At 44.9% G+C, this 141,861-nt stretch overlaps 4 protein-coding genes and 1 long non-coding RNA gene across 11 annotated transcripts in view; 2 read left to right on the forward strand and 3 right to left on the reverse strand.

Annotated features, from left to right (window-relative positions):
- Window positions 1-7,528: 7,528 nt before the first annotated feature.
- Window positions 7,529-14,902, reverse strand: LOC111092158. Its single transcript, XR_005377369.1, has 5 exons — window positions 14,735-14,902; window positions 11,322-11,425; window positions 10,558-10,704; window positions 8,831-8,925; window positions 7,529-8,146 (listed from the first exon to the last, which is right to left on the reverse strand). It is a non-coding gene; the product is annotated as an uncharacterized LOC111092158 (long non-coding RNA).
- Window positions 14,903-21,981: 7,079 nt separating this feature from the next.
- CSNK2A1 (casein kinase 2 alpha 1) lies at window positions 21,982-81,416 on the forward strand. Of its 3 annotated transcripts, XM_038571889.1 has the most exons (14): window positions 21,997-22,133; window positions 24,388-24,642; window positions 52,857-53,066; window positions 55,111-55,222; window positions 61,053-61,154; window positions 61,667-61,717; window positions 63,065-63,124; window positions 64,792-64,875; window positions 71,141-71,251; window positions 72,154-72,255; window positions 73,466-73,566; window positions 74,353-74,501; window positions 75,889-75,975; window positions 78,466-81,416. In XM_038571889.1, exons 3-14 carry the CDS (start codon window positions 52,966-52,968, stop codon window positions 78,579-78,581), a joined length of 1,176 nt encoding a protein of 391 aa, XP_038427817.1. In that variant the 5' UTR covers window positions 21,997-22,133; window positions 24,388-24,642; window positions 52,857-52,965; the 3' UTR covers window positions 78,582-81,416. The 3 variants fall into 3 exon arrangements, with proteins under 3 accessions (XP_038427816.1, XP_038427817.1, XP_038427818.1); XM_038571888.1 differs by lacking the exon at window positions 24,388-24,642 and having other exon boundaries at window positions 21,982-22,133; XM_038571890.1 differs by lacking the exons at window positions 21,997-22,133; window positions 24,388-24,642; window positions 52,857-53,066; window positions 55,111-55,222; window positions 61,053-61,154 and adding an exon at window positions 61,433-61,453.
- Window positions 81,417-91,717: 10,301 nt separating this feature from the next.
- TBC1D20 (TBC1 domain family member 20) lies at window positions 91,718-110,944 on the forward strand. Of its 3 annotated transcripts, none has more exons than XM_038571892.1 (9): window positions 91,722-91,924; window positions 93,318-93,466; window positions 100,821-101,006; window positions 103,533-103,613; window positions 105,640-105,826; window positions 106,025-106,126; window positions 107,263-107,404; window positions 108,207-108,394; window positions 108,665-110,944. In XM_038571892.1, exons 3-9 carry the CDS (start codon window positions 100,907-100,909, stop codon window positions 108,918-108,920), a joined length of 1,056 nt encoding a protein of 351 aa, XP_038427820.1. In that variant the 5' UTR covers window positions 91,722-91,924; window positions 93,318-93,466; window positions 100,821-100,906; the 3' UTR covers window positions 108,921-110,944. The 3 variants fall into 3 exon arrangements, with proteins under 3 accessions (XP_038427819.1, XP_038427820.1, XP_038427821.1); XM_038571893.1 differs by having other exon boundaries at window positions 91,768-91,924; window positions 93,321-93,466; XM_038571891.1 differs by lacking the exon at window positions 93,318-93,466 and having other exon boundaries at window positions 91,718-91,924.
- A 3,728-nt stretch (window positions 110,945-114,672) lies between these two features.
- Window positions 114,673-132,135, reverse strand: RBCK1 (RANBP2-type and C3HC4-type zinc finger containing 1). 2 transcript variants are annotated; one of them, XM_038571894.1, is made up of 13 exons: window positions 132,077-132,135; window positions 131,404-131,493; window positions 130,182-130,326; window positions 125,007-125,100; window positions 124,711-124,909; window positions 123,459-123,580; window positions 123,151-123,324; window positions 121,807-121,967; window positions 120,633-120,744; window positions 117,623-117,802; window positions 116,787-116,885; window positions 116,308-116,451; window positions 114,673-115,365 (listed from the first exon to the last, which is right to left on the reverse strand). In XM_038571894.1, exons 2-13 carry the CDS (start codon window positions 131,423-131,425, stop codon window positions 115,285-115,287), a joined length of 1,533 nt encoding a protein of 510 aa, XP_038427822.1. In that variant the 5' UTR covers window positions 131,426-131,493; window positions 132,077-132,135; the 3' UTR covers window positions 114,673-115,284. The 2 variants fall into 2 exon arrangements, with proteins under 2 accessions (XP_038427822.1, XP_038427823.1); XM_038571895.1 differs by lacking the exons at window positions 121,807-121,967; window positions 130,182-130,326; window positions 131,404-131,493; window positions 132,077-132,135.
- A 9,136-nt stretch (window positions 132,136-141,271) lies between these two features.
- Window positions 141,272-141,861, reverse strand: part of TRIB3 (tribbles pseudokinase 3) — an 11,066-nt gene continuing 10,476 nt past the window's right edge. For both annotated transcript variants that reach the window (XM_038571897.1, XM_038571896.1), the window contains exon 4: window positions 141,272-141,861. This exon is cut by the window's right edge and continues 626 nt beyond it. The gene's annotated coding sequence lies outside the window, so the exon portion shown is untranslated.

A 141,861-nucleotide genomic window follows, 5' to 3' on the forward strand; every position in this document is an offset into this window, starting at 1 on the left:
TTCACAAAGATAGTGTTCCACCTCCTCAGGTCTTTGCCCAAATGTCACCTCCTCAGAGAGGCCCTCCCTGACCATCCTCATAAAATTGCTCTGCTCCAACCACTCATCATGCCCTCACTGACTGGACAGCCTAATGTGATAGTAAACACTGACTTCAGATACATTAGAATCCAATCCAGGACTTTAGATAATCCAAAACATGAATATTCCCATTCAGATAAATGAGAGTTGACAATATATTAGTGAGAATTTTGTATTTTTAAGGAGAAAAATTTAAAGCAAATTCCTTTAACTCTTTTTTCCTTTTATTATAATGACCAGCTTTTGGGATTTCATTGTCACTGAGACCTATTTTTAGAATAAAATTTTGTTCTTCATCTAAGAAAAAATAAAAATAAATAAATAAATAAATAAACACTGACTTCTGTACTGTATTTTGTCCATCTCCCCATGAGATAGGAACCTTCCTCTCTCTTCAGAGGGACTTTGTTTCCTGTTGGGAGCCCAGCCTGGCACACAGTAAGACCTCCATAAATCTTTGTTGAATGAATGAATGAATGAATGAATGAATGAATGAACACCCTGGGCAGTGTTCATCTGGTCATTCATCTGGGCCCTACATGTGTGAATCGTGAGGGGCATGGACCCTGGGCTCACCCCAGTGGCCCCAGTACCACCTGGCACAAGAATGATGAGGGCACCTGTTGAGGGAAGACCTCTCCCTGGTTCAGGATCCTGCTACCTGAGGAGTCTGGAGTGGCAGGAGGCTCTGAAACAAGAACCCTCGGCCAAGGGCCTGGCCTGCTCCCACCCTATCTCTAGTCCTCTCCCCTGGGACTCTGGACTCTGCTTCCTCCCCTGCAGCTGTTCCAGCCTCTTCCTCTCCTCTTCCTCTGGCCTGAGCCTTCTCTGGCCTTCATCTGTCCCCTCAGCTGCTCTGGGGGGTAGGAGGAACACCCTCCATCCTCTTCTTCCCGGCCCTCCTGGCCTGGGCCTGAAAGCCTCCCCTTCAGGCTCGGCTCCCACTCCAGCCCCTCCCCTCCCCTCCGGCCATCTCCAGGGGGCAGATTCAGGGACCAGGGACCAGGCAGGAGTCCTGGGTCCCTCGACAGGCCTGTCAGCCCTTGACTTGCTGTGTGATCCATCTCTCCACTCAGAGACCAGCTGGGGACTAGAAGTCTGTGCTTTTATCTCAAATGTGCCACTGGCTAGCTATATAGCCTTAGGCAAGTCACTTAACCCCTCTGTGTGTCAGAATTGGTCTTTTTTTTTTTTTAAGATTTTATTCATTTATTCATGAGAAACAGAGAGACAGAGGCAGAGACATAGGCAGAGAGAGAAGCAGGCTCCCTATGGGGAGCCCGACGTAGCATCTGATCCCAGGACCCCAGGATCACACCCTGAGCTAAAGGCAGATGCTCAACCACTGAGCCACCCAGGTGCCTCTCAGAATTAATCTTAACACAAGGATGCAATGCAATGATATGGAGCAGCTTTGTAAATTGCAAAGCCCTAAAGTACCCTTGGCTGTGTATTTGTGCCATGTTTCTGACCCAAGGAACCCAGAACTCCGAGGGAGAACCTCCCAGTGACCCTTAATCTATCTCAGCTGTTATCTACCATCATTATATTTATCATCATGTCACTGATAACATCATCAGGTTTGAGGAAGGCCATAGTCAAAGTCCATATCCATTGAGACAGGGGTAAGGTCCCAGAGAACATTCTAGAATAGCACCCCTCCAGCTAATCCCACTATCCCCCAGGAGAATCTCACAGTAATTCAAAACAGGGAAGAGACACTATTATTCCAGTTTACGGATTCAAACCTAGAACCCAGAGAGCTTCAGGCTGCCTGACCGCAAAGCTCAGGCTCCACGGCGGTGATCCCTGGCTGACAGTCTGGAGTCCCCCGCTCTGGCTCTCCATACCTGTGCCCACCTGAGCTCCCTGGGGGACAGCTGCTGAGCAACTCTTCTCCCTAGTTCTCCCCAGGCATTTGCCTACCCTTCCAGGGTCCTTCTGATTCAATCCAGGCTGGGAGTGGCTAAAGCCAGACCAACCTCCGTTTCCCTCCTGATTCCAGAACAAGAGAGGCATTGAGAGCCTTGGGAGCCTCAGGCCTGGGGGACTTCATAAATATTATCAACTGCCACCACGGGGATGGGCTCTTATTCCCACCTTAAAGTGAGACTCAGAGCAATTAGGTGAGTGACTCACTCAAGGTCACATAGCTGGGGGAGCATAAGACAGAAACAAAACTCAGATCTTTATTTATTTATTTATTTATGAGAGAGAGAGGGAGAGGGAGAAGCAGGCTCCATGCAGGGAGCCTGACGTGGGACTCGATCCCAGGACTCCAGGATCAGCCCTGGGCTGAAGACAGCACTAAACTGCTGAGCCACCTGGGCTGTCCATGAAACTCAGATCTGTCTGACTTCAAAATGCCTTCAAAGTGGGCACCTGGATGGCCCAGTGGTTGAGCATCTGCCTTTGGCTCAGGTCGTGATCCCGAGGTCCTAGGATTGAGTCCCTCATCAGGCTCTCCACAGGGAGCCTGCTTCTCCCTCTGCCTATATCTCTGCCTCTCTCTGTGTGTCTCTCATGAATAAATAATAAATAAATAAATAAATAAATAAATAAATAAATAAATAAATAAATAAAATATTTTTTAAATGCCTTCAAACAGCTCTGACATTGGGTAACTTCATTCCCAGCCCTACTCCTCAGGCTCCTCATCTCTAAAATGGAAAGAGTAACACTTCATGAGATTTGTTGAGCTGTGAGAATTCTATTGCACCAGTTTATAAAATGCCAGGAACAGCACTGGGCACACAGGTGAGGCATCACTGGGGGACTAGGGGCTCTGAGACCAGGCCAACCTAGGACCAAGTGCCAGCTTTGCCCCTTTTGCTCATGGAGACAATTTATGTCTCTGAGCCTCACTAAACTCATCTGGAAAATAGGGACCATCAGCCCCTCTCACAAAGATGGTGCTGGTCACAAAAGCTTAATTTTTTAAAAGTTAAAAACATAGTTTGCATCCAAATAAAAAAGTAAACACATGCTCAAATCATACGTAATTCATTAGCATTAACTCATCAGCAGAACCATGAGACTGATTCAAAGCATTTAAGAGGCTGAAATGTCAATAGCCAATGGAAGGTAAAATGCTGAGATAAGATCATGAAACTGGTTGTGGCACCTGGGTGGCTCAGTCGGTTGTGTCTGACTCTTAGTTCTGGCTCAGGTCATGATCTCAGGGCCATGAGATTGAGCCTTGTGTCAGCCTCCAACACTCAGCTGGGAGTCTGCTTGAGATTCTCTCTCTCACTCTCTCTGCCCCTTCTCTCTCTCAAAAAATCTTAAAGGAAAAAAAAAAGATTGTCAAACTGGTTAATGTCCTACAGGACAAAACAACTGTAACCTTTGGAGTGATCTTTTCTACTGGGGGAAAAATGATTTGCAACTTACATCTACAAGCCAATATACAACTTCCCCAAGCATAGGCCCTTAAAATTAGTGCACAACAGGTGAAACAAAGTCTCTTCCCGCAGGGATTCAGATACCCCTTGAGCGAGCCTGTTGGACAATGCTCCCAGCATATTGCTGAAAGGACATGCAGTCCTCCTCTGGCATTATTTCCAAGTTTAAACCTGAGAATGCAATGAAATAATAGAGGTAGGAGGAGTTCGTAGATTTTAAAATGTTGAATATCTCTTGGCTTATTTGTGTAGTATCTCCACCCACCACACCAAAAACTATGAGGGAGTCCCTCCCAGCAGCCCCTACACTAACCAGATGAGGTGGACAGTGAGCTAGGAACACTTGCAAGACTGTAAACTATTTGTAGACATGGTCTTATTTATCTTTACGCCCTTCCAGAACACTCTGATTGATAAGGCTGGTTCCTAGGGTGAGGTGTTGCTGAACATCACACAATCCAGAAGTATCCTTCACATGGAGCCTCCACTCACCTGCTGACTCTGGGACAGTCTGGACAAGTCTCTATAGAAATATAAAGACTACCTACCTTCCTCTTCATTTACTCAACAATTATTTCCTGGGGACTTACTTGCTGTCACCCACTGTCCTGGGGACTTGGGATGAAGCAGAAAACAAGAGAGACAAGTCCCTGCCTTTGAGGGGCTAGAATCTAGACAGAAGACAGAAAATTAACCAAAGTAGAGGATAACTAATTACAAACCACCTCAAGCACCTAAAAGGAAAAGAACATGAGCAGAGCCACCAGCTTCCTCAACAGCAGAGGAAAGCCTCCCTAGAGAGGGGACATTTAAGCTCAAGCACGAGGAATGAGAGCATGCCAGCCAATGGAAGAGATGTGGGCAAGGCATCCCAGGTGGGAGGTACAGCAGGTACAAAGGCCCTGGTGCAGGAACAGCCTTCGAGGAACAGAGAGAAACACTGTGGCCATCGTTAAGAGAGTGGCAGGAGATGCTGTGCAGGGAAGTCAGCAGGACCTGAATCATGGTGAGGGTGGTGGAGGTAGAGGGGGATCCGGCTAGAGACCTAGATCTAATCTAAATATAATGGGAAGGGATCCCTGGGTGGCGCAGCGGTTTAGCGTCTGCCTTTGGCCCACGGCGTGATCCTGGAGACCTGGGATCAAGTCCCACATCCAGCACCTGGTACATGGAGCCTGCTTCTCCCTCTGCCTATGTCTCTGCCTCTCTCTCTGTGTGACTATCATAAATAAATAAAATTTTTAAAAAAATTTTAAAAAAATAAATAAATATAATAGGAAGATATGGAGTGTTAGACAGACACCTCCATTACCCCCACCTGTGAAATGAAGGTCCTGCTTTCTGCCTCAGGGTCCAACCAGGGGTTTTCACAGGGTGGTCCCCGAACCAGCAGCATCAGCATCACCTGGAACGCGTTAGAATTGCAAATTCTTGGGTCCCACCCGAGACCCACAGATCCGACACTCGGAGGGTGGGGCTCAGCACTCCGAGTTTTATCAAGCCCTCCAGGTGACGCTGACGATGCCTACCGTTTGGGAACCACTGCCCTGGAATCAATAACCCGCGTTAGAAACGCGACCCAGAGTCGCCACCTAGTGGTACTTCTTGGGAACTACAGCCTGGGCACCGCTTCCACCACCGGCCCTTGACGTTGCCAGCAGGACACACTTTCCACTGAAAGGACCCAGACCACAGTCATGGACAGGAGGGTGGCTCTAGAGTGTGCCTGTCCGCTTTTCTCACATGCAAGGACGCACGACATAGGAGGGTTTCCCCAGGGATTAACTTCAGTTTTCTTCCTGCTACCCTTGGTAAAACCAGGTTTCTTACAGTCTGCTCTCTCCCTATCTTTCTCTCTCATTCACACAATCCCTGCCAGCCACACTGGCCTCTCACCCCAGGGCTTTGGCATTTGCTGTTCCCTCTGCTTGTAATGCTCTTCCCACCCAGCCAGCCCCCAGATCTGCATAGCTAGCTTCTTCACTTCCTTCACATCTCTGTTCAAATGCCACCTCCTCTGGGAAGCCTTCCATGACTACACCCACCTAGAAGCTCCAGCCCTACTTCCTAACCATGACCCTGTCTTCTTTTTCTTTATCCCTGACATTATTTCATATATGTATTTGATTTTTGTCTATCTTTCTTATGAGACTGTGAGTTCCAGTGAGGCAAGGGTGATAAGTTTGTTCTGTTCACTGCTACATCCCCAGCACAATCTGGGTGCTTAATAGATATATACTGAATGGATATACTCTGTGAGGCAGATACTATCACCCTCTTTCCCACTAATGGGGAAACTGAGGCTCGGCAAAGCAATGTGACTCCCTCAAGTTCATACAATGAGTAAGTGGCTGGGATCTAGAGTTGAAGTAGGAGCTTTGGAAGTTGAGGTGTAAATTGTGTCCATGGAGGCAGCTTGGGGTTCCTGAAGCTGGGAAGTCTTCAATCAGGCTGCCATCTCCCATCACCCAAGATCAGCAAGCAGGGGGTTGTGAGGTCTGAAGGATGTTCTTCAAGGTAAAGAAACAAAGGGCAGGAATCCAGTGCTGAGATCCTAAGTGGGATAGCACTGCAGGAGCATTGGGCAGTCCCCAGTGAATAGGGGGTACCCAGATATACAGCAGGAGGGGAGCATCCTGCAATGGATCCTAAGTCCTATGAGGTATTCAGATCTCTCTCTGATAATTAGAGAAGGTGAAAATCCTGTTTTTAATTATCTGAGCCTGTGACCAAATTCTATTTTACATGCAAGCATGATGCGTAGGGGGTTGGTTTTGTTTTTAGTTTGTTTTTAATAAACTTAATTTTTTAAAGATTTTATTTATTTATTCATGAGAGACACAGAGAGAGAGAGAGGCAGAGACATAGGCAGAGGGAGAAGCAGGCTCCCTGCAAGGAGCCTGATGTGGGGACTCGATCCCAGAACACTGGGATCATGACCTGAGCCAAAGGCAGATGCTCAACCACTGAGCCACCCAGATGCCCCTAGACTTAATCTTTTTAGGGCAGTTTTAGGTTTGCAGAAAAACTGTACAGAAATTACACAGTACCCTTATACTAATTCTCCCCAACATGCACAGCTTCTCCTGTGATTAACACTTTACATTAGTGTGATACATTCATTATAACTGATGAACCAATATTAATGCATTATTTTTTAAAAGATTTTATTTATTTATTTTTTAGAGAGAGAAAGAGAGTGATTGTGAGCAGGGTGGACGGGGGGAGGACTGGGAAGAGGGAGAGAGAGAATCCCCAGCAGACTCCTTGCTGAGCACAGAGCCCAACTCAGAGCTCGATCTCATGACCCTGAGATCATGACCCGAGCCAAAACCAAGAGTCAGATGCTCAGCGAACTGAGCCACCCAGGCGTCTCTCAATGCATTATTATTAGCTGAACTCCACAGTTTATTTTTATTTTTTTAAAAGATTTTATTTATTTGTTCACAAGAGACACACAGAGAGAGGCAGAGACACAGGCAGAGGGAGAAGCAGGCTCCATGCAGGGAGCCCGATGTGGGACTCGATCCCGGGATCCAGGATCATGCCCCGGGCTAAAGGCAGACGACGTTCAACTGCTGGACTACCCAGGGGTCCCAAGTCCACAGTTTATATTAGAGTTCACTCTTTATGTCATACTCTTCTGTAGGCTGTGACAATGCATAACATCCTGTATGCATCACTACGGTATCATACGGAAGTGTTCCACTGTCCTAAACATGCCTGTTGCTCCATCTACTCATCCCTCATCTCCTCCCCCCAAATCCTTGGCAACCACTGGTCTTTTTATTGTCTTTAGAATTTTGCCTTTTTGGAGGACGTGTGGGTGGCTCACCAGTTGAGCATCGTCTGCCTTCAGCCCAGGGTGGGATCCTGGAGTCCGGGGATCAAGTCCCACATCGAGCTCCCTGCATGGAGCCTGCTTCTCCCTCTGCCTGTCTCTGCCTCTCTCTCTGTGTCTCTCATGAATAAATAAATAAAATCTTAAAAAGAAGAATTTTGCCTTTTTTTTTTTGAATTTTGCCTTTTTAAGCACAGCGAGTATTTGCTTGGCTTTAATACACAGTGAATCTGCCAGGAAAGCGACCTCCACATACATTGGGAATAGGCCAGGTTGTTTTGGTTCCGAACTTTACCTAGAACTATGAAACATTTTGGACTGTCATGCAGTCTTGGTATTTGAGTTGCCAGAGCTCCTGATTCAGCCCCCAGAATCAAGGAGATTCCATCCTCAGCCATGTGATTTTTTTTAATGTATTGTGCCTGAATATTTACCTATTAATTTATTCTAAAATATTTTCTTTTTATTTTCTTTTATATTACAATCAGGGTATGATTTATTTAAAATTTTGTGTGTCCGTAGGTTATGTCATTTATGAATGCCATTTGAGAAAAGGAAAGCATTGCAACTGCTAAGAGGAAAACTAGCTCCCACAGGGGTCAGCCCAGGGTTCCTCTGCAGGACAGTCACGGGGTCAGGAGTGATGGCCCCTCAAAAGGCATCCTGCTGGGACACCTGGGTGGCTCAGCGATTGAGCACCTGCCTTTGGCTCAGGATGTGATCCCGAAGTCCCAGGATCGAGTCCACATCAGGCTTCTTGTGGGGAGCCTGCTTATGTCTCTGCTTCTCTCTCTCTGTGTCTCTCATGAATAAATAAAATCTTTAAAAAAAAAGAGAGAGAAAAAAGGCATCATGCTGCCTAAGCAACTTATCCAAGAATCAGTACATCTGCACGGTTCTCCTGCCAGGTGCTACACAATGTGTATGGCTACCCCACTTCACAGAGGGGAAGACTGAGGTTCAGACAGAATAAGTCCCCTGGATGGAGCTGGAAATTGAATCCAAACCAGTGCTCCCAACCACCCAGCATCCAGCCCTGGATTTCCTAGGCCTCCTGGAAAGACCATGTTGGGTGAACTGAGCATCTCCAGGCCTGAAGGCCCCAGGAAAGGGTGGAGAGCCATAGAGGGGAGTAGAGGGGTCAAGAGCACAGGTTCTGGCCTGGGTTCCAAAGTTGGTTGTGTCACGTGTGATCCTGAGGCAGACACTCCCCCCTCTCTGACACTCAGTGGTCTCATCTGTAAAATGGGTCACCAAAGTGCAGGAGGTACTGTCCCTTTCCATGTTACCAGTGTGGAAACTGGCTCATAGAGGGGAGGTGGCATACCCAATGCTAAACAGGGGGATGGGTGATGGGACAGTCCTTTAAGGAAAGGACACACTCCATTGCCCCGTAAGGTCCCCTAGGCTCCTTCAAAGCCCATTTTGAGATTCACAGGTCACTAGGCAAAGGGCAGGGATCACTTGCCATTCCTCAATCCATCTACCCTCATGTGACACTCACAGGGCAGAAGTGTCTGAAAGTCATCCGTAGGCCAGGACGGCTGGGGGGTGCTGTGCTCAGAAATGCTGCCTCAGTTTCCCTGCGCTGGACTCCAGCTGCAAAACAGATCCCAGGTTGATCCATTCTTCTCCATCTCTCCTACTGCTGTCACCCAAGTCTATGCCATAATCACCTCCTGTCTCCCTCCTCCTCGCTCCCGGTCCAGCAGCTAAGGAGATCTTTTATAAATGTAAAATCATGCTCCATTGTTTAAACCTTCAATGGCTCCCTATTGTTCTTGAGCTAAAAGCTTCTACATAGTGCCCAGGACCCACCTCTCTCATCTCACTGCACTTTCCCACCTGCCTTGTGTTCAGGCCACATTGGCCTCCTCCACGTGCCTTTAATGCATCTGCCATGTTCCTATCCTAGGACCTGTGCCCATGCTCTTCCTCCTCCTTGGTCAACCCATACACAGCCCCATCCTTGCCTTCACTGAGCAAACTTTTTCTCCCTTCCTCCCTTCCTCCACCAAGACAGGTTTTCCTTTCCATGCCACACTACCTGGCCCTCTCATCTTCCCTGGCAATAATCCCAGTTTGCAATGATAGATTGGTCTAATTATCTTCTCCCCACTTGATTGAGCTCCACCCCACCAGGGTCACTGACTTGTTTCCTGCTGTGTCCTGAGAACCTGGAGGTGTCTGCCCCAGAAGAGGTGATTGGGAAAGCCTGCTGAATGGCAGACTGCAGGCAGGAATGGCCACTCACAGGAGAGGGAATGGCTCATCTCCTCCACCAAGCAGACTAAGATATCCAAGACAACCTGAGGGGAACCCAGGGCGAGGGGGGAATGGAAGGCAGAGGGAATCCCAGGCACAGTTCATGTTGAGTATGAGCCTACACGTGCCAGACACTGTGCTCTGCACTGCAGACAGCGTCTACGGCTAGTGACAGAACAAGCTCTGAGCCACACTGCCTAGCTGTGCAAGCATAGGCAAGTCACTAAATCTCTCTGAACCTTGCTACCAAATGGGAGAGGTGGAGAAGTTACTGCTTTCCAGAAAACCCAAGCCTTAGGGCATGAGGACTTCATGGGCTGTTAAACCCCAGGGGAACTGGCAACTCTGGCTGCTATTGCTGCCACACGAATCACTCCAATATTTAGTGGCTTCACACAACTATTTTTTCCCTTGCTGTTGTGAGTCAGGAATTTGGGAGCAGAAGAGCTGAGCAGCTCTGGCTTTGTTGCAGTCAGATGTTGGCCAGGCCTGTGGTAATTTGAAGGCTCAATGGCTGCCTGTTGGCTGGGGACACTGACATGTCGCCTTTCTGCCATGGTGGTCCAGGGCAGTCAGCCTGTTACATTTGTTCATTACCTGCACCCATTCCAATATCTCAATTTCGAGCAGCCAGCTGGATGACAATTGCCTCCTAACTTTCCAGCTCACACTCTCTGGTACCCCAACTCCTGCAGTCCTTCAGTCCCACTGGGACCTCTGATCTATGGAGCCTACCATCTTTTCCCTCATGTCCTCTCTTCCCTCCTTGCCAGTTAAATGCATGGGCACCATCACTCCCACACACTGCACCCCCTTCCCTCCCCGAGGTGCCCTTGCCCCACTCTGGCTGAATGCCCACTGGTTAATGCCAACTCTCTATCCCTCTGTGTTTATTCCCCTGCAGTGGAATGTGGCTGGAGAATGTAGCGTGGAAGCTGCCGCAGGCACTGGTCTCACTGTACTTACATGATGGCTAGCCTCCGTGGAGTCTTCCAATGCTGCCTGACAATCAGTGGTTCCCTTGGTCACTCTGTCTCCCCAGACAATCCCTTCTCATCTCAAACGTCCTTCACCTTCTCCCCTATTCTCACGCTCAGCTGAGGCCCTTTCTTCCTAACGCATAGGGAAAATTATAGCATCAGAAAATACTTCCACGAGCATCCACTACCCTCACTGGTCCCCCAGTACTTTGCCTTCTTTTCTGTGACCATGGACAAACCATCTGTGCTCCAAGCCATGACCCAACCCTCTCCTGTGTCTGGATCCCAGTCTTTTCTCTCTTGTGCCATCATTATTTGTGATCTACTCAATCATTCTCATTCACTTACAAACATGCTAACACTTCTGCTGCTTTTTTTTTTTTTTTAATTTATGATAGTCAGAGAGAGAGAGAGAGAGAGAGAGGCAGAGACATAGGCAGAGGGAGAAGCAGGCTCCATGCACCAGGAGCCCGACGTGGGATTCGATCCCGGGTCTCCAGGATCGCGACCTGGGCCAAAGGCAGGCGCTAAACTGCTGCGCCACCCGGGTTCCCCACTTCTGCTTTTCAAGAACTTCTCTCAAACTCACTTTGTTCTCCACCTACCACCCCATCCTCAGTCCTACAGCAAAACACCTCACAAAGTTGTCTGTACCCACCACCTCAGTGTCTCTACTTGCCCTCCTTCCATTACAGAAAAGGTATAAAAATACTACAAAGAATGCTAAAATACCAATCACCCAGATTTTACCATTTTTGCTTTATCATTCTCTCTCCTTTCTCCTTTCCTCCTGAATTCTTTTACAGTAAGTTGCAGAAATGATTCCTGTTATTCCTAAAAATCGGTGTATATTCCTAAAAGAAAGGACATTCTCTTACAATAACCAAAGTCAAGGAATTTTTACATTGGTGTAATACTAACATCTCATCTGTAATGTTATTCCAATTTCCCCGATTGTCCTACTGATAGCTTTTATAGTAAGTGAAAACATTTTTTCCTGGTCCCAAATCTCACATTGCATTTAGTTCGTGTGTCTCTCTGGACTCCTTAGTCCAGAGCTGCTTCTCAGTGTGTCTTTCATGACCTCAACATTTTTTCTCAAAGATTTCATTTATTTATTTTGAGAGAGAAAGTGAGCAGGGAGAGGACCAGAGGGGGTAGGAGGGGAGGGAAAGAATCTCAAGCAGACTTCCCACTGAGTGCAGAGCCTAGCAATGCAGGGCTCCATCTCACGACCCTGAGATCATGACCTGAGCCAAAACCAAGAGTCGGATGCTTAACTGACTGAGCCACCCAAGCACCCCATGACCTCAACATTTTTGAAGAGTACAAGCCAATCATTCAGTAAAAAAGTCCCTCAGCTTGGCTCGTCTAATGTTTCCTCATGATCCCGTTAAGCATTTTTGGCAGAAATACCACTGAAGAGACGCTGTGTCCCCCTCGGTGCATCGTATCCGGAGGCACTTGATGTTGACTTATGCCATTACTAGTGACATTTACTGTGAGCACTTGATTGATGTGGTGTCTACTGGGTTTCTCCACTATAAAGTTACTATTTTACCCTTTGTAATTAATAAGTATCTTGTGAGCAGAGACTAGGACTGTGGAAATATCTTGCTCCTTGTCAAACTTGAACCCATGATTGTGACATTCCTTAATGACTGTCTCCTGAAATAATTATTCTAGGGGAGTTGCCAGATGGTGATTTTCTAATTCCTGTTCTCCTACATTTACTAGTTGACTTTCTACTCTTAAAAAGAGGTTTCTGGGGCACCTGGCTGACTCAGTTGGTAAAGCATGCAACTCTTGATCTTGGGGTTGTGAATTTGAATTTGAGTCCCACGTTGGGTGTAGAGATTACTTAAACATAAAATCTTAAAAAAAAAAAAAAAAAGATTCCCCTCCCTTCCTTCCTTTCTTTCTGTCTTTCTGTCTCCTCTGCTCTCTCTTAATCCCACTCCATTGGGCTCCCACCATTCTACCTAAACTCTTTCCTGTCTAAGTAACAATGACCTCCACTCTGCTAAATCAGCTCTCAGTTGTTGTCTTCCTTGTTTCCTCAGCAGCATTTAAGACAGGCCATCAATTCTCCCCGCCTTGGAATGTTTTCCTGACTTGGCTCTCAGATTGTATATCCCTGGCTGCTCGCTCTGAAGCTCCTTTGTTGGTTCCTTTCCCCTTAATGTTAGATGCCCTGAGGCTCAGTCCTCCATCCTCTTCTCTGTGTTCACTTCTTTGGAGATCTTTTTTTTTTTTTTTTTTAAGATTTTATGTATTTGTTCATGACAGACACAGACAGAGAGAGAGAGGCAGAGACACAGGCAGAGGGAGAAGCAGGCTCCAATGCGGGGAGCCTGATGTGGGACTTGATCCCCGGTCTCCAGGATCACACCCAGGGCTGAAGGCGGCGCTAAACCGCTGAGCCACCCGGGCTGCCCTTCTTTGGAGATCTTACCCAGTTTTATGGCTTTAAAAACCATTTCTAGGGACGCCTGGGTGGCTCAGTGACTGAGCGTCTGCCTTTGACTCAGGGCGTGATCTTGGGGTCCTGGGATCATGTCCCACATCGGGCTCCTACAGAGAGCCTACTTCTCCCTCTGCCTATGTCTCTGCCTCTGTGTGTGTGTGTGTGTGTCTCTCATGGATAAATAAATAAAATCTTTAAAAAATAATAAAAATCATTTCTACAATGAGGACTTCTGTGTTAGTCTACTTGGGCCACCAGAACAAGATACCACAGACTGAGTGGCTTAACAACAGAAGTTTATTTTTGATTTCTCCCAGTTCTGGAAGATCAAGGTGCCAGTAGGTTTGGTTTCTGGTGAGAACTCTCTTGCTGGCTGGCTGCCTTCTCCTTGTGTCTTCCTATGGCCTTTCCTCTGCACACTCAGAGACAGAGAGAGACAGAGACAGAGACAGAGACAGAGACAGAGAGAATGTGCTCTGAGGTTTCTCCCTCTCCTTACAAGGATACCAGTCCTACTGGATTAGGCTCCACCCTGATGGCCTCATTTAACCTTAATTACCTCCCTAAAGGCTTTGTCTCCAAATACAGTACATTGGGGGTTAGGGCTTCAACAAATAAATTTTGGGGAGGCACAATTCAGTCCGTAACAACTGTCAAAATTACATCTCCAGCCTGGACTCCTCTCCTGGGCTCAGATTCAGGCATGCAACTTCTAACTAGGCATTTCCACTTGGAGGTCTGATGGGTGCCTCAAATTGAACAAGCCTCAAATGGAGCTGCTAATTCTTCCCTCCTTTCCCTACCTGAAAAAGTTCTCCTAGAGCCTTCTTCATCTCAGTTGGTGGCAAATTCCTTCTTCTAATTCCTCTGACCCAAAGCCCTGGAATCACCATCAATTCCTTTCTATCTCAAAACTCCATCCCAACCTGTCCTTTTGGCTTTACTTACTTTCTTTCTCACTTTTTAAAAAATGTTTATAGCAGCTTTATTCATTATTGCCAAAACTTGGAAGCAACCAAAATATCCTTCGGTAAGTGAATAAGTAAATAAACTGTAGTACTTCCAGACAATTGGGTATTATTCAGTGCTGAAAGAAATAAGTTGTCAAACCATGAAAAGACATGGAAAAACCTTAAGCACATATGATTGAGTGAAAGAAGCCAATCTAAAAAAGGCCACATGCTTTATGATTCCAACTATGTAACTTTCTGGAAAGAGCAAGACAATATAAACAGTAAAAGGACCAGTGGTTGCCAGGGACTGGAGAGGAGAGAGGGATGAATAGGTAGAGGATTCTAAGGCAATGTAACAATTCTGGACAATGCTACAATCATGGATACATGTCATTATACTTATGTCACAAGCCATAGAATGTACAATACTAAGAATGAACCTTAATATAAACCTTGGACTTTGGGTGATGATGATGTGTCCCTGTAAGTTCACAGATTGTAACAAATGTACCACCTTATGTTGCTAAGGAAGAAGCTGTGCATGTGTGAGCCAGGGATGTGTGGGAACTCTCTACTTTCCTCTCAATGCTACTCTACCCCTAAAACACTTCTAAAAGGTAAATCTACTAAAAATGTGGACATGCATGCCTTTTCCCTCGGCTTCACTTTCAAAGAAGCCCAGAGCCTACCTTTGATTCAAACTATCACCATCTTCTGTCTGGATTGTGGCTGTGGCCTCTTACCTGGTCTCCCTGCTTCAGCCCTCTCTCCTGTTCCATTGATTCTACATCTCACTGCCAGGGAGATCCTATAGAAGTATGAAGCTGGGCCTGTCCTCCCTCTGGTCAAAACCCTTCAACACCTCACTAGGAGCAGAAGCCAGAGTCCCTACTGTGATGCACAAGGCTCTGTGTGATTCAGTCCCAGGGGGACTCTCCGAGGTCATCTTCCCTTTGCTTGCTCAGCTCAGCCACGCTATCTACTGGCCATCCATTCAACCCACCAGACACAAGTCCCCTCCACAGCCTTTGCCTATCCTGTTCCCTCTGCTTGGAACAATCTTCTCCCCATATGCCCTTGTGCCTCCCGGCCTCACTTCCAGCTGTTTGCTCAAAAACAACGTTCTTGGTGAGGCTTCCATTGATCACTTGTTTGAAACAGTACTGCAGCACTTCTCTCTCCCTTCCCTGCCTTATTTTCTCCACAGAGCACATCACCATCTGATGTGCCATATATCTCGCCACAGAACATGAGATCATGAAAGCGGGGACTCTGTTTTGTTCACAGTTACACCCCAGTAATAACCACTTGTGTCGATTACACCCTTGCTGTGTTGTGTGCCAGCATATTTTTAAGGGCTTTCCTGTGTTCAGTCATTTAATCCTGACAAGAGCCCTATGAAGTAGGTATATCAGTTAGCTATTTCTGAATAATAATGTTGTGTAACAAACCACCCCCAAAGTCTGTGGCTTACAGCAGCAAATATTGATTTTTTCCCTCTCTCATCTGCAGTCTTTTGGGTCTGGGCGGTCTCGGCTGGGTTCTTCGGGGCTTGGCTCCACATCAGGTCTGCTATATGTTTTTTCCACTCTTCTACACCAGCCTGTTTGATCTTGGGGATTTGGATAGAAGCTTTAGGTTCCCTAAACAGGCAGGCAACATACTCCTTCTAGCCTTTTAGCTTTCTGTCATTCAAAAGGGAGAGAGGTAATGAAAAGACACAATTTAAAGTTTAATACAAACTAAACACTGGGCACCCTGGGTGGTTCAGCAGTTTAGCACCGCCTTCGGCCCAGGGATCCAGTCCCACGTCGGGCTCCCTGCATGGAACCTGCTTCTCCCTTTGCCTGTGTCTCTACCTCTCTCTCTCTCTGGGTGTCTCATAAATAAGTGAATAAAACCTTTAAAAACAAACAAAAAACAATAAAAAAAAAACAAACTAAATAAAATAAAATAAAATAAAAAATAAAAAATAAACCAAACTAGTGGTTTGTTAAATACCATTATACCAAGACAAAAATACCAAGACACAAAACTTTCTTCACCCAGCCTTTCCTTCAGAAACTTAGACTGGGATGGTGTTTCAAAAGACGCAATGCACCAATGACATCCCCATCCTTATGGTAGAGGAGGAAACTCCCAGGAGGAATGTTGAAAACATGAGACCTCCTAAGGCCTAGGCTGGAGCTTACACATTGTCACTTTCATCCATATTTCACCAGCCAAAGCAAATCACCGGGCCAAGCTTAATACCAACGGAGTCAGGAGTATAACCAGTCCTGGCTGGAGGAGAACAGGACACAGTCACTCAATAGTAAATTTCATGCTACATCCTCTCTTCTTTTCTTTTTTCTTTCTTTTTTTTTTTTCTTTCTTTCTTTCTTTCTTTCTTTCTTTCTTTCTTCCTTTCTTTCTTTCTTTCTGAATGATTTTTTAAAAAGATTTTATTTATTTATTCATGAGAGACATGGAGAGGGAGGCAGAGACATAAGCAGAGGGAGAAGCAGATTCCCTGCAAGGATCCTGATGCAGGACTTGATCCCGGACCCCAGGATCATGCCCTGAGCTGAAGGCTGAGTCTCAACCCCTGAGCCACCAATGGATCCCTTTTCTAAGAGATTTTACTTATTTTTGAGAGAGAGAGAGAACTAATGGGAGGGAAAGGCAGAGAGAGAGGGACAAACAGACTCCCCACTGAGCGGGGAGCCTGATGCAGAACTCAATCCCAGGACCCTGGGATCATGACCTGAACTGAAGGCAGATGCTTAACTACTGAGCCACCCAGGTACCCCTCTTTCTTTTTAAACAGATGAGGAAACTAGGGCTCAGAGATATCAAATAAATTGTCTCAGATTATACTACTCGTAAATGACAGAGCTGGAATCCAACCAAGTTAGAGTCAAATTTACAAATATCGTGGACACCAGGCCAAGGGGTTTGGACTTTCCCTGAGGGCAATGAAATACCACTGAAAACTCTTGAGCAAGAAAGGAACATATTGGTTCATAAACTTTCCTCCAGTGGCAGTGTGTGTGCACCATGTATGAAAGCAGGAGAGAGAAGGGGCTCCCCTAGGTAGTTACAAAACTTCAAGCCAGAACTGATAAGGGCCTGGGCTGGAGCAGTGTCAAAAAGGGGCAAAAAACCCCACCACTAAACATGAAAGCCAAGTAGACGAAGACAGAGGTGAGAGATAACCTGAAGGACATTTTTAAAATGCTTTTTCTTTATGGAAGATTGAAAGAAAAAGTCGTGTTACCCAAAAATATTCATGCAAAAAAAATTTGCACAACGCAGACAGAAGTGTCTAAAGTAAAGATCCCTCCTCTTCCTCTCTTCTGAGATAAGCTCCATTAATAGTTTGTGGTAAATCCTTCCTGAACTGTGTCTAAAACCATATAACCCATATACATCTACCCATTTTTTTAAAAGATTTTTATGTATTTATTCATGAGAGATACAGAGAGAGAGGCAGAGACACAGGCAGAGAGAGAGGCAAAGGGAGAGAAGCAGGTTCCATGCAGGGACCCCAACGCGGGACCCGATCCCAGGTCTCCAGGATCACACCCTGGGCCGAAGGCAGGTGCCAAACCACTGAACCACCCAGGTGTCCCAGTCCATCTATTGTTAAATGTGTCTTTAAAATGTGTTTTTTTTTTTCATTTTATTTATTTATTCATGAGAAACACACAGAGAGAGGCAGAAACATAGGCAGAGGGATAAGCAGGCTCCCTACAGGGAGCTTGATGTGGGACTTGAGCGGAAAGCAGATGCTCAACCACTGAGCCACTCAGGCGTCCCTTAAAACATGTTCTGATCAAACTTTTGTTTTATCTGTTGCTTTTTGTCATATAACAGTATGACAGAGTCAGCTTTCCATGTCAGGACATTATATTGTCATCTTTTTTTTTTTTTTAAGATTGTATTTATTTATTCATGAGAGACACACAGAGAGAGGCAGAGACATAGGCAGAGGGAGAAGCAGTTCCTTGCAGGAAGCCTGATGTGGGACTTAATCCCAGATCTGGGGATCATGACCTAAGCCAAAGGCAGATACTCAACTGCTGAGCCACCCGGGTGTCTCTATTGTTATTTTTAACAGCTTTGCCACTGACTAGCTGTGTGACCCTGTACAGGTTACTTAACCTTTCTGAATCTTGAGTGTGCCTTATCTCTGAATCGGGATAAAAATGTAGTTGCCACACAGGGCTGTTATGAGGATTAAAAAAGCCCAAACAGGGATCCCTGGGTGGCGCAGCGGTTTGGCGCCTGCCTTTGGCCCAGGGTGCGATCCTGGAGACCCGGGATCGAATCCCACATCAGGCTCCCAGTGCATGGAGCCTGCTTCTCCCTCTGCCTGTGTCTCTGCCCCTCTCTCTCTCTTTGTGACTATCATAATAAATAAAAATTAAAAAAAAAAAAAAGCCCAAACATATAAGGCCCCCTGCATAGTGTCAGACCAATACTAAATACTCAAAAAATATTAGGTCTTGTTGTTAATAGCTCCATGTTTAGCTGCATGATAATTTATCTAACCCGTTCCAGGCACATGATGTGGTATGTTTGCAAAAACAGCCACAACAGTTCCGGCCATCCTGGCGCACACAACTCTGTGTGTGGTATGACTCCGATGTTTTTTTCTCATCAAGAGATGGAGTTGGTTTCTACTCTCCTTGAATCTGAGCTGGCCACATGACAGCCTTTGCTCAATAAAATGCAGTGAGAATGATGCTCTAGCACTTCTGAGCCTAGCCCTCAAGAGGCCTTGATGCTTTTGTTCTCTTCCTTTTGGAGGCCATCATGTGAGGAAGCCTGAGCTAGCTGCTGAAGAAGCAGCATGAAGAACCAAGGCACTTAAGCCCCAGGGAACTGGCAGACATGTAAACGAGGCCATCTAGGGCCAGCCAGCTTGCCAACATAGTCATTGACCACAAATGTGGGAGTGAGACCATGCACAGCAGAAGAGAACCAAGGCACTTAAGCCCCAGGGAACTGGCAGACATGTAAATGAGGCCGTCCAGGGCCAGCCAGCTTGCCAACATAGTCATTGACCACAAATGTGGGAGTGAGACCATGCACAGCAGAAGAGAACTGCCTTAGCTGAGACGTGTCCAAACTGCCAATCCACGCCAATATAAGCAAATAAGTAATTGTTGGTTTAAGCTACTCTGTTTTGGGGTGCTTTGTTAAGCAGCAATAGAAATCTGATACATTAGATTTGGCGCAGAGAGGATGACCTAAGCTGAAATGCAAGGTCTGTGTCACTGCATGTGACCTTGGTCGTGTCTCGTAATCTCTCTCTCTCTCTTTTTTTTTTAAGATTTTATTTATTTATGAGAGAGAGAGAGAGAGAGAGAGGCAGAGACACAGGCAGAGGGAGAAGCAGGCTCCATGCAGGGAGCCTGATGTGGGATTCGATCCCGGGACTCCAGGGTCACACCCTGGGCCGAAGGCGGCGCTAAACCACTGAGCCAAAAAACAAAACAAAACAAAACAAAAAAACACTGAGCCACCTGTGCTGCCCTCGTAATCTCTCTTAACCTCCGTTTCCTCATTTGTGCAATGGGACACTTTTAGTTCCTACTTCATTAGGCTGATGGATTAAATGAGATGACGAACATTCACTGTGAGGCACGGCCCTGCCCTCCTCTCCAACCAGATTTCCTATCTTCTCTCCTTGACTCACAGTGCTTCAGCCACCCTGGCCTCCTTCCTCAAACTTACCCAAGTCTTTCCTGCCACAGGACCTTTGTACTCAATGCTCCCTTCTCAGAGGGAATTTCTGAACTGCTCAAGCTAAAGTGCTCCCTCCTTTAGTCTTTTCTTTAGCTCCTTATCTTTTTTCTTTCAAGCATTTATTGCTACCTGAAATTATGCTGTTTATTCATTTGTTTACCCATGTATTATTTGTTTCTCACTTTAGAAAGGGAGCTCCAGGAAGAATTGGTGTCTGTCTTGCTTATACCCCAACCCCAGCACTTAGCACTGTGTCTGGCTCATAGCAAGTGATTAATAGCTGTGAACTGAATAAATGTGAACAAAGGAGCCAGGATAGCTGGCTCAACAAACAAACAAATAAACGTTTAAACAGGATCCAAGGGATCCCTGGGTGGTGCAGTGGTTTGGCGCCTGCCTTTGGCCCAGGGCGCGATCCTGGAGACCCGGGATCGAATCCCACTTCGGGCTCCCGGTGCATGGAGCCTGCTTCTCTCTCTGCCTGTGTCTCTGCCTCTCTCTCTCTCTCTGTGTGACTATCATAAATAAATAAATAAATAAATAAATAAATAAATAAATAAATAAATAAATAAACAGGATCCAAGAGTTAAGTGGAAGGTCAGTCATTTCCTTCATGAAAACCTTGGGATCATCTTGTCTAACTTCCTCAGTCCACAGGTGGGGAAACAGACCCAGAGAAGAGGATTGACTCACCTTGAAGCACCCAGAAAGTCATTACTATAGATTCCCAGCCCACTGGGGTCAAATGCTGCAGACCTGTCTGGCAGATGAAGCCCAAAAAAGGTCACAGCCACCTCCTTGAGGCCATTGCTGTATGGCTGCAGCTGTGGGCACCTCCATCCTACAGGGGGGGAGATTGTCTCTTTGGGAGCAGAGGTGCCAGTAAGCTGACAAACTGTGAAAGGAGGACTGAAGCGGGTGGGAAGGCCCATTCCTGGGCCAGGCAGCTATTCTGAGGCACCTCAGGGATCATAGCTGGTACCGAAATAACCCAGCCTCCTCACCCTTGTTGCAGTCCTCACACCTCTGCCCCACTGGAGGTGAGGCTAACACTTGAATTCCTCTCAGCAACACACCAGTTTTCAGCAGGGCCTGCGGAGAGGACAGTGATCGTCAGACTCAGCCCTGTCCACTGGGGGCTCACAGTCTGATGGAGGAGGCAGGCTAGGGACCAGACAGGCTGCTGAATTGATGGTACCTACGTCTGGGGAGGCTCAAGGGAGGGAAGAGCCCCAGAAGAAAAGACCTCTGAATTAATTCAGCAGACATACGGAAGTTAGCCAGTTCAGGGGGTGAGAGTATCAGGAGTAACCACCAGCGCAAGGGGAGGAGGCAACATAGATAAGCTCCAGGAATAGCTGGCAGTTTTACTGGGTAGAAGCATCAGAAATATGAAAGGGGAGGGGCAAAATAGGAGGCTAGGAACAGGGATGGGGGGTGGAGGGTGGCAAGTGAGCTGTCCAATTTATGTAAGATTTGGATGTCAAGAGAAGAACTTAGGCTATCTTTGGTGCACAAAGGAGAGCCCTGGAAGATTTTCATCCATGAGGACGCCATGACCGGGTCTGCAAGATAGAGAGTGCCCTGTGGTTGCTTTGGGGAGGTTGTCTGGGCCAGGCGAGGGGGGTGGGAGTGGGGGCAGACAGAAGGAAAAAAACACTCTATTCTAGATGGTTAGTTCTAAATAGGACTCCCGGAGGAGGCAGGAATTGGGTCTCGGTCTCTACAGGGCTTGGATCACTTCCTCGACTCCGGCGTCACACCACCCCGAGGGTTCAACTTTCGTTCGCTTCTCGCGAACTCAAAGTTTGCGCCGAGCAAATGTGCTGCTGGAACCCTAACCCTAGACGAGGGGTCCGAGCAAGAGACTACAACTCCCAAAATGCTTCGCTTTACAACCCCGGCGGGTTGCGCATGCTTTAAGGCGGCCGGCCGGGCTCGTCGACGGGTGGGACTCGTCAGCGGGTAAGTGCGGGAAACATAGAGACCGCCATCTTAGCTTGGGGCAAACCAATTGTACGCCTATGGGAGGTTCGTCCTCTCTGCCTCGTCAGTTCTTAATAGGCACCGAAAGAAAATGCGTTTAACCATTGCAAATCTCCTTGTGTTGCTTTCCACTGAGAATTTCTTCCATTCTGACCCCCGTCCGGGACCGCACCTGCATGCATACAGTAGCACATCCCAGCATGGCCGCGCTCAGCCGGATTCTGCTGGGGGCGGAGTCGGAAGCGGTCCCGCCCCGCCTCCTGGAAGGAAGGGGGTTTCCGCTTCCGGCAGCGGCGGCTGCAGCCTCGCTCTGGTCCCTGCGGCTGGCGGCCGAGCCGTGTGTCTCCTCCTCCGCCGCCGCCATATTGTCTGTGTGAGGAGAGGGGAGCGCGGCCGCCGCCGCTGCCGCTTCCACCACAGGTACGGTGGGAGCCGCTAGGCGAGGTCGTTGGGGTGTGGATATGGGCCCAGGATGGGACAACGGGGCGCGGTCTCCCCTCGCGCTCCCAGCAGACTCCCGAGCGGCCCGTCGCCTTCCCCTGCCCCCCCCCCCCCAACACACACCAGCCGAGGCCCCTGCAGCCCATCGGGAAGGCCTGGGGCCACCCTTCAGGACGGGGAGCGAGGCTCGGGGGGCAGAGGCTGATGTGAGGGTGGGAACTGGCTTTCGGGAGTCCCGCTTACTGCGGGGGGAGAGGACTGGACTGGGGCGGGGACTAGGGGGCAACTTGGAGGAGGGGGTCGCGGGAGGGGGAAGGGAGCCTGAGGGGTGGGGCCATAAGGGGATGCTGGGGGAGGGTGCCTAGGGGAGTGGTGCCTGCTGGGTAGGGTGGAGTGAACCCTCCGCGGAGCCGAGCGCTGGAGGGGGGCCTTCTAGGGGTCCCTTTGGGCCAGGCTGGGCTTCCCACCTGCAGACTGGGGCGCAAGGGGGGGGGAACCCCGGGCGAGGTCGCTGAGGAGAAAGGGGGAGGGGACCACGAAGTGGGGCAGAATGGGTGGAGTTGGAGTTACGGGTTAGTTGGGAGCCTGGGTGGAAGAGAAGTATGCAGAATGAAAGCTTGGCCCAGCGGTATACGTGTTAAGTTTGTGACCTTTTTGGAAGAGTACTTTTATTTTGTTTTGGGTGTTTTTTTTGTTTTTGTTGTTGTTTGTTATTTTGCAGCGTTGGAACGTTCCTAGTCTAGGCAGGTGATGGGTGGAGCTTCAGTAGTTTGTTTTTGGAAAGCAAAGTCAGGGTCGGAAGAAGTCGCTTCTTGACTATTGCTATCCTAGGAAAGGAAGAGTTCGGAAAAGAAGGTGGTAAATTAATTTGGAAACACTTGATTACCTTTCCACTGCTGAGTTCAATGAGAATGGGGGCATGGGGAGAGGACATGAAAACTGGAAAGGGAAGATTTTTCTGGGAGTTGGAAGACTGCGTTACATTTAGGGAGTGACGATACAGGCTAGAGGTAAAACAAAAAAAACAAAAAAACAAACAAGAGTGCCTGGGTTCTCAAATATCAGTGCCATTACTACTTAGCTGTGTGCCCTAATCTCTGTAAGCCTTGGTTTTCCTATCTGTAAAGTGGGGGCAAAATTTCCTAAATCGTACATTTATGGTGAGCAGGAAATAAGATAATTTGTGTCACACAGTTAATAATTTGCTTACCACAGTTCCTGACAGGTAGTGTTTGATAGATGAAGGGGACTAGCTGGTATACTTGGGCGTCCTCTGTTCTAGGTAAAATTTTTTGGTCAAGAATCTAACAAGCAAGACTTCAGAACACTTTCTTTGTAGTACTTGTTGCAGTTTTTTGTTTTGTTGTAAGTCAGTTGAATTAATTGGCTTGGTGAACCTTTGACTGAAAGACCAGGACCAATAACTCGATCTTCTTCCTTGTCCTTAAAAAAAAAAAAAACAAAAAAACAACTACCTGCTGTTTTATCTGAGCAGGTTTATCCTTCTGTGACTTTGAAATACCCAGCTTTCATGTGCCACTGGGGGAGGGCGCATGACTTTAAGAAAGAATGAAAAGATCTGAAGTTTGCTTAGCTTGATTTATCAACTGATTACAAAGTTAGGTTACCCTGGGGCAACTTTCTTTCCTTTTTTTTTTTTTTTTTTAAACAAACACGCACAGTTATGTTATCTTAATATGGAATAAAATAGAGAAGAGAAGCACACATTTAAGGGGAACATTGAGTTATTTCTGCGAAATGGGTTTATTGCCTTGTTGTTTGGGGATGAAACAAGTGGCATTTTTTCTATAGTGTATTTTTAGTCTCTTGTTGCCTAGCCACTGTTACAGGATGAGTCTTTGATTTTACCCTGAACAGACACCTTTACTTCACATACTCTTGGAGGAAAGAGAAATTTTTTTCAGGAACTGAGTTTAAAGCCCTTCATAGTGTTAGGGTTTGGGTTTGTATAGAATGCCACCCCTCCCAAAAAAGATGTCCATACTCTAATTCCCGGAATCTGTAAATATGTGACATGGTAAAAGGAACTTTGCAGATCTAAGTAGGGTTAAGAATCTTAAAATAGGAGGATTATTCTGCATTTCATGGGCAGGCCCAGTCTAATCATGTGAGGCCTTAACAGGAGAAAACTTTCTCCACCTGGGAGTCAAGAGAGCAGAAGGGTGAAATCTGAGATTCCAATCATGAGAGGGACTCCATTTACTGTTGCTAGCGGGGGCCACATGGAAAGCATGAGAAGGAATACGGGCAGCCTCTAGTAACAAAGACCAGCCCCAGCTGACAACCAGCAAGGAAATGGAGACCTCAGTCCTACAACCACAAGAAACTGAATTTGACCAACAACCTGAATGAACTTGGAAGTGGATTCTTCCCCAGTTTCCAGCAAGAATATACTTTGATTTTGGCCTTGTGAGACCCTAAGCAGAAGACCTAGCCACGCCTACCTAACTTGTGACCTACAGAAACTGTGAGATAATAAATTTCTATTGTTTTAAGCCACTCCTGTTTGTGGTAATTTGTTAACTGCAGCAGTAGACCACTATAAATTTTTGGTACCAGGAGTGGGGTACTGTTACCTAAAAATGTGAAAGTAGTTGAAGGCCAGAAAAATTTTGAGTATGATAGAAAACAGATTGTAGAAATATGGATGTTGACTGCTATTTAGGGCTCAAGTGGAAACAAAGTAGGCATTGGAAACTGGAGGAAAGAGGATCATTGTTACATAGTGGCAAATAAGTTTAGAATTGTATCCTATGGTTATGTGGAAAAGAAAACTGATGAATCTGGCTATCCAGCAAAGGAGATTTCCAAGCAAAGTGTTGAAGGTGTAGCCTGGCATATTTGTTTGACTAATGGATTGAACGAACCCCTGTGCAATTTATGTAAAGTATGAAGTCCTTTAGGGTTTTGTACTGTCAGAAACAATGTGGGCAGTCCAGGTGGGTCAGTGGTTTAGCACCACCTTCAGCCCAGGGTGTGATCCTGGAGATCCCAGGATCTAGTCCCACGTCAGGCTCCTTGCATGGAGCCTGCTTCTCCCTCTACCTATGTCTCTGCCTCTCTCTCTCTCTCTCTCCCTCTCTCTCGTAAATAAAAGCTTTAAAAAAGGGGGGGAGGAGGGGGAAAGTGTAACAATGCCAGCTTGGATTGAAAGATGCAGTGGAAAGTTAAAGAGGACTATTAAGACCCCCAAATTCTAGGCAGAAAATGGGCTGGTAAAACTCAAGTGTTGAGTATACTACTTTTCATTAAAAAAAGTGGGTGATTCAGGGTGGAACCAAGAGCCTAGAGAAATGGAGCTGAAAGCTACAGAGAATTTTCTGCTGACTTTGAAAAGGATTGGAGTTTGCCCAGATTTTGAAACTGCTTTGGACCAATAGATCTGGTTTTTCTTCCATTTTTCTTATTGGAACTGGAATGTCTATAACTATTGTCCTGTTCCTGTCCTACTCTTGTATTTTGGGAGCAGATAACTTTGTTTTCAGGAATTGTGCCCCATGGGTTGTACTTATGTATTATTCCCCAGAGCTTCATCTATGACCTGATTTAAATGATGAGGTTTGGGACTTTTTTTTTTTTTTTTTAAGATTTTATTTATTTATTAATGAGAGACACACACAGAGAGGCAGAGACGCAGAGGGAGAAGCAGGCTCCATGCACGGAGCCCAATGTGAGACTTGATCCTGGGACTCCAGGATCACACCCTGGGCTGAAGGCAGGTGCCAAACTGCTGAGCCACCCAGGGATCCCGGTTTGGGACTTTTTAATTGATGAGCTTTATGTGAGATTTTTGGATTTTGAATTGATGCTATAATGGATTTTGCATTTGGGAGAGATGTGAATCTCTGGATGTTGGAGTTGGCTGAGGTAGATACTCTGCCCCGCCCCCCTCCCCCAAGATGTCTATACCTTAATCCCTGGAATATGAATACGTTAACATTATGTGACAAAAGGGACTTTGCAAATGTAATTATGGTTTAAGTATCTTTTTTTAAAGATTTTATTTATTTATTTGAGAGTATGAGAGGGGTGAGGGGCTCTCGCTGAGCAAGGAACCCCATGTGGGGCTCGATCCTGGAACTCTGGGATCATGACCCGAGTAGAAGGCAGATGCTTAACTGACTGAGCCACCCAGGTTTCCCTTGGTTTAAGTATCTTATGATAGGAAGGTTATCCTGGATTTTTTTAGTGGGTCCAATCTGACATAACAGTAGAGAACTTTTTTCAGCTAGAGTCAGAGAGATGGGCAGAACAAGTCAGAGATTTGAAACATGAGAGGGACTCAACCTGCTGTTACTGGAAGGGACCTCATGGAAGGCATACGGGCAGCCCTGGTTGATAGCCAACAAGGAAATAAGGGTATCAGTCATACAACCAGAAGAAACTAAACTCGGCCAACAATCTACATGAGCTTGGAAATAGATTTCCATTGGAGTTTCCAACAAGGAACAGAACAAGGTGGACACTTTGATTTTTTTTTTTTTTTTTTATCTTGCAGGACCCTAAGCAGAAGACCTAGCCAAGGCCACCTAATTTCTGGCCTGTAGAAACTGGTAATTTGTTACAGCAACAATAGAAAACTAATAGAGGGGGTGAGAATTTGGGGGGGGGGGGGATTTTCTAGAGCACAAAAGTAGCAAGGATTATTTTGCAAAGTGATTTGGTCCTATGAGACTTCACAGAATGATTGTGTTGAGTGGAACCTGTCTTTTTTCCTTGGTATTTAACTATCCTGTTACTGTCCTTAAATGCAATTTGAATTGGCTAGATGACTAGCTTGGTAAAATGTAGATTCTAGAGCCCTGAGCCATTTTGGTAGGATTTCTATAAATTGGCGATTTTTCCATGCCGGTAATGTCCTGGATAAATGACATTTCTTCATTAATTTTTATTGATTAAATAAAGCAATGAGTTTATATGACAGCCTCTTAAAAGACTTATTCCAACTTTTTAGAGGAGATGGAAATGTGAATTTTTTGTGAATTGATAACCACCTATATACAGGTGAAATCTGTACTTTTACCACCTCCTACCTCAACCTAGAGTTGTTGTAAGGTCTTTTCTCCCTGTTGTTAATCATTTGAGGTTACAAGTCAGTTTTGGGAATTATAATTGCAGAATGGAGTTCTGGCTTTTAAGAAAGGTGGTTTTTGTTCTGCAGCAGTATCCTATTAGTCATACAATGTGGACTCTCAATTTTGGTGAGGGCTTTAGAGGTTGGAGGAAAGGAGTCTAATCCTTTTTGAGTTAGTTACCTGAATAGAAAAATGATTACAAAATTAGAACTGTTCAGGGTATGAAGGACTTCTGAGATTCTGTGTTTGACTTTAGGGGTTAGAATAAAGGAAATTGGGCCACATGAAGGTTAAGTGGCTCAACCAAATATCAGCCTTAGAGCTGGCCTAGAATCCTGGTCCAGACAGTGAAGATTATGGCTTTTGAAATATATTCCATGTGCACCCCTGCCTTGCCCTTTTTCTATATTTTACCTTGGACAGATTTTCTGTCTGTGCCTCACTTTCCTCATGGAGGCATTCACAAAATTGCAATAGTGGATATAAGACACTTAGCATGTTACCTACTGTATAAAGTGGCCCAGAGATAGAGGTTAACTGTTAAAAGTTTATGATAATTGTTTTGGCAACTGTATGACGACTTCTACATAATACAGTCAATTTGTATAAGTTTAGAAACCGACAACTGATATGACTTGGCATTGGATTAGGTGTAGTAAGGTAAGGTCTTCTCACACTTTAAGGTAATAAAAATGTTTGTGATATTTGATTTAAAATGAGAAACTGGGATCCCTGGGTGGCGCAGCGGTTTAGCACCTGCCTTTGGCCCAGGGTGCGATCCTGGAGACCCGGAATCGAATCCCACATCGGGCTCCTGGTGCATGGAGCCTGCTTCTCCCTCTGCCTATGTCTCTGCCTCTCTCTCTCTCTCTCTCTGTGTGACTACCATAAATAAATAAAAATTTTTTTAAAAAAATGAGAAACTGGTTGGGGCATCTGGCTTGCTCAGTCAGTGGAGCATGCAACTCTTGATCTTGGGGTTGTGAGTTTGAGCCCCACGTTAGGTGTAGGGATTACTTAAAAATGAAATCTTTAAAAAAAATAAATAAATAAAATAAATAAAAATGAAATCTTTTTTTTTTAAAGATTGATTTATTTAAAAAAAAAAGATTGATTTATTTATTCATGAGAGACAGAGAGAGAGGCAGAGACACAGGCAGAAGGAGAAGCAGGCCCCCATCAGAGCTAAAGGCAGCCGCCCAACCTGAGCCACCCAGGCATACCAAAAGATGAAATCTTTTAAAAAGAAATGAGAAAGGTTGATCCTTGGTCTATCACAATTCATTGGATGACCTGGGCCACGTTTGTTTCCCATGAGTATTAGTGTATTTGTACACCTAAATGTCTTTCATCTCCTAAGATAATTTCAAAAGTGGTATATCATTTAGTTTCTTAATAGAAATCTGGGCCAGCTAGCTTTTCAAACAAATTCCTTCAGCGTTAAGGAAAAGAAACTGCTGTCATTATAACAAAGGTATATTTACCTTGGGTTACAGATAATTGGTAATTTTTCTTAAATATTTGGTACATTCTGGGGTAGATTTCAGCAGACCTACTTGTTCACCAGACACACTTAAAAGTTTAAGGTGAGGGGATCCCTGGGTGGCGCAGTGGTTTAGCGCCTGCCTTTGGCCCAGGGCACGATCCTGGAGGCCCAGGATCGAATCCCACGTCGGGCTCCCGGTGCATGGAGCCTGCTTCTCCCTCTACCTATGTCTCTGCCTCTCTCTCTCTCTCTCTCTCTGACTATCATAAATAAATAAAAAATTTAAAAAAAAAAGTTTAAGGTGAAAATTCACAGTATCCTGCTAGGAGTGGCATTTCGTTGGTTTCTGCAAATCCAGTGTCTTTCAGCCTTAGATAAGAGAAGCCTACGTAGCAACAGTTGCTATGGTGGGCAAGCTTTTTTTACATTAGCAGTGATAGTGTTTTCTTGCATAGAAAATACTGGGTTATATGAAGTGAGGATTTTAGGGTTCAATACCAGGGTACACTTAGAATAATCTTTTATAATTTATATGTGTCATATCTTAACTTCCTTTATTTGGGCCACGTTTTTCTTTTTATACTTTCTGGTCTTGTGGATTTTTCTGACAGGTTTTTCTTAGCTGAAATGTTTTAATCTGCTTGGAAAAGTGAACACTTGTAATTTTTCTGAAGTTATGACTAATGCACTAATGGGCATTTCTCAATTTAGCTATCTCATTAATGTTCTATAAATTTTAAGAAAGCAACCCTGTTAAAAATGAATGGGTATATTATTTTCCTAAAAAATTGAATCATGTGGTATCAGAAGGTACAAAATAGCCATTTTAGGTTACTGAATTTACAACCAGTCAAAAGATGTTACTGGATCCTAAGTCTGGTAGGTGCTGTGCTAGGGATCTCTAGACTGTCCCTGTAGCCAAGCTTATAATTGAAAGACATTTTGTAATAATGTATATATCATTTCATAATTTAGTAGCTTTTTTTTTTAAGATTTTATTTATTCATGAGAGGCAGAGAGAGAGGCAGAGACACAGGCAGAGGGAGAGAAGCAAGCTCCACACAGAAGCCCCACGTGGGACTCCATCCCATCCTGGGACCCCAGGATCACATCCTGGGCCGGTGGCAGGTGCTAAACCACTGAGCCACCCAGGGATCCCCAATTTAGTAGCTTTCTGAGATGTTTTCTTATGAAAACTCCTATTGGCTTTGGATCTTAGGAATAGTTTCTGAAACAGCTACAGAAATCTGGGTTGAGAGATTGAGAATTTCTCATTATTAATGGAATTCTTTAACTGAGATTGCCAAAGGTGAGGGGAGGCAACAGGATAGTTGGGAAGAACTCCAACTTTGGGGTGAGGTGATCAAATTTGGAGGTTACTTAACCTCTTTCAAACCTGGGTTTTGCCATCTCCAATTGGGATAGCAACTACCATGGACAATTTCTTAACCTTCAGTTTCTTCATCTGTAAAACGGGGATATTGGTAGTATTTGCCTCAGAGTGTTCTTGTGAGGATTCTCTTTTTTTTAAGATTTTATTTATTTATTCATAGAGACAGAGAGAGAGAGGCGGAGACACAGGCAGAGGGAGAAGCAGGCATCATACAGAGAGCCTGACGTGGGACTCGATCCAGGGTCTCCAGGATCAAGCCCTGGGCTGCAGGCAGCGCTAAACCGCTGCGCCACCAGGTCTGCCCCTCTTGTGAGGATTAATAACTAAAGCACCAGCTGATGTTTTCTCAGGGTTACTGTGAAGATGAAAGGACTTATTTTATAAAATGCTGGGTACCTGACTAATATGAGTTCTTTCTCCTTGCTGTCAGTGGAGACATTGTGTTCATTGCTGTGCTGCTACTCTACTCTGTTTTCATTTTCTGCCAGGAGTTCTTATTTATTAATGAGGGCTTTTTTTTTTTTTTTTTTTTAATTCTTTTTTTTTTTTTTTTTTTTTATTTACTTATGATAGTCACAGAGAGAGAGAGAGGCAGAGACACAGGCAGAGGGAGAAGCAGGCTCCATGCAGCAGGAGCCCGACGTGGGATTCGATCCTGGGTCTCCAGGATCGCGCCCTGGGCCAAAGGCAGGCGCTAAACCGCTGCGCCACCCAGGGATCCCGTATTAATGAGGGCTTTTGACCGGTACTTCCGGTTTCCGGTGTGTCCTGCTGGGTGAGGTCCTAAATTGGTGCTGCCTAGGGGTGGGTTGGTATGTAAGTAAGTTACACCCCGTGTAGATTGCCTCAGTTGCTCAAGTACGCTGTATATTGCCAGAGTGGTTATCTAGTCTTGGTGAATCTAGGGTTCTCTTCTAGATAGAGAAGTGAATCTTCTCATCTCAGACTCAGGGAAGGTTCAAAGTTTGCTCACCCTAGAGCCTTGTGGACCTGGATCAGAGGTCTTATTGCCAGTGGTTCTTTGATCATAGTTTATTTGTACTTGGGTATTAGGAATATATTTGGAGAACTTTTTCCTGTATTAACATTTATATGGGGGCACCTGGGTGTCTAATTCAGTTAAGTGTTTGCCTTTGGCTCAGATCATGATCCTGGGGTCCTGGGATCAAGCCCCACATAGTGCTCCCGGCTCAAGCAGAGAGCCTGCTTCTCCCACTGCCTTTCCCATTGCTTGTGCTCACTCTCTCTTTCAAATAAGTAAATAAAATCTTTTTAAAAAATAACAGTAATTCTATGTCCTATTCTCTCAGGTCATCCACTAACTTTCTTGTTTGCTGTGCATTTTTAGTCACTCTGTAGGTAGAGCATGAACCTATCTTTATTAGTATTTTAAAGTGATTAACATGCTATGTATTTATGACTATATAGACTGAATACAAATAACCATCTGCTTTGGAGTTGTTCTTGTTTGTTTGTTGATTTATTTATGAGAGAGCATGAGTAGGGGTGAGGGGACACAGAGGAAGAAACAGACTCTGCTGAGCAAAGAGCCCAACACAGGGCTCAATCCCAGGACCCTGAGATGATGACCTGAGCTGAAGGCAGATGCTTAACCAACTGAGCTACCCAGTTGCCCCAGTATTCCGTCTTTTAAAACCCAATTTTTATACCATTGTGGTCTGGTGACCTGCCCATTCAGATAAGAAAATAATGAAGAAGGACGCCTGCCTGAATGGCTCAGTGGTTGAGCGAGTGGGCGCCTTCGGCTCAGGTTGTGATCCTCGGGTTCTGGGATTGAGTCCCACATCAGACTCCCCACGGGGAACCTGCTTCTGTCTCTGCCTCTCTCCTTTGTGTCTCATGAATAAATAAATATAATCTTAAAAAAAGGAAAAAAGAAAAAAACTAATGAAGACTCCTGATTGTTGAAACTCACATTCCCCGTCCTCCATTTTGCCTCCAGATTTAAATCAGTCCATTTCATTGTAATATTTATGGTAGACTGTTAATAGAATTAGGGGAATAGTGAATTACTGAAAATAACCTATTTAGGCTTTGAATCCTAAACAATCTATAATTCAAATCTAGCCTGTATCTTTTAGTAGTTCTTTGATCTTTGGCAGGTCATTTAACCTCTGAACCTGTTTGTCTGTCTTTCTTTTTAGTGTGCACATGTGTGTGCCCTGCGGGTGGGGGGGGGGCAGCAAGAGAGGGAGAATGTAAAGCAGGCTCCACACTGAGTGTGGAGCCCAATATAGGGCTCAGGCGCTTAACCCAACTGAGTCACCCAGGCACTTGTGAACTGTTTATTATTCCTCCTCCTTTGGATTTATTTATTAGAGAGAGCGCACGCTTGCGTGTGTGGGTGTGGGGGCGGTGATTGTGCAGAGGGAGGAAAGAGAATCTCCAGCAGCTGGATGCAGGGCTCGATCTCATGACCTGAGTGGAAATCAAGAGTCCGACACTTGATGGACTCAGCCACCCAGGTGCCCCTGCATTTATTTCTAAAATGGGAGTTTACGTCTTCTTCCATGCCTGGCTTATAAGAGGCATTCAAATGGAAAGCAGTAGTTATTACATACATAAATGCTGGATTATACTTTAGATCTCAAATGAAATTTTGTCTTTAGATTTTAGAGGGTCATGGTCAGTGGAATACAAGTTTCAGGTCGTGACTTTATTTTGATTGTGTTACGTGACTAAATGATATGTGAAGACTTATTTGCCCATGATTTATTATATTCTGTATTATTGGAGACAATACTGGACTTCAAACTTCTGTCAGGTGGTTGAGGTAGAGCTATGTTAATTCAAGTCATACTGCTTGGGTTTTCTTATAATGCTTTCCTTCATTGGAAGACCTCCCAGTGTTGCTGTTATTTATGTACCATTGACACTTTGATTCCTTTTCTGGCTTAAAGGTAGAAAAATGATATTCACACAGAGAGCCCAAATGCTAGTGTTTTTTGTTATTTCATACTGGCTGGTTTGTTTTATGGAAAAGCTTAAGTGTATCGCCTTTTAAAACAAGAATGTTGTAAATTTTGTAAATGGAAGTAAAGACAGGAGGCCCAGTAATGTGTTAGGGTTTTAATGTCTTAAATATCCTGTAGATTTACGTAAGCAATAGCTTTGTGAGTTAATCACATATTATTGTGAATATCTATATTCCAAATTTGGACCCTTAACAGGACTAGAAGAAATGTACACTTTTGGCTTTGAATAGTTTTCGGGGCAGCCCCGATGGCCTAGCGGTTTGGTGCCGCCTTCAGCCTGGGGTATGATCCTGGAGACCCGGGATCAAGTCCCACGTCGGGCTCCCTGCATGGAGCCTGCTTCGAACCCTCTGCCTGTGTCTCTGCCCCCCTCTCTCTCTCTCTGTGTGTGTGTGTCTGTCATGAATGAATGAATAAAGTCTAAAAGAAAAGAAAAGAATAGGTAGTTTTCTTGCTTATTCATGTGTACTTGGAGTCTTGGGATTTGAAGGTTGGGGTTGGTTAAAGGGGTCAAGGAGCTAGTTGTTAACCTTTTGACCTGTATATTTTTCCCCAATTTAAAAAATAAAACTCCACTACTTATATGGCATTAATTTGATAGGTGAGAGAGTCTGTTGTCCATGACCTTGAGACAAGAAAGTAGAATCATAAAGTGGAAGGGGAAAGAACTTCATTTAATGTTACATTCATGTTTACCATTAACCTGTTTTCTTTTGGTTTATTCTTCCAAGTTAGGGTTGGAAGGTTTAGTTTGTGTTTGTTTTTGTGCCAATGACCTCTGTCCAAATAGATGGTCTCTCAAAAGAAATCGTTGTTCATTAATGGTATATCTGGACTAGAAAGCTGCAAAAGATGAATTATATGCATATCTCTTGAAACAAGGGGAGTTATGAAATAGGTTTTTCAATCTGCATTTTAGCAATTTCCGCTGTTATTTAAACTAGGATTTTTCAGCCAATGAAACTTTCAGTGAGAGATACAGATGTGCTGAGTTACTGATCCCCTCAACCCTCTGGCCATTCATTCAGGCTACAGGGCATCCAAGCCAAGACCTTAGGTCCAAAAATCTTTGTCGCTCATCCCAATGTGCCTTACAAATACTAATTTCTCTTGGTGCTTTGACTTTTAAAAAGGTAGTAAGCACTGATTTAGAAAGTTTGGTAACTTTTTTTTTTTTTTTAACAGTTTTAAGATACAAAAGGCCACGAATCTTAAAATAATCTTGGCTTTAAGTTTAGAAGAGACTGTTTTAAAGTATCTCTCAGACCCTCAAGTAATTCTTTTTCCACATATAATTCAAGATATATACTTTAGGGGCACCTGACAGGCTTAGTTGGTAGAGCATAAGACTTAACTGAGGGTTGTAAGTTTAAGTCCCATGTTGGATATGGAGATTGTTGGAAAATAAAATCCTTTAAAAGACAGAGAGAGATACTTGAAAAAGTAAGACTCTAGGGTGCATGGGTGGCTCAGTGAAGTGTCCAGCTCTTGATTTCAGCTTAGGTCATGATCTCAGGGTTGTGAGATGGAGCCCTACATTGGGTGCTGTGCTCAGCGTGGAGTGTGCCAGATTCTATTTCCTCCTTCCCCATCCCTCTCCTCAGGCATGCATGCATTTTCTCTCTCTCAATAAATCTTGAAAAAATAGGGCTATAAACTACTCAAGTTTAGACACTTGTGAAGTTCAGGTTCTTATTTTTTTAATATAGTGAGACAAAAACTAAATTACACTTGCTTAGAACTTGTCTTCACCTGAGTGACTCCGGATGCCACTAGGTCTTTTCTGAAGCTTGACATTTTGTTAATCATTTGTGGAGCTTCCCTCTCATGCTAAAACATAAATTGAAGCCTGGGATACATTGTCCTCTCTTCCTTCAGGAAAGAATGAGATATAATTAGAGAAATTTAATTGTTTAATATTTATGTAAAATATCAAGTTAACCTTTTAAAATGGATATTTTACATGTTAAAAATGGACATTACTGTTTGTCTAACTCAGTGATTTTTTTTTAAACTCAGTGATTTTTTTTTTTAATTTTTATTTTTTTTAATTTTTATTTTTTTATGATAGTCACAGAGAGAGAGAGAGGCAGAGACACAGGCAGAGGGAGAAGCAGGCTCCATGCACCGGGAGCCTGATGTGGGATTCGATCCTGGGTCTCCAGGATCGCGCCCTGGGCCAAAGGCAGGCGCTAAACCGCTGCGCCACCCAGGGATCCCTAAACTCAGTGATTTTTAATTCAACTGGGATTTACAGATTGCTCTGGTTCTGTAACTGAAGCTACAGACATTTTCTTCAAAAAATGTACCTGCATTTGCCATTTTGTATATACTTTCAGGGAGTTTCATGGACCTCTGATCTCATTTATGAATGAACCCCATTTTCACTGCCATAATTTATGTAGCCCAAATAATAGTTCCCCTTTTCATTAATTTTTTTTTTTTTAAGATTTTATCATTCATGAGAGACACAGAGAGGCAGAGACACAGGCAGAGGGAGAAGCAGGCTGGCTCCATGCAGGGAACCTGATGTGGGACTCGATCCTGGGACTCCAGGATCACACCCTGAGCCAAAGGCAGACATTCAACTGCTGAGCCACCCAGGCATCCCCCCTTTATCATTTGTCACAGTATTATTCTTTAGACAAACATTTCTGGACCATATGCAGCTTCTGTGACAGACTCCTAAGGATACAGAGACACTATTCTCTGCCCTTGGAGTTTTTTGTTTAGCTAGAAAGATGTGTACGTGACAGTACAGTGACTATGCTAGATGGAAGGAGTAAACAAAGAGTGCTGTTGGAGTGCAGAGGAAGGGTCTTAACCATTAGAATTTTTTCTGTAAATCCATATTTGATTCTGCATTGTTCTGTTTTTTAAGATTTTATTCATGAGAGACAGCGAGAGAGAGGCAGAGACATAGGCAGAGGGAGAAGCAAGCTCCCTGCAGGGAGCTGGATATGGGACTCCATCTCTGGACCCCAGCATCACAACCTGAGCCAAAGGCAGATGCTCAACCACTGAAATCCTGACCTGAGCCGAAGGCAGACATTTAACCAACTGAGCCACCAGAATTCTAAGCCTTTAAGTTGAGAATGTAAATGTGCTTGCCACTGCATGTATAATGCTGGATATTTTCTTTGCCCATATTTCCCACCAGTTACCTTTGTAAAATATGTAGAATTAATTTTCTAGTCTTGTGTATGTATTTAGTACAGAGCAGGCTTTGCTAACCCAAATAACCTATAGGAGTCAGACAAGTAAAAGAATAGAGTTGTCCAAGTTTACCTGTGGCATCTCCATTGGATAAGTTTTAGAGCCCATTGTTGGATAACAGTTAGCTGATCCAAGTGATTTTTATCAGTGCAGGAATATAGAATTATTTTATCTGACAGAGCTACTGACCATTTCTTCTTCTTTTGAGAAATAGAAAGTTAATTTTTTTGTTTTTAGTGTTGGCAGCTAAGTCAACTTAAATATTTATAATGAAAATTTTTAACATGATAGAGCTGTAAGAAGCATTACACTTCTTTTTAAAGATTTATTTATTTTAAAGCAAGAGTGCACGTGCACATGTGAGTTGGGGAAAAGGCAGAGGGAGAGGGACGAGCAGACTTTGCTGAGCAGGGAGCCCAACATGGGTTTGATCTCACTACCCTGAGATTGTAACCTGAGCTGAAACCAAGAGTTGGCTGCTGAACTGACAGTGCAACTCAGCACCTTATAGCTATTCACTTTTTTTTTTTTTTAAGATTTATTTATTTATGATAGACATGGAGAGAGAGAGAGAGGCAGAGACACAGGCAGAGGGAGAAGCAGGCTCCATGCCGGGAGCCCGACGTGGGACTCGATCCCGGGACTCCAGGATCGCGCCCTGGGCCAAAGGCAGGCGATAAACCGCTGAGCCACCCAGGGATCCCCGCTATTCACTTTTTAAAAACACTGTGTGAAAAATTTATATATGAAAGGAAACAGCCCAAATGTCTTATAAACTGATGAATGAACAAAATGTAGTATATGCAAACAGTGGATTTAGACATACAAAGGAATGAACGACTGTGACAGAAACTACAACATGTCTGAACCTTGAAGACATACTATATGAAAAGCCAGACAAGGTCACATTGTGTGTTTGATTCCATTTATATGAAATGTCTAGGATAGACAAATCCATAGAGATAGATTGGGTTGGGTGGTGTTAAGAATGACTGCTATGGAGTACTGGGTTTCTTTTTGATGTGATAGAAATATTCTGGAATAAGATAGTGGTGGCGGTTGCCCATTGTGAATATACTAAAAACCACTGAGTTGAGCACTTTAAAACGGTGAGTTTTATGTCATGTGGATTTTATATCAGTTTTTAAAATTAAAAAAAAAATTAGTGCAAGCCAAGTGGGAACATTATTTGCTATAGAACAAAATGAGTTGGCTGTGAATCTAGATAATAAATCACCACCTCTCTGTGACCTTATAGAGATTACTCTAATTTGCCTTCTGTAAAATGAGGAAGGTAGTATTACCTACGTCTTGAACTTCTTAGGTTTGAAAGTGATGAATATAAATCCTAAGAAGCAATGATTGACCCTCCATAGATAGGCATTCACATATCTTTAGAGTTGAAAGCCAGCCAGTGTTTGCTGCCCTGGGTTCCATCTTGTTTTCTATTGTTGGCAAGTTTAGGACAACCCACCCTGTTGTTTATTGCTTATTGGTCACCTGCAGGAAGTATGGTTGTCTTCTGTGTAATCTCCATGACCATAAAGGAAAGAGTAGGAGAGGGTATTAATCCTTATATTCTGCAATTTCCTCACTATAATCAGATAAGTTAAATGACAGAGCCAAGGTCATATTTAGTCTCGGTGGTTCCAGCGTTCCCATTCTTTCTATAAGCTCATGATGCCTTATAAATCCAAGGTTCATGTCTTTCAGTAATAACTTTATGTGGCTCTACTTTGGATTGTCAGGCACTGTGCTGATCACATGGGTAGGTCACATGGACCCATGAAAGCTTGTGGCTCCAGGAGCACCTGGGTGGCCCAGTTGGTTAAGTGCCTTCAACTCAGGTCATGATCTTCAGTCGTGGGGATGGAGCCCTGTATTGGGCTCCCTGCTCAATGGGGAGTCTGCTTCTGACTCTGCACCCCCATTCTCTGTCTCTCTATCTTGCTCTCAAATAAGTAAAATTTTACAAAAAAAAATCTTGTGGCTCCAAAGAAACATCATTCACACATATTGACTGGTTTCATATCATTGGGAAATAATAGTATGACTATTTTTGGTGTTGGTGATACATATGATTTACATAGAAGACCAAAGAGCATCGTTTTTTGTTTTTTGTTTTTTTAAGATTTATTTATTCATGAGAGAGAGAGAGAGAGGCAGAGACACAGGCAGAGGGAGAAGCAGGCTCCATGTTGGGAGCCCAACACGGGACTCGATCCCGGGACTCCAGGATCACGCCCTGGGCCAAAGGCAGGTGCCAAACCACTGAACCACCCAGGGATCCCCAAAGAGCATCTTTAAAATTAGCTGTAGATCAAAAATATCCATCATACAGCCAAACTGCTTTTCTCAGTTTTGAGCATGAGCATGTCCATGTGCAAGCAAGGTTGATTTTTGCCAAAATACTATATATTACTGCCTTAATATTCAGTCTGTAAAACAGTTATGGAACACATCACCAAGGTAGGCACTGTGATAAATACGGGGCATATACCAAGAGAAATAAACTGTGGTTTAGGTCCTTGAGTTTATAATCTATTTAAGGAGAGACAATTGCATAAATAAAACAGTAATATAATGAGTATGTGGAGGTGCTTTGGTCCTATAGATTAGCACCTGGCTCATTTTGGAGAGGTATAGAAAGGCTTCATTGTGGATGTAGAACGTTGCTGATTCTTGAAGGGTAAATAGAGTTTCCCCTAGCAAGCATTATTATTGGAGGTCATAAAATTAAGATCACAGAAAAGAAGGAAAAAGCAAGTTCAGTACTCATTTGGTTAATGCTTTATTTTATTTTTTTATTTTTTATTTTTTTAAAGATTTTATTTATTTATGAGAGACACAGAGAGAGAGAGGCAAAGACACAGGCAGAGGGAGAAGTAGGCTCCATGCCAGGAGCCTGATGTGTAGGACTCGATCCAGGGACCCCAGGATCATGCCCTGGGCTGGAGGCAGGCGCTAAACCGCTGAGCCACCTGGGCTGCCCCATGGTTAATGTTTTAAAAGTTTGTAACTCTTTAAAAATGTTAAGCTGGGGATCCCTGGGTGGCTCAGCGGTTTAGTGCCTGCCTTTGGCCCGGGGTGCGATCCTGGAGTCCCGGGATCGAGTCCCACGTCAGGTTCCCGGCATGGAGCCTGCTTCTCCCTCCTCCTGTGTCTCTGCCTCTCTCTCTCTCTCTCTCTCTCTCTCTCTCTCTCATAAATAAATAAATAAATAAATAAATAAATAAATAAATAAATAAAATCTTAAAAAAGGAAACATCATTAAAAAATAAAAATGTTAAGCTGTACAGTAGAAAGACGTTTAATGGAACAGAGATTGTAAACTGATGTCCAGTTACAGTACTGATTGAACTGGTTATGGGGCTACTCAGGGTTTTCGTTTCTTCTTGTTAGTTTTGCCAAGTCTTTCCTCTAAGAATGTCAAATTTACTGGCATAAAGTTGATTGCGTTATCCTATGTTTAATTATCCTGTGCTTTAGGATAGCATATGATATGTTCTCCCTTAAAATTTATTGTTTTTAAAATTAAGGAAAATTGGTTCCTTTTTGTCTGTACAGTTCAGTGGATTTTAACACACGCAAACACAGATTCAGGTAATCACCATAACAACCAAGACACAGAAATTGTACCCCTCCCTTAGGTACCCTCAGTAGTCACATCCAGCCTCCCACCCCTATTCTCTGGTAACTACTATTCTGGTCTCAGTTACTATAGTTTTATCTTTCAGAAATGTTATATAAATGGAATCAAACTATATAATATTTTGAAACTGCCTTTTACACAGCATGTTGCTTTTGAGATTCACTAAAGTTGGATCAATGGTTAGTTCCTTTTTATTGCTGAATAGTAGTCCTTTGTATGGATGGAGTGCAGTTTATCCATTTAGTTAACATTCCCTGGTGATTATGAATACAGCTGTTGTAAATGTACATGTATGGGCTATCTAGGGTAAATATCTGAGTGGGATTGCTGGGTCATGTGAAAAATGTAATTTTAACTTTATAAGAAACTGCCAAATTGTTTTCCAGAACAGCTGTACCATTTTGCATTCCCATCAGCATGTATGAGGGTATTCAATTGTTCCACATCCTTTCTAGCACCAAGTATTGTCAGTATTTACTTTTAATTTTGAAATAATTTTAGATTTACAGAAGAGTTGTAAACATAGAGTCCTCAAATGCTCTTTACCAATTTCACATAACCATGACACTTGATTAAAACTGAGAAATAAGGGCACCTGGGTCGCTCAGTCAGTAAAGTGTCTGCTTTCAGCTCTGGGCATGGTCATGGAGTCCTGGGATCGAGCCCCACATTGGGCTCCCTTGCTCAGCAGATAGTCTGCTTCTCCTTCTCCCTCTGTTCCTTTCCCCACTTGTGCTCTCTCTCACTCACTTTTTCTCAATAAATACATTTTTTTAAAAACTAAAAAATAAACACTAAAATGGACTTTATTTTACGAGTTATGTGCCTTTTCTGTTCCAAGATCTAATCTAGGATACCACATTACATTTAATCATCATGACTCCTTAGTCTCCTCTAGTCTGTGACAGTTTTTCAGTCTTTCCTTGATTTTCAAGACACTTTTGGAGAAGACTGGTGAGATTGTAGAATGTCCTTCAACTGAGGTTCGACTGATGTTTTCTCATTATTAGATTGTGGTTATGAATTTTTTAGAAGAATACCACAGAAGTGGCATGTCTTTCTCATCACCTTGCGTCAAGGTTATATGATGTCAATGTAATTCATCTTTAGTGATGTTAAGGTTGTGTCTGCCAGGTTTCTCCACTCTAGAATTACTATTTCTCTGATTATATACTGACTCATTAGAATGGTTTTCCTAAGTCCAACACAACTTCAAGGGGAGGAACGTTAAGTTCCATCTCCTTAAGGGAGACATACCGAATAATTTGTGGACTGTGTCAAAGCCACCAAAGTAATTTATGAGGATTGGAGGAGATTCGTAAAGGCTATGCGGATAATCCTGTTTCTCCTAAAAGTTTTACTCACCAAGTTTGACATTTGTCAGTAGATCTTGGCTACAGCAATTACTGTTCCCGGTCTAATGGTAATTTTCTGTTTTTCTGCATATATATGTGAGTTTGAATTCTTAACGTAGGAAAGATTTTCAAAATTTAATTATATACTGTGAATTTATGGATATTTATTTTACTCTTTAGGGTCACAATCTAATCTCATCGTTATTACTCAAATTGTTCCAGCTTTTGCAATTGATGCTCTTTCTGATTGGTTGCCATGTTCCTTTGACTACCAGATTTGCCATGCTATCTTGTATTTTTTCTGCCTCCTTCTAGAATCAGCCAGTTTTCCGAGGAGCTATCCTTCCTTTTTTTGGAGAAAATTATTGAGAAACCAAGATTTGGACACTAGTTATTGCCATTGCTACTCATTGACACTGTTTCTGGGTGCTCTCAGTGGACAGAGCTAGGAATTTGCATTCAGTAATATTCACTCTTTGTTGTATACAGTTCTTTGGGTTTTGACCATGCTTAGAGTAATAAGTCCACCTCTACAGTATTATACAGAATAGTTTCATTGCCATGAGGCAATCACTCTCTGTTCTGTCTCTATGGTTTGCATTTTCTAGAATATTCTACAAACGGAAATATACAATATGTAGCTTGTTTGAATTTTTTAAAGATTTTATTTCTAAGTAATCTCTACATCCAACAGGAGCTTGAGCTTAAAACCTCAGGATCAAGAGTTGCATGCTATACCAACTGAGCCAGCCAGGACCCCAGTATGTAGCTTTTTGGATCTGGCTGCTTCACTTAGAGAAATATATTAAGATTCATCCATGTTGTTTAAATCAGCAGTTTGTTTTCCATTGTGTGCTTGTACTACCATTTGTGTATCCATTCACCTGTTGGACATCTTGGTTGGTTCAGTTTTTTTGCAATTATGAATAAAGTTGCTGTCAACATTCACATACAGGTTTTTTTTTATTATTTTTTAATTTTTTTATTTTATTTTATTTTATTTTCACATACAGGTTTTTGTGTGAACATTGGTTTTCAGTTCACTTAAATAAATACCTAAAGAGTGGGAACACTGGGTTGTATGGCAAGTGTATGTTTAACTTTATAAGAAACAGCCAAACTTTCCCAAGATATATACCATTGTTGCATTCCAATCAGGAATGAATGAGTTTCTATTACTTTGCATCCTCACCAGCTTTGGTATTCTTAGTTTTTAATTTTAATCATTTTAGTAAATCTGTAGTGTATTTCATTTTTATTTTATTTTATTTATTTTATTTTATTTTATTTATTTTATTTAATTTTTTTTTAGTGATAGGCACGCAGTGAGAGAGAGAGAGAGAGGCAGAGACACAGGCAGAGGGAGAAGCAGGCTCCATGCACCGGGAGCCCGACGTGGGATTCGATCCCGGGTCTCTAGGATCGTGCCCTGGGCCAAAGGCAGGCGCCAAACCGCTGCGCCACCCAGGGATCCCTCATTTTTATTTTATTTTTTAAAAATATTTATTTATTCATGAGAGACACAGAAAGAGGCAGAGGCACAGGCAGAAGGAGAAGCAGGCTCCATGCCGGGAACCCGACATGGGACTCGACCTGAGACTCCAGGATCATGCCCTGGGCCAGAGGGAGGCACTTAACCCCTGAGCCACCCAGGCATCCCTCATTTTTACTTTAATTTCACTTTCCCTACTGACTAGCAATATTGTGCATCTTTTCTTAGGCTTATCCATAGATCTCTTTTGCAAAGCATTGGTTCAGATCTTTTGCCTGTTGAGTTTATTGTTGAGTTCTTTAAATATATGTATGTTTTTTATTATGTGATTTGCAAATATATTTTCCTTATCTGTTGATTATACTTTTTCATTCTCTTAACAATGTTCTTCATAGGGAATTACTTTAATACTTGTTGAAAGACGTCCAGTTTATCGATTTTTTTTTATTTTTATGGATTGAGCCACCCAGGGATCCCCATATTGCTCCTTTTAGTGTAGTCTGAATTCTCTGCTTTGGTTTCCTGCTGTTTATTATTGTATGTTTAGTTGTGGGTTTCTTTTATCTTTGGAATTTGTTGGCTTCTGGAATGTGGTTGTGTCTGATTACTTCTGGGAAATTTTCAGCTATTACACCTCTTTCAAATATTTCCTTTACTCTGTCCCATTTTCTCATTTTCTTGTAGTCCTGATCAAAAGTATATCAAACCATTTCACAGTTTCTTTTTAAAAGTTTTGTTTTGGGATGCCTGGGTGGCTCAGTGTTTGAGCATCTGCCTTTGGCTCAGGTCGTGACCCCGGGGTTCTGGGATGAAGTTCCACATTGGGCTCCCTGCTTCTCCCTCTGCCTGTCTCTGCCTCTCTCTCTTTGTGTCTCTCATGAATAAATAAATAAAATTTAAAAATAAATAAATAAAAGTTTCTGTTTTGGGGACACCTAGGTGGTTCATTGGTTGAGCCTTTAACTTTGGCTCAGAGTGTGATCCCGAGGTCCTGGGATCTAGCCCCACATCAGGCTCCCTACTCAGTGGGAGCTTCTCCCTCTGCCCCTGCCCCTCCCCCTGCTTGTGTGCTCTTTCTCTCTCTTTGTCAAAGAAATAAAATCTTTAAATTAAAAAAGAGTTTTAGTTCTTTTCACTTTTTGAAATCTGCAGTATCCCGTTCCCTGCATATATTCTAAAGCTTATCTCTTATTTCTATAAGCATATTCAGCATGGTTGTTTTGAGTTTGTGTTTTGATAAGATCAGGGGCCTATAGGACTTTTCTTCCAGTTCTTACTCTTGTAGTCTTTTCCTTCAGTGTCATTATCTTTGATCACAGACTGCATATTGTTTTTTTTTTTTCTTAAAGATTTTATTTATTTATTTATTTATGAGAGACACAGAAAGAGGCAGGCAGAGACATAGGCAGAGGGAGAAGCAGGCTCCATGCAGGGAGCCTGATGTAGGATTCGATCCTGGGTCTCCAGGATCACGCCCTGGGCTGAAGGCAGATGCTCAACCGCTGAGCCACCCAGGCATCCCACAGGCTGCATATTTGTATTTGAAAAATTATTTGTAGGAATTATTTGAAGCCCATAATAGCAATGTACTTTTTTTTCCACAGAGAGCTTAGTCATGTCAGGTATCTGGGCATTGCAGGTCCAGGGATCACCTTAAAACAAGCTTCATACATGATACTCTCTCCATAGGGATATAATTCTTTCCTGGATCTTCCATGTCCCATTCACTCTCATCTAAGGTTGTAACCATCTGAAGTCAGTTTATTACGAAGGTCTCCTTTTTAGACTTCTCTCATTGTGAGAGCCCTGTGCTTTGATTTCTGTCAGGACAAAATGCTAATTTTCAGGGATCAACAAAGACCCTTTGGGCTTCCTTACTTGGTTGCTTCTCTGGGTTCTCATTTTTTCTTCACTGTAGGCTATAAATGTTTATCTGTTTTATTTATTTAAGAGAGAAAATGAGAATGTGTATGTGTGTGAGAGAGACTGTTATGCATGTTAGTCCATTCTCTTAAAGCTGTTCTCAGTGGAAAGATTGACCTAAATAATGTAGCCAGCCATTACTGAAAACAGGAAAATTACCTGCAAAAATCTTTTTTTCTTACTTTGAAAACTGAGACTCTCTAGTTATATTTCATGGATCTACACCCCCTAGCTCTTTGCCCTTTCTAGGCATTTTGCTATGTGACCTCTGTGGTAGAACATATTGTATTAGTGGAGAAAGGAAGAGGATGAGATCTGAATTGCAATGGTTAGGAGTTAATTTTTTTTAAGGCACATGGAAACTGTTGAATAGAGTGTACTAGTATTCTCCAAATCAGTTATAAAAGGGTTGTTGATCTGATGTACTTACAGGGAATGAAAAGGTGTGCCAGCCTTTGGTTATTTTAGGGTATAATGTTTGTTACAGGTCTTTAAAATTCTTATTTAAAATCTTGTGCTTGGGATCCCTGGGTGGCGCAGCGGTTTGGCGCCTGCCTTTGGCCCAGGGCGCGATCCTGGAGACCCGGGATCGAATCCCACATCAGGCTCCCGGTGCATGGAGCCTGCTTCTCCCTCTGCCTATGTCTCTGCGCCTCTCTCTCTCTCTCTCTGTGACTATCATAAATAAAAAATAAAAAATAAAAAAAAATTTTTTTTAAAAATAAATAAATAAAATAAAATCTTGTGCTTTACAATTTCTTGTTTTACTGTTTTTCATCTGAATAGTTCCTATGCATCCTTCAAAACTAAGCTTAATGTTTTTTTCCCCCTCTGGCAGCTTTCCCCAAACGTTTGAGGTACTCCATTAATATTTACTGAATGAATGATAATGGGTAGGTGACTTAAATCCCCTTCAATGCCTGCAGAGCACCCTGACTTAATTCCTTCAAGCACTGATCACTTGATATTGTGATGGTCTATTTTCTTTGTCAAGGGCATAGATGGTTTCTCTTTATTCTCCAGGGCCTAAGGAAAGCATCCCTTCCTGGCAATTGGCACTCATTTCCTGGTACATAATAATTGTTTAATAAATGCTTACTGAGTGAACATTCTGCTCTTGATTTGAAAGGAAGAATGATGAATTAAGGGCAACTATGAACACATGAAACAAATAATGCAGGTAGTATTAACTGCTGCTTTTTTGTGTTCATTTGGCCTTCTGGGCAATGCCACTATGAAAGGGGAAAAGGTAGGGTGCCTGGCTGGCTCAGTCTCTGGAGCATGTGACTCTTGGGTGTCGAGCCCCATGTTGAGTATAGAGATTATTTAAAAATAAAAAATCTTTAAATGAAAAAGGGGAAAGCAAATTTCTATAATTTGTCTTTGCTTCTATAAGGTGCAGGTATATAGTTCTGTTCTCCCTGAGTTTATTGTACAAATCCTGTTTTTCTTGCCAGTTTATGCTGCCTGATTGCTAGGAAGAATTCATTCTATGCGGCAGTGCTGAGAAGGTGTTATTTTCCTTATACAACTGCCTTTCCTCTGAACAAGCAGTCTTAAATCATGCGGTTAGTGCAGAGTAAGCACATTCCTCATTCTTTACCATAGAAATCTTTCTTTCCCCTGTCTGGATGATTGTGAGAGCTTGTTCATTCACTATGGTTGATCTAGGGATAGGAGTGTGTGTGTGTGTTTAAGATGGAGACTCTAATAAACATTAGAGTTAAAAGAACTAATAAAATTGTATTAACATTTAAAAGCAGGGATCCCTGGGTGGTGCAGCAGTTTAGCGCCTGCCTTTGGCCCAGGGCACAATCCTGGAGACCCAGGATCAAATCCCACGTTGGGCTCCCGGTGCATGGAGCCTGCTTCTCCCTCTGCCTCTCTCTCTCTCTCTCTCTCTCTCTCTCCCCCTCTCCTCTCTCTTTCTCTCTCTGACTATCATAAAAAAAAAAAAAACATTTAAAAGCAGACTTAACTTTTCAAATTTACAATTCCAGAATAATCTTCTCCAGTTCCACTAGGGAATTCATCTATATAAACACACTTTGGCACAGTCTATATAGTTCACTGGCCCAAATCCAGCATGTAACCTGATTTTGTAAATGAAGTGTTACTGAAACATTAAAAAAAAAATACATTGGCATAAATGATTAATCAGACATGCAGTTTTCTGGTATTGGACCATTTACTAAACCTCTAATTTTCTATTCAGTTGCCAGGTCAAAAAACAAATAGGGAGTAGAAGATATTAGAGGGAAAGATGGATTTGTTGAGGAGCGCAAAGAGAAGTTTTTATTGCAATTTATTAGTTCTGTATTCCATTTATATTGATAAACATTTTGGCAGATAAACATATTTTAGCAGATATGATTTTGGTAATACACATTTTAACCTTATGGTTGTGTATATATTTTTTAAGATTTTATTTATCCATGAGAGACACAGAGGGAGTGAGAGGCTGAGACAGAAGCAGGCTCCCTGCTGGGAGCTCTCTATGTGGGACTTGATCCAGTGACCCCTGGATCATGCCCTGAGCCAAAGGCAGAGAGAGGCTCAACCACTGAGCCACCCAGGCATCCCTAACCTTATGATTAATGGAGTTTTCATTTCCTTGTATTTTATTAAAGAATAGGACAAACAGAGCAGAGCCATATGGCTTTGGTTGTAGGTGTGGTCTGACTTTAGTAGGGAAAATTTTGTTAACGAGAACAGTAAGGATGAAGTTAGATCATTTAAAATGGAAATTATTGGGAAAGTTCATATTTTTCCATAAGTCAGATTTTCTCATGATATGCTTGTATGGTGTACACTAGATAGAAGAATTGACCTTCAGGATATTTAGGACTCAGACACTTGTCCCAGCTTCTATTTTATTTTTTAAAGATTTTATTTATTTATTCATGAGAGAGAGACACACACACACACACACACACACACACACACAGAGGCAGAGACCTAGGCAGAGGGAGAAGCAGGCTCCATGCAGGGAGCCCCATGTGGGACTTGATCCCGGAACTCGGGGATCACGCCCTGAGCTGAAGGCCGACACTCAACCGCTGAGCCATCCAGGCATCCCAGCTTCTAAACAAGCTGCGTGTAAAAATTGCTAAAATTAAGTTTCTCCAGTATTCTGTTTTAATTCTTGTGGGGAGAAAAAGACAAATATTAAGTGTGGCCCTGTTATTTAACAGAGGAAGCTATAATTCTAGGAGAGAACACGTGTGCCAAGGGAATAGCTACTCCAGAGCCCTTGAGTTGGTCTTCCCATTCCCCTAGCTGCATACCAGATGGACACAATTTAGCCTTTTGGAGGCAGACTTCAAGTTCATTTCATTTTTTTGAAAATAAGCCAATCTTGATTTAATCATTAAGTGATATTTAGTGAACATTTTATAAGATGTAGAGCCTTGAACTGTAAAGTCAAAAGACATATCAGACCTGAATCTTGACCTCAGAGAGCTAAGTGTCTAATAAGGACATTAAGATTTGAAGACTATACCATATGAAATTCAAAGTAGTAAGTTCTATAGGAATGAAAGGACTTGAATCTTGTAGGCCAGCCACCTTGGCTTTGAATCCCAAATCTTTCCTGGATATTCATTGCCCTGACTACTGAACTTATTTAGGCTGTTTTCTTTTCTTTTCTTTTTTTTTTTTTTTTTTAAGATTTTATTTATTCATGAGAGACAGAGAGAGAGAGAGGCAGAGACACAGGCTCCATGCAGGGAGCCCGACGTGGGACTCGAACCCAGGTCTCCAGGATCATGCCCTGGGCTGAAGGCGATGCTAAACTGCTGAGCCACCGGGGCTGCCCTTTAGGCTGTTTTCTTACTTGTAGATAAGGGATAGAAATGTCTGCCTCATAGAATTGCTGGGAGAGTTAGATATTTAAAGCTGAGAGACTCTTTTAGCTCCAGACTTAACAATATCTGGTTGCTTATTCAGTATCCTTTTTAATGTCTCATCTATTTTAGTATAAATCCAAAACCTGACCTGTGAGCTCTCTTCCAGAATGTTTTCTGTCTCCATGAATGATATCAAAAGTCTTTCTAGAGGCGCCTGCGTGGCTCCGTGGCTTAAGTGTTTTGACTCTTGATTTTGGCCTAAGTCATGATCTCAGAGTTGTGGGATTGAGCCCTGCATCAGGCCCTGCCCTCAGCAGGGAGTCTGCTTCTCTCCTCCCTCTACTCCCCCACCCCACCTTTTTCGTATTCTCTCTCTCTAAAATACATTTTTTAAAACATCTCTAGCCAGAAATCTGAAAGTCACCTCCCACTTCTAACCCCATTATCCAGTCTACCCAGAGCTATTGATTTTATACCATAAATTTTCTTCCTCAAATTTGTGCACTTCTCTCCATTGCTAACAATCAAGCTTTCATCATTGCTCTTGCATAAGCTACTGTTAACAGCTTTCTTTCTCCCTAAATCTATTCCTCTGCTTGTCCCACACCCAGCCGAAGTGAACTTTTCAAATTGTACATATGGGTCACTTTTCTGCTTAAAACTCCTCAGTGAGTATCCATTATCCTTAGTCTTGCAGATAAAACCTTAAAGGCATGTTTGTCTCACCTTTGTTCTGACTTTTATTCCCAAGGCCTGTCATAGTTCATTTTTATAGATGTTCATATATTTAAGAGATGGACAAAGGAAGGAATATATGAAAGAACCAACCAATTATTGAGAAATTTAGGCCATCTTTTTCTTTCATGTTAGGCTGTACACATTTACAGAGGTGGTAAGTGAAATATACTCTTTCTGAATAAAATAATGTTTACCTTTGATGACTTACCTTTCCTCCTTTCACATCCCTCCTTTCTCCCCAGCCTATCACTCTCCCCCATCCTTCTTTGCACCATTGTATTTATCTGAGGCTACTGAGGTACAGTTCAAGAACTCTCAAATTTCTTCTCCTGATACAGTTATTAATGAAGGCCAACCATTTGAAATTCATATGAACAACTCTTTCCTATAAACACATTATTTGGTATGCATGATAGTAAAGTGAAGCACCTCTTCGGGTGCTGCAAAACCGCTAGTAGTCTTCCCAATGGAGAATCATTGTCCACCAGTTCATAAATTAGGTCCCAGCTGATGAGGCACAAAACTGCAAGGGTCAGTCACAAATAGTTGGAAATCTCAGGAGTTTCATTAGTGAATAGCCTTGCTCTACTCTTCACAGAGAATGCCAAGGCCTTAAGAAAGCATAGGAACACTGGATGATATGACTGATAGGTACATAAACTAGTAAATGGGAGTTGGGGAATGTTTTCCATGTGACTCAGGTGATTTCCAGGAAAAAATGAAGTCTTGGGCAGCCTGGGTGGCTCAGCAGTTTAGCGCCGCCTTCAGCCCAGGGCGTGATCCTGGAGACCCGGGATCGAGTCCCACATCGGGCTCCCTGCATGGAGCCTGCTTCTCCCTCTGCCTGTGTCTCTGCCTCTGTGTGTGTGTGTGTATGTGTCTCATGAATAAATAAAAATCTTAAAAAAAAAATGAAGTCTTGTTTTGTAATGTCACGTCCACCCATGATTTGGCCCTCCAAGGTGGGGAGTTAGCTATAGTTCCTATTATTTTTGTATGTATGTATGTATTTATTTATAAAGATTTTATTTACTCATGAGAGACACAGAGAGAGAGGCAGAGACATAGGCAGAGGGAGAAGCAGGCTCCTCACAGGGAGCCCAATGCAGGACCGGATCCCAGACCCCGGGATCACACTCTGAGCTGAAGGCAGATGCTCAACCTTTGAGCCGCTCAGGCGTCCCTATTTTGTATTTATTTAAAGAAAATATGGTTAAATTGGTAAATTTTATGTATTACTACACTTTTTATAAATAGCATGTTTTGAAAAAATAAGAGTGGTACAAAGAACTTCTGCATCCCCTTTGCTCAGATTCACCTATTGTATTTTTTTTCTAAGATTTCATTAATTCAAGAGAGCAGGAGCTGGGGGAGGGAGAAGCAAACTCCCTCCCCACTAAGCAGGGATCCCAATATGGGGCTTGATCCCAGGACCCCTGAGATCATGACCTGAGCAGACACTTAACCAGCTAAGCCACCCAAGTGCCCCTACCTATTGTGACATTTTATATTTTTACCCCATTTGTTTTATCAGGTGAATGTACACTTTTGTACATCTAATCTACCATCTAAATGTTTTGTCATTTGATCTGATAGTTTTGTGTGTTTGGTTTTTTTGCTTTGGTTTTTGGGTTTTTTGTTTTTTAAAGGGGATAGAAGGTTTTTGTTTTTAAAGATTTCATTTCATAGACACCGCGTGTGCACATGCATTGGGGGGTGGGGGCAGGGGGAGAGGGAGGAGCAGAGCAGGGATCCCAACCTGGGGCTCAATCTCAGGACCCTGAGATCATGACCTGAGCTGAATGAAGGCAGACACTTAACCCACTAAGCCACCCAGACACCCCTAAAGGAGATAAAAATTTATTGAATACACTGCAAGGGAATGGCAGGCAGGAGAGAAGAGGCTATCTGCCATGGGGTAGTAGGTTTTGATAGTATTATTTTTTTTGTATCATTTAACCCACTCCAGTGTGGGATACAGTCTAGGTATAAGACAATATGTATAGTCCCGTCTCTTCTAACTTTCCTTTATGTTTTATAATATTGACATTTTTGAATACAGTGTATACCCCCCTTTTTTATTGAAGCATCCTTGTTTTCTGTTTGTCCAATGTTTCCTTATAATTAAGTTGAGGTTACACAGTCTGGGCCAGAAAACCGAATAGGTGATTTGTTTTCAGGTTATGAAATCTGGAGACTCAATACCTTTTTTTTTTTTTTTTAAGATTTTATTTATTCATGAGAGAGAGAGAAAGAGGCATAGGCAGAGAAGCAGGCTCCTCAAGGGGAGCCCAACGTGGGACTCAATCCCAGGACTCCAGGACCATGCCTGAGCCAAAGGCAGATGCTCAACCACAGAGCCACCCAGGCTTCCTGAGACTCAGTAAAACTTTAAATGCAGAGTAAAGTGAATCAACAAATGCTATAGGAATCGCTGAAAGGAGATAAAGAGACTGGAATGGTCTGGGAAGACATCACAGTTTACCTATTAGATAGACTTAGTTTACCAATTTGGTAGAAAGCATGTTTCTAAAATTTCAACACTTTCCCTTCTGTGTCAAATTTTGTATTAGTTCAGGCAAATGTATTGCTGTCTTCTACCAGTTTTTATTAAGCTTGCTCCTGTATTAAATCAAGAGGAAATTATTTGTTTTTAAATATAATGAAATTGTGTCTTTCAAATGGTAATTAAGGACCTGCTGATTATTGTACAAGGTTCCCCAAATGATTTAGATCAGTATAAAAAATATTAAACTTTGATACAGGGATCCCTGGGTGGCGCAGCGGTTTAGCGCCTGCCTTTGGCCCAGGGCGCGATCCTGGAGACCCGGGATCGAATCCCACGTCGGGCTCCCGGTGCATGGAGCCTGCTTCTCCCTCTGCCTGTCTCTCTGCCTCTCTCTCTCTCTCTCTCTCTCTCTCTCTCTGTGACTATCATAAATAAATAAAAATTAAAAAGAAATAAAAAAATAAAAATGAAAGCTAAAAATTTTTAAAAAATTTAAAAAAACTTTGATATATGAGAGAACATGTCTTTATTCCCTTCCTGCTTTCATCAACCATAAGAATCCGTTCAATTATTTGTACCCCCGGCTTTGCCACTATTCTGGAGCCTTTAAACCTTGCTACTTGAGTTATATAGAAAGCTTTTCTTGCCAGTAATTTCTGTGGATTGTATAAATGGTAGTAATGTTGATGGGTCTATCCTTGATGCCATTTTTCCTTTCAGGCAATCTTATGAAAAATATCCAGACTTTAGATAAGGAGGTAACAAGCTACTTTGCAGAATAGGATTAGAGCTAGTTTAATTTTAAGTACGTTTCTTGGGTTTTTTATTATTATTTTCTTTCCAAGTTCTAGGAAACATTGTGGTTAACACAGTTGGGATCTACTTATTGGTTAACAGGTAGAAGAGCCAGAGGTATATTTGAAGCCGTTGTTATAATTTTTTCTTCCCATATGTTTTTAAAAATAATTCCTTGGCCTTTATGCATTTTGTGTTTGCAGTTTAAAGAAAACAGGTCTGAAACAAAGTCTTACCCTCAACTGCTTCTGAACACAGTGACCACCAGATCTCCAAACATCAAGTCCACCTTCGTTCGCCAACCTGTCTGACATGTCGGGACCCGTGCCAAGCAGGGCCAGAGTTTACACAGATGTTAATACGCACAGACCCCGAGAGTACTGGGATTATGAGTCACACGTGGTGGAGTGGGGGTAATTGTTTCCTTTTACTTTACTGTCCTTGCTCAAAGGGCTGACTCTTGTGGATTTGTTGAGTAATTTGTGTCATAAATCCATCCTGGCTGTGCATTTATAATCCTTAAGATTAAGACCTGATTTATGTTTTCTTCTGCTGTGAAGAAGCAAGGTATTGCTTTGGCAAATTAACAGCTCTGATGGGCTTATCATTTAAAAATTACTTCCGTCTCTTATTCTTTGCTTGGACTTATATATATTCTGGATAAAAGACTGGTAAAGAGTTACCTGTCAGCTTATCTCAACTAAGGGCTTTGCAGTTTGGTGAGAATTAATAATTGAGAGACTTGAAAAACACCCAACTCTTACATAAAGTATTTTTGAGGTCAGAGAATGTTGTCCCATGATACTGAAGGATGAAACGGCTCTCTAGAAAGATGTCCTCTTTCTGATAGAAGCAAAATTAAACCCTTATCAACATTTGCCCTGATCATTAGGCTAGCTATGTGTAGCACGGAATTCCACCCAAATTTCATTTTGAACAGTTGCAGTCTACCTGAATAGCTGTGTTTGCTGCTCATTCTCTGTGCAGTCTCTTTTGGATGTTTGCATCTCTTGTCCCAGCATGCGTATATTTAATTGATCAGGTTGTACTTATTGTGATAAAAGCATTTTGACATCAAATGCAAAAGAAAGCATTATGAAAATGCATAAAGCTACAGTTCCCATATGTTACATTTTATATCTCTTCACACATGATATACATAACTTGTAAGTGGTTAAAGGTAGTCTCCAAAATTGGCATAAGGGTATAGTGTAATGCTGATGGCGCCATGATGTTTAACAATAAGTACATTACCTCTGCACAGAGAAGCACAGTGTGCTTCAAAGATACCATCAAGAACCAGCGATGCAGTATCAATAAATGTCATTATTGATAATCTAACAATTCCCTTCATATAACAAGCTTTAGATTCTAGGAATACCTGTGTTTTGTTAAGAAAATTTCAACCATTCTCTTCAAGTTGAGTGCTTTGCACTTAGTTCTGCTTAAATAACATTAACCGCCCTTTCAAGGTTTTGGCATGGTGCTATTATTATTTGCTTGCTTGCATTTGTTTTCTGAGCCCATCCCACAGGAGAATTGAACCAAAACGAAGAGCTTCCTTCCCCTAGACCTGCCTTAGTACATTGTCCATTGTCCTTAGTACCTTTTGCCCTGTCTGTTCATTCCCTTTCTTTTTAGCTGCTTGAGGAAAATGGATGGCTGATTTGTTACTTGGATTTTCATTGTCTCCAGCAAGAGTAAATAGAATTTAGGCTTTATTAAATGGACCATGTTTGTCATTCTTTAAAGCAAAGTCATGTAAGGTATAATTAGATGCAGGGAAAAAATGTTGGCATTTCCCCTATTTTTTACCTCTGATCTTGCAAGTGGTCAAGGAATATGGGTAAAAGTAAGGAAGGGACCCCTAACTATGGTTTATGATATGTGATGTGATTTGTAAACTCCATTACATGGACTATTCTCAGGGCTTGCCTTAGAGGACAAGTGTGAGGTCAAGCTTATATGTTTGGAAGCCACTTAACTGCAGAAAGGCCCATTAAAGATCAGCTACTTCCAAAGTGTGGCTGAATTGAAATATTCTTACAACACGTATTGACTCCTGCTAGGTGTCAACACTGGGCCAGGCACAAGAGGACAGGAATATATAAAAGTTATTATCCAGGGGAAAGCTATCTGTTTTTGGACACAAACACACATAACAAACCCTAGTATAAGCTAGCTATGTGTGGTATGCCAGTAGAAATGAAAATAATTTGGGATTTGACAGAATAATTAAAAGGCTTAAATTTCTCTAATTCTAGGATTTGGAACATACATTTTTAATTAATGACCCAGTTTTTAAAATACAAAGAAACCAATTTGGGTATTATTTGAAATACCTTTTATTTCTTTTACTCCTCCTGATAGTAGAGTTTTTAAAGTTAATTAGTGCCATATAGTTTGAACTTTTTGAACTTTTAAAATCATTGTGACTTTGACTCTTTTTGTTCACAGTAATCAAGATGACTACCAGCTGGTTCGAAAATTAGGCCGGGGTAAATACAGTGAAGTATTTGAAGCCATCAACATCACAAATAATGAAAAAGTTGTTGTTAAAATTCTCAAGGTGAGTATAAGAAGAGAGAGATTATCATTTCAGAGGTATTTGGAATTTAGATTTTTTTTTAAGTAATCGTACTTAAAAAATTTTTTTTAAATACCTTTTTTTCAAGTAGCATTTGAAAGGGTTTTTGGAGTGCTTTAACACTTTTATTTATTGTCTGGTGAAGTGGATAGAAGAGTTTCTCTTTATTTGACAGATAGGAAACTGAAGCAAGAGAAGTGATTTGATTCAAGCCATACAGCTAGATTGTGGAGGAAGAAGGGAGTAAAGGTTCGATCTTCTCTCTCCTAGGTCTTACCTAATACTGATTCCCTAGATTTTTTTTTTTTTTTTGATTCCCTAGATTTTTAGTTATAATCCATCCTTCTGTTTTCGAGAAATTGTTACCTCTTCTGTGTAAGGATGAGGAGTCAGAAATGCAGACCTTTAAGTGGCAGGCTGGTGCCATCCGTGCAGTTAGTACTCATGAATGGGGAATGTGAGTGTGGGTACTTCTCCATGTGCTCTAGCTCTAGCTGATAATTGTTTTGCAGTAGTGCAATTTTAGTATTACTTGATATTCTTTTGCAAAAAGAAAGAAATTTATATATATATACACATAATACATAAATATATATAGTTGAATGTTGGCTCAAGATTGTTGAATTTATTTATTTAAAATATACGTAATATTTATTATGTATTTATTTGACAGAGAATGAGAGAGAGCACGAGCAAGGGGAGGGGCAGAGGGAGAAGCAGACTCTGTTGAGCAGGAAGCCTGATGTGAAAGCTCAATCCCGACTGAGCCATTGAGGCATCCCAGCTCAAGAGTTTTTTTATTTTTATTTTTTTTTAAGATTTTTTATTTATTTATTAGAGACACAGAGAGAGACACAGGCAGAGGAAGAAGAAGGCTCCTTGCAGGGAGCCTGACATGGGACTCGATCCCGGGTCTCCAGGATCACGCTCTGGGCTGAAGGCAGTGCTAAACCGCTGAGCCACCGGGGCTGCCCTCAAGAGTTTTTTTAAAAGCTCTACAGGCCAGGTTTGGCCAATGGGCTACCAATATGCAACTTATAAGTTAGTTATAACTATACTCCGCACTATCATATGTTAGGAACTTAGCATATAATTCCTTGCCATCGGAACGTATACATATTTGACACTGATAAGCAGAGGTTCCCAGACTTTCTTAATTTATAGCCACCCATATTGTCTCAGTAACTTTTAAGTAGTTATGTCCAGATAACAAAGTGTTTTGACATGGGTGCCATTTAAAATGTTACATACAAGGATGTCTGGGTGGCTCAGCGGTAAGCATCTGCCTTTGGCTCAGGGTGTGATCCTGGTCCAGGAATTGAATCCTGCATCGGGCTCCCTGAGAGGAGCCTGCTTCTCCCTCTAGGTCTCTGTCTCTCTTTGTGTGTCTCTTGTGAGTCTGTGTGTTTATTGTGAATAAATAAAACTTTTAAATAAACAAACATAAAATGATATATATAGAGATTTAAAAAATAATGTAATACTTTTATCCTTATATAACCATAATTGATTAGTATTGGGATATGTAACCTGTCGATCACTGCACAACTTCTCAAATGTTGGCATAAATTGGACACCAATAGCTTCATTTCCTTTTCAACTTTTATTTTATTTTATTTTTATTTTTTATTTATTTATTATGATAGTCACAGAGAGAGAGAGAGGCAGAGATACAGGCAGAGGGAGAAGCAGGCTCCATTCAGGGAGCCCGATGCAGGACTCGATCCCGGGTCTCCAGGATCGCGCCCTGGGTGAAAGGCAGGCGCTAAACCGCTGCGCCACCCAGGGATCCCCAACTTTTTTTTTTTAAGATTTTTTTTGTTTATTCACAAGAGACACACAGAGACAGAGAGAGAGAGGCAGAGATACAGGCAGAAGGAGAAGCAGGAAAAAAAAAAAAGGAAGGAGAAGCAGGCTCCCTGGGCCGAAGGCAGGCTCTAAACTGCTGAGCCACCCAGGGATCCCTCCTTTTCAACATTGATTTTTGTATAGTGTTTGCTTTTTATCATAGCAACGACTGAAAACCCAGCTTCACAAAAATGTAGTGCAATCTAATGTTGAAACTATGAGCTACCTCAAGCTAATAGTATGCTCTGTTTCTGGTGGATATCGGGTGTTGATTGGTATTTCCTTCAAAAATTGAAAATTTCATATAGCCTCTATGAACTTGCTGAGGTGCCATGGCACACCTTTTGGGAACCAGAAAGTTTAAGTATTGATATTTGTGTTACCACATGTAGAGGATGCTAGGTGGCTTAGTGGTTGAGCATCTGCCTTTGGCTCAGGTAGTGATTCCAGGGTCCTGGGATCGAGTTCCGCATCAGGCTCCCCAGAGGGAGCCTGCTTCCCCCTCTGCCTAGGTCTCTGCCTCTCGTGAATAAATAAGTAAGTATTAAAAAGAAAAAAGAATTAGGCTGGAAATCAGAACATGTGGATTCTAATTCAAACTCTAAAAGTAATTAACCTTAACAGTCTTTTTAACCAATCTAAGGTATTTGCTTATCTGTACAAATGAGATAATCCTGCTTTCCCGGACTTTCTCAGAGTTGATGTGAGGATCAAATAAATTATATATAGAAATGTACTTTGGAGGCTGAAATTCTGTTTAACTGTAGGATATTTATATGGAAAAGGATATGATAAAGTAACAGGTTATTTTATTTTAAAGATTTTATTAGAGAGAGAGAGCGCGCGCATGAGTAGAAAGGAGAGGGAGAAGCAATCTCCTCGCTGAGCAGGGAGCCCGATGCAGGGCTTAATCCCAGGACCCTGAGATCATGACCTGAGCCGAAGACAGACACTTAACCAACTGAGCCACCCATGCACTCCTAAAGTGATAGGTTATCTAGAGTCATAAAAAAGGTTTCACAATTCAGAAGAAGGAGGTAGTTAGGAAAAGCTCCCAGGAGGTATTTTCAGGCCCTGAATGGAAGGAGGATTTGAGTAGGTGTAGGTGGAAGTGGAGAAGGGGGAGGTATGATTTAGAATGCACAAGATAAGGAAATAGGAAGAAATGAGTGAAATGTTTCATGTGGAAGATACTGAGTGACCATACTTGGGAGGTGAGCTTGGAAAGGGAGATTATACTGAGTGACCATACTTGGGAGGTGAGCTTGGAAAGGGAGATTAAATTGGTGGTCACCTGGAAAAGATCATCTCTGCATTTCCTTCCAGTCTTAAAAGTTAATGTATATCTCTTCAAGGTTATTGGGAGTTATTGATGGTTTTGAGTTAGGGGCTGACAAGATTGTTTTCAGCTCAGTCTTTTCCTAATTGTACTGTATATTTTACTATAATTATATAGATGATTATAAGTATAGATGAAATCCATTCATAAACACTTTAAATTTTTAAATTTCTCCCACCTATTTAAGACAGAATAGTTGCATTGATCATATTAAATTTAAGTCACTTGCCTAGTCTATCACAAGCCAGCTTTGTAAGTTTATAGATTTTAAGGATTCTATAAAAATTTTTTTTTTTACTTAAACCGGCAGTTGAGAAATAGTGATTTAGTAGAAATTGGGATAGATTGATGGTTAGTTCCCGGAGGGTAGAAAGATCTCCCAGATGCTCCAGCAGATCACAGAGATCTGATAGTTGAAGCGAAAAGAGAAAACTTCTGATCAGCCTGCTTCTCAGTAAGTGTACTGAGTTCTAATAGCAAGGCTAAGAGCTGTGAATTGAATTAGATGTGGACTGTGGTAGTCTCTATTAGCACCAGTTTCCATTTATTGTCCACTTTCAACTGGCCCCCATTTTAACTTGGGTATTTATGTTACAACAGTTCTTCAAAGCAAGCTTAAATTCAGAAACATTTAAGTGCTTTTCCCAAAACTGCATAGCTGCAAAGCCAGATTTTGAAGATGGTCTGTATCCAAGACCTGCTTGCTTGTGTTCTGTACCAGGTGCTTAGGACTTAAGGAAAGGTTAAAAGATTTTGCGGTATGGTTTGGTAGTTCCTTGACCTGGATTATCAACCTAGGAAGTATCTAAGAATAGCAGTCTAGCTCTATTCTTAAGATTCTGATTCAGCAATTCTAGGTGGGACCTGGGAATCTGTATGTTTAAAAATCAAGGTGACTGTTGATCATGAGGTTTAGTAGCCACTTATCTTTTTGATGAAGAGATGATACATACTTACAGCAATTTCTAAGAATCACATGCAATGTATCAGTAGTCTAAGGTGACTGACACCCTAGGAAAGACCTGCATAGTCTAGGGTAGCAGACATGGGCCATGTGTGGCTATAAGGTTTGGGATATATTTTGTTAAACATACTAATTTTGTTTGTTTTTTCACTTTTTTATTTTTAAAGATTTTATTTATTCATGAGAGACACAGAGAGCGAGCAAGGCAGAGACACAGGCAGAGGGAGAAGCAGGCTCCGTTCAGGGAGCCTGATATGGGACTTGATCCCAGGACTCCAAGATCATGCCCTGGGCCAAAGGCAGGCACTAAACTGCTGAGCCACCCAGGGATCTCCATCTTTTCACTTTTTTTTTTTTTAAAGATTTTATTATTTATCCATGAGAGAGAGAGAGAGAGGCAGAGACACAGGCAGAGGGAGGAGCAGGCTCCATGCAGGGAGCCCGACGTGGGACTCGATCCCAGGACCCCAGGATCATACCCTGGGCTGAAGGCGGCGCTAACCGCTGGGCCACCCGGGCTGCCCTCTTTTCACTATTTTAATGTGGTTACTAGATCATTTAAAATACGCACGTGGCTTGCATTGTATTTCTTTTGGACTAACACTATTTTAGATTATTTAGAAGGAAGGCTTTGTGGAGGAGATAGAGTTGGACCAAAGCCTTCCTCAGAAGAATGAAAAGGATTTCTGAATGAGAACAGATGTAGAAATAATGGTTGTGGACAAAGGAACATGGAAGATCTACTCATGGGACTCTGTAGAGTGGTCTTTTTTAAATGGAGGAAAGGGTTCATTTATAGAAATATTGGTGATGAAACTAGACCGATATTATGGATTATGTCCCAACCGATTCAGAATATATATATTCTTGTTGGTCATTTTTACCCATAATGAAAGCCTTAGAAAACTTAATTTGCCCATTGGCACAAAGCCAGCAGGTAATGAATGTGCAATTCATGTTAGGCAGTCTGACTTCAAGGCCACATTTAACCCATAAAGTTATGCTGCACAAAGATGGTTTGGGTATCCCTGCTGTTGGTCCTGACTTCTTTCCCCTTGTAGGGTGGGGACTTTTTTTGGTTTTTCTAGATTTTATTATTATCTTTTAGAGATGGGGAGAGAGTATACACAGAGGAGGGGCAGAGGGAGATAATCCCAACAGACTGCAGTGAACACAGAACCTGAGGCAGGGTTCAATCTCCCAACTGAGAGCATGACCTGAGCCAAAACCAAGTATCGGACGTTTAACCAATTGAGCCACCCAGCCTCCCCTAGGGTGTTTATAGACTTAGAGGAAGGAATGGAAAGAGCTCATGCTTTATCCTAATTGACAAAGAGATGTTTACAAGATATGTCTCAGTATTACCATACACATTCCTAGTTTTTTGTATAGTTTTAAAAAGTTAATATACTAAGATTAACAACTGGAATTAAATGCTGGTTCTGCAGAGGTCTGGTGTTTGGGATGAAAGTCTTTTTTTTCTTTCAATTCAACATTTGCTTAGTACCTACAGAATACCTGGCACAGGGCTAGGAGAAGGGGTTCAGAGATGAGACTGACACATATCCTTCCTTCAAAGAACTCCTAAGTAAGCCATTTATGAATTACACTACATAATGAAATACTTGGAAATCATTTCACTGATACTTTTACCCTTTTAGCCAGTAAAGAAGAAGAAAATCAAGCGTGAAATAAAGATTTTGGAGAATTTACGAGGCGGTCCCAATATCATCACACTGGCAGACATTGTAAAAGACCCTGTGGTGAGTATAGTAGGCGCTGGCAAGGCCCACTAGGGCTGAGGTGGTGTTTGACCCATAGCACAACTGGCCTCTATTTTCCCCCCTCTACCGTTAAGTCCTGCTTTAAAAGTGCTTAATCAGTTATACCATTTAACTAGCTTGGGTCTTTCTTTCGAAGAGACCTCCACCCACAGACTATTTCTTATTCTTCTAGGCTAAGAGACTGATAGCACTGGAAACTGAAATGTGTTAATCCATTTTGCAAACTCAGGTCCGATGCCGATGGGCGATGGGCGCATTGTCGGGCTGCCTAGAGCCTGGTGAGACTTCAGCTCCATGTCTTCTGTTTGAAATCCATCCCAAAAATGACCTAAGTGTGGTGGTGATCAGAGTGGGGAGGGCTTGTAGCGGTAGAGGGTTTCCTACTACTGAGGCGAGGACTACTAAATTCACCACGTAGTATCTGCAAACATTGCGCCCACTAAAGCTGCCAGGGCTGTTGCTAATGTGTGTTTTCTTTTTCTTTCCCCTAGTCACGAACCCCTGCCTTGGTTTTTGAACACGTAAACAACACAGACTTCAAGGTATAATATATAACCAACCATTTCAAGGTGTTGGGGTTTTAGACCACATAGAAAGCCTCTTAGTGATGTTACCGTTAGAAGAGCTTCCTTCTAACTTAATTAAAAAGAGCTTTTCATCCTTACAGTGCTAAGTTTTCAGGTAGAGAAACTACTGTACAAGCAGTGTCTGCTTTTAACATCTTGGTATTTTGCTCTTTCATTCATTTGGGGCTCCTTAATTACCAATACATTTACTTTTCACCATGTTTACCATTCATTTGACAGATTATACAGATGTCAAACCTAATAAAAGGCCACAACACATGTTTAGTCAGGCTCTGGCTGTAAGGCATTTCACTTTAAAACAACTATATTCAAGAAGGAATGTATTGTGTATGTACAAGCAAAGACTGCTTATTCCTTGGGATTCCTCAGAAACTCTGGGCTATAGATCTTAAAAAGAAGGGGGTGGGGGGAGATGCAAAAGGGTAGTATAAATTCTGGTATTAAAAAAAAAATTCTGGTATAATACAGACCTCTACAACAACAGATCTCTGACTTCCACCCCATTCAGTGGCCTGCTTATTTGAAACATTCTCAATTCCAGTATAGCAGAGGAATGTGGGCACTCTCTTGGTTTACAAGCTGTAAAGGTATTTGACTTGGCCTTGGTACCAGTCTAGGATTAAGAACGTTATATATCAATAAATGGGTGAATCCTGTGAATCACTTGCTGAGAGGAGGAAAAAGGGAAAAAACTGTTTTAGAATCAGAATGATAACTTCAAGGAAAACTGTCATAGGCTCTCACTAAACATTTAACAATATGTAGATATTTAAAAATCTGCAACTTTTTGGAACCTGGAAAGGATACATGATAGTCATTTGGAGTTAACTTTCAAATTGGGACAGGAATAGTTCTGTTAAATTGACAGATTTCTCAGCAAGCCATCTTGCATACCCACTAGTGATCCACAGTGCTTATAATGTAAGCCAAAGATGGGTTAATACCTTACTGAGGCCAAAATGCCTTGTATGAAAAGGTCTGGAGATAAATGAAAAGCAGAGTAAATTACAAATGTGTAACATTAATGCATGTTACATATATAAATTGGTATATTCCCAACAGTGCATTATAGCTTGAGCAACACAAGTTTAAATAAGTCTTCACTTTTACGTATAGGATTAAAAACCCAAAGTATCTCTTTTAAAAAGCATATTTTCTGTTGGAGAAGCAGAGACTGGTGAACAGACAGACCTTGGAACAGTGTCAAATGAGCCAAGTCTTAGTTTGAATTACTACAAAGATGAGAATTGCCTTCCCATCAGCATTATTTCATGGCTCAAATGTTGCATTTGTCTTTAACAGCAATTGTACCAGACGTTAACAGACTATGATATTCGATTTTACATGTATGAGATTCTGAAGGTAAGGGAACCTGAAAATACTAAATATCTTTAGTTTGATCTTCCTTTTGTTAAATAGTCCAATTAACTGGAAAAGCCAGTGACCTTTGAAAGTATGTTAAAAGAAGGAGCCTCTCGGGGGATCCATGGGTGGCTCAGTGGTGTGGCACCTGCCTTCGGCCCAGGGCGTGATCATAATCCTGGAGTTCTGGGATGGAGTCCCACATTGGGCTTTCTGCATGGGGCTTGCTTTTCCCTCTGCTTGTGTCTCTGCCTCTCTGTCTCTCTCTGTGTCTCTCATGAATGAATAAATCTTGAAAAAAAAAAAAGAAGAAGAAGGAGCCTCTCCATATAAGATTTAATAAGTTAATAGCATCAGAACCCTTGTGGTTTTATGGAATAGAGTCTAGTAGGAATGTGATTTAGAAACATTTAAAAGTGAGCTGATACTTTAAAAAATATTTGTAATCTCTGTTGTGCTCCTATGAAAGTTACAATTAAATTATCAAAACTTACAAAAATTTCTGATATGCTGGTTTCTGGTATATGTTATTTTACTTAAAATTCAACAAGTAAAACAGTAAACTAACGCAGGCCTCAAAGGGTCATTGTCCGAAGGATTATGTAAATCTCTGCTTAGAGATTGCTGATTTAGAGTGGACTTTGACTTCTAAAGTGGGATCACTATCTTGCTCCTGGTAAGCATTAAGATCAGCATTATAGATGAGAAAATTGCTAAGAGGTGGCTGAAGTTTCTTACCAAATGAGGGTGGCTATAAAGCCTGCATTTGAACCTTAATAGTGCCCTAAAGAGACTATGCCAGAAGAGATATTTGATCTTTCCATTGGCTCATGCAATATTGTGGCAAGCAGGACCTCACAAAGTTAGGGATATACTTTTCTAGTCCTGGGAACCATAGGAACCCAAGTTGCCCTTCAGGAAGGACAAAAACTTGGCCAGTAAAAAAAAAAAAAAAATTGGCTAGTGACATCCGCTGGCTTTGAAGGCTGGGATTAGCAAACCCCAAAGGTTATGCTACTCAGTTCACCTTAGTTTGAGATTGGACATGGTTTTCAAATCTGATTTGATGTCATAAATCAGGTAACATGGACAAATTTTTGGCTTTGTGAGCCGTAGGGTCTTTCTCACGCTACTCAGATCTGCTGTGGTAACACAAAAGCAGCCAGAAACGATATGCAAACAAATAGGTATGGCTGGGTGCCAATAAAACAGTATTCATGAAAATAGGCAGCAGGCCATAGTTGGCCAATGGGCTACGGTTTGCCAACCTCTATTGTGGACTCTTAACTCGTAGAAGATTATTGTTCTTTGAATGAAAGGTTTGTAGTACAGACCAGTTTTCTTCTGAGTGTCCTATGTTTGTGAAAATAATCCAGCCTTTGGGTAAGTGGGAGAGATTGGCAGTGATGTGCTGCACACTGGGTGTTTTTTAACAGAAACAATGTTGAAACAACAGGTAGGAACAGAACGTGAAGTTCAGAGACTTGAGTTTGCTTGACTCTAGGATCTTGAACAGGTCTCTGAAGAATAACATGGGAGTGATTGTCCTAACTCTGACTCCCATGGGTATTGTGAGGCTAGGAAAACTATAGAGGAAAAAGTTAGAAAGCTTTAAGACTATCACTCCAGCACACTAACTCTTTCTTTCTTACCTATTCCTCCTACAGGCCCTGGATTATTGTCACAGCATGGGAATTATGCATAGAGATGTGAAGCCCCATAATGTCATGATTGATCATGAGCACAGAAAGGTAAAGTGATAGACTGCCAAGTGTTTTTTATTAGTATGATAGAGTTATCACCTCATCTTCAACACTTTATTCCTAGCATCTGTCATAATCACTGGTACCTATTAAGCACTTGATAAACATTTGCTAAGTGAATGAACTCGTTTACAAATCAGAATGTTGAAATCAGTATTCCTATGGCTAAGAATACTATCAAGAAGGAAACAGATGGGCAGCCCAGGTGGCTTAGCAGTTTAGTGCGGCCTTTGGCCTAGGATGTGATCCTGGAGACCCGGGATCGAGTCCCATGTCAGGCTCCCTGCATGGAGCCTGCTTTCTCCCTCTGCCTGTGTCTGTGCCTCTCTCTCTGTCTCTCATGAATAAATAAATAAATCTTTAAAAAAATAAAGAAGGAAACAGATTTGGTGTACCTGGCTGGCTCAGTCAGTAGACCATGCAATTCTTGATCTCGGGGTTGTGATTTTAAGCCCCACCTTGGGCATAGAGATTACTTTAAAAAAAAAAAAAAAAAAAAGAAGGAAGGAAACCAATTAGTGGACAAAACATTAGCTTCAGGCAGGAAAGCTGGCTTCTGGTTTCATTTATTAAATAACTAGTCTCTTGGGGAAACTGCCTTCTCCTCATTTGCTTCCTTTTTCTTACTTATACAATGGGTATAATAATATTGCTTTGTGTACCACTAGGTTATTGTGAGAATTAAGTATACCTAATTATACTTCATTAAAAAAAATTTAATTTATTACATAATTGTAATGTAGATAAGATACTCAGAAAATGTTGCTGCTTATTAATAAGTGTCATGAGGCCCCTAAACTCTACAGATGCTTTAATAGACTTGCACTGACCACATGGCTTTATAGTCCATTTTTTAAGGTTACCAAGCCCACCTTTTGTAGGCAGTGATGGCTATCCATTATAGACTTTGGGGACATAGTTGATTTATTCATCAGTTAATATTCTTTTAGACTCAAACTATATAATACGTATTGTTCAAGAGACTGGGGATGTATGTGTGAGACAAATAGACAAAAAAATTCTTGTCCATAGCAAGCTTGTATTTGTGGGAGGCTGGTGGGATAGAAAGTTAAGTGATGTGGAAGAGCGGCTCCTGGATGGCTCAGTCTGTTAACCCTCTGCCTTCAGCTCAGGTCATGACCTCAGAGTCCTGGGATTAAGCTCTGCATCAGGCTCCCTGCTCTGAGGGAAGTCTGCTTCTCTTCTCCCTGTGCCTCTCCCCAATTCATGCACGCACATGTGCTTGCTCTCAGATTCTTATTAAAAAAAAAAAAAAAGTCGGGGTGTTTGAGTGGCTCAGTTGGTTGAGCATCTGCCTTCAGCTCAGGTCCTGGGATCAAGCCCTGTAAGGGGCTCCCTACTGAGCAAGGAGCCTGCTTCTCTTCCCTCTACCAGCTGCTCCCCAGTTTGTGCTCTCTCTGTGTCAAATAAAATCTTAAAAAAAAAAAAGTAATGTGGAAGAAAAGTAAATCATGAATAGGGAATGGTGGAGGGTGTTGTGGTTTTAAGCAAAGTTGTAAAGGGAAGGTTTCTTTGGGAAGGTGACATTTTTAACGACACTTTGAGGGAACCAGCCATGTAATCTCAAAAACAAATGTGTCCCAGATAGATGAAATCTCAGGTGCAAAGGCCCTAAGGCAAGAAAGTGCATGGCATGTTGGAACAAATAAAATTAACAGGGAGGAGAGGAATGAAATGAGATCTGCAAGGTAAAGAGAACCAGATCATGTAAAACCTAAAGGTCATTGCCAGGCCTTTTTTTCTGAAGGTGCAGAGCTTTTTTATGCAAGGTTTGAGCAGAGGGTTGACATTCTCCTATTTTTAAAAATTCCTTACACATTTATTAGAACAATTAAAATAGTGGCAGTACCACATGTTGGCAAGGATGCAGAGAAACTCAGTCTCATGCATTGCCAGCAGGAACATGAAGTAGTACAGCCATTTTGAAAAATGTCAGATTGGGGTGCCTGAGTGGCTCAGTCAATTGGGTGTCTGACTTCAGCTCAAGTCATGATCTCAGGGTCCTAGAATCAAGCCCTGAATCAGGCTCTCTGCTCAGTGGGGAGTCGTCTTCTCCCTCTGACCCTCCCGAACTCAAGCTGTCTTCCTCTCTTCTCAGATCTTTTTTTTTTTTTAATTTTCATTTCATTTTATTTATTTCTTTTTAAGATTTTATTTATTCATGAGAGACAGAGAGAGGCACAGACACAGGCAGAGGGAGAAGCAGACTTTACGCAGGGATCTTGATGTGGGACTCAATCCTGGGTCTCCAGGATCAGGTCCTGGGTTGAAGGTGGCGCTAAGCCACCCAGGCTACCCTCAAATCTTTTTCTTTTCTTTTCTTTTTCTTTTTTTTAAGGCACCTGGGTGGCTCAGTCAGTTAAGCATCTACCTTTGGCTCAGGTCATGATCCCAGGATCCTGGATTGAGTCGTGCATTGGGCTCCCTGCTCTATGGGGAGCCTGCTTCTCCTCCTTTCTCTGCCCGCCACTCCACCTGCGTGTGCTCTCTTTCTGTGTCAAAAAAATAAGTAAAATCTTTTTTAAAGAAAAAAATGCCAGACTGTTGTTTTTTGGTTTGTAGGTTTCTTAAAACGCTGTCATGTATACTAAACAATCCCAGGAATATGGCATTTATCCCAGAGAAGCTAAAACTTAGGTCCACACGAAAATCTATACATGAACACAACTTTATTTGTAATAGGTCAAAATTGGGAAAAGCCCAAATGTCCTTCAATGAGCAAATGGTTGAATTGTGGTATAGCTATACCATGTCATTTTATTACTATGTAGTATTCTTCAGCATTAAAAAAGAAAGAACTAGGGGTGCCTGGCTGGCTCAGTCAGTAGAGCATGCAACTCTTGGGCTTGGAGTTGTAAGTTCAAGCCCCATGTTGAATGTAGAGATTACTTAAAATATTTTGGGGCTCCTAGGTAGCTCAGTTGGTTAAGCATCTACCTTCAGCTCAAGTCATGATCCCAGGGTCCTGAGTTGGAACCCCAAGTAGAGTTTCCAGCTCAGCAAGGAGCCTGCTTCTGCCCCTCCCTCTGCTTGTGCTCTCTTGCTTGCTCTCTCCTCCAAATAAGTAAGTAAATAATTTTTTTAAAGATTTGAAAAAATCTTTTAAGAAAAGGAAGAACTGGGACACCCTGGGTGGCTCAGTCAGTTAAGCATCCGATTTGGCTCAGGTCCTGATTTCAGGGTTGTGAGATTGAACCCCGTGTCAGGCTCCACACTCAGCACCAGTCTGCTTGGATATTCTCTCCCTCTGCTCCTTCTGCTTGCATGTATGCGTGCTCTCTCTCTCTCTCTCAAATAAATACATAAATCTTTAAAGAGATAAAGGAAAGAACTAGTGATAATGCACAACTTGATGGATTTCATGCTGAGTGAACAAAAAGCAGTGATAAAAAGTTCCACCAATGAGTCCATTTTCAAAATGACAAATTTAGGGCAGCCCCGGTGACTCAGCAGTTTAGCACTGCCTTCAGCCCAGGGTGTGATCCTGGAGACCCAGGATCGAGTCCCATGTCGGGCTCCCTGCATGGAGCCTGCTTCTCCCTCTGCCTCTGCTTCTATGTCTCTCTGTGTGTCTCTCATGAGTAAATAAATAAATAAAATCTTAAAAAAATAAAAATAAACAAAATGACAAAATTGGGGCTTGAAAACAGAGAGGTTGCCCCAGGGGTTAGGTTAGGAAGTGAGGGGAGGGGGATAGCACAAGGGACATCTCTGGTGATGAAACAGTTCTGTATCTTCTTGAGTTATAGGAATCTGTGCATTGATAAAGTTATAAGAACTACATGCATGCATGTGCGTAAAACTGGAAAAAAAGATCTGTAGTTATACAAGATGTTACCATTAGGGGAAATTGGGTAAAGAATACACAGAACATCTCCAACTTAGTGTGATTTTATAATCATTTTTAAATGAAAAGCTTTTGATTTGTAGAGAACAGGTAGAGGGCAGAAGTGAAAGCAAAGAGACCAGTTAGGAAAAAAGGCTATTGTGGAAGTCAGACAAGAGGTGGTGATGGCAGTGGATGTGATGCTTATGGTCAGAATAGGGTACGGCAAATTCACAAATTTGCAGTGGAGTATAAGGGAAATAAGAATCCAGGGTGAAAATTCTTGGCCTGAATGAAAGGATGAATAGAATTATCTTTAGTTGAGAAGGGAGAGGCTGGGTAAAAAGTAGGTTTGCAGGAATAATCAAAGTTTAGTTTTGGGGCACCCAGGTGGCTCAGTTGGTTGAGTATCTGCCTTTAGCTCAGGTCATGATCCCGGAGTCCTGGGATTGGGCCCCAAGTCAGGCTTCCTTGCTTAGTGGGGAGTCTGCTTCTCCTTCACCCTTCCCTTGCTCATGTTCCCCCTCCTTCTCTCTCAAATAAATAATTTTTAAAAGGTTTAATTTTGGTCTGTTAGACAATTGCAAGAATCAGTTGGCAGGAGGCACAGGCTAGAGAGTATATGTGGAAAAGGCTGAGATGATGGGACACCTGAGTGGCTCAGCAGTTGAGCTTCTGTCCTTGTCTCAAGGTGGGATCCCAAAGCTGCAGGATCGAGTCCCGCATCGGACTCTCTGCATGCAGCCTGCTTCTCCTCCCTCTTCCTGTGTCTCTACGTCTCCGGTGTGTCTCTCATTAATAAATAAATAAAATATTTACCAAAAAAAAAAAAAAAAGGCTGAGATCCTATTTGTGAAGCCACAGACCAGAAATGGTCATCTGGGAGTACCTGTTGATACAAAAAGGTCAAAGAGAACTCTGAAACACTAATGTTAAAGGGGTAAAAAGAAAAAGGATACAACGATTATGTTTTCTTTGTAACTTTTGTTACATTTCCCTTCTTTACTGAAACAAGGAAAACATGTACCTAGTTAACAGTGAACTTACAGAAATGGTGTCAGAGTGGTCAGGCACTACTCAAGCCCTACTGCTCATTCTTCAGATCATGGTCATGCTTTGCACAGTGGGCAAATAAGGTTGCCTCTCGGTCTTGTTTACTTCTTTTTCTATTTTGAGGATACATTTTGATGAGAGCTTTTGGTTTGGCTTTTCCCTTCATTTGCTCAGCAAAATTTTTTCAGCTTTTATCTATCTATCTTTGGGAGAGAGAGATTGGGGGGAGGAGCAGAGAGAGAGGGACAAGCAGACTCTGTTCTGAGCACAGAGCCTGACGCAGGGCCTGAGACCAACACCCGAGCCAAAATCATGAGTCAGATGCCCAGCCAACTGAGCCACCCAGGTGCCCCACAAATATTTTTCTTGTATGTATTGGGCATCATGCTGAATTGTAAAAATTGCAGAAGTGAATTACACATTCTTCCCTCAAGGAACTTACAGTGTATAATTTAAAAAGAAAGGTAGAAAACAAATATAAAGAGTTGTGATTCTGGGGGCAGCCCGGGTGGCTCAGCAGTTTAGTGCCACCTTCAGCCCAGGGCCTGATCCTGAAGGCTCCCTGCATGGAGCCTGCTTCTCCCTCTGCCTGTGTCTCTGCTTCTCTCTCGCGCGCGCGCTCTCTCTCTCTCTCTCTCTCAAATGAATAAATAAAATCTTTTTAAAAAAAAGTTGTGATTCTGTTAAACATATTTGAGGGTCGGGGCTAAAGGCAAGGGTTGGTTCTACTTGGATAATTAGAAAAGACTTGAAGGGCTAACTTGAATATCTCAAAAGATGGGGATATGTTTATTTAGGAGTCTAAGTTGGACAATTGAAGACATTCTAGTTAGAGGAGCAGTTCAAGAAATTGTGCAGAAGCGCAAATTGAGATTTTTTTTTTTTCAGTAACTGTAAGTCTTACTAGAGCACAGGAACTAAATCATGGAGACCCTATATGCCAAGCCAAAAAGTTTGATTTTTTTTTTCTTTAAGGATTTTATGTATTTATTTGAGAGAGAGAAAAAGCTTGAGCTCAAGCGAGGGGAGGCAGAGGGAGAAGCAAACTCTCCCCACTGAGCGGGTAGCCTGATGTGAGGCTGGATCCCAGGACCCTGGGATTATGACCTGAGCCAAAGGCAGATGTTTAACTGAGTCCCCCAGATACCCTAAGAAGTCTGGTTTTCATTTTAAATGCACTAGGTAGTCACTGGAAATATTTCCATAAGAGAGTATTATGGCTGCTATTTTTTTTTTGTTTTTTTTTTTTTTGTTTGTTTGTTTTTATGGCTGCTATTTTTTAAGAGTATTCTGATGGCAGTGTGAGGGGTAGCTTGAAAGATAAAATTGCTCATGATTCTATTTTTCTTTCAGCTACGACTAATAGACTGGGGTTTGGCTGAGTTTTACCATCCTGGCCAAGAATATAATGTCAGAGTTGCTTCCCGATACTTCAAAGGTCCTGAGCTACTTGTAGACTATCAGGTGAGAAGAGAAGAGCAGATAAAATTTCAGTCCTACGTTTTACACTTGAAAAATGTCATTTTTGTGCTTTTGAGTAGGCCATTTATGCACATACATGGCTGGCCCTCTCATAGGAGTGTAAAATATGGAACACTTCATCCATCATAACTTGTGTTATTTTTATTGTCATGATGTTGGGAGAAGAATAAATCTACATTTGATCTGACTGAAGAGAAAGTACACCAACGATACTTTTTCTAATCAGAAATTCCAAAGCTAGTTTGAGAATTTTAAGCTAGGTTTAACCAATATTAATGTAAACTCAAAAATGTTCTCTTGTGATTTTCTTAAATTGTGTTCTAAAGACCTTTTCCTTACCAAGAAAGGGAAAAAAACCCTCTTTCTCCTTACAGAAACAAATCCTTGGTATTACCTTTCATTCCTAGTCCTCCCAGGTGTTATTATCCAGATACCTTACAGCATTGGGTCTCTGTCCTAGAAATTGCTTTTCTGGGACCCCAAAGCTATTTAAGCCTGAACTCAAAAAACATTTTGTACATAAAAATATTTTTCACATTATTTATAATGATGATGAAAAACAATACACTATCTTATTATAGGAGGAATTAAGATTAAATTTTGAAACATTTATGCAATAAAATAATGCTACACATTAAAAGTTTTCCATGGGCTGTAATAATTTGAGACCTTCTTAGGTAAGTGGAGAAAGTAAAAAATGGGGTGGAAGTGGGGTGGAAGCATAGAAAAAAAGACTGAAAATACATGAAGGTGTTAATGGTTTTTGGATTTTGAGTCAATGGAATGATATATATATATTTTTTTTAATAGTAAAGAACAATTTTTTATTTTGACAGGATATTCATATTTCATGTATGATAACTAACTTTTTTACTTTAATGCAGATGTACGATTATAGTTTGGATATGTGGAGCTTGGGTTGTATGCTGGCAAGTATGATCTTCCGGAAGGAGCCATTTTTCCATGGACATGACAATTATGATCAGGTGATAAATATCGTTCCCATTAGGGAACTTATTGGTCTAACTTAGTGATGACCAGGTCTGTCTAGCCATTAGAAACTACTGTTGATCTTGCTAATTGTACAGGTGACCAGCCCGCCACTTGAGACCTGTTGAATCAGAACCTCTTAGGGTAGGGCCTTAGCATAATTTTCAGTTTATCACTTGTTCAGCCAAGCTGACTGATTTTCAGATTGGTGTTTTGGAATCTACCAGTTCAGCCTTTTGAAATCAGAGTATTTCTCCTAGTCTTTAGTTTGCAGTGCTTGCTTTATTGTGAGGTACATGTGTAAATTACTTTGTAAAACAATATACAATTAAAGGAACAATAGTTTAAGAAATAGGACATTACCTTAGAATCTCCTAGTGGTGTGATTTCTTTAGAGTTGTTTCCCCCAACATGGTGGGAATGTTTCCTCCAACATACTGGTTTGTGTGTGGTATTTCTATGATTCATTTTGTCTCTTTTTATGGATTAAGTTGATGTTTGTCTGTAGAAATATAGTTGGTGTTTTTTTATACTAGCTCCACTTCCCCTTGAAGATCAAGGGGCCATTTCATTCAGGAGAACCTGGAATGATTCTAGGACCTTGTGGAAGGTACTGTTGCCTAGTTGGAGCACCATGACCATTTTTATGAGTCAGTGCCACCTGAATTTAGTTAAAATCAGTAAGTCTGTAGTCAGGACCATGCAGGAATGAGGAATACAGAATTAAAAAAAAGAATAGTCCCTTCTCTCAAATAGCTCATACTCTATTCAGTAAGGGAACAGAACATATAAGGAAATAAGTTATAGTCATAAATGTCAGAGTAGAGCTGTAGACCAGGTACAAAAGTCAGTTGTAGTGATAGTAGTGGTCTGAATGTACAAGAGCAGCTTCCCAAAAGAAGTGACATTTTCAGTTGGGTTGTGAGGTGGGGGAAATAATGCTTGACCAGAGAGACCTTTTAAGGGGGAAGGAACCAGGTTATAAGACTATTTGCTTTTTTCCTGACACCTTCATATTGAGTAATAATTTAGAGAATTTTGTGTGGAAATACTTTCCTGCTGTGCACAGAAATTTTAAATAAGTTGTGAGGAGTTCACATTCATACCTCTAACCATAGTGACCCCTTTCTGTTATTCACTTATGGCTGGTTGATTTAATTATGTAATATGTTTGTGGTGTGGGCTTTTGTGTCTTTTCAATCCTAGTTGGTGAGGATAGCCAAGGTTCTGGGGACAGAAGATTTATATGACTATATTGACAAATACAACATTGAATTAGATCCACGTTTCAATGATATCTTGGGCAGGTAAGCCATAAAACAAAATCTGTGCTTCTATGCTTTAGCACTTGGATGTAAACAGATACTTTGGATCCTCAAAATGGTTACATTCTCTTTGCCAACACTGCAGGTGTGTCAGTGATCTGGTTGATGCAGGGTGTTGCATGGGCAGGTCTGTAGTAAAAGTATTGGACTGAGTGGTCCACTTCCCAGATTCACTTATCAGGAGTCTGAAAGTGGAGAGTATGGTTAGCAAATTCTGTCAAGTGAATTATAGGTTCCAGGAGAATGGTTATATAGTTGGTCAAAAATCAGAATCTCTTGATTTAGCTTGTTTCTCCAAATGACAAAACCCTCTTTCTTTAAAAGAATAATAGAAAAAGGAAATGCATGCTTCAAGACTGATTTGCAGACGGTGGACTCTGACAATAGGCACTAGACAAAATATGAATTCATAAACCACTTAACTGGAGGAAGTGGACTTGCCTGATGAAAAGGCTTTTGCTGGCCAAGCAGCAGAGATGCCAGGAATTTATGTGGGGATGGGAAAGAGGTCAGATTAACGCTCCTGACCTCTTTGCTACACAGGAGCACTTAATCCTATAAAGTAACCTGAATTATGTTTTGTAGAATCCTCGGGACTCAGATTTCTCTTTACTGCGACTTTGCTAATTCCTATCTCCAATTAGTTTTATTGTCTTCCAAGAGGCAGAGTGGTACAAAATCTACTCTCTTGAGTTTTGATCTTTCTTTGTTATTGATTGGGCTTTTATGCCTGTTGGTCCATTTCTCATTCTCCCTTTGGTTCTACAGACACTCCCGTAAGCGATGGGAACGCTTCGTCCACAGTGAAAACCAACACCTTGTCAGCCCTGAGGCCTTGGATTTCTTAGACAAGCTTTTGCGATATGACCACCAGTCACGGCTTACGGCAAGAGAGGCCATGGAGCACCCCTATTTCTGTGAGTCCAACTGTCCAGTCCACAGAGCCTATGCAGGCCCACCCAGCCACCTATACAAGGCAGGGGAGAATATGTGTTGTGAAGAAAGCTCTGGGTCCAGCAGAATTGAAATCCCAGCTGTAGTTAGCTTGCTGGAAAGTTAGTAAGCCTTGGTTTCTTCACATGGACATAGTGATGGCAGCTGTCTTGCAGAATTGTTGGGAGGAGTCTAGTTATCTAACAGAGTATCTACTACATGATCACTCCTGAGTAAACTGCTTTTCTTCCTATGTGGGTGATGGTTCTCAAGCTTGGAGTGGTTGGATTAGAACAACAGCTCTTTAACTGACTTTGTCTGGTAGTCATTCATTGGAGAAAGCCAAGGAGACTTGAACATCTTATATGAACACCTTGACCTAAGTTTATGAGCATAGCTCACTGTGCTGTCCTGGGTGAAAATGCCACTTAGTCCAACCTCATCCTCACTGTGATGTTAGCCTCAGTGTTAGATCACTCCTTGGGGAGTGGTGTGGTTGTTTTGTAGTAAACTGATTATAATCTTGCTAGGTCTTCTGTACCTTAAGCAAACTGACAGGCTGATTGAAATGGAGAGTGAAGTCTGCTCATAGCATCAACCTGCACAAACCTGTAGCTTTGGCCACATTGGCTCCATGTTTGACCCGCTGAGCTGTGTACTGCGATAAAAGCAGTTCACTCTGGGTAATATATTACTGTCTTGGCCAGGTTAGATTGTATTATCTCATTAAAACCTAATAAGATTATTTTTGTTTTAAATTAGCTCTACTGGGCAGCCCTGGTGGCTCAGTGGTTTAGCGCTACCTTCAGCCCAGGGTATAATCCTGGAGACCTGGGATTGAGTCCCACATCAGGCTCCCTGCGCCTGTGTCTCCACCTCTCTCTCTGTGTCTCTCATGAATAAATAAATAAAATCTTAAAAAAAATAAATTAGCTCTACTGTAGATGATTATATCTTCCTCCAATTTGGTTTAAGAGTAAGTCTTTACCACAGTTTGACAGGAAAGATAGTCGTATTTTTTTTTAAGATTTTATTTATTTATTTATTCATGAGAGACACACAGAGAGTGGAGACATAGGCATAGGGAGAAGCAAACTCCCCACAGGGTGCCTGATGTGGAGCTTGATCCCAGGACCCAGGGATCACAACCTGAGCCAAAAGCAAGCGCTCAACCACTGAGCCACCCAGGTGTCCTGATAGTCCTATTTTATATTACTTGTCTAATTCATGGTGAAGGCTTTTAACCACCTTATGTTCTTCTGGGAATAACATAGACTCTAAGTAAAATGCAGAGGATGAGGGGGTGGCTGCTTTAAGGCCCCATACTGTTACCTTCAAGTGTAGCAGAACCTAACCCTTTGTCTTTTCTAGATACTGTTGTGAAGGACCAGGCTCGAATGGGCTCATCTAGCATGCCAGGGGGCAGTACGCCTGTCAGCAGCGCCAATATGATGTCAGGTCAGTTCACTGCTAACTTTCCTAGGGGGACAGAAGTAGAAGTCAGTTATTATTCTTAGCTTCCCCCCTCTTTGTGGCCTGATTTCTTATGGCCCTTCTCTTCTCTATAATGATTATCTTCTTGGCAGTACTGACCTGTGTGGTCTCCTTACCAGGTTTCAGCATGCTTTTTGATAACTGGTATACTTTAGTGACACTGAGTATTGTATCAACAGTTCCTTCTAGGCCAGAGTCCCAAAAATTTCTCATAGGGATTTGAATGTCCCAATAAACTGTGAAGAGTAAAATAAGATTTTCATCTCACAGTTTAGAGCAACGGTAATTAAATGATTCTCATAAACAAGATTAAGAAATTGGGAGTGGGGTTAAAGATAGGGTTTATACATAAGCATGTACATGTATAAGAATGGTTCTTCAGATCATCTATAATGTGCCTAGTAACTTGTAAAGCCTTGTATGAAATTATTCTTTGTTATTATTGAGTCATCATGAATTAGAGTGAGGTTTTGTACAGAGTACACAGTGGGTTTTTTTGTTTTTTTAAAGATTTTATTTATTCATGAGAGAGAGAGGGGCAGAGACACTGGCAGAGGGAGAAGCAGGCTCCATGCAGAGAGCCTGTTATGGGACTCGATCCTAGGACCCTGGGATCACGCCCTGAGCTGAAGGCAGATGCAGACATTCAACCTCTGAGCCACCCAGGCATCCCCAGAGTACATGGTTTTGTAAAAGAAACTATATGCTCTTCCCCTAAGAATTGTACATGTAGGCAACATTCATGTGGGTGTACTTGTGGTAGTAAGGACATTTACTTAGACCCTCTCAGAGAATTGTCAAAAAAAAATTTTTTTTTTTTAAGGACTAGCTACCTTCTAGAACTTATCCTCTAGGTATCTTGCCTATGGGCAAAATGATGTATATCCAAGGCTGCTAATTATGGCCTTATTTGTAAGAGCAAAGCATTGAAAACAGCTCTTAATGGGGAACTGGTTATATGAATTATGGGATATCCATTCAGTAGAAAGCTGTATAGCCAGAAAAAAGAATGAGTAAGTGTTTCATGTACTTTTTTAGCTCCAACTCCAAAATAATAATGTGAAATGAAAAGAACAAGATGTAAAACCATGTCCAGGACCAGGAGTGGACAAGAATATATAATTATATATAATCAACATTCATATATATGATTTTTATATGCACATTCTTAAACATTTATATTCGTGTATATGCATGCATAAAATATTTCTGGAGGGCTATACCCTCAAAATGGTACCATAAATTGGCCAAGCAAACTTGCAAGAGAAATTTTTTACTATATGCTCTTATGAACCTTTTGTATTTTATGTCATGTGAATCTATTACCTGTTAAAAAAAATATATATATATATACACACACACATATATATATAGCAATTGAAAATTAACTGGATGACTGAGGAGAGCAATCTAATAGGTAATTTCTGGTTATTTGATGAATAAAAGAAATCAAATGGAAATAAATTCTAAAACTATTTTAGCATTTCCTCACTGAAAATGACTTGGTAATTTTGAAAGCTGCCAGCTAACTAGGCAGCATGATATAAGAGCTTTGACTCCAGCCTTGTGCTGTTCAGTAGGGCCGTGACTGGTCATGTGTGACAATTTAAATTAATTAAGATTGAGTAAAAATTTAAAATACAGCTCCTTGATTGCACTAGCCAGATTGTAAGTTCTCAGTAGCCATGTGCAGGTAGTGACCACTGTATTAACAGGGTACAGAGCAAAAAGTTTGGTTGGGTAGTGCTGCCCTAGACAGGCCTTTTTTTTTTTTTTTTAAGCGGGGGCGGGGGTGTCGGTGCCGGCGGGCGGCTCGGCCCGTCCCGGCCCTGACCCCGTCCCCCAGGCCTTATTTTTAATTCAAGCATAGTTTCCACTTACCAGCTGTGTGCTTTGTACAAACTTCCTAGACTCTCCAAGCTTGGATTTCTTTACTTGTCTCCTAAGTTAGTTAGAAATTCGTTTTTTATATATCTAAGGTTTTATTTCTCTATTTTGAGAGAGAAATCAAGTGAGCATGGGTTGGGAGTGAAGGGAGAGAAGCAGAGGGAGAGGGAGAAGCAGGCTTCCCACTGAGCAGGGAACCCGATGCAGGGCTTTGATTCCAGGACGCTGGGATCATGACCTGAGCTGAAGGCAGATACTTAACCAACTGAGCCACTCAGGTGCCCCTAGAACTTAATTTTAATTTGAAATTAGATTTAATTTGTAAAACTCTGGCTGAATAGAGGCCTTCAGAAAAAGAATTACTGGGGTGCCTGGCTGTCTCAGTCAGAAGAGCCTGCAGCTCTTAATCCTTGGGATTATAAATTTGAGCCCCATGCTGGTGTAGAGATTACAAAAAGAGAAAGAAAAAAGAACTGTTGTGTCACTTTTGAAATAGGTTCTATGAGAAACTGGTGACTAAGATTTCCAAGGTTGGTGTCTGGCTCACTCTTAGCTGTTTTCTTTTAGGGATTTCTTCAGTGCCAACCCCTTCACCCCTTGGACCTCTGGCAGGCTCACCAGTGATTGCTGCTGCCAACCCCCTTGGGATGCCCGTTCCAGCTGCCGCTGGCGCTCAACAGTAATGGCCCCTTCTGTCTCCTGATGCCTAAGCAGAGGTGGGGGAGTCCACGCTCTCCTTGATGCAGCTTGCGCCTGGCGGGGAGGGGTGAAATACTTCAGAAGCACCGTGTCTGAACCGTTGCTTGTGGATTTATAGTAGTTCAGTCATAAAAAAAAAATTATAATAGGCTGATTTTCTTTTTTTTTTCTTTTTTTTTTTTCCTTTTTTTTTTTAAACTCGAACTTTTCATAACTCAGGGGATTCCCTGAAAAATTACCTGCAGGTGGAATATTTCACGGACAAAACTTTTCCCCCCCTTTCAAATTCAGTTTCTCATCACTAAAGAACAAAGATGAACCGATGAACCAGCCTCAATCCCGGCTGCTGCATTTGGGTGGAGATATCTTCCCATGTGCACCATTGCTCCCCCACCATCCCACACTTTGGGGGGTTTATATCTCATGCTCTTCTCCAGAGATTACAAAAATGTAGCTTCTTCAAGGGAAGTGGGAAGGAAGGAGGAAGGGAAGACCCAACCTATAAGAGCAGTGTACTGCTGATCACTTTTCTCACTTTACTTCAAGTGCTTCAGTGGGGTTGTCCTGGTAAATCTAGTGGAAATATGTCTTAGTTTCATTGAGATGCTGAAAATCTACCCAAAGTGCAGAGAGCTCCTGAAAACTTCTGTTCAGTATGAATCATGTCTTACTGACCTAACCCTAAATCCAACTCACTTCTACTTTTAGTTTCAGTTCAGTTTAAAATTCTAATACTTTCCTTCCCAGGCTCCTTATCTCTGTCCCCTCCCCTTTCATCTCCCCACATGCGCTATAGCTGGTGGGAGGGGGAGGAAAAACCTTTTCCAGTTTTCTTTGACTTGGCCATTTTGAATTCAGTTAGTTACTGGGCTTAACTTATTGCTTTTTACAAAAGAAAAACATTGTCTATATAGGTTTCATGCTAGCAACTCTTTAAGAGCTAATGGAAGATGTGGCCACACCGAGTTTCATCTTAAGCTTTCTACCTTCTTTTATTCCTTTCTTCCCCTTCCTTCACATGCCATCCAGTGAGAAGACCTGCCCCTCAGTCTTGTAAATGTATCTGAGAGGTAGGAGCAGAGCCACTATCTCCAGTGGAACTGAAATGGTAGATCTGTAATTGTGGGAAAACTATAAACTCTTGTTACAGCCCTGCCACCCCTTGCTGTGTGTATATATATAATACTTTGTCCTTCATATGTGAAAGATCCAGTGTTGGAATTCTTTGGTGTAAATAAACGTTTGGTTTTATTTATCAAGGTTAGATTTAAGTTCCCTGTGTAAAGGTCTCGCTGGGTGGGTGTCTCACGTTCACATCTGAGGGGCCTGCAGCCCTGTACCGTGGAGGCTTCCCAAGGCCCCCATTTTTATACACCCCTCATTCAACCCATGGTACCGGGCAGGGCAGAGAGGCCTTAAAAAAGCACCACAAGCCAAAGCGTCTCTGGGGATTAAGGATCCTTTGCCATAAAACTCATTTTGTGTCTCAGCAGTGCAGGGATTGGGGATGGAAAAGTTGCCAGTTTTTGTGTGTTTGTGTGTGTGTAAAGTGGATTTTCCACTGTAATCCAACCACCTAAGTTTATCAGGTGCTTCACTGAGGAAGCCTAGTTTTTTAAGCACAATAGCAAAACCATCAGCTCTGTATTTTCTCCTGTTCTTTCATTACAGTAGCTGCTTGTGGGAACTAGGAAAAATTCTTCCAACATATTTGAAGGCCTAAAGTCTTAGTTCCCCTTTCTCCTACCTTTATAGATCATAAGCCTTTCTCGCCTGGGCGCCATAGACAAGCATAATTGTTTCACGAGTTGAATTTAATGAACTTATCTAACTTTATAACCCATCTTGGCTCTAGTAATTTGATCAAGGTGGTAGCTTTCGTGAATATAATGGTAAACTTTACAGGAAGCTAAAGCCTCCTTTTATAATGCTTCTCAACCATAGGGAAAACATTCTGACTGTGTGGCAGGGTGATTTTCTTTCTTGTGGCCACTTACAGTGGGTATTTATTGTTCTTGACCCTTTTATGCCCTAGAATGCTGTGAGGGTTACCATGTTGAATTTGTGCAGAAGCTAAAAGCACCGGATGTGCCAGAGATGCAATTTGTGATTACGTTTGCACTGGATTGTGATTTGAACAGGACACTTATGACTAATGAACTCTTTCTTTTGAGGTGGGGAGGAGGGTTGTAAATGAGACTTCACGTCCCACCCTTATAGCTCAGAGAATCTAGTTGTGGCTGAGGCTGATGTGGGGAGCTGCAGACAGCTGGACCTCCTAAACACGCATCAGACCTTGCAAGAGATGGAAGGTGAATGCAGAGGACTCTGAAATGCCACCCAAGAGCCTTTTAAAATAAATAGAAGTTTTTAAAATGCTACTTAAGGAGTCACTGCAGAAGCATGAAAAAAAAAAAAAAAGAAGAAGACCCAGTCGGGTGGGTGGGTGGGGGGCAAGGGTTTACAGAGTAACAACTTCTGTGTTGTTGTAAATTACCTCATCTGTATACCTTGTATTGGGACACTTTATTTCTCAGCACTACCTGTGTCTGCATTGATGAGATGGCAGGAAATGGAATGCCAATGTAAGACAGTTGTGTTGGCAATTACTCTGAAAGGTTTTTTTTAAGTATTTCTAAACTTTGTTTGAAGTGGCCCCTCCCCCCTTTTTAAGTTTGAAGTCAGAAGTTTCCCCTCGCCCCCTTGATTTATTGGATGTAATTGTATTGTAATTGGTATAACTAAAACATAACTGTGCTGGGAAGAAGTTGTGCCATGAAGGTCTTTAATTTTTTTTTAAATAAAAACATTTAAACAAATGAAATGTCCCTGCAGCCTGAGCAATATGCTTCTCCAACCGACACCGTGTGTGATAGATGGATTAGTTCTCATGTGCTTTGAATTTAATATTGGGTTGATGGAGATGTGAAATGGGATGGATTAAGATTGGTTGAGGAGCACTGAAGTCTGGAACTTTTTGACCTCAAGATTCAGTGAAAAGAGCATGGTGTTGTTGCTAAACAGGATTGGTTTCATTCCTGCCCTCCTACTTACTTGGCTACTTGGCAAGTTACTTAACTTGTGAATCTATTTCATCATCTATAAAATGGGGCCACTGCTTTCTTGTGATTGAATGAGGGTAAATGTCAAGTATCTGGCACCTGCTGCGCCCTTGATAAACCTAACTTCCCTGGCCCCCCTTGTATGGAGGATTGGTCCTGGGTCCTGACTTTGCAAGTAATTAATTCATAATATGATCCATCTTCTGGACCTCCTTGTCCTCTGTGTGCTCAGTCAGGGTGAGGTGTCTTCTGAGTTCCTTTTCAGCTCTAGCACTGATTTTAGGAAGTTTGAGTGGTGCTTAAATAAAAAGGTCCATGGAGACAGCAGAAAAGATCGGTGTTGAGTGAATGGCAGTAAGCCCTGTGGAAGGTCAGCCTTGGAGATACCTTAGTCCTGGAGGCAACTTGCAGTGTCTTGGGGCCTGGAATGAAGATGTTCTGGAGAGCTTATAGGAACATATTTGGCAGCTTAAACAGAAACAATTCAAAAGGCTGGTAAAAGAGGTGAAAAGGTTTATTTGCTTATCAATGCCAAATGAGTAAATTTTGCAAGATTATATACTTGAGTTGCTGTTTGATCTTTCTCTTTAACCACAATTTTTAAAAATTGAAATCAGGAAATGCTGTTATTCCAAACTTCTAGTTTTGTTTAAATGTTCACTGCATACTATTTTATGACATCCACTTGTTATTAATATTGGGAGTTTAGATGGGTGGTTTAAGTAAGAGGAACTATTGTATAATATGTATCTGAAATGCCTTTCGTGAACTTTATTTCCATTTTATACATTAGACAGGAAGACTAAATTGCTAGAGTGGGCCTGTTAGATACAGAGGAATCTATTTTGTAAAATTCTCTTCGGAGGTGGGGGGGTATGGCTAATTACCATAGTCCTAAAATAGTCAAGAAAATTGGAGATTGGTTGACTGGGGAATTTTAATTTCCTTTCAATCTTTAAATTTCATCTTGCCTCACCTGTTGTCAACTGTGGTTATAATTAGAACTGACCATTTGAACATCTCTTGAAAAATCTAGTTTTTCACCATTGCCTACAGATTTCCAACCAGCAGATTCTCTCCCAAGAGTAGGGTTGAGTTGAACAGTTCTTCAGCCATCAGCCCTTGCCCCACCCCCCAGTCTCCTCCTCCCTTGTGCCTCAGCTCTGGGAACTGTGGCTGATTGTCCTCATGGGACTTGCTTGCTAGAGAGGCTGTCTTCCCCAGGGCCTTTTCCTGCTTGAGAAAAAAGTTCATCAAAAGGCTTTAAAGTAAAGTAGTCCCCAGTTCCCTGAAAAAACAAGTCTAAAAACCTTGATGCAAGCAGATGTTTACCCTATCTCAAGTCCCCTCGGCCTTCTTTCTCCACTGCTCTCACTACCCCCTTTCCCTTCTGTCTTGTAACACCTGAACTTTTGTTGTATTATTGTTTCTTCCCACCTACACATGAAGTCCCTGCTAACTAAACTGCATTCTCATAAAAACCTTCTTTAAAAAAAAGTATGCCAATATCCCTCAGGATTGTAGAGGATTGAAAAAAAAAAAAAGGATTGTAGAGGATTGGATAGAGTAGCACAAGGAGAATGCTTAGCACCATACCAGGCTCATTAACAGATGCTCAGTCAATAGTAATTCCATCCTCTGCTCCCACTTCCACCTTCCTACCCCACCCCACCCCAACACATACACACAGTAAGTAATGGAAGGTATTACTGCATAAAGACCATCTCAGGATCAGAAAGACTTGCCCTTAAGTTTGCAGCTGTAATTATAAGCCATGGACCAGGCTGAATTAACCTAAGAAAATGTTTATTTGGGCAGCCCTGGTGGCTCAGTGGTTTAGCGCCGCCTTCAGCCCAGGGCCTGATTCTGGAGACTCAGGATCAAGTCCCACATCAGGCTCCCTGCATGGAGCCTGCTTCTCCCTCTGCCTGTGTCTCTGCCTCTTTCTCTCTCTGTGTCTCTCATGAATAAATAAAATCTTAAAAAAAAAAAAAGTATTTAATGAACCCGTGGTGAAATGCTAAGTAGCTGAAGATGAAGCAGTGATCCTTACCAATTTTAGTAGACTAAGATGCTAGCAGCCCTGCTTTCCACCACTAGTATATAATAATAGGAAATTCAGACTATTCTCCAAGTAAAATAGATGTATAGAGATGTATAGAGGGTGTCACAGGATAGTCTGGCTCTGGAGTTAATCTTAATGTATTTAGTACTTTGTGGATTTTATATCTTACTATCATTCTGCACTAAATTGAACCACTTCAGAGAAGTAACCTAGTAGAACTTCAAATGTCCTGGTTCTAAAGAGTCTGTCTGGATGTGTGGTTTGGGGTTACTTAACCTCTCTGAATCTTTACAGGTGATTTATTGTCAACATTTTAGACTTGTGCCCTTTATAAAGAAGCTATAACACACCTGTGAGCCTACTGCTCAGGTTAAGTCTGTGTTACCAATATAGATGACCCCCCCCTTTGCCCTTTATTTCCTGATCATATCCTCTTGTCTTATCCCTGCCCCAGAGGTCCTAATATTTTCTTCATCTGTAAAATTGGGGTCTAAATACCTATGTTTCATTGGGTGGTGGTTCTGTTCGAAAATAAGTGTTTAGAAGGTGCCTGGCAAACACTACAGTTGGACTAAATGCTCATTTCCACTCTGAATTTCACAGTGTGCATATTCATGTGCAGAAAGAGGATGTCACATGTATAGGGATGCCATAGGTTGGTGCCTTCATTCCTACAATTTCATAGTAGATGGTGGTAAGGTGTTGTCGTCTTTAAAAAAAAAAAAAACCATGCATTTAATGTGACAAATTTTCAATGATGTAATTTGTAACTTGCACGAAGGCTGGCCTTGCCTTCTCTGTTCCCACCCCATCTCACTCATTCCAAGATTGTAATTACTCTGTCTCCTTTGATTTTTTTTTTTTTTTTTTTTTTATGATAGTCACAGAGAGAGAGAGAGGCATAGACACAGGCAGAGGGAGAAGCAGGCTCCATGCACCGGGAGCCCGATGTGGGATTCGATCCCGGGTCTCCAGGATCGCATCCTGGGCCAAAGGCAGGCGCCAAACCGCTGCGCCACCCAGGGATCCCTCCTTTGAATTTTTAATTCATCTACTGAAACCTAAATATTCTTGCACTGTAGCAAATTACATTGTGGATTTGCCTCCCTGTGGCCATAATCACCAGGGATTCTTAGTGGTCTCAATGTAATGCCTCCAGATGGGAGTTTATAAAATGGCCAATCTGTTTCTTGGAGAAGTTCCTGAGGGGATTGGGTATTTCTGAGTCAGCTTCATTCTTGCATCACCTGCTTTGACAGTTTTCTTGCCTTCTCTAATGAGAAAAAGGAAAAGCAGCAGCAGCAGCTGGTAAGTAGTTTGCTGGTCTCACCCTATAAGTCAGACTCAGCTCTAAACATTTGTAGACTTACCTAGAAAGGGAGGAGGAGGACCTAGTTTCTTTCTATGTGAACAATTCTGGGAACTCCACAGTGAATTTCCTATGAAGAAGTTTACATACCTACAGCTTTCCAGAATCTGATGCATACCTTCTCTTCTATTCCCCACTCACCCACTCAGCTCCACCCCCCTCCAACTGAGGGTTCCTCACACACTCACCTTATTGACTAGTCTTTCCAGAGTTCATTTGTTTATATCAGGTGCCCTTCAACAAACATTAATTGGTGTTCATGAACCTGGCCCCGTGCTAAACAATGGAGATTGGAAGAGAGGAGACCTAAGCTGAAGGGGAAATTTGTTCTTGTCAAATAGAAAAGTGGGAAACAAAACTATGTATGTGGGCAACTGTCTTTAAAAAAAAAAAGTTTCCAAGAGAAATCGGATTGCCAGTCAACATGGTATATTTAGCCAGCTCAGATAGCCACCTACCTCCTGCTCTAAAACATGAGGATGCTGGCTAAAATAAGTTATTTAAATAGCCAATTTCAAAGAAAGAAATGGAAGTTCCCAGGTGGCAGAAGACTGAATTCATTCTGAAGGTAAGTGGATATATCAAAGTCACAGTGACTCTCCCAAACACCGGGCATGGATATAGATGGGCCACAGAGGCTGGGGGTTAGGGTTTTAATGTCCCAGAGAGAGAAAAAACAGCCTTAAGACCTTTCAAGGTAGAAACTGAAATAGGCTGCCTCCAGGGAAAAAAAAAGAGTGGAAAAAAACTATTAGGGCAGCCCGAGTGGCTCAGAGGTTTAGTGCCGCCTTCAGCCTAGGGCCTGATCCTGGAGACCCTAGGATCGAGTCCCGCCTGCAGGGAGCCTGCTTCTCCCTCTGCCTGTGTCTCCCCCCCCCCCCCCCATGAGTAAATAAATAAAATCTTTAAAAAAAAAACAACTATTAGCTGTAGTTCTCTCTAGGAGGTGAGGTTAAGATAAATGTCACAGAAAGACATTTGCAGAATGTCCATCTGCAGAGTGGAATCCTGAGCTCTTGGCACAGAGAGAATGGTCAAAGAAGCCTTTCCAAAGGAAGGGCTGCTGGAGCTGGTTAGGGAAGAGGCCCAGCCTGAGTACGTTTTAGCCATCAGGCCCTGTACCTGGGATCAGAATCCATGTCTCCTGGCTCTGTTCTGCTTCCTGGACTGCCTTTGCAGAGCTGTGCTACCAAGAATCCAGATTTCTAGTCATTATAGATAAATGTTTTCTTCCTCTCTTTGGCTCTCTGGTCCTTTCACCAAAAACACTTTATGCCTCACACAGATCTAGGTCAAATATAACTGTAGTTCAACTGCCTAACCTGGATTCAGCCAAACAGCTCTGCTTTAGGTTGAGGCTGGGCTGGGGTCCTGTGTTGGTTGGATTCCTGTTTGTTCCATATGGTTCCTTCTGGGACCATGCTAAAGTTGGAGCAGCTGCCCAGGGTATACTCTTATGATGGGTTGTTGGAACACAAGAAGCCAAATGAAATCACATAAGCAAAGAAATATTTGGAGAAGTAAAGGTTGGGAATTTTCTAAAATTAAGGACAGACATTAAGCCACTGATCCAAGAATCTCAAAGAACACCAAAAAAATGTATACACGTTAGGCATATCAAAAATGCTAAAACAATTTTAAAAAGCTAAGACAAATTGGCCCAGAGAAAAAAATGATATCTGACATACAGAGGAAGCTTAAAATTATCAAATGATGCAAGCCAGAAAACAGTGGAGTAAGCAGCACTGAAAGAAGAAAACTTGTCAACCCAGAGTCCCACACCCAGTGAAAATGTCTTTGAAAATGAAGGAGAGGGATCCCTGGGTGGCGCAGCGGTTTAGCGCCTGTGTGTGACTATCATAAATAAATAAAAATTAAAAAACAAACAAACAAAAAAGAACATGGAGACTAGGAGAAATATTTAAAAAAAAAAATGAAGGAGAAATAAAGCGTAAGGAAAATAAACACTGAGGGAATACATTGTCAGAAGACCTGTTTCAACTAGAAATACTAAAGTAAGTTCTTCAGGCAGAAGAAACATGAAGCCAGACAAAAACATGGGTCGATGATGAAATTTAAGAATGCTGGAAATGGAATAAATGGGAAGTAAAATTAAAAATTTTTTAATTTCCTGGGATCCCTGGGTGGTGCAGCGGTTTGGCGCCTGCCTTTGGCCCAGGGCGCGATCCTGGAGACCCGGGATCAAATCCCACATTGGGCTCCCGGTGCATGGAGCCTGCTTCTCCCTCTGCCTGTGTCTCTGCCTCTCTCTCTTTCTCTCTGTGTGACTATCATAAATAAATAAAAATTTAAAAAAAAAATTAAAAAAAATTTTAAAATTTCCTTAAGTCTACAGAGGTCAGCAAACCTGTAAAGGGAGCAGATAAATATTTTAAGATTGCATGTTGTGGGATCCCTGGGTGGCGCAGCGGTTTGGCGCCTGCCTTTGGCCCAGGGCCTGATCCTGGAGACCCGGAATCGAGTCCCACGTCGGGCTCCCGGTGCATGGAGCCTGCTTCTCCCTCTGCCTGTGTCTCTGCCTCCCTCTCTCTCTCTCTCTCTCTCTCTCTCTCTGTGTGTGACTATCATAAATTAAAAAAAAATAAAAAAAGATTGCATGTTGTATGATCTCTATTGTAAGCACTCCATTGCTGTGGCACAGAATCAATCAGTCACCGGCAATAGGTAAAATCAGCATGACTATGTTTCAGTAAAACTATGGACTCTACACTTGAATTTCACAATTTTTTTTTCTTTTGGTCCTTTCCCCCCATCATTTAAAGCCATTCTTGGCCTTTGAGCCATCCCTTAGATTGTGTGTTTATAGCATACGTAAAAATAAAAAATAATATATACATGAATGGTGGTATATCTACAATGAAATATTGAGCAATAAAAGGAATACACTTGTATATGCATTAATGTGGATTAATTTTAAAATAGTTATGCTGAGTGAAAGCCAGACGAAAGATTGCATACTGTTTGAGTCCATCCATATAAAGTTCTAGAAAATGCAAACTAATCTCCAGTGATGGAATGTAGTTCAGTGGTTTTCTACAAGTGCAGGGTGGGAGAAGGGGAAGAGAAGGAAAGGACTTAATAAAGTAATTTTAAAAGTATGACGAGCATGAAGAACAAGAGAGGAAATGGGGAATCTTATTGTAAGGTCTTTATACTATACATGAAGCAGGATGTTCTTTGAAGGCAAACTGGTTAAAGAGGTGTGTTGTGAGTCCTGAGAGAATCCCTAAAATTAGGCTCTCCACCTCTTTCCCACTCTCAGCCCAAGTTTTGTACAGGGTTCCACCCCTGGCTAAATGGTGGACATGAGATTCAAGCCAAACCAATCAGCTGGAAGTGGCCACAATGACTGGTTCAGGCTGAGGCAGGTGACAGAACCAGTGGGACATGTCAAGACTTCTTGGAAATGCCAGGACAAAGACAATTCAGCTGTATTTCAGAGTCAGATGTAGAAAGTACTTTGAGACCTGTCACTGCCAGAGTCCTGTTATAACCCAAGACCTGTAGGTGAACACAGTCAACAGGAAGAGATGGGGCAGTTGAGAGATGGGAGAGAGGATGCAGAAGGGCAAGAATTTTTCAGTTATGTGAGCCAATAAAGCTTGTTTGGGCTTGTGTGATTTTCAGTCACTTGCTGTGTAACAAAATACCACAAATTTAGCTTTCCCTGGCTCAGGCATCCAAGTGTAAGTTAGCTTTGCCCTCAGGCTCACCAGTCTAAAATAAAGCTGTTGGCTAAATTCAGTTCCTTGTGGTGTGGGACTGAAGCCCTCCACACCTGGAGGTTGCTTCACATTGCCTGCCCTATAGCCCTCTCCACAACGTGGAGGTTTACTTCTTAAAGGTAGACAGAATGCGCTTCCTTTAAAGGACCTCCCTGATTAAGTCCACCCAAGGCCAATTTCCCTTTTGGCTACTTCAAAGTCAACTGATAATGGGAAATTCATCATGTCTGCATAACCCCCTTACGTTTGCTATGTATTGTAATCATGCGAGTGAAATCCTATCTTCACAAATTCTGCCTGCACTCAAAGGGATTATACAGCCAAGTGCACCATGGAGTAGAAATCTTGGGGATCCTTTTTAGAATTCTGCCTACCACAGATACCTGATGCCCTTTGCCTTACAGTCATGAATCAGTTTCTGGAATTTTCCATGTTCTAGACTTCAAGGTGGTCTGACTTTTCACTTGGCTTTACAATTGCCTGGTTGCTGTTGCTCTTAGAAGCTGACACCTGGATAAATATTTGTCATCTTTATCCCAGCTCACAGCCTGGCACAGGTTTGGCGCTCCACAAATGTTCATTGTATGAATAAGTGGAGCTGATTCTTAGTTGGTGATGAGGAATCTAGATGACTTCAAAGACGACATTGATTGTGAACATTCTTTAATTCCACCTTGCTGACTGCATCTGGTCCAAACTTGAGTATGATTTAAGAGGCCCTACCTGACCTCCACACACACTTTGCTGCCATCACTACAAAGTCGTCTTTTTTTTTTTTTTTTTTTTATTCAGGACTCCTGGATAGCTCAGGGGTTGAGTGTCTGCCTTCAGCTCGGTGTGATCCTGGAGCCCCGGGATCGAGTCCCACATTGGGCTCCCTGCATGGAGCCTGCTTCTCCCTCTGCCTGTGTCTCTGCCTGTCTCTCGGTCTCTCATGAATAAATAAAATCTTTTTTTTTTTAATCTTTTTGAAAAAGATTTTATTTATTCATGAGAGATGCAGAGACACAGGGAGAGGGAGAAGCAGACTCCCTGCTGTGGAGAGCTGGATATGGGACTCAATCCCAGAACCCTCAGATCATGACCTGAGCCAAAGGCAGATTGAGCCACTCAGGCGCCCCTCCCACTTTCTCTTTCATACTGTGCTATAAGAAAGAACACTGAATCACTTCATATCTAGACTATGGTTTGCTTTCTTAGTTGCACAAGTGTCATTTCCTTGGCCTAGAAGGCTCTTTCCTATATCAACTGACTTAATGCTGCTACCCATTTATATAAGCTTAGAAATCACTACCCCAGGAATTTTTTCTTCATCACCCTCCCCTGCTTCTGTATGTGGTCTGTGCCCCTTCTTGGACTTCTCCAATCCTCTAAGCTTCTTCTCCCTCTCCTAGAACTTGTCACCACTTGTAAATTGAGTCCATCTTCCCTACCAACCTGAACTGTCCTGGAGGGGTTCATTATATTGGGTCCTCCAGCACTGGCCTGCCCTGGGTAAGAACCCTGAATAGTTGTTGAACAAACAAATGGGTTCAATAATCTCTGTTCTGTGATTTGGGGTCTTTCAAGAGATTCATGCTTCCTGGTGTCCTGGGCCCCATGGCAGGCCAGCCTAGTAGGCCCTAGCTCACCTATAGGCCCCAAGCCCAGGGCCACAGGGCAACGGGCATTGGTCATCACAATGTTCAAATGACAGGCTGATTTGGGGATGCCTGGGTGGCTCAGCGGTTGAGCGTCTTCCTTCAGCCCAGGGCGTGATCCTAGGATCCTGGGATCGAGTCCCACGTCGGGCTTCCTGCATGGAGCCTGCTTCTCTCTCTGCCTGTGTTTCTGTCTCTCTCTCTGTCTCTCATGAAAAAATAAAATCTTTTTCAAAAAATGATACGCTGATTTCTATTGGCCTGAGGAGGCTTTTAAAAAATTCTCATCTGCCACCTAGTGCTTCTTTAAAAGAGAGTGTGCATGGAGAATTAGGCAAAATGACTGGCATTCCTGGGCATGCTGTCACTTAGAGCTTCATGGTGATGAACTGTAGTTAGACAATATGCCATTCAGAGATGGGTACCAGCCTAGGACAAGAACTGGTTATCTCCATGGGACACCTTGCTCCAAGTTGCTGAGCATTTGACAGTAACTTTTTCCCTCTCCCCATTTCCCTGAAAGTCAGCCATTCCCTTATTTTACAGAGGGTGAGAGCCCAACCCTTACAAGGACCACACTCTAGCCCTAGAGTTGTGATGGAGGGGGGCGGGGAGGGGAGTGGGTCACTGTCTCATCGGTACCGCAAGCAAGAATGGAGCTGTGTGTCCCTGTGCTCCACACTCCAGCATGAATCTGTTTCCAGGCTTTTCCAGGCTCAAAGACCTGATAAGATAGGTGCTCATTTTGGATGTGGCCAGTTTTGTACCAATCGAAGTACGTTTCACATCACCGTCTGTACGAACAGCACTTTCTGGCCTTGAGCAGTGCACCACCGCGGACCTGCATGCGATGGTTCTACTGAACCCTGCAGTCGCCAAGTATGACGATAGGAGCCCGTGTGGGGATGGGAGATGGAGGTAAAATCCTTGGTCATTAAAAAAATAAAAGCTCCTAATTGTGAGGGCAGTTACAATATGCTTCTAAGCACCTTCCCAATAATTCCATGAGTTCAGTACTTTATCGTTTTACAGAGGGGCAAAAGAAACGGCAAAATCTGGTCCTGAGCACACTTACTCAAGTGTGCCACGCTCCGTAATGCAACCAGCGCGCTCCCCGAGCGCTCCCTCCCGCCGCTTAGGGCGCCTGCGCGCCCGTCCCCGCGACCGCCGTCCGCCCGGCGTAGCGGCCGGTCACGTGCCGGCGCGGGGGCGGGGCCCGCGCGGGGACGCCTGCGCGCCTGCGCGCCTGCGCGCCGCGGGCTGACCGAGTCTACCCTGTCCGGCGTAGCCGACCGTGGGTCCAGCGGCCATAGCCGCGTCTCCTCTTAGCTCTGCCACCAGCCGGGGCTCGGGCCCGGGCCCGGGCCCCCGGGACATGGCCCTCCGGAGTGCGCAGGGCGACGGCCCCACCTCCAGCCGCTGGGACTGTGGCGCGGAGAAGACAGGTACGGAAGCCGGCGGGGGCGCCGAGGAGCGACCTTCGGCGACGGCCCTCGGGGCAGGCGCGGCCCTGCGGGGAGTAGACCGGGGACAGCTGTCGGAGGAGCGGCCCCGAGCGCAGGCGGCGTCCGGGGGGGCCGCGGCTGGGGGGGCCCGAGGGGACGCGCGAGGTGCGCGCAGCGCCGCGCGCGGGTCGGGGTCCGGACGGCGGGAGAGGAGAAGGGTGATGGGCCCGGTCACGTCTGAAAGGAAAGCGACTCTGGAGTTGGGGAGTCGGCGTCTGCGGAGACCGGAGGAACCCTGCTGGCCGACTCGCGTCCCCAGTGCGAAGGACGGGCGGGGGATGTGGTCCGGCTCCGTCTCGCCTGGGAGAACGGAGCCTCCATCCCCGGCCCGCGGCCGCCCCGCCACGTCCGCACACTCCCGGCGCCTCCTCCCTAGTTGTAAGGCACGTTTCCCAAACTTCATTCATCTCTCGCCGGCTTGATTTATGCGGTGTACGCGTACTACAGACTTAATTGCCATAAAAATCCAGCCTTTTAGAAAATGTACGGTTCACCCGTTCTTAGCACATTCACAGTGTTGTGCAGTCACAGCCACTGTCTGATTCCAGAATATTTCTAATTCCAAAAAGAAACCCCCATCACTCCCCGAAGCTCCCGGCAACCACTAATCTACTTTCTGTCTCGATCCTGTGCCGCCTAATTTAACGTTACTTAATTGTATAAAAGATCCCAGATTTTTATAGTTTCATGTTAAGCAGTAATTTCTATGAAATCATGGTTTCGTTGTGCACTGTTTTGGAATATGTTTTACATACGATTAAAACACGGCACTTAAAGTTATTGTGTACTCTGTACCACGGAGAATAATCTCTTTTTTCCTCTCAGATGAAGGTAGCTTTCCCAGTTTTCCATCCTCTGATGGGTGCTGCCCATAATAGAACCAACCACACATTCAACCCACATTTTTGGTGAAGCACCTGGTGTCCACATCTTGTGTCTCTGGGCTCATTTTCTGTTATCTTCCTTTCCTCCTATTCACTCCTCATATTACTTCTGTCGGCCCTTTGGCCTTATAACACTTTGCTGGTGTTTTTGTATGACATCTGTCCTCATGGCCTAATAGTGCCCTGAGTAGTATGAGTTTTGTGACCTGTTGTAGTGTGGCTGGCCTAGGTTGTGAGAATTTAACCCAGTTTCCCCGGTTTTGCTTCTCTGGGAAGAATTTAGAGGTGAGAGTTTTTGTTCTGCTTTTAATCATATTGGAGACTTGTTAGTAAAGTTACTAATACTGGAAGCCTTTCTTTGTAGACTTTATGATCGGATTGGTTTACTTTCTAGAGTATTTTTATTGTTGGGATAAAGCAGTTGTTTTGTTTTGTTTTGTTTTTTTAAGTAGGCTCCCCGGAGCCCAACTGGGGGCTCGAACTCACCACCCTGAGATCAAGACCTGAACTGATAATCAAGAGTCGGATGCTTAACTGACTGAGCCACCCAGGAGCCCCAAGCAGTTTTTCTTAATACATGCTTGTCTTCATGTTTCAGGTAGTTAATAGATCTCTAATTTGGATACTGTTTGTTGAAACTAATTAGGACTTCCAGAAACAGAGGTTACTTTGTTTTATTTTGTTTTTAATAGGAACCTTACTCCAAGTAAGGTAAGGTTTTTCCCACTGTCTTTATCTGGTACAGGTATGAAGTTCAAACATAAAATTTAAAGTTAATCTCCAGTGTCCACATTAGGAGTTCAAGGGATGGGAGAGAAGTGTTTATTTAGGGGAATCTGTCTCCCCTCTGGCTGGGTCTTCTGTTGTTTTGATTTAGGCTAATATTGCTTGGTTTGAGTTTAACTTCTTTTGAAAGACTATACAGCTTTCTCCAGGCACCTGGCTGGCTCAGTTGGTAGAGCATGCAACTCTTGATTTCAGGGTTGTAAATTCGAAGGGGTAGAATCTACTTAAAAATAAAATAACAATGATAATAATAAAAGACTGTAAAGCTTTCTTGATATGCAAGCTTAAACCAAATAATAGTATGGAATTTTGTACTCTCATACAAGATTTCATTAATGTGTATATTTAAGTCACTAATATGTATTTTGTTGATATGGAAAGCTTTCTTAAATTTTTATTTATTTATTTATTTTATTTTATTATTATTTTTTTAATTTTTATTTATTTATGATAGTCACAGAGAGAGAGAGAGGCAGAGACATAGGCAGAGGGAGAAGCAGGCTCCATGCACCGGGAGCCCGATGTGGGATTCGATCCCGGGTCTCCAGGATCGCGCCCTGGGCCAAAGGCCCGCGCCAAACCTCTGTGCCACCCAGGGATCCCTATTTATTTATTTTAACGGGGAGCAGAGGGAGAGACTCTTCAAGCAGACTCTCCACTAAGCATGGAGCCAGATGCAGGGCTCGATCTCACAACTCTGAGATCATGACTGAGCCGAAACCAAGGGTCGGACAGTTAACTGCACCACGCAGGCCCCCTGGAGAACTTTTAGCGGAAGCATAGCTAGTGCTCATCTTTTCTCATTGTCCTTTCCCTGTATGTTAAGTTCCCCAACCCAGATGCTTTTTGGAGAAACTTCTTGCTGGGAAGATCTTTATCTGGGTTCTATAGACAGAGTTGGGAGAGGTGTGAGACAGTGGGCTCAGTCTTCCTTATCTGAACTGTTAAGGACCACTGCTTCAGTTCTCTTATTAAAATGATCGTTTTAATGGAGAACAGGCCAAGTAGTACCTATATTATTTTTTTCCTTCGTTGAATGAATTACTTTTCAGACATCAGGCTTTTTTTTTTTCCTTTTTAATAGCAGTGTCTTATATTTTGCAGCCACCTATAGGATAGTCACTTTATTCTGTCATGATTATGATAGCCAGCACCTCTACTATAGTGGAATTTAGAAAGTATCAGCTTTGGAATATTTAATACATCTCTTTTCTTTTTTTTTTTTTAGAGAGATAGGGTACGCATACAAGCAGGGGGGAAGGGCAGAGGGAGAGAGAGAAATCTTTTTTTTTTTTTTTTAAAGATTTATTTATTTGTTTGAGAGAGATTGGGGTGGGGCAGAGGGAGAGGGAGACAGAGAATGTCAAGCAGATTCCCCACTGAGCATGGAGCCTGACTCAATTTCATGACCCCAAGATCACAACCTGACCTGAGCTGAAATCAAGAGTCAATCACTTAACTGACTGAGCCACCCAGGTAGGGTATAATACATCTGTGTGTTTTTTTTTTTTTTTTAAGATTTTATTTATTTGTTTATGAGAAACACAGAGAAGAGAGAGAGAAAGGCAGAGACACAGGGCAGAGGGAGAAGCAGGCTCCATGCAGGGAACCCGACGCTGGACTTGATGCCCGGTCTCCAGGATCACACCCTGGGCTGAAGGTGGCACTAAACTGCTGAGCCACGGGCTGCCCTACATCTGTGTTTTAAGTGGGGCAAAAAGAAACTGGAGAAGAAAGGATTCAGGGAGATTTGGATTACATAGATGCTTCACCAAAAGAAATATGAGCTTTTATCCTAAGCCCAAATATAGCATTCTTTCTTTTTTTTTCTTAAAGATTTTATTTATTTATTCATGAGACAAATAGAAAGGCAGAGACATAGGAAGAGGGAGGAGAAGCAGGCTCCATGCAGGGAGCCTGATGTGGGACTCAATCCTGGGTCTCCAGGATCACGCCCTGGGCCAAAGGCAGGTGCCAAACCGCTGAGCCCACCAGGGATCCCCCATAAAATTTATCTTAAAGTAAAATAGATAGTGGACATTAATTTTAATGTTTTCCTGAGCATCCCATGAATAGGTCTATGATTTTTCTCTTTCTGAGATGAAACTAGTTGTTTAGCTGAGACTCTGCTAACCTTTTCTTCCTTGTTCTGTAGCCTAGCAGTTGTCCTTATCACTCTATAATTTATACATCTCCAGCTTATTTGAGTTTTCTGTTTTCTCTTCCTTTTTAACGTCACAATGAGAGCCTATATATTAGGGGCAATTAATTTTTTGTTGAAGGGACAAGTGGCACATATACACATGCCTTCCTCATCTGTCACTACCAATTACTCAATTGTGGGGTTAATAGTGGAACCTAAACAGACAGCAGCTAAAGTCCACATTTGAGCCATATCCTACTTTGTGAAATACCAGTAGTTTTAGAAAAAGGCCAGAGTGTCTACGTGTATATTTAGAGTTGTGACTGAGCCTATCCCTAACAGGGGAAAGATAATGTCATTTACTATAGGCCACTTTTTTTCCAGGAACGATAGTTAAGCTAAATTATTTATTTTATTTTGCACATATTTGTTGAGTTCCCACAGAGTACCAAAAACAAGATAGTAGTAAATTTTGAAATGCAGAATTAAAAACAGTAGGAGCAGAGTGTTAGGAGAAATAAGTATGGGAGCTGTGGTTTGAGTTCAGAATTAGTTAAAATTCTGGCAGATTATTTGCCAAAGCATAATGGAAATCCAGCTGATTGCAAATAGTGTTATTTCCTCCAAGATACTAGCAATAGCTTTCCTTTCCCCCAGATTGCCGAATAGCTTACTTGGGAAGAAGGGTGGTGTGGATATATGTCTAAACAAATTGAGGAAATATTTCCACACTCTTAGCAACTAGGTTAACAAGATTTCATTTTCTTTTTTTTTTTTTTCTTTTTTTTTAAAGATTTTATTTACTTATTCATGAAAGACACAGACAGAGACGCAGGCAGAAAGAGAGAAGCAGGCTCCATGCAGGGAGCCCGATGTGGGACTCGATCCCGGAACTCCAAGATCATGCCCTGGGCCAAAGGCAGGCGCTCAACCGCTGAGCCACCCAGGCATCCCAACAATATTTCTAAATGTCAGCTTACCTCAAGCAATATTCAATATTATCATTCTAAGTGTTCTTAATTTGTCATGTGTAGAAAGTGGAAGGACATGCTGAATTTAAAAATAAAAAAAATATATAAAATCTTTTGCTTTTTCTTTCTTTGTTGGAAATTAATCCAATTCCTGCCATATATTATCTCAGCCTATGTCATTATATTAAAAAATCTTTTGGGGGCACCTGGGTGGCTCAGTGGTTGAGCCTGTGGCTTGGCTCAGGTTGTGGTCCCGGGGGTCCCGGGATCGAGTCCTGCATTGGGCTTCCCACAGGGAACCTGTTTCTCCCTCTGCCTATGTCTCTGTCTCTCTCTGTGTCTCTCATGAATAAATAAAATCTTTAAAAAAAACCCAACAACTTATTTGCTTCTACATGTCTACAGTCTCTCTCTGAACACATACAGCCTTCTCCTCTAAAGGATGGCCCTTGAATCCAAAGTTTGGTTTGTTTTTTTTTTAAGATTTTATTGATTAACACATGCACCTGTGCACACGAATGGGGGAGGGGCAGAGGGAGAGAGAGAAACAGACTCCCCATTGAGCAGGGAGCCCAACAACGTGGATCTCAACTGAGCCAAAGGCAGATACTTAACTAACTGGCTGAGCCCCGATCCAAAGTTTGAAATTCTTTCCTTGTCTTCCTTTCCTTTTTTCATATTTTATTTTTAAGTCATCTCAGCACCCATCGTGAAGCTTGAACCCACAACCCCAAGATCAAGAATCATGGGTTCCACTCTGGCTGACTGAGCCAGCCAGCCTCCTTCCTTGTCTTCCCCTTGAGTGCAGGATAAAACCTAGACTCTTATTACCCACGTTTCCTGCAGTCCTTCCAGGTTCTGTTTTCTCTCTTTATATAACCCTCCCAGCCTCGCAGGATTTCTCTCTGCTTCTGGATGCAATGTTTCTTTCACATGACAAGGCTTTGCACACACACTCTCCTCTGCCTGGAATGCTCTTCCTTCAGCACAATCTTCCTTGTGCAAAGTTAGCTTTAAGAAAGTGACAGAATAGGGGATCCCTGGGTGGCTCAGCGGTTTGGCACCTGCCTTTGGCCTAGGGCGCGATCCTGGAGTCCCGGGATCAAGTCCACGTCGGGCTCCCTGCATGGAGCCTGCTTCTCCCTCTGCCTGTGTCTCTGCCTCTCTCTTTCTCTATGTCTATAATGAATAAATAAATAAAATCTTTAAAAAATAAAAATCTTAAAAAAAAAAAAAAAGAAAAAGAAAGTGACAGAGTGGGGGCGCCCAGGGGGTCAGTGAGCTAAGTGTCTGCCTTCAGGTCATGGTCCCAGGGTCCTGGGACAGAGCCTCTTGGGGGAGGGGCCTGCTTCTCCCTCTGCCTCTCCTTCCCTTTCTCTCTCTAATAAATAAAATTTAAAAAGAAGGTGGCAGAATATATTTTCATTGAAGCCTGTCCCAGTTGCTCCAGAAGTAGTCTTTCTTTCCTTTAGATTTTCATAATTCTTTATGATTCTGTCATATAATAATGTCCCTCCCTACTGTGAATCTCTCAAAGGCTGAGATGCCATATTCATCTTTCTGTCCCCAGTGTAGCACTTACTACAAGTAGAGACTCATTAAATGGTGGATTGATAAGTGAATGGGTAGGCTAATGAGCAGGTGGGTGGGAGGGAAAGAGGGAGGAAGGAAAGGAGGGAAGAAGGAAGGGAGGGAGGGAAGGAAGGGAGGGACAAACACTCAAGCCAAGAGCTTGAAGCACCTTGGGGCACCTGGGTGGCTCAGTAAAGCAACCAACTTGATTTGCTGATCGTGATCTCAGGGTTGTGAGAATGAGCCCCACATTGGGCTCCGTGCCCAGTGAGGAGTTGACTTGGGATTCTCTCCCTCTGGGAGCCACCCCCCACCCCACTCATGCCCGTGCTCTGAATCAATAAGAACTTGAAGCATCAGGGCAGCCCGGGTAGCTCTGTGGTTTGGCTCCGCCTTTGGCCCGGGACCTGATCATGGAGACCCCGGATCGAGTCCTGCATCAGGCTCCCTGCATGGAGCCTGCTTCTCCCTCTGCCTGTGTCCCTGGCTCTCTCTCTCTCTCTGTGTCTCTCATGAATAAATAAAGTATTAAAAAAAAAAAAAACTTGAAGCACCTTATAAACAAATGTTAGACTTCTTAGGTACTGTGCTAACAGAGGAAGTTGAGACTTGATTTTTCATGATTTCTAGATAGAGTTACCATTTAATTTAGTATCCAAACTTGGACATTTCTGAGAATGCAGTTAGCAGGAGGGGGTTCTGTGGATAATTATGCCAAGACTATAGACATAAACCAGGAATCTCTCAGACAAACTGGAACAGATGATCATCCTACTAGGCTACCAGGGAAAATAACAGTATAGCCAGGAGAACAGGTTTACCTGGGTGAAGAGTCACCTGTGTGCTGTTCCTACCTGCACCTCCAGGTGCACAGGACTCCAAGCCAGTGATGCCTTGTTTGTATGGTTTGTATGTCACAGTTGTCTCATGGGTAGGTAACCAGGACCATTAGTCCCAACTGTCATGGTGTTAATAATGTGTGTCTTTGTCATGGAAACAATTTGTAGACTCTTAGAATATTACTGAGGAGAGCTGCTTAGTGACCCTTCTGAAGCTTAACCTTCCTTCCACTGATGTTAACTGTAGTGTCTTGCACCTAGTGTATACTAATAAATATTTCTTAAATGAGTCTGTGTACTGTTAGATGAAAGGGCCTTGTTTCTTGTCTCCAAGCCTTTCTTCTCTCTACCCCACCCCCTGTCTCTTGAAATCCCCCCTTCCTTTTGAAATTGCACTCTTCAGAAAGACCTTCTCAAGTTAGCCTCACCTGACCTTTTTTGGGGGCACTTGTACTACACTGTTTGATAACATCTCTTTGGTATTGTTTTGTTTAACTTTTCTTGTGTTTGCTATTCCTAAAATTAGCCATTCCACATTAAACCGTGAAAGCATATTACTGTTTTTTTCTTTTTTTTTTTTTTTTAATTTTTTTTAAATTTTTATCTATTTATGATAGTCACACAGAGAGAGAGAGAGAGAGGCAGAGACACAGGCAGAGGGAGAAGCAGGCTCCATGCACCGGGAGCCCGATGTGGGATTCGATCCCGGATCTCCAGGATCGCGCCCTGGGCCAAAGGCAGGCGCCAAACCGCTGCGCCACCCAGGGATCCCTTACTGTTTTTTTCTATAGAAAAATTACAGTATAATACACATCAACCAGAGACTCTCAGCCAATTTCCTAAAAAGGAATTTAAACATTTAAACACAGTAAAATGCCAGTGTTATAAATCACAAACTATCACGTAAGGGTGTAAGATGCTTAAAGTATTACCTTCTGATCCCCTGTAATTAATGTAGTTGTCATGAAACAATTGCTTTGTGTACACTGTCATGCCTCTCTTACCACCAACCACACTGGAGACCCAGGTATAGTCTTTGATATTCTGCTTTTGAAAATATCTCTGTGTAGGGATGCCTGGCTGGCTCAGTTGAGAGAGCGCGCAACTCATGATCTCTGGGTCACCAGTTCAAGCCCCATGTTGGGCATGAAGCCTACTTTAAAAAAAGAGAGAGAGAAAGAAAGAAAAAAATATCTGTTATTCTGATATGTTACCAGTTGTATTTAGCATGTAACTGGATAATTTTTTCTCATGTGGTTTTAAGACTTATTGACTTTTGGTAACATGCATATAAACAACAGAAAAAAATTATTATATGAAGACATATGTATATTCTCTGAAGTTTGGTGTTAAGAAAGAACAAGTATTCGATTCTGTTTTCAAGCATGAAGTGTTAGATATGCCTGAACTCACTGAGCATGTATTATAATCATAATTCCTTGCTTGTTGCTTACATGGTACATCTCCCTAGTATTTGGCACATTATGCACTAATTATATATCTGTAGGTCAGCTTTAAAAATGCATACCTGGAAAAAAAAATGCCTACCTGTACCTCAAACCAAAAAAGAGATTGAGCCCTGCACAGAAAATGCATACATGCTGAATATATGCCTAATGCCTTTTCCCCTTTGTTTTGCAGACTTTAACGCCAAAAAGAAAAAGAAAGTGGCAGAGATATACCAGGCTCTGAACAGTGACCCCACTGATGTGGCAGCCCTTAGACGCATGGCTATCAGCGAAGGAGGGCTCCTGACTGATGAGATCAGGCAGGAAGTGTGGCCTAAGCTCCTCAATGTGAACACCAATGACCCACCTCCTGTATCAGGTAATAGTGGGGGGTGGTTCTAGAGGGAAATTTGTCTAGGATACAAGAACAGAAGAACTCCAGGATCTATGATTTATTTTTTTATTTTTTTATGGTAGTCACACAGAGAGAGAGAGAGAGAGAGGCAGAGACATAGGCAGAGGGAGAAGCAGGCTCCATGCACTGGGAGCCTGACGTGGGATTCGATCCCGGGTCTCCAGGATCGCGCCCTGGGCCAAAGGCAGGCGCTAAACTGCTGCGCCACCCAGGGATCCCAGGATCTATGACTTTTATACTTATTTTAAACCAGTAGTAAATCTAGGGGCACCTGGGTGGTTCGGTCCGTTAGGTGTCTGCCTTCGGCTTGGGTCATGGTCCTGAAGTCCTGGAGTCCTGGGATCCAGCCCTATGTCAGGTTCCCTGCTTAGTAGGGAGCCTACTTCCCCTGCCCCTGCTGATGGTCTCTTGCCATCTCTCAAGTAAGTAAATAAAGTCTTAAAAAAAAAAAAAAAAAGATGAGTAAATCTAAAGCATTTTAGGACATGTTTGGACCCACTCTGAGACTGATAAGTAGAATTTTCTTCAAAAATTGGAAGGAAAAAAAAAACTGGAAGGAGCTGTATTAGGTTGATAGGTAGCTTTTACTGGCTAGGTAGGGCAGTTTAGTATTCCAGTTTCTTTATTCACTTAGAGATGGGTTTTAACAATCATCTCAGCTAATTCTGGTGCAAACGAACTACATTTTGAGAAACACTAGGCCATGGGGAGAGAATACCTCTCTGATCCTTAAGCAAAACAAAACAAAACTTTTTTTTATTGGAAAATACTAAGATAGTTTAAAATAGTTTTGAATTCTAAAGTTCTATAACTGGGGATCCCTGGGTGGCTCAGCGGTTTAGCGCCTCCCTTTGGCCCAGGGCGTGATCCTAGAGTCCTGGGATCGAGTCTCACGTCGGGCTCCCTGCATGGAGCCTGCTTCTCCCTCTGCCTGTGTCTCTGCCTCTCTCTCTCTCATGAATAAATAAAAATAAAATCTTAAAAAAATAAATAAATAAAGTTCTTTCTATAACTATATGAAAAGCACTTACTGGGGCACCTGAGTGGCTTGGGCATCCGATTCTTGATTTTGGCTCAAGTCCTGATCTCGAGGTCATGGGATCGCCAAGCTCCATATGGGACCCCACGCTCAGTGGAGAGTATGCTCGAGATATTCTCTCTCTCTCTCTCTCTCTCTCTCTCTCTCTCCCTCTCCCTCTCTCCCTCTCTCCCTCTCTCCCCCTCTCTCCTTCTCCCCCCCCACCCCTCTTCCCCATGCACTTGTGCGTGCACATGCTCACTCTCTCTCTAAAATAAATAAATTTTAAAGAGAAAAGAATATCTGCTACTTAACTAATTTGGAAGGCCCGTGAAGCAAAAGGAATTCCTTGGAATGTAATACAAAATACAAAGAAAGTACTGCGGAACAATGAATCCACTTTGTCATTCATTTGCTCAACAAACATTTGTTGCTTTCTTGCTACATATGGCAAAAGTCCAGGTGCTAGAGATTCTTTTTACTCATTTGGTAGATATTAGTTGTGCTCCTGTTGTGTGCCAGGGGCTGAAGGCCATTCACACCACCTCTGCTGTTATAAAGCTCACAGTACCATGGCACAGCTGAGTAGGTGTTAAGTTGCCACTTGTTATTATCTTTGAAACTGGCTGCCTCAGAGCAGTCAACTTTCGATTGGAAGGAAAAGACATCGCCATTTTCACACTCTAAACCCTGAGATGATGTTCTATAGATTCCAAACTTCCCAGCTCTTTGTCAGATGAAGTGTATGTGTGGTGAAGTATTACACATGCTCCTCTGGGAGTTTTGGATTTGGGTTGTGATGGAAGTGTGTACTTGTTCTGTTACAGCCAGTGTGGGTTCAGGGAAATGTATGCCTTTTCATATCCAGCAGCTAGAGACTGCCTCCGTACTTTCACACTGTGCTGGACTTACCAGATGAATGCAAACTCCTGTTTGCAGTGTCTTAGCTTTAAGATGTCAGGGTCAAGAGAGCTGAGGCTCTTCTTTGTAGGAGTTTATCCTAATACTCCTTTCCCTATAGCTCAGTATTTCCTAGGCTGTACAGATGTTCAGGTTTTTCCAGTGGTCTGTGGTCTCCACCTCCATGATCTCACTTGATCCATGTGGTGACCCAACAGGTACACATGGAAGGAAACATCCACGTTTTACCAATGTGGACCTTGAAATTCAGAGCAGTCCCCCAGAGGCACATAGGAGTGGCCTTCAGTAGGCCCTGGATTCCCAATTTCTCCTCTGCTACAGCTTCTGCCTCAACATCATGTATCCCTCCTCTCATGGTCACTGTAACTCAAATGAAATAGCACGTTTGGAACTAAATAGGGACTCCTCTCCAAAGGTTCTCTTGTGTCATGTCCTCTTCAGAAAAAAGCTGAAGTAGGTCCTTTGGGCCTGTGGTGTCAGACCAGAATGTTTTTGCCCCAGTCTGGCTTCCCAGGTGTTCCTGCAATAACACGTGCCTTTTTGTCCCACAGAGGAGAACCTGCGGCAGGTGAGCAAGGACTACCAGCAAGTGCTGCTGGACGTCAGGCGATCTTTAAGGCGGTTCCCACCTGGTGAGACGCTTCCCTGGCTCTGTCCCTTGGGAGTTCCTGTCCCAGCTGCGCTTGCCTTTCCATGCTAGTGCCTCTATCCCAACACCTGCTGTGACTTGGCACAGGACCTTGCCCCCCTCAGGGACCCCTTGTACTCTCAGGCTGCTGGGACGTTCTCTTACCGACTCGGCCATGTTCAGACTCCCACTGGGAAAGCCTGAGCCCAGAGTAATTTCTCTTGGCCTAGAGGTGGTGAATGAAAAACCAAGAGGCTTTTCCCAAAAGCCTTCAGAGCCACAGAAGAGATTTTGTGGGGACTGCTAGAGCCATCACCTGGCTTTAAAAAGCAGATGGCTTTGCAAGTGCACACTAACAGGAATTTTCGTGTTTTCATTTGATTAGATTTATGGAGATATTTTATGTAGGCCTCTGTTGGGTCCCTGGACTGGAATAGAGGCCGTTCCTTGCATGTTTAAAGGGTCTGTTAGAAAAATTGTTTCCCATTCCAGAACACCTGAGAGGAAGGACCAACTATGGTCTCCGTGTTCACAACGAAGGAAGCTGGGCAATAAACCTCGTGTTAATGATCCATTTCTCATCCTTTGACAGCCTTGCCTTTGTTTAGATCCACGAAGAAGGGAGAATTGCTTCTAAACCCATTGCTTCGTTCTTCCAAAACCATGCCCCGGCTTGGATTTTTGCCTCTTAAATCTTGCTTATGCCCTTGCTCCCTGGAGACACTTATGATTCTGGTATAGCCGGTAGCCTGCCCACTTGCTTTTGACAAAAATGTCTGCCCGTGGCCCAGTCCCCTTCCCTGTCCTGCTGGTTTGGATGAGACCACACAGGCAGGTGCCCTTGTTTCTCCCTAGGCAGCCTGCTTCTCCTCTGAACCCTTTCTGCCTCTTCCACTTAGGGAATGTCGCTCTGTGAGGCTCTTTGTGTGGGCTGCACTTTCCATGTGGTTTCATATTCTTACATCCAAGTCCTTCTGAGCTCAGCTGACCTGTCTTACTCTGAAAATTCAGAGTTAATCTTATTCTCTCACCACTTTGATTACGTTCCCTAACCATAGTAGTTACTCCATTTTCTTTTTATTGGGTCTTTTAGAGAATGCCTTTTTGAGAAAGGGTTTCTAGATACATCTTGGATCAAGATATATTCCTGTGATACTTAGTTGGGTTTAGAGGAGAACATGCAACTCTTAAATTGTTTATTTTTATATAATTTCATGGCTATAGAAAAGTTGCAAAATGGGACAAAGAATTCCTCAGATGCCTTTTTTGCAGATTTCCTTACATTTTACTGTATTTGCTTTAGTATTGCTTTGTCTCTCTCCTACACATACAAAGACACCCTTTTTTTTCCTGAACTGTTTAAGAATCAATTACAGACATGGTGTCCCCTTACCCCTAAATACTTCAGGGTGTGGTTCCTAAAATAAGGCTCTTGCATAACCATACTGCACTTATTAAAGTCAGCAACACACTGAAAAATACTGCTGCTAATGTATAGATGTTATTCAGGTCTAACCTTTTTCTGCAGTCATGTCCTTTAAAGGAAAGGAAACACAAACAGTGCAGGCATTTCCCATTCAGTCATCCTATCCTTAGCCTCCTTGACCCTGGAGTAGTTCCTTTGTATTTTATGACTCAGCTATTTTTATAAAATCTCCCTCAGTTTGGGTTGTCTAGTGTTTAGACTAAGGTGGATGTGCTCCTATAGGCATTCCACAGAAGCAATCCTGAGTTCTTTCCCAGGTGCCACAGCAGGACGCTCATGCCATTGGGTAGTCATGGCCCTGGCAGGGTCAGCTGTGACGGCCTGGTTAAGATGGCATCTGCAGTCTTCCCCACTATAAGGTTGCTATTCCGTGGCTCTTTCCTATGTGCCAAATAGTATCGACGGTATGTGGATTTTAATATGCGTTGCCAAATTGCTCATAATTCATTTTTTATTAAACATTTGGCAAGTCCTTTGCTGTCTTCCTCTCCTCATTACCAGGCTGCTCAGTGTATTCCGGTGCATCCCCTTTTTCCCTCCCCAGGCATGCCAGAGAAGCAGAGAGAGGGCCTCCAGGAAGAGCTGATCGACATCATCCTCCTCATCTTGGAGCGCAACCCTCAGCTGCACTACTACCAGGGGTACCATGACATTGTGGTCACATTTCTGCTGGTGGTAGGCGAGAGGCTGACAACATCCTTGGTAGAAAAATTGTCTACCCACCACCTCAGGTACCAGTGCAGAGGAATATAAGAGGATGGGTATCATTCCTCAAGCCCCCCTGGGGTTAACTCCTTGGCCCATTTTCTAGTCAGTGTTTCCAGTGGTTTGAACCCCACTGGCCCTTGTGTGGTTTGAGTGGTTAAAACCCCTTCGGCCCTCATCTGAGTGTTTAGTCTGACCAAGCTTATTGAATTATCTCCATCCAGGGATTTCATGGATCCAACAATGGACAACACCAAGCATATATTAAACTATCTGATGCCCATCATTGACCAGGTGAATCCAGAGCTCCATGACTTCATGCAGAGGTATATATGCATCTCCACTTATATACACACATGTGCACGCGAATAGACCCCCCTTTGTCTTTCTCCTGGCCCTCGTCTCTTCCTCACAAGTCCAGCTCAATCTCACCACCATCATATGTTGATTAGCGTTGAGTTCTTCCAGGTTGTCCTTTCTGTTTGCCAGCAATCTGGATAATTTAGTTCTGTACAGTCTGGGAGCACTTTTTAGATACTGTGCTCTTGTGGGGATACAAGATGTGTCACCGTGCATGCCTTGAGGTTACATCTGGTGGGGAGTGGTGGGGGAGGTGAGTATGCTGAGGTGGACTTTGAGGTTATTGCTACAAAAAAAGTATATATACACACTACTGTAGGGTCTCAAGTTGAGAAGGACAAGGCCATCCATGGGTTTTATTCACCAGGTTCCAAGGAGAAGAAACATTGCTTTACAAATCTCATGATTTTTTTTTCTCTTCCCTGTAATTGGAAATGTGTCCTTGGCCAATGCCTCACTCTTTTTTCTTTTCTTTTAATAATGGCTATGTCTTAAGATGTTTCGATCATCTCATGTTAACTGAACAATTAATACAGTTGTGTGTTTAAGCCTAAGAATATGTGCCTGTGTCCACCAAAAATGTATAGGACTTTCTCAGAAAGAAAATGATAGTATAGGGCAGCCCCGGTGGCGCAGTGGTTTAGCGCCGCCTGCAGCCCAGGGCGTGATCCTGGAGACCCTGGATTGAGTCCCATGTCAGGCTCCCGGCATGGAGCCTGCTTCTCCCTCTGCCTGTGTCTCTGCCTCTCTATGAATAAATAAATAAATAATCTTAAAAAAAAGAAAAAGAAAATGATAGTATAGTTCTGTGAACAGAGCTACTTCTTCCTCCTGTAATTGATACTGGTTAACCATTAGGAAAGCAGCCAGCGAAATAAGGCAACCAGGACCCCATCGTAGTATTAGTGTCACGATGGTGGGTATGTTTTAAGGACTTTGTATTCTGTGAGAAGATGCTGAATTCCTAGGTGGCTGAATTTTCCAGAGAATGTATTTCCCAGATTCTTCCTTCTCATAAGCACTGAGGACAAGGATGCCCCAGAGAGCGGGAGGCGACAGCCCATCAGGGAAAAACCTAACATGTGGATTTCTTTGCTCCTAGCGCTGAGGTGGGAACCATCTTTGCCCTCAGCTGGCTCATCACCTGGTTTGGGCACGTCCTGTCTGACTTCAGGCACGTTGTGCGGTTATATGATTTCTTCCTGGCCTGCCACCCGCTGATGCCCATTTACTTTGCAGCTGTGGTAGGTATAGGCCTCGAGGCAATAATTAAGTTCACCATCACCCACTCCATCGTTATCATTTTCCCTCCAGGGAAACCTGGTGATTATGGAAAGATGAGAAAAAGCATTTCCCAAACTGATGTCCCTGGACACCGTTCTGTATAGTGTTAATGGGAGTGTCATAGGGAAAGAAAAGTTCTGTGTAAAAAATAGGTTTGGGAAATGCTTGGTTAAACCAAGTTATAAAGAGATCTGTTTACTGCACGAGTCTTCTGAACCTTTAAAATGCTCGTATGTGTTATGAATTGTCTGTGTTCCTATTGACATGTTTTGGAACTAGTACAGACTGCCATCTCCAGGCTGGAGAGGGAAGAAGTGTGGTATTTCAGGGGAATACTAACGGGGTTTGGTGGGGCTCCATATCTTAGGAGGGCCTGAATTGTGGAGGTCAGGGTGGAGATGGGAGCACAAGGACACCCTTCACTGCTCTTGAAAGGGGAGCAAGACTGTTCTTCGACTGCTTTGAACCATTTCTTCTGTATTGGAGCTCCAAGAGTCTGTCCTCGATCCCTTTCCTTTTCTTCCTCCTAAAAGAACCTCCTTCATTTCGTTGATTGGCCTTCCACATCCTGGGGTGGAAGTTTGCCTGTAGCAGGAAGGGCCAGCCCCCTGGGAAAAGCACTCATGTACATTATCCCTTCCCGGATGGATACAAGAGTTTGCTGTCTGCTACCAATTTAAATTCATCTCTAAGGAGAATGACATGCAAGCGGTGAAGGCCGTGTGTGTCCTGGTCTCTGATACAAGGCCTTGCTCTCCACAGATCGTGTTGTATCGAGAGCAGGAAGTCCTGGATTGTGACTGTGACATGGCCTCGGTCCACCACCTCTTGTCCCAGATCCCTCAGGACCTGCCCTATGAGACACTGATCAGTAGAGCCGGAGACCTGTTTGTTCAGTTTCCCCCATCAGAACTTGCCCGGAAGGCAGCTGCCCAACAGCAGGCTGAGAAGTGAGTGAGGCCAAGGCTCTGGTTGAACTGGGTGTCTGTAAGTGAGCAGAAATGGTGGAAGATTGTGTCTGCTGGGGACAGGGCTGGGGGATGTTTGCAGAGATCTGAGCTCAGGCCAGCAGACTCCCTCCTTCAGCTTTCCTGGGTCTTGATCAAGAAGAGCCTTCTGAGCAGTGGATGGCTCTGCCCTCAGCTTCTGTAATAATCCAGTTTTAATTTCCTTCTCTTCTTTCATATTGTTTCCTTCTTCTGTCTCCTTACCTGCTGCAGGACGGCCGCCTCTACCTTCAAAGACTTTGAGCTGGCATCAGCCCAGCAGAGGCCTGACATGGTGCTGCGACAGCGGTTTCGGGGGCTCATGCGCTCTGAGGAGCGAACGAAAGATGTCCTGACCAAACCAAGGACCAACCGCTTTGTGAAACTGGCGGTGATGGGGCTGACAGTGGCACTTGGAGCGGCCGCCCTGGCTGTGGTGAAAAGTGCCCTGGAGTGGGCTCCTAAGTTTCAACTGCAGCTCTTCCCCTAAATGCCGGAGAGGAAGCTTCCTCTTCCAGTACATTGAGGTCTCACCCTTCCATGGAAGGATTGGGAGGGGGTGGAATTTCCTTTATTAAAAGGGTTTCTGTCAAGGGTTTTCTATTCCTGCCAGCCCCGCCCACCCAGGGTTTGCCTTTGCTTCAGAGGCAGCGGCGAGCAGAGGCCGCTGAGCAGAGCCTGCCGCTGGTGCTTGAAGGCCCAGCCTCGGCTCTGTCCCAGCAGGCTTCCCAGCGTGCTCCACTGCTGCCTCACTCGGCAGACAGAATGGGTTTCTTGAGCTGTCAGTGGCTGCAGGAATCCGCTGGGCTTGGTTACTGAGGACCATCTTGGCTGCCCAGTAGTAAGTCAGCTGGGCCACCAAGTGCCCTCCTGGCGGCTCCTCCTGTTCCATCTGTTGCCACTGGTCCAAGAAGGAGGGAGCTGCCGCCAAGGAAGTCGGGCCGAAGGCGAGGGATACAGGCTGCTAGCCAGGAACAAGATGGGCCCCTCTCGAGAGCAGCTCTGTTAGCTGGTCAGAAATCAGACAGATGTGAACTAGGTTACTGGGTAAATCCTACCTATTTTCAGCCTAGAAATCACTTGGGCATTTCTAGTCAAACAGGAAGGAATGTGAGGCTATAGGGCCCAGGTGTGAACTGGTTTTGCCTGTCTTCTTTTTCCTCCCTATTCTCTTCCATAAGCCACATTATGTTGCTTTTAAAGGACACTTTTATTACTATTTTTAGAATCACATATACCCAACATGTAAAGTGCCCTCACTTGAAAACAATAGTTCCTTTACGGGAAAAATAGTCCTCATCACCAAGATGAGCTTCTGAGACCCTGAAGTCTCCTTTCTCCTTAGCTGTTTAACATCTCACTTGAGCTAGAGCTGCTGTGTGTTCACAGCCCCACACTTCCAGAACTCTCCTTCCCTTCTGTTTCCTTCTGACCACTTTTCTCCTCCCAAGTAGGTACCCACTCACTACCTTGGCTTCATTTTTGGGAACCAGTTTATCTCAACTGCTGGTCTCTCCTTCCTGGTTGAAAGCATCATTGGACCTTGTTGGCAACCAGAAGGGACACACTGCAGTCTGAAGGGTGTGGTGGAAACCTAGAACAGCCAGCTCCTGCCCCGGGCTTCTTGGGGGCTCTCCAGGCCTCAGGGGACAAGACCGACCGTTCAGTCCTTCTGGATAGCTTTTCCTGTAAGCGAAACCAAGTTTGTTTGAGATTAACTCTGGCTTGAAAAAAAGTGCCTTTTGCTGCTTTTAAAGAATTGATGTGTATAGTATGAAGCAGCCACATGCTCTCATTTTCTTGGTCTCTTGGGCACTGTTCTCTTGGCAGGTGTTTTCTTAAAGTGAACATGCCAGAAGTCCTCTCCCGTAGCACACCCAGACCACATAGTGGAGGGCATTTAGTGTGCCAGGCAGCCGCAGGCCCTGAGCAGTGAGATCAGAGAGGCGGCTTCACCGAGTCACTTGACGTGACACTAAGCACTTTAAACCAGAAGGTTAGAGTGGAGGGTTATTCTCCACAGCAGGAGTCCCACTTGGGGTAAGTGTAATGTGGATGGATTAATCTGGACAGTGGTGGATTCGTAAAGACCAAGGAAATTCTTCCAGGACCCAGAGGTGGTAATATGACAGATGGTCCCAGTCTTCTCCCCTGGCAAGTTTGCCCCCTTGTCACCTCTACAGGTAGATAGCAGCTTTGGTGCCTCCTGCCACAGCACTGGGGCCTGTCTATAAATACTGAAGGAATTGATGGGGAAGAGGGAAGGAGGGGCATGGGATCAGGGTCCCGGGGCCACAGCCTTTGGATCCCAGAAAGCAAGTGGCACATGCGTCTGTTGTGGTCTAAAGAGGGGGTTCACTTGTTTTGTAGCTTTGCTGATGTCAAGATTCTCCCTGCCAGTGAGAAGAAAGCATTATCCTTTTACCTTCCGGTGGTTTACTATTCTGTAAAGAATACATGTAAATATTTTGTACAGAGCCCTGTATAAAATAAATAGCCTTATGTGGTTACTAATCACTCTCCTGACACTCTGTCCTTGTGCACCAATTCTGAGGGGTGGACTCTGGCCATGGACCTCTGGCCTTGGTGCTCCTCCAGCCTTCCTCCCCTGGCCTGGGACTGTGCTGGAGTGGAGGGACTCCTGGTTGGCCTTGACTTACCCCAAGAGCCTGGGGAACACCTGCAGTCCTGTTTCTGTTTCGCTTGCAAGAGATATGACCTACACACTCCAGGTGCTGCCTAGAGGCACTAGCCACAGTGTAGGTGATGTGGGACATTCGTCCAAGTGATCTTGCTCTTTTCCACATACTTCTAGATGCCTTCAGCTCTAAAAGTGGACATTTGGTTTGGGAACCTAATCACAGTCTGATGTGAATGCAGCTTTATCTCCACATGTAATTTCCATCCACAGAGGAGCTGTCGAGAGCAGTTCTTGCCAAGCTCTTCTGACACCTCTCAACACTTCCAGTTGTTGGTTAGCGGGAGCCTAGAGCAGTGCCCAGTTGCCTCCACCTTGAGGATGGTGCCATCTTGGAGGCAAGAATCAGTGTTGTCTGGGATGTTTACTAATATTTCCTTGGCCCAGAGGGGAGGTGTGATGGCACACAAGCTGAAACAGGCATCATTCAGCTCTTGGCCAGCTGCCCATGCTGCCCCTTGGCCTGACACTCCTGGAGTCTACAGGGCTGGCCAGGGCACTGCCCTGCCTCTGGGAGCTCACACGCCAGAGAGTTGCACTGAATGAGCTTTGTCAGAGTTGATGGTTGAATATGAAGAGTAGAATTTTGGTAATTAGAACGTTGAAGGAAGTGAATGTGTGCTAAGATAAATACTTGGGTTTTGTCCCCAGTTCCTCTAAAAGCCTTGGAATTTCCTGATAGGAGTGTCTTTTTTTTTTTTTTTTTTAAGACTTTATTTATTTATTCATGAGAGACAGACTGAGAGAGAGAGAGGCAGAGACACAGGCGGAGGGAGAAGCAGGCTCCACGATGTGAGGCTCAATCCTGGGACCCCAGGATCACGCCTTGGGTCAAAGGCAGGCACTAAACCGCTGAGCCATCCAGGGATCCCGATAGGAGTGTCTTTTGTTGTTCACAAGGATTCCCTTTTGATTCCCTGTGAGATTATGCTAATGAAGTGGCAGTTAGGGCCCCCCCAGGGGAGGGGGGGAGCTGCTAAGGGCCCATCCCTACACAACAGAAACTAAGGATTCAGCTTCTCCGAAAGCTGAGTGAACACCACAAGGTGCTAGGAGGGCAATGCACCTACAGAGGGCTGGGGGGCACCGCACCTCCCTCCCCCATGCCTCGTCCTATGCATCTCTTCCATTTTACTGTTTGCGGGGTTGTATCCTTAATAATAAATTGGTAAACATAAGTAAAGTGTTTTGAGTTCTGCAAGCCCTTCTAGCAAAATATTGAACCTGACGGGCGTGTGGTGTAAATCCCTAAATTTGTAGTTGGCCGGGCAGAAATGTGGGCAGCCTGGGCACCCCATTTGCAGCTAGCACCTGAAGTGGGGCAGTCTCATGGAATTGAGCCCTGTCACCTGTGGGATTTGATGCTACTTCCAGGTAGTTAGTGTTGGAATGAAACTGAATGATTGGGCAGGTTGGCGTTGTAGAGTTGGAGCCGTGGGGACAGGAAACGCCACATGATATGCCAGGTGGAGGGGAAATCATGTGAAAGCAGCTGAAAAAAGTGTGTGTGTTTTGTAGAAAACAGAATGGGTCATGCCAGCAGAAGGGTGCCCAAGTTCAGGCCAGGGACAGCCTGGAGCCCTGGAGAAAGGAGATGGGACTCTGGGGGTGGTTTGGGGAGTATGGATGTGTCACTTCCCGGGGTGTCAGCTCTGAGACTGCAGACTGGGTGTGAGGAACAGTGAGATCAGGCTCGTCCCCTCCCACGTGGGCAGCTTAATGAGATGTTGGTGGGAGTGCCCTACAAACCGTGAGGTCGTGCAAGTGCTTTATTTCCATTTCGGTGAACAGTTTATTGATGAATAAGTGCCTCTAGCCAGTCCCGCGCCAGGCTCCCCCTGCTCGTGCAGGGATTGAGTGGGGATTGCAGGGAAGAACAGGCCAGAGGCTTTTTGCCAAAGACAACCAAGAGGTGTTGGGGCCCAAGACTCAGCTCTATCTTCCTTCTCCTGCCCTGCATCCCCTCAACCCCTCACCCCCTCCTATCTTCTGCTGTGTCTTCTGCTGTGTCCCTGCTGCCTTTTTTCCTGTTCTGGCGAATGCCCTCTACTTGCTGGTCGTCTTCCCCAGATTTACAGATGGTTGGAATTTGCCCAGAGCCTTTGTGAGCCAGCAAGGCTGCGGGCTTGTCTCCAACTTCCTGCTTTTTAAGTGAGCGGCTTTCGTGCCAGTCCCAGACACTAGAGGACGAAGGCCAGCTTCGGCAGGGGCTGGGATGCCAGCCCATCCTCCGCTTCCTGCCCACACTGGCAGCAGCTGCTCTGATTTGAGCAGTGGGCGCCCACTGGCACCCCCTGCCCCAGGAGAAAAAGGCTGTCACACATGGGGACGTCTCGCTTTTTCCTCAGGTAGGTGGCTTCAAAGCCAGTGGGGTTTGGTTTCAAGTCTGCCCCGGTGAATTGGAACTGGGCTCTCAGTGGTCTGGGCCCCCGGAAATGGGCTGACCCCTTGGGAAGCGGAAGCACCTCCACTCAACCCACAGTAGGGAGCACTTGAGGCCCACCCATTGTGGATCCTTCACCAGCTGGCATGTGAGCATGGTGCTGGAGGCCAGATGGTGGGACTGCCCCGCACCCCTCCATTTGTACTCTGGACCCTCTGCCTGGCCGCCACACAAACTCTCTGCCTGTCCTTGTGGCTAGACTGGCCAAGTGAGCATAGCCACCCAGCCCCATCTCACTCTCCTGCAGCCTCGCTCTCCTTAGCTTGTTCTGGCAGGGGCTGTCTGACCCGTTCTCCCAGGGCAGGGAGGCTGGCAGGGCACTCATGTTCTCAGACATCTCTGCTCCCAATGCCAGGGGGCAGCTCTTGAGTCTTGTCATTCAGAGAGAGGATGGCAGTGCCTATCCAGGGACCAGAACAAGCCCTGCCCCATCCCACACCCCCAGCCAAAGCCACATGCCCCAACTCCTAGAGTCTGGAAACCAGCCAGGCCTTGAAGAACAGAGACACCCTCCACCTGTTGGGATGATCATCCACATCGCAGCTCAGATGATGTGTTCACCATTAAATACCAGATCTCAACAAGGGGGTGCTGGTCTGAGAAGGCAGCAAAACTTCCAGAATGGACACCCAGAACCACATTTTATTCATCTCTGACCAGCACAGAGTGATGACTAATACGCACCAGTACTGTGCCATCTTGCCTGAGATGTTAAAACGAGGACAGTCAATGCCATTCAGCTGCAGTAGCTTCATGTGTTCCTGAAGGATCTCTGTCCTCCCACCCCCGATGGCCACCGAGGGGCCACAAGTGTGCAGCAAGGCTGGCCTAGTGGTCTGTAGCTGCTGCCTTGGCCCCGCCCTCCCCCTGTGGCCCAGGCCGATCTGCAGACCCTGCTTCCTAGACCCTTGACATACTGCAAACTGCCTGTCCAGGTGACTGCTGCCCCTCAGATGGGCACAGAGGTGTCTAGGCCCAGGCAAGGATCCCAGGGGTCAGGCACACCCTTGCTCCACTGTTCCCAGAGGAGGCTCGCCATCCTGCCTGCATGCATGGTCCTAGCCCACGACGCTTGCACTCCCTCTCATGACATCACACTCATCCCTTCCTGGAAAGCCATTTTAATTAGCTTACACAGGCAGCAAAGAGGGAGACATGGAAGCTGACCTGATGGGCTGTGCTTCAGACACTGCCAGGTCTCCCTCCTCCTGGATCCCAACAGGATTAGCAGCAGCTCTCTAAGAGGCCCCAGGCCTCCGACAGCAAAGACAGAGGACAGTCAGCCCCAGAAAGCTGATGGGGAAGTCGTGGGTTATGGGTGCTCAACGTTAAGCGGACGAGGGTGGTGGAAGGGGTGAGTGTGGACTCACACAGGGCTCTCTGAGGCTCCATCCAGCAGGGCTGTGTTTAAGTCTGGGTCGGGCAGAGGAAAGAGCCACAGAGAAAAGCTGAGAGCCCCAGAGGAGGGGCAAAGGCCCTGGGGCAGACAGAGCCATGGACAACACCCACCGCAAGCTTAGGCAAGGCCCCTGCAACACCCCTTGCAAACAAAGCCATCCACACAGTTCAGGGGCCTTGGTCTCTACAAGGCCTGTATCAGCCAAGCGCAAAGGCATCCCCCCAGGCCAGAAATCCAAGCCAAAGCACCAGCCCTGTCCCACAGCAGCATGGGGATGTGGGGCTGAGTCAGCCTGGGGACTGGGCCATCCTCAGCTAGTGGCAGTTCTGACAGCTAGGGTGACAAGGAATCCCATTCACCCGGCAACGGCAGCCCCCAGTGGTGTCTCCTGGACCCTAGAGGATGGAGAGAAGAGAAGGTCACGGCAGTGAAGACAGTGCCCTCCCCGTGCTGCTCCATCACACCCTCAAAGGGCTGCACGCCCCACTCCGGGCGTGCCTCGGGCAGCTCCTCCTGCTACGAACGGCCTTCGTGGCCTCAGCTACCTGATGGAGGCAGTCAGTAAGACCTTCTGGACTCCCACGGCACCCTCAAGTACATGGTCTGCCTACGCCCCCCCTAGACCCAGAGCTGGCAAAGGATGTGCCATCCTGGCACCGAGAGGGCAGCTCCCTCTGCCTCTGTCTGTCCTGGTGTCTACCTGGATGAACGATGAGCCCCCGTCTCCAGGAACACGCTCCTAATAAAGACAGCTACCTCTGTGCAGCGCCCACTGACAGGACCCCGCTGAGCACCGCCCCACGTTTTCACGTGACTCTGGGGAGAAGGCTGCCAGAGGCCGGGCTACCATCTCCACCTTACACATGAAGGCTCCGCGGCTCCCAACAGCCCGAGCACGCAGCCAGGGGGCGCCAGTCCCAGGGGCCCTCTGCCTCTGACCCCAGCGCGAATCCCTGGCTGCCTCTAGGGTGGGGGTCGGCAAGCTTCTCCTGTAAAGGGCCAGTCGCTTCAGGGTTCTGGGCTCATCTGGTCTCGGCCCACACGGCGCAAAAGCGGCCGGAGACGGTACACGACGAGTGTACGGGGTTGTGCTCCCAGAACACGCTACTTATGGACAGGACGCTTGGATTGCATAGAATTTTCACAGGTCACAAAATATTCTTTTCTTGGTACTTTTCAACCATTTATAAAAAATGTAAAAAAGCGTTCTTACTTTACAAGCTGGATGAATACGGGCAGTGGTTGGCCTCGCCCCAGGGGCTGTCCCCCACTCTCGGGCAAGGCCCCCGGACAGTTCCCCCCAGCTCCCGCAGGCCTCTGCTCTCCAGAGGACTCACCCCGGGTCCCCAGCGCGGCCCCTTGGTCACCCAGCAGATCTCGGTGTGGCAGACGGTGCAGCGGATCCAGTCACAGCCGTCCTTCTTCTGCACCACGATCCGGCACTGCGGGCAGTGCATGGCCTCACCCTGCTGCAGCATGGACTGGGGACAGAGCAGGAGCCAGCCTTCAGCCAAGCTGGGGCAGCTCTACCAGGCAACCTCTCCCTGGTCCCTGCGGAGTTCATGGGGGAGTCCTGGGGGTCACTCCCCTACGCTGCTCCACCCAGGCCAGGCTGTGTCCAGCCCCATCTTTGTGGACGCTCTCCCTGCTGCTCGCCACCCAACCACTTGTCCTAGCTAAGTGCTGTTTCTGGATGGCAAGAAGAGGGTGAGAGCCTTCAGGGCTATGTGAATCACAGCCCTTTCCGAGAAGCCCCCACCCGCGGACAGTTCCCAGATCTCCAATCCCCAGGCCCTCAGTCCCCACCCTGCCTCACCCTGAGCATCTCGGTTGTCTGTCGGGCGGCCACATCGTTCTGAGCCCGCAGGGCCAGGTCATCCTGGTACTCCTTGCAGTTCATCTGCTCGTGGATGGCCTGCAGAGGGGCGAGGGGCTCAAGGTGAGTTCCTCAAGGAGTTAAGAAGCATGAGGGACACTTACTGCTTCTAGATGATGTCATGGGCAGGGCATGGCTTTATAAACCAAGTACCCACTTTATGGAAGGGGACACTGAGGCCGGGGTGGTCCCATATGATAATAATAGCCATGTATGCTAAGTCCTAAGGGCAGAAAAATCCCTACACCACCTCTTCCCCATGGCTATCCCCGCCACCCCCCCCCATCCCTGGCTAGGCTCTGCCCTGATCACAGCCCCAGTTCTCAGAGACTGAGCTTGCTTGGGCTGTGACGAGGCTCAGACCTGTCTCCTCGAGACCAATCTCTTCAGTGCTGAGACGATGAGAGGAGGGAGTGGCCTGAGGTCAGGGCCCGGCAAGCCTCCGTCTAGGTTTGGGGTCAGGGACAGGGGTTGAGACTCAGTCTGGGGCCAGCGTTGGGGTCAGTTTGTGACTGGGATCGGGGTTCTGTGAGAGGCCAGGGTCAGGGCTCAGTACTGGGCTGAGGCTCAGTCTAGGTTGAGGTTCCATCGAGGGCCAGGGCTTGGTCTAAGGCTTAGGTTCAGATTGGGGCCTGGGCCAGACACTGTCACTGACATGCAGCTGTCCGGCATGACAGGCTAGTGTCACAGCTCCCATCCCAGGGGAACAAGCACCGGATGGCAGTGAGCTGTTGGCAGGACTAGGGGAACTGGGCAGCATGGGTCCCCATCCCCACCTTACAGAGCAGGCAGTTGACGTGGAAGCACACCGGGCAGGTGAACTCATTGACATCATCCTCAAAGAAACACCATCCCTTGCAGTCTGGGGTCTTGCAGTGGTAGCTGAAGGCACTGCGGTTTTCCGCGATGGAGACGCCCAGGTCCAGAAATCGCTGGTAATCCTCGGGAGGCAGCAGCTGCCAAAAGGCCACAACTCACAATCTGGTTTTCTTGGGGTTCAGAACAGCTGACAAGGGCTCTCCTTGCCACCAAATATCCTCCAGGAAGCCCCCAACCCATGAAGTCCAACCTAGCCCCGGCTCTTTGCTTCACACCATCATCCTCAGTGTTTAAAAACTCCATTCAAGGGGATCTCTGGGTGGCTCGGTGGTTTAGTGCCTGACATTGGCTCAGGGTGTGATCCTTGGGTCCCAGGATCGAGTCCCACATCGGTCTCCCTGCATGGAGCCTGCTTCTCCCTCTGCCTGTGTCTCTGCTTCTCTCTCTCTCTCTCTCTCTGTCTCTCATGAATAAATAAAATCTAAAAAAAAAAAAACCTCCATTCAGAAAGTAGATTAAGGGACACCTGGGTGGCTCAGCAGTTGAGCGTCTGCCTTCAGCTCAGGGAGTGATCCCGGAATCCTGGGATTGAGTCCTGCACTGGGTTCCCCACAGGGAACCTGCTTCTCCCTCTGCCTGTGTCTCTGCCTCTCTCTGGGTCTCTCATAAATAAATAAAATCTTAAAAAAAAAAAAAGTGTATTAAAACTTCTAGAGATGGGTGGTGGTGCTGCTCGCAAAACAACGTGAGTATACTTAATGCTACAGAGCTGTATACTTAAAAATAGTAAAAAACAAAAAAAAGAAAAATGGTAAAAATTATAAGTTTTGTTATGTATAGTCTACAATTTTTTTTAAAAAAGAGAAAATATGAACAAAAGTAATAACTGGTAATACTGGTGAAGAACTAGTAGCTGGTACTTCACACTCTGAGAAGGCAACGTGACAGTTGTTTCAACAAAACTTCTCTGACCCTTTGGGACTCACTCCACTTCTACAAGGCTACCCTAAACAAATAATATGTAAGAAGAGACACCACGCAAAAAGTTCCTTGAAGCATTTTGTTACAAACTGAGAAACTGGAATTATTATGAGAAGAGGTATAAGCAGCATAGATGCCATCTATGGAGACTTATGATAATTCTTAAAATCAAGGCTAAAATCCTAAAATCTAAACGGTGGTGGTTACAAGAATGAGTTTTATCAAAATTCACCCAACTGCATGCTTACAATGGGTGCATCCTATTGTGTGCCAAGTTTGCCTTAGTAAACTTGATTTAAAAAGGAGTAAAATCATGTCTGCCCGCAGACCTAAGGGAACAGGAGAAAATGCAGTCAGGGATCCCCTGGGATGGCAGGGTTGTGTGGGTGACTTGTCTTTTTGATTTCTCTTCTAGTTCTATGTGGTTTAGGCGTGTGTTTTGTAAAGATAACCTCCAGTGCACTACTCCACTGATCCCTGCCCCTTTCTCCCTCTGCCACACCCGACTTTCTCAGGGTCTTGGGGCAATTCCTGGGGGCTCTGAGGAAGCATGGGCCCTGCAGCCCCTTAGCAGGAACTCTGGTCCCATCAGTGCCCTTGGCAGGGGTAGGCCTCAAGGGAAAACCTGTGGGTGATGACCATGGGAGCCAGGACATACGGAATGAGTGACTATGTCTGGGGACTTTCCAGGCCACAGCAAGAAGGCCTCTGCAGCTGCCCAGAGCCGCTCCTCCGGTGTAGGAGGGAGTTCCCAAGCTCTACCCTTCCTGCCTCCCCCTTCTCAGCTGAAGTAGACCCCCAGGGCTCTGGAAATCCTAGGTGTAGTCAGGCAGGTTCACAGAAGCAGGATCCTAAGGGAGAGGCAGGGGGAACAGAGGTCTTGGGGGTGTGCCTGTGGGGGTCCTCCCATTTGGACCTCAGCCACCTTTGACACTGCCTCATGTTTTGGCCTGGCAATCCCAAGATGCCCAATTCTGAGAAGGCCCTTCCCCAGCAGTTTAAAAACTATGAATCAAGCCCAACGGTCAATTTTCCAGGTGCGGGAATGGAGATTCAGGGAAGGGGAGAACTTGGTAACGATGTTAATAACAGTAACGGCGAACACGCATGCAGACCCGTACAGCCCTGGAGGACTGCTGGAGCGATGGCCCCGATTTCTTCACATCTCTGTGCTTCCACCTGTGAGTGGTCCCCTCTCCCAGGGACTTGGCTTGGGCAACACAGGCAGGGCAGCAAGTGACAGAAGAGCAGAGACTGAGCAAGCTCTCTTGCACTGGAGCCCCCCGCTGGCTGCTCCTGGAACCTAGGGACCATCGCAGGTGAGCAGGCCTGGCCAGCCTGCCCCGGGGCCGGCGAGCAAAGTGGAAAGAGGCCCAGCTGCCGCAGCTGTAACTAAGGCCGGTGTCATAGTCCGGGCCAGCCGACCCACCAGCTAAACCCACCTGGGAGCAGCCAGGCCTAGCAAGAGCTAGAAGAATCAGGAGCTACGAGAATCGTCTGGCTAAGCTCAACCCCAATGACTAACGTGCAGATTCATGAGCTAAATAAACAGTGGTTGTTTGAAGACACTGTGTCCAGACTACCTTGTTATGCAGCATAAGCAAACTGGCACAAGGGCTTACCCACCATGCATCACACGCTACTCTAAAATCTTTACACATGCCCTCTACGATATTCTTCACAACCTTTCAAAAAACTAACTTCAACCCTAACTGATGTGAGAAAAGCAAGGCACGGGTTGAATATCTGACTTGGGGTCACCGAGGCCAGTGGCCCCAGAGTTGCCCCCACTCTTAAGGGCTCTGCTGTCTTTCCTTCACAACACTGGTTTCTATATCAGCTACTTCCCCCGAGTCCCATCCTCTTCACTGCTCGGCCCCCAGCATCCCCCGCAGAAGGCTCCAGATAAATGTGTGCTGAGACCCAGTCCCAAGCCCATACCCACCTGCTGGTGCAGGGGGTGCCCCTCCCTCCCCCAGGCCTTACCGCCCGGATCTCCCTCTCCAGCAGCTTGCCCGAGCACGAGTAGGTGTTGTCAATGAAGGGGCAGGAGACCTCGGCCTCCTGGCTGTTGCGGATGGTGCCCTGCAGGCACTCCCTGGAGGGGGAGAGGGGTGGGGGCTGGAGGTTAGCGCCACCTGAACCCCATCCACCCAGACTGCCCTTTTCACGTGGTGGGGCCTGACCCCAGGTAGGCTTTTCTTCAACACCTCCCTTCCTTCCCTCCTGTCCCTCCCACAAACCCATCACCAAGGCCTCCACTTCTATCCACCCCACTGCCACCTCCACTGCTCTGGTCCAGGCCCCCGTCACCCCTCGCCTGGAGGACCACAGGCACATCTTCACTGGGGTCCCTGCATCCACTTCGCTCCTAGAGTCCACTCTCAACACAGTGGCTGCTCCTCCCCAGCAGCCTCCCCTCGGGACCTGCCCAGAACAAACCTGCAGCCCTCACTACGGCTCCCGAGAACCCCGGTGGCCCATCCTCGCTAACACCTCTATCCACCCTTCTGCTCTGGCCACACTGACACCTGCACCAGACCTTCTGGTCCATTCCCGTGCTACCTCCCTAGGGGCTTCCCTGACCACCCCCTCCTGAGGCAGGGCTCCTGGTTTGTTGTTTTCCCTCACAATTCACTGGAACTTAGCATTTGACACAATTTACAGTGACGCCAGTAATTATTTGATTAACATCAGCCTCTCCACTGGAATGTAAGGTCCGGGAGGCAGGAACTGAGCTGCTCTGCTCACTCCTGGATCTCCAGGACCAGCACAGCCCCCTGGCACCCAGGGGCCACTCAACCCTGTCTGCCGTGGGAAAGGAGGACACGGTCTCCACAGCCCAGGACTGGCCGTCAGCCCGCCAGCCAGCTAGAGCAGGCTTGGCTCAGTCCGCCAGGGATGGGATCCCCATAGGCTTGGACGCCCCTGCGCAGGTAGCGGCAAGGGGCGCAGGCGCTGCAACCTGAACGCCTGAGCGAGTCGCTGGCCTCTCTGCACCTCACACTCCTGGGCAAAAACGGGGCGACAGCGCCTACCTCGCAGGTTTTTGCGGGCATCCAATGAGATGTAAGAGCACGGGCCCACCCACTCTCAGCCCTCCGGTAATTGGCGGCTGCGAGAATCGGGGCATTGCTGGGGGTGGGGTTGGGGGCCGCACCTGCAGAAGGTGTGCAGACACTCACGCAGCACCACGGCATCGCCGGGCGCCAGCACCAAGTAGCACACGGGGCACTCGGTGGGCTCGGTGTTCAGCACCAGGCTCCTCTGATCCAGCTGGACGTGCTGCAGGTAGTTCCCCTCCTGCTGCTGCTGCTTCCGCTGGGCACACGGGGCGGGGCCGCGGGGCAGGTCAGGGTCTCAGGGGAGGGGCCGGCCGGGAAGGGGGCAGGACCAGGGGACCGGGGCGGACTCCGGAGGCGGGGCAGAGGTGGGGGAGAGTCAGGATCCCTGGGTGGGGGTGGGGGTGGGGGTGGCCTGGCGGTGGGCAGGAGACGAGATGGCGGGAAGCGTGGGGGCCAGAGGGGCCGGGGGGGGAGGCGGGGTAGCCCTGGGCAGGAGGCGGGCCAGGCTGGGGCAGGCTGGGGCTGCAACCGGGGGCAAGCCACGCGAGGGAGTGATGGCGACAGGGAAAGGAAGGCGGTGAAGTCTGAGGGGGTGGTCTAGGGTAACAGGGCTCACGTCTCTGTCAAGAAGCAGGGCGGGGTTGGGCAGGGGCTGGGGTCGGAGCCGGTCAAGGTCACAGAGTGGGTCAGGGGTATGGAGATGGTGATAAAGCTAGGGAGCAAAGGGGACGGGAAAGAGGACGGGGTCTGGGCCAAGGCTGGAGGTAAGACCACGAATGAGGTCATGGCTGGGATGGGGCAAGGATAGCACTGGATCCAAGGGGAATGCGGGTGGGGGTGGGGGCATCCGATCAGAATGGGGAACACTCAGGATCTGGTATCTGTGTACTCAGGGCTTGTGTCAGAATCGGGGGCAGAGCTATGGGAGGGGCAGGACAGAGGGCGGGGTCAATTTCGCAGGGAGGGGTGAGGGGCTGGGTCCAGCCTCTTAGGAAGTCCGGGGTGAATCACAACGGGGAGGGAGGTCGGGAATTGTAGGGTCCAGGGTGAGGCGATGTCTAAGTGGAGCAAGAGCTAGGTCATAGGCAGATAAGGAGGAGGTATGAGGAGGTGGCCAAAAGCATGGTCGGAGCTAGGGTAGTGGAGTCATAGCCTGGGGCGGTTGTATGAACAGTGGGTGTGTAAGTCAAAGCGGAGTGGGGAGCCACAGCCCAAGTTGGGGCGGGGCATGTGACCACAGCCAGGGAGCAGAGTCTCAGCACCTGAGGCCTCCAGGGGAGGGCGAGTCACAGTCTAGTGCAGGGTCACCACCAGCAGTGGGGTCAGGAGCCGGCAAAGCAGCAACGGGGGAGGAGCGGCAATGCACAGGCGCCTCCCTTTCCGTCCTACGCCCCCCCCCCCCCGCCCCGAGGGTGTCGCCCCGGCACTTCCGCGCCCACCTGCTGGTACTGGCGCAGCGCCTCCTCCTCGCCCGCCAGGCGCGCTCTCTCCTCCTCGTCCGGCTGGTAGGAGGCGGGGACCTGGTAGGCCTCCGGCCGCGCCCGGCAACACATCTCGCAGCCGGGCCTCGTGGGCTTGTTAATGAAGGTGCAGCCGGGGCACTGCCAGCCCACCTGGGGGCAGAGTCGGGGGGCGGGGCTGGAAACGGCGCGGGGCGGCCGGGGACCCCGCGCGGGGAGTCAGGGGGCGGGGCCCGGGAGCGCGGGGCGGTGTCGGGGGCGGGGCTGCGGACGGGGGAGCGGCTTACCGGCGGGGGTTCGGGCGCGGCGTCGGGCTGGCCCCGCCCGGGCTCCTGGGGGACTCCCGGCCTCGTGAGAGCTGGCTCCAGGGGGCCCCGGGGCTGCAGCGTGAGGTCCTTGAAGCCCAGATCTAGGGAGGAGGGTTTCGGGGTGGCAGAGCCATGCAGCGCACTTCGTGCACGCGCCGCGCCAGCCAGGCGCCCTGCGCCCTGCGCCCCGCACCGGTTCCTCCTCCCTCGGGGAGTCTCCGGCTCGGGTCGCCAGGTGAGCAGAGGCCTGGCCCAGTATCCGGCTCCCACAGGGTCAGAGTTCCTCCTCCACCCGTGAATGCTCCTGCTTCCCGACCTAAAAACCGGCTTCCTATGCTCCCGAAGTCCTGCACCTAGAGGCACAATCACTTCTGAGATGCTCGTGCCAAATACTGAATGTGCATCCATTCATGAGGGCACATGGGGCAGAAAAACAAAAACAAAACTGGCTGGACTCTTCGAATATCAGGAACGTCAAAGGAAGACTGTGGATACCAAATACCAAAGGACCCTGAGAGACATGATGTCACTGCCAGGTCTCTCTTGCTGTAAAGGATATTCATGTGACAACTGGTAAAATTTGGGTAAAATCTGTGGATTAAATAATCATTGTTGATTTCCTAAGTTTGGTAGTTGCATGTGGAAATGTTAAGAAAATGACACCTTTTTAAAGAAAATGGACACTGAAATATTTAGGTGAGAAGGGATGTCATGTCTGCACCTTCACAACGGTTCAGGAAAAAGTATTTAGACAAAAATGAGTAATTTTATATAGAGAATGACAAAGCAAAACAATTGTGATGAAATGTTAGGGAATCCATGTAAAAGGTACTTGGAATTTGTTATACAATTTTTTGTACAATTTTGCAACTTTTCTGTAAGTCTGAAATATTTCCAGATAATAAGCCAAAAATGTAGACACTATTATTATCATCACAGCCAATTTACAGATTTAGAAACAGAGGACCAGAGACGAAGGGACTTGCATGAGGTCATACAGCCGATAAATGCTGGAGCCAGGACTGAACTCAGCCCCCCTCCTCCCCTAGACCACCTGCTCTCAGTGTCTTGGAAATGGCTCTCTAGGGGGTGGGGGGGCTGTCCTCTTTTGCCCACTAGGAAGAATGTCGTCCTCCCTGGCGAGAACTCCTGATGGAAAGCCCAAGGGCTCTGCTCCCTCTTGCCCTGTGACCTCAGGTGAGTCCCAAGTCGCTCAGAGGCAGAGCCTCACCTTCCAGCATCCGCAACTGCCTCTCCCGCTGCAGCTCCTGAGGGTTGAGCGAGGTGTTGCAGGCTGACAGCAAGTAGAGGTAGGCAGTGTCCCCATTCCGCCGCACCCCATGGGAGTGCAGGGTCTCCTGGTCCCGGGCCAGCCGCTGCCCGATCACCCACTGCTGCAGCACAGGCGGAAAGCCGTAGTCTAGGAACACCTGACACAGAGAGAGGCAGAGTGCAAAGGGAACAGCAGAGGAAAGAGAGGCAGAAGCAAAATGGGAAGCGACCACCCCCTTCCCCCGGCCAACTCACCATATCCTTGAGGGAAGCCACTGTCATGTCAGGGCGCACTGTGAGCCAGATGGTGACTGTGTGCATCTGAGCATCCTCCACGCTTACCCATAGCCTGTGGAGAAGGTCACAGGTCCAACCTCAGGACCAGCTCGTATAGGTCTGCACACTGGTGGTTGCACATGCATGTCTACGGACACATGGGCACATGCCCACAGCCCCCAGTCTGGGTTAGGGGCCTTTCCTGGATTCCCACAGGCTCGTGCTTCCTTCTTGATCAGAACCCGATGCTTAAGCCCCTGCAGTGGCCCCACACTGCTCTGAGAATCAAATCCCTGCCCATTCTCCGGCCTCCTCTATCATCCTGTCCTTTGCTCCTTAGCCTCGCCACCAACACTTACTATTTATTATATGCCAAGACACTTCAAAGCACTTCTTATGTTTTAGTTCATTTAATCCTCTCCACAAATACATGAGGCAGATCGTGTTGTCACCACTATTATACAGATGAAACCACGAGGCACAGCCAGGTCACACAGACTAAACAGACTCTACCCAGCAAGCGCTGAATGTCCATGAGAGGCAGGATTTCAACCCAGTATATCATTTCAGAGAAATGATCAGAGAAAGGGTCCTCCTCAAGGACCCTTCAGCATTTCTGGAAGATCAAAAGCATGAAAAGAAAGGGCTAAGATTAAAAAAAAAAAAAAAAAGAACAAAAAAAAAACAGAACTGATCCCAACAGAAACAGAAAAATCGGAGTAGAGAACAAGAATGGAAAGCAGTAATCAGTAAATGAGGATGAGCTCCTGGGAACGTAAAAAGATGCTTCTGACTAATCTAACCTTCATATTCAACTACAAGAAAACCTGGAAGTCCTAAATGACATCCCAAGACAGCAATTAATAAATCCAGAATGTGGGAAAATCCTGGAGGTCGGAGACCAGTTTCCTTAAATTAATAGCAGAAAAAGAGAAAGGATTAAAAAAAAAAACAGTATTAAGAAATGCTATGTGTAGATCGCCTTTGGCTTCGACAGGAACAAACTCACTATAAAAACTGTTAATTAGATAATCGGAAATTTTAACAAACAGTATTAGAGGATTTTAAGGAATTATTAATAATTATTAGGTGTGATAACAGTACTGAGGTTCATAAACAAACCATGGAGAGGTAATGTACAGCATGGTGACTACAGTTAACAATACTATGTTATATATTTGAATGTTGCTGAGAATGAATTTTAAAAGCTCTGATTGCAAGAAAAAATAGGGGTGCCTGGCTGGCTAAGTCAGTAGAGCATGAGACCCTTGATCTCAGGGTGGTGAGTTTGAGTCCCATGTTGAGTGTAGAGATTACTTAAAAATAATAATAATATGTAAATACGTGAGGCAATGGATATTAACTTATTGTGGCCATCGCTGCACAATACACACATCTACTAAATCATTATGTTGTACATTTAAAAGGATTCTGAGACTCCATTTTCAACCTGTGGACAGGAAGAGGGGGGCTCCTCACATATCCCCCAACAATTCTCGGGCACCAGCAGGGCATCCTATATTGCAACCAGAGATAGCAGCAGCGTCTGCAGGTCGAGGGCTCAGACCCAGACTGCCCACCCCCCCAATGCCCATCACAAGCCCGGGCTGTCACCTGTGCTGACTCACTGGCTATAGAACTAGGGGTTCCGGGGACGCCTGGGTGGCTCAGTGGTTGAGTGTCTGCCTTTGGCTCAGGGCATGATCCTAGGGTCCAGGATTGAGTCCCATATTAGGCTCTTTGTGGGGGCCCTGCTTCTCCCTCTGCCTGTGTCTCTGCCTCTCTCTCTCTCTCTCTCATATGAATAAAATCTTAAAAAATAAAAATAAAAATAAAAAAAGAACTGGGGGAATCCAAGAGCCCATTCCTTGGGTTCAATTAATTTGCTAGAGCAGTTCACAAACATTTTACTAACTAGATCACTGGTTTATTATAAAAGGATATAATTCAGGAAAAGCCAGATGAAAGCAATGCATAGAGCAAGGTATGGGGAAGGGGTGAGGAGCTTCCATGCCCTCTTGGACTCTACCATTCTCCCCAAATCTCCATGTGGTCACCAACCCAGAAGCTCTCTTGAACCCTGTCCTTTTCAGTTGTTGTGAAGATTTCATGATGTAGGCATGGCTGATTAAACCACCAACACTGGGGACTCACTCAACCTGTCCCCTCCCAGGAGGTCAGGTAGATGGCACTGGAAAGCTCCAACCCTCTAATCACAGGGTTGGTTCCTCTGGTGGTGCCCAGCCGCTATCCTTAGGTCATCTAGGGACATTCCAGAAGTCACCTCATTCGCCTAGCAAAAGACACCTTTACCACTCTCGTCACTTATGAAGTTCCAAGGAGCTCTGTGGCAGGGAAGGACAAAGACCAAATATATATTCCTTATTATAAATCACACTATCACATCACCTCAAACTAATACAATGTTATATGTCAATGATCCCTCAGTAAAACTGGGAGCAAAGATATGTCCATATGAAAAGCTGGACACATTAGGGACGCCTGGGTGGCTCAGCGGTTGAGGGTCTGCCTTTGGCTCAGGGCATGATCCCAAATCCTGGGATCGAGTCCCATATCAGGCTCCCTGCATGGAGCCTGCTTCTCCCTCTGCCTGTGTCTCTGTCTCTCTCTCTCTGTGTCTCTCATGAATAAATAAATAAAATCTTTAAAAAAAAAAAAGAAAAGAAAAGCTGGACACAAATATTCATAGCAGCAATATTCACATTAGCCAAAAAGTGGAAAAAAACTCCATGTTCATCAAATGACTAACAGATAGGGAAAATGGTATTTTCATACAATGGATTATTATTCAGCAACAAAAAGGAATAGAGTTCTGGGGTGCCTGGGTGGCTCAGTTCGTTAAGCATCCAACTTTTGATCTCAGCTCAAGTCTTTTTTTTTTTTTTTTTTAACATTTTATTTATTTACTCATGAGAAACAGAGAGAGGGGCAGAGACATAGGCAGAGGGAGAAGCAGGCTTCCCGCTTTGGGAAGCCTGCTGCGGGACTCGATCCCAGGACCTTGAGATTACAACCTGAGCCAGAGGCAGATGCTCAACCACTGAGTCACCCAGGTGCTCCTCAGCTCAGGTCTTGATCTCAGGGTCATGAGTTCAAGCCCCACACTGCGCTCCACGCTTAGGGAAGCCTACTTAAAAATAATAATAATAAATAAAAATAAAAGGAATACAGTTCTGATACACACTACTTAATGGATGAATCGAGAAAACATGATGCTAAGTGAAAGAAGTCAGATACAAAAAACCGCATATTGTACGAGTCCATTTAAATGGAATGTCCAGACCAGGCACATCCCTGGAGATAACGATTAGTGGCTGCCCAAGGCTGGTGTTAAGCAAAGGCAAGGAGATGAGTAGTGACTACTAGTAAGTGCAGACCAGGGTTTTGTACAAAGCGATAAAAACGTTCCATAATTGATGGTGATGATGGTTGCATAGCCCTGAATATACTAAAAGCCTTGAGCCATACACTTTAAATTGTTGAGTTGTATGGTATGTCAACTATATCTCAATAAAACCATTTAAAAAATCAAATGGGATCCACCAGGATCATTGAAAAATCAGGGCAGCCCCGGTGGCTCAGCGGTTTAGCGCCGCCTTCAGGCCAGGGCGTGATCCTGGAGACCCGGGATTGAGTCCCACGTCAGGCTCCCTGCATGGAGCCTGCTTCTCCCTCTGCCTGTGTCTCTGCCTCTCTCTGTGTCTCTAATAAATAAAATCTTTAAAAAAAAAAAAAAAAAGAAAAGAAAAGAAAGAAAGAAAGAAAAGAAAAATCAAACTGAAAGTACAGTTTTACTATGCAGCAGGAAAAAAAAACCAGATCAACACCACCATTTATTGAGTGATTAACATGTGCGAGGCACTGTGCTAAGCATCACAACGTCAAGTTTAAGTCTCCTGGGAAAGACTAACCAGTATCCATTCTCCCTTGCTTTTCTGGCTAACAGAGCCCCTGAATTCTACTTGGATGTCTGGTCACATTCCACAGCCTCCCTTCAAACTGAGCTCTGGTCCACAGGAATTCCGTGGAAGAGGTGTGCAACTTTCTGGGCTGTGTGCTCCTAAGTGTGGGAGGGGGTGTCCCCTTCCTTTTTGTAGAGGCTGCTCCTGGGCAGCAAGCTTGAGCAGAGGAGCTGAAATCAAGGCAAAAGGACCCACAGTGACCATCAAAGCTGAATGCAAACATTAAGTGACCCACCTCAGAATACCCAAAGCCCCAGCTGGCCAATGGGTTACTTACACCAAGCACAGTTACCAAAGAAAGGGAAATTCTATCCATTCCACTGTGCCCTTTAACTACAGCCCCCCACCTCACCGCAGACAGTCTTGCTCCCTTGCCATGTATTCAATAAACTTTTGGGTGAATTCTTTCACCGCCTGGGGCCACCAGCTAGGGTGTCCCCACATTTGCCCCTCACCCCCATTTGATTGGGAGAGACACATCTTTCTCCTTCCAGCTGACAAGAATGCTGATGTGATGGCTGGAGCTGGAACAGCCATTTTTGACCAAGAAGCAAACCTCAGAATGGAGTCCATGAACAGCAGAATAACAAGACAGAAGCAGGAGTCTCTGAGGACTGCAGCAAGCACAGCCTCCACATGTAGACTACTGGCCACCAAACTTGTTTATGCCACAGTTATGTTTTTTTTCCTGTCATGTGAGGACTTTCTCATATGCCTTCTAACAACCCTATGAGATAGCTTACTATTATTGCCCCATTTTTTTTTAATTTTTATTTATTTATGATAGTCACACACAGAGAGAGAGAGAGAAAGAGAGGCAGAGACACAGGCAGAGGGAGAAGCAGGCTCCATGCACTGGGAGCCCGATGTGGGATTCAATCCCGGGTCTCCAGGATCGCGCCCTGGGCCAAAGGCAGGCGCCAAACCGCTGCGCCACCCAGGGATCCCTGCCCCATTTTTTAAATTAAAAAAAAACCAAAAACCTGAAACTGAGAAGTGAAGTGACTTGTCATATATCTCACAGTTGATTAGTGACAGAGCTCAGGTTCGAAACTAGGTCTCCTGACACCAGAACCTGCCATTAAGCGTAACTGTTCTATAGGCAAGATTATATTGTGGTCCACTGGGGTTCAGGAAACACTAAGTCTTTAGCCAACCACGCAATCCTCACCTGATGTCCTGTGTTGGGGAGACCTCAGGCTTTAGTTGCACATTCAGGGGCACCCGTTGCTCTGCCAGCCAGATGGCACACTGCACTGCCACCTGTTCATCCCCGCCTGCCACTGCTCGGGTGAGCCTCAGGGCCATCTCCTCGGCTGAAATCCAGCAAGGTGGAAGCAGGTTAGCACACGGTTTTGTTTTGTTTTGTTTTTTTTTCAGGAGCTAGGGGTAAGGGAGGTGGTGATCCCTTGTACATGCTGTTTCCTCTGTCTTCCTGGTGAACTCCTACATATCCTTCAGTACTCAGCTTAAAAGTCCCTTTCTCTGAAGGGTCTCTGATGCTCCCTATTCCCCCTCCCTGTTCATTTGGTTCTATTTTTCCTTCATACTCCCAGGCCCCCTTACTTCCATTCATTTATCTGACAAGCATTTACTGAGCTCCTACCGTGCACCAAACACTGTTCCAGAAACTGAGATTCAGCAGTGAATAAGATAAACATTGTCCCTCTCCTCATGGACCTCCCAGCCCAGTAAGGAGACAAACAATAGAAAAAAAATTGAGATCGTGATCCATGCTGGCAAGGAAATAACAGGGTAAGGAGATCAGGGAAGACCTCCAGGAGGAGGTGGTGCTGAAGCTGAGACCAGAAGTTACATAAGGCCAGACCCAGTTAGGGAAGAGTATTCCAGGTGGAGAGAAATGTAAGGGGTTGGCCTTGAGCAAGAAATGGTTGGGTGAGAACAGAAAGAAGCCAGTGGAGGTCACTGGAATGAACAAGGGGGTGAATGGGGTAAGACTATGAGGTCAATGATGCCCGAAGGGCCTTGTGGGCTAAGTAAGGACTCTGGCCTTTAAGAACACAGAGGAGCACAGGAGGGTCTTTAAGCAGAGTGATGACAGGACTTGGCATGCTGTATAATGCTGGGGGAAAGAGGAAGAGGGGAGGCATGGACCCCTGGTATTCAGGTCAAGATCCATGTCCCCCCACCAGCCTGGGAGCTCCCCACGCCCTTGGCAGCAGAGCTGGCTTGCGGTGGCCTCAGAGGTATCCCATAGTTGAATGACAAGCCTCTGGAAGCAACCAGGCCCCAAGGAAGGAAACTGCAGGGCAGGTGGGTAGAGGGAGGACCGGTCAAGCTCCCTCGCCCAGGACCTCGGGTTAGGGGAGGCCGGGTCCTGCCTGGGCCCACCTCCTAACGGAAGTCTCCCGGCGCCTCCAGGGGGTGCCCACCTTTCTTGGTCTTCTCGTCCATCCGGCGGGGTTGCGCCCATCCCCCCAGGCGGGGGCAGCAGCTCCGGAGAAACGCTATCCCTGGGTCACCTGGCAGAGGGCGGACGGCCACGGCAACTCAGCCCCGGCCAGAGGCGGCCTCAGGCGCGGCCCGCGCCCTCTTTGTGCCTTGGTGTCCCCAGCGGCAATCGGGTAACATCGCCAGCCCCGGGCACCGGCTGTAGGAAGGGGCTGGGACCCCGCGGCGGAGGGGGGGGGGAGGGAAGGGCAGGCGGCACCGAGCCAAGCCCTCGATGGGCGACAGAGGAAGCGAGACGGGCCTGGCGCGGGGAGGAGAGTGACGCCGACCGCCGGGCGCTGCTGGTCCCCGGGGAGGACCCTCTTCTCGGTGCAGGGAGCGCCCCCCGGCGTCCGGGACGGCAGCCACACTCGCTCCGGGGCGGCCCCGGACCGAGGTGGGGAGGAGAGCCGCTACAGCGGAACGGAAAGTGAAAGTGGAGGCCCCGGAAGTAGGGCAGCAGAGCGTCGGGACATCCGGACGCCGCCCCCCCACCGCCTGCGCGGTCCCCGGCGGTCCCCGCCCCGCTCCGGATCCCGGCGGCCCGGGTGCGCAATGACCTTGGCCGGAGTGGCCCCTGTGGGGCTGGCCCGGGTCTCCCCGATCCTCACTCACCCGCCCAGCCGCGCCCGCAGCGCCGCGGGAAGGGGTGGGGGCGGGGCCCGGGCGGGGAGGGGCGGGGCCCGGGCGGGCGGGGGCGGGGGCGCGGGAGAGGGGGCGGGGCCAGGGCGGGGAGGGGCGGGGCCCGGGCGGGAGGGGGCGGGGCCCGGGCGGAATTGGAGTGGGGCGCAGTTTCCCCGCTCCGCCTCCGCAGACCCACTCCCACGCCTGAGGGTCAGCCCCATCCTCGGCTCGGTTTGCGGCAGACTAACGGAGGTTCTGTCCTCCCTCGGCTCCTTGCTTCTCCTTTTGGCCCGGACAGTCCCATTTTCCACCTGCTACCAGAGGGTCCCTAGAATGTAAATCAAATCATGTCAATCCTTAAAACACTCCCAGACTTCCCAACACTCTCACGGCAAAGTAAAAGCCTAGGTCCTCCCCACGCCCTGAACACTGCCTCCCCTCCTTCTCGGACTACTGTTAAAACTAAAAAATAAAACGGCCAGTTATTTTTCCAGCAAAATGGGTTCATTCAGAAATAGCCAAGAATTGGAATTTGGGACATTCGAGGTCTGAAAAACCACGGGCAAGACTAACAAACAAAGGAAAGGAACACAATTTTACTAAGGAGGAAATTGGGAGGGGTGTTTTGAGCGAAAGTCCATTGCAGAAAAGCAAGAGTTCAGGGTGATAACAGTTTCTCATTGGCAGATTCACAGAGGTAGTGGATTTCTTGTAGGAGATGCAATGCACATCTTTCCCTGTTGGGGCCCATAGTTGATTCCTTCCCCTGGAGGACTCTTTGTTGGGGTGTGAAATGGACAAGTCTTCCTGTACCTGTCAGAGCTCCAGTGGTACCTGTCGGAGCTCCCCTTCCTGGCCTCCCCATTCAATTTTAGTGAGGCCTCCCTTGGTTACTTGGCTCACCCCCACTCAAGCCCATTGGCGACCTAGGTCCTGGAACAAGACGGACACACTCCCCCTCAGTGTCTTTGCGATTGCCATAACCCAAATATTTTTATGGCTTGCTCTCTCCCTTTAGTTTGGTCTTTACTCAAAAGTCTTCCCGGTCCACTCTATCTGAAATTTCACACACCCACATACAGCCAACATTTCATGTCCTCCTTCCTGGCTGCTGCTGCTGCTGCTTCTTCTTCTTCTTCTTCTTCTTCTTCTTCTTTTTTAAGATTTTATTTATTCAGGGCAGCCTGGGTGGCTCAGCGGTTTAGTGCTGCCTTCAGCCCAGGGCCTGATCCTGGAGACCCAGGATGGAGTCCCATGTCGGCTCCCTGCATGGAGCCTGCTTCTCCCTCTGCCTGTGTCTCTGCCTCTCTCTCTCTCTCTCTCTCTCTCTCATAAATAAATAAATAAATAAAATCTTTAAAAAAAAGATTTTATTTATTCATAAGGGACACAGAGAGAGAGAGAGAGAGAGAGAGAGTAGCAGAGATACAGGCAGAGGGAGAAGCAGGCTCCATGCAAGAAGCCTGATGTGGAATTCAATCCCGGGACTCCAGGATCATGCCCTGGGTTGAAGGCAGGCACTAAACTGCTGAGCCACCCAGGGATCCCACTTTTTTTTTTCCTTCTAAAGCATGTATTACTATCTAATGGCATATTTTAATTATTTATTTTGGGTTTTTGTCTGTTTCCCTTTTCCAGAGGCCAGGACTCTGGTCTATTTTGCTAACTGTATAATAGGTGCTCAAGGATTACATCTTAAAATGGATGAAGGCATTTCTGACTTCATCTAGGATCACTTATATTTGTCCGAAATGCATCCCTTAACACAGAGGTTCTCAATCTGGGCTATGCTTTCAAATCGCCTGCAGAGCTTTTAAAAATAGTGCTGTCCAGGCCACATCTTAGATCAGCTGATTCAGAATCTTGGGCCAGGCGCAGGCATCAGGAACTTACAACACTCTCTACCCTTCTAAGAAGTCAAGTTTGAGAGCCACTATTTTAACATTCCCTATAGGAGTTTTCTTAGTCTTTGTTTGAAGTCTTTAAAAAAAAAAAGATTTTATTTATTTATTCATGAGAGACACACAGAGAGAGGTAGAGACACAGGCAGAAGGAGAAGCAGGCTCCCTGTGGGGAGCCTGATGTGGGACTCGATCCCAGGAGCCCCAGATCACACCCTCAGCCTAAGGCAGATGCTCCAGCACTGAGCCACCCAGGCGTCCCTGTTTGAAATCTTAATTAGACCTCAGTCTTGATAGATATTTTCTTTTTTTAAAATATTTTATTTATTTATTCATGAGAGACACAGGCAGAGACACAGGCAGTGGGAGAAGCAGGCTCCATGCATGAAGCCCGATGTGGGACTCGATCCTGGGACCCTGGGATCACGCCCTGAGCCAAAGGCGTCCCATTGATAGACATTTTCACTGGGAGTATTCCAGCTGGCATCTCAGCACCTTGACAATAGCCCTCCATTGTCTTCTGGCTTCCATGGCTGCTACTGAGACATCACCACCTGTCAGTCTAACAGCTGTTCTTTCTTTCAACAGCCTTATTGACATACAATTGATATACTATAAGAGCCACCTATTTAAAGTGTACAATTTAATGGTTTTTAGTACATTTACAGACTTCTATATACAACCATGGCCGCAATCTAATTTTAGAACATTTTTTTTTAATTTTTATTTATTTACGATAGTCACACAGAGAGAGAGAGAGAGTCAGAGACACAGGCAGAGGGAGAAGCAGGCTCCATGCACCGGGAGCCCGACATGGGATTCGATCCCGGGTCTCCAGGATCGCGCCCTGAGCCAAAGGCAGGCGCTAAATCGCTGCGCCACCCAGGGATCCCTAATTTTAGAACATTTTAATCACCCCTAGAGAAACCTTGTACCCATTAGCAGACACCCTGCCACCTGGTATCCTCCAACCCCTCAGCATTAATCTACTTTTGATCTCTGTAGGTTTTCCTATTCCTATATTAATTAAATCTTACAATGTGTGGTCGTTAGTAACTGGCTTCTTTGACGTGGCATTATGTTTTTGAGCTTCATCCATGTACTACTATTCTTTAGAAAGTAATCTGTTTTTTTTTCCTCTGAGTACTTCTAAGATTTTTTTTGTCTTTTTGCATTTTCACTACAATATGTTTATGTGTGAAAATTTATAGAGTCTCTCTCTCTCTCTCTAAGTAATCTCTATGCCCAATGTGGGGCACAAACTCATGACTCTGATATCAAGAGTCACATGCTCTATCAACTGAGCCAGCCAGGCACCCCTAGAGAGTCTGTTGGATGTGTGGTTGATGTTAGATTTCTTTTTTTTTTTTTTAAGATTTTTATTTATTTGGGAATTCCTGGGTGGCTCAGTGGCTTAGTGCGTGCCTTTGACCCAGAGCATGATCCTGGAGTCCCAGGATCGAGTCCCATGTCGGGCTTCTGTGTGGAGCCTGCTTCTCCCTCTGCCTGTGTCTCTGCCTCTCTCTCTCTCTCTCTCTCTCTCTCTGTGTGTGTGTGTGTCTCTCATGAATAAACAAATAAAATCTTTAAAAATATATTTTTATTTATTTATTCATGAGAGACAGACAGAGAGAGAGAGAGAGAGAGAGAGAGGCAGAGACACAGGCAGAGGGAGAAGCAGACTCCTCGCAGGGAGCCCTATGCGGGACTCAATCCCTGGACCCGGAATCACGCCCTGAGCCCAAGGCAGAGGCTCAACCGCTGAACCACCCAGGCGTCCCTGATGTTAGATTTCTAGCTCACTATTCCCTCTTTTGTCACATCTAGTCTGTAGTTTAAGCCAACTTTTGAATTTGTTTTAATGTTTATTTTTTAAGAGATTTTATTTATTTATTTGAGAGAGTGAGAAGAGAGATCACAGAGGGAAAGGGAGAAGAAGACTCCCCAATGAGCAGAGAGCCTGATGCAGGGCTCCATCCCAGGACCCCAAGACCACCATCCAAGCAGAAGGCAGACAACCAACTGAGCCACCCAGGCACCCCTTAGCTTTTGAATTTTTAATTTTTGTTATTGTATTTTTTGTTTTAGAAGTTCTGTTGGGTTTTCAAATATGTTGTCACTTGTATAAGTTCCTATACTTTGGCCACAGTTTCAAGCTTGTTATTTATTTCAGGGCAGCACACATTTTTCTTTTATAATCTGTGTCTGATAATATTGCCATCCGAACTCTGAGTGTTTCTGCTGGTTTTCTCTTCTGTTGCCTTGTTTTCCTCTGGTGGCCCTGACGGTTTATGATGGTCATGGTCCTGTCAGCCCTGAGGTTACCTGCACAAATGTGTATTGAGGGCAGATTTTTTTTTCAGGTGTTCTGGTTCTGTCCTTAGCCCTTCAAGGGCAGAGCTGGCACTCACTTCGGACATCCTTCATCCCAGTGGGTAGACTCTTCAGGCATCCAAACCCGGGTTCAGTCCCACTGTTCACTATCTGTGTGCCCTGGACAAGATTTCCCCTCTCTGGACCTTAGCTTCCCCTTCTGTATAATGGTAATCATGATGGTCCCTCCCTCCTGGGGCTCTTTTGAGGATCTAGTCAGTTATTGTTTATTGATATCTACTGAGTTACCTTAAAATTTAATGGCTTAGAACAATAAACATGTAGATCTCACACAGTTTCTGGGGGTTAGGAATTTGGGAGCAGCTTCTGAAGTGGTTTTGGCTCAAAGTCTCAGAGGTTGTGGTGAAGATGTTGGCTGAGGCTTCAGTCATCTGAAGGCTTGACTGGGGTGGAGGATCTGCTTTCAAGAAAGCTGCTCATACACCTGGTTGGTGCTGGTTTGCAGGATGTCTAAGTTCCTTGTCACATGTATCTGTCCATAGGTCTACTTGAGTGTCCTTGAAACATGGCAGCTAGCTTTCCCAAGAGCAGATGATCCAGGTGAGCAAGGCAGGAGCCATGATCTATTTTATGGCCAAGCCTTACTCCTTCCAATGGGCAGCAGTTCCCATGACTGGGGAGGGCAAGGTGACCCCTGTATGGGAGGGAGGCACTACCACAACCCTGGGCCGCGAGCTTCAGAATCTAACATGGATGCAACATGGGACCACATACAGCTTTGTGGTCCTTCAAGCATCGCACCTTCCTGCACACTACAGCAAGGGCATCCCCAGTGTACAGTGCCACACTGGGGTGTGCATCTTTGGCATTGTGCCACCAATTGTAGTGTTTTATCTTATCTATACATGGAGGGCCTAGGGGTTCAAGAAATCCAAGAGGAAGAATTCAGCTACTTATGAAAATGACAAATGGGCCACTCATCTGGGTAATGGCTCCCTGGGTCTGAAAGATCCTTCTCTGGGAGAAGAGTCAATATTATTGTGTCTTAAAGACATAATACACTTCTTATGGACTGCAAAAAAAAAAAAAGTCATATTCTTTCATTTTCACAATATCCTATTTGTCTTACGCATCAACCCAGCTCAGGATGAGAGGAACTACACAAGGCCATGAATGCCTCATGTTAAGGATGGGTGGGGGGGAGGGGGTCATCTTAGAGGCTGGCTATCACATGTGAAATGAGATAGGGCATATAAAGTATTCAGAGCCATGCCTGGCATGTGATGTATCCTCAGTAAACATTAACCATCCCTAACAAGTGTCCTGCTTTGTTCTAGCCATGTAGGATCTGCATAGCAACCACTTTCATTTAACCATTTGACAGATATTTAATTGAGGAGCTCAGTGTGCCAAGCACTGTTCTAGGAGCTGGAGAGACAGTTACGAACAAAGTATAGCCCCTGGCCTTATGTAACTCACACACACAACAGAGATAGAATGTCACTCCTTGGTGACTCAGATGTGACCCCTGATAGAGCCCTCTCATACCTGTGAGCCCATCCTGGCATCATAGGCAGGTGGAACTTAGACCCATTTTATTCCTGGGTTGGGGTCAAACAAGCTGAAATGAGCTCTGAGTCCCCAAGGAGTCAGTATTTCTCCAAATACAGAAGTTCTCCAAATCAGATGCTCAGTAGCATCACCCAGGGAGCTTGTTAAAATACACAACCCAAGGTGGCCTGACTCACAGGTCAGGAGAGTTTAGAGATCTGCCTTGTAAACAAGCACCCCAAGCCTTGCAAACTGGCCAACCCCATCTGAGACTCTGTTCTGCAGGCTTCAGAGGTACAGGGGAGGGCTGGCCCACTCTTACAAAGTCTCCAAGTCCAGTCTCAAAAGCAAGGCAAGGCTTAGTTACATGGAGAGGAGAGGAACAGGCTGGGGCCCAGAGACACCAAGCAATTTGTCCAGGAACACACAACCTACAGGGTCAGTTTTATGTACACAGTGGTCAACTTCTTTAATCAAGTATATCTCGTGTTGTCTATTAAAATAAATAAGTGAATAAAAAGGCATAAATCACTTTCAGCTCCTTCCATCAAGAGGGAGAATCTGTTTTCCCACCCCCTGAATCTGGCTGTGTGACATGCTTTGGCCAATGGGACATTTGGTGGTGTAACACCAGCACAGCTCGCACATTGGCATCTGTCTTCTCTTGTGGCTTTTTTTTTTTTTTTCTCTTGTGGCTTTTTGAAAAAAAAGACCAAGACCCAAGACCACCCAAGACCACCATGTGAAGGGGCAGGGGTTAAGCTTCTTGGAGGCCGAGACCTTTTGGAACAGAGCTGAGGCTCTGAGCCCATCCTTAGAGCCTGCTGCCTGACAGACAGACGACACACAGCCAGCAGCAAGCCTGGGCACCGACCTGGCTGCGGCTGCCCGCGACCCTGGGAGTGAGCCCGCAGCATCCAGCCCACTCGGCCCACCCCGAGAATCAGGGACCATGAAGTTTTGGTGTTTGTCATGCAGCAAAGACTGCTACAGCCTCGTCACCGGAAGAGAGAAGTTTCCTCCTCTCACTTAGGGCAAATTTTCCTAAGTCGTGGTAATTAACACTACCTGCCCAACAGGACAAACTCCAAATTGCAAAACCTCACCCAGGGAGCTTCACGTCTTGCTCAGTAAAATCCAGTGTGGAGGGCACCTGGGTGGCTCCGTAGTTGATCATCTCCCTTCGGCTCAGGGCGTGATCCTGGGGTCCTGGGATCGAGTCCTGCATCAGGCTCCCCGCAGGAAGCCTGCTTCTCCCTCTGCCTATGTCTCTGCCTCTCTCTGTGTGTCTCTCATGAATAAATAAATAAAATCTTAAAAACAAAACAAAACAAAACAAAAAAAACCAGTGTGAATCTGTCGGTCCTCTTCTATCTCATAGCTAAGGCTCCTAGCTAAAGGAACCAGGGCCTCAAGGTGCCTGTGTTAGGGCTGAGAGGGGTGGAGGGTCCCCAGGTCTCCGAGGCCCCAGCCCAGAAGGGATCTCCCGCAGAGGCACTCCTGCACACACTCCATTGGTCAGAACTACTCATGTGACTGTACAGGAGGGCCGAGCAGGTAGGGGAGGACCTGGAATATTTGATGACGCCCACTTTAGCCTTGAAGAACTTACCACAGATGTAATTAGTTTCTTCAGTTGTGTGGTTACCTGTTCAACGTCTGGCTCAGCTATTGGACTGAGACCTTGAACAGAGGCATCACGTCTGTGTCCATCTGGCACGACGCCCAGCCCGCAGCCATCATTCATAAAAGGGGTAGAATTGCTAAAATAAGTAAATAATTGGGCAGGCCACAATATTATCTTTTGTGTTTAGGTACCAGTTATACAGAAAACTGCCAATTAAATCTCCTATAGTCCCTCACTTGCAGTAATATGTATTACATTTAATATTGTAAAACTTTTATGATGATCATTATATGAATATAAAGAGAACATGAAAGGTCCCACTAATTGCATCAGGGATGTGGCCACAGGCATTACTTGGTCGAGAATGGATTTTGCATTTTTATGTGCCAGTTTTCATTTTTTAAAGATTTTATTTATTATTTATTGATTTATTTGCAAGCACAAGCAGAGTGAGTGGCAGAGGGAGAGGGAGAAGCAGACTCCTTGCTGGGCAGGGAACCCAATTCGGGGCTCCATCCCAGGACCCTGGGATCATAACCTGAGCCAAAGGCAGCAACTTATCAGACTGAGCCACCCAGGTGCCCCTTATATGCCAGTTTTCATGAGGCAGCCTCTGAGCAGCCCTATCAGAAGTCCCCACTTCAAGGCAAAACCAGGTGAGTCTTTTTCTCTGTTGTGTGGCCTTGGATGAGCCTTCTCTCTAAACCACATTTTTCTTACCTGTAAAATGACAACCGCATTCATAGGGTTAGTGTGAGAATTAAATGCGTTCCTCTGTGTAATGTAGATAAAAGGTTGGCACAGTACCTGCCACTTGGCACCCCCATTTTTTAAAAGATTTTATTTATTTATTCATGAGAGAAACAGAGAGAGAGAGAGAGAGAGAGAGGCAGAGACACAGGCAGAGGGAGAAGCAGGTTCCATGCAAGGAGCCCGACATGGGACTCGATCCCGGGTCTCCAGGATCACACCCTGGGCTGAAGGCGGTGCTAAACCGCTGAGCCACCTGGGCTGCCTGGCACCCCCATTTTATATGAGTTTGTCTCCCTTCCCTGTACTCTGCTGGTACTGGGGAGGACACTCAGCTTGTGAGGAATGGCACCTGTTAATTTGTGTGGTTCCAACTGTCTGTTGAAAGCTGAGAGGGAAAAGAAGAAAACTTGAGGCCCTGTCCCCGGCAATCTTGGGTGCATAGAGAGAAGGCTGACTTGTCCCTATCAGTTAGCTTTTGCTGTGTAACAAAACACCCCAAAACTCACTAGCTTAAAACAAGATCACTTTACTTAGCTCATGGTCCTGTGTCAAGTCTTCTGGTTGTGGCCAGCCTGGCTGATCTGTGCATTTGCAGACTGGTGGCTGGATGGTCTAGCATGGTCTCCCTCATGTGTCTGCAGCCAGCAGGTTATTGATCAGGACACTTCAGTTCTTCTTGGGCTTTCTACCACTGCCTCCTCCCAGAATTTGACTTTGCTCAGGTGACTGCCCCTTCTACATGGAGCATGAGCCTCAAGAGGGCCACACCCACCTGCGGCTGGAGGGTTGGCATGGCTAATTAGGGTTTCTGTTACTTGCAGCCAAAAAGGACCCTAACAGAAACACTACTGCCTCCAGAAGGAACAGAGGGAGCACGCAAGACCCCCCGGGCTGCAGGGAATCTGTTCTCGCGAACTACTCAGCGGAGGTGGAGACATAAGCCTCTGGCCTCACCACGGGGCAGGGAAAACTAAGAAGATATGGGGAGGAGAGACTAGAAGAAATGTCCAAGAGACATTAAAATATCTCATAATTCCTTTATTAGGCACAAGGTAAAAATATATTCTTATGGCAAAAAAAACCTATAGTGTTGATCCAAAACCCAGAATAGAGCTTGGGACTTTCCAGGAGGTCAGGGGGAAGACCCTGCCTCCTCTGTCCCCCAACTATGGTGCTCAGGCTAGAGGTGGAGAGCCATGGAGCCTCCTCCCAAATCACTCCTTGAGTTAGATGAGGACCAGCCTCATAGTTTGAACTGGTGAGCTGCCAGCCTGAATCCTTGGCTTGGGCCTGAACAGAGAAGACAGAGCTGCTGGGAGCACGATTCCTAGACCTGGGCACTGGAGAACTGACCTGAGTTGCAAGGGGGAGGCCTGGAGCCTTTGGCACAGGGATTGTGAGAGGGACCATCCCAGGTCAGAAGTCATGACCTGGGATGCATGGAAAGGTGTTGTGAACTCTGTGAGCAGTTTTCTCTTCCGTTCACTGTGTTCTCAGTACCCAGAACACAGTTTGGCACCCAATGAGCTCCCTAGAAGGGGTTTGTTAAATGCAGAAGCCTGTGTATACAGGTGTGAGGAACCACACAGGTGTGCATGCAGCACACTCCA

This window comes from Canis lupus, chromosome 24, assembly GCF_011100685.1.
Source record: "Canis lupus familiaris isolate Mischka breed German Shepherd chromosome 24, alternate assembly UU_Cfam_GSD_1.0, whole genome shotgun sequence".
Taxonomy (NCBI): Eukaryota; Metazoa; Chordata; class Mammalia; order Carnivora; family Canidae; genus Canis; species Canis lupus.

Bases quoted from the DNA above. Each gene is read 5' to 3' on its own strand.
- TBC1D20 (XM_038571891.1), top strand. From the start codon at position 91,855: ATGGCCCTCCGGAGTGCGCAGGGCGACGGCCCCACCTCCAGCCGCTGG. The intron at 91,925-100,820 runs GTACGGAAGCCG...TTTGTTTTGCAG, and splicing joins CTGTGGCGCGGAGAAGACAG to ACTTTAACGCCAAAAAGAAA. The intron at 105,827-106,024 runs GTACCAGTGCAG...ATCTCCATCCAG, and splicing joins TTGTCTACCCACCACCTCAG to GGATTTCATGGATCCAACAA.
- CSNK2A1 (XM_038571888.1), top strand. From the start codon at position 52,966: ATGTCGGGACCCGTGCCAAGCAGGGCCAGAGTTTACACAGATGTTAAT. The intron at 71,252-72,153 runs GTGAGAAGAGAA...ACTTTAATGCAG, and splicing joins AGCTACTTGTAGACTATCAG to ATGTACGATTATAGTTTGGA. The intron at 72,256-73,465 runs GTGATAAATATC...TTTCAATCCTAG, and splicing joins GACATGACAATTATGATCAG to TTGGTGAGGATAGCCAAGGT.
- RBCK1 (XM_038571894.1), bottom strand. From the start codon at position 131,425: ATGGACGAGAAGACCAAGAAAG. The intron at 130,327-131,403 runs GTGGGCACCCCC...GCTGGATTTCAG, and splicing joins GGACGAGAAGACCAAGAAAG to CCGAGGAGATGGCCCTGAGG. The intron at 116,452-116,786 runs GTGAGGCAGGGT...CTCTGTCCCCAG, and splicing joins AGACAACCGAGATGCTCAGG to TCCATGCTGCAGCAGGGTGA.